General features: G+C 41.8%; 1 protein-coding gene across 1 annotated transcript; it reads left to right on the top strand.

Annotated features, from left to right (window-relative positions):
• The first annotated feature begins 41,061 nt into the window (after nt 1-41,061).
• DHX36 (DEAH-box helicase 36) lies at nt 41,062-137,142 on the top strand. Its single transcript, XM_089672636.1, has 25 exons — nt 41,062-41,374; nt 56,925-57,055; nt 58,100-58,286; nt 62,057-62,095; nt 64,586-64,756; nt 73,776-73,855; nt 77,242-77,316; nt 77,398-77,564; nt 79,634-79,715; nt 79,971-80,111; nt 80,558-80,660; nt 84,578-84,665; nt 87,633-87,688; nt 87,998-88,062; nt 91,396-91,539; nt 91,677-91,794; nt 91,880-91,978; nt 103,454-103,627; nt 109,768-109,854; nt 120,449-120,532; nt 120,635-120,734; nt 120,813-120,903; nt 130,255-130,375; nt 134,072-134,224; nt 136,369-137,142. Exons 1-25 carry the CDS (start codon nt 41,171-41,173, stop codon nt 136,591-136,593), a joined length of 2,985 nt encoding a protein of 994 aa, XP_089528762.1. The 5' UTR covers nt 41,062-41,170; the 3' UTR covers nt 136,594-137,142.
• Nucleotides 137,143-144,179: the final 7,037 nt, after the last annotated feature.

Below are 144,179 nucleotides of genomic sequence, written 5' to 3'. Positions count from 1 at the left end.
CACAAAGTTGCCTTCCTTATTGCCAATGATTCTGCACAGCGCGTTTTTCAGTTGGTGGCCAACTCTTCTAGAGAACCAATTTCTTGTTTTACACTGATCCGGCCACATACCAGCTGAGGCATCTTTGGTTATGTTTTGTTACACTAAGATCTTTGTGATTGCTCATTATTGCATATCTTATTTTAAGTCTCTCCAGAAAGCTAGCAGCATCTTTGAATGACCATCACCTATACAGTATACAGCCAGTTTTGTCTGTGGTTTTTAGTTTGAAATGTGGTTTCTTTTTATATAATAAAGCTGTATTACACTCTAATTTAGAGGAAATACTTCAATCTGCTGCTTTCCATATGCCTTTATTATCATTGTTTTATTTTCTTTTATATGTGTGTATTTTTAGTAGCAATTCTGCTTTAAAATGTTGGTTATTTTAAACTTTTCCTTCAGCAATGATGAAGGGTAATTGTGTGGCTCTTGAAACACGTTGGTGTCCCTTGACCCGTTGAACAATAAAGACTTTGAATTCTTAAGGATTTTTCATTTGGCTCTCTCTTTGACCTATTACACTTGATTTACATAGAGACAAGGGTGTCCTGAGGTCCCAGAGCTTCTATTTTACCTAAGGTGTTTTCTTCCTCTTACCCTAATAAATTGTACTTCCTTCCCTCTGTACTGCTCTTGTACTCTCCAAGGAGATTTCCGACCATTGTTTGTATATGGTATGAGCTATTTGAGTTTATGTCTTGGCTATAGCTTTTTTTCTGATTAACTGACTTTTTTTCATCAATCTTGACGGTAGAATGGACAAGTTCAAAAAATCTTGTCAACCATTGGCTGTGGTTTAAAACCTCTATAAAGTTTCTACTGCTGTCTGTTGCCTGTTCAGAACAGTATCCCCTCAGTTCTACTCTATATTGTGGGCATTTGACAAAATGGGAATTGAGGTGAACTCTCTATTGCACAGACAACCACAAAAACATTAGAAAAGCTCAGAACTTCTGCGGTTTTAAAGGTATTTTGAATATAAATTTGGGGGATTTTACTTTCTGTCCAAAGGATTTTTGTCATAGCAGTAAGTGAGAAATCTGTGGAATGGAACATAGCATTTAAAACCCAACAGATGTTGTGAGCCTTCCTCACTTTCTCCAAATCTGAACAAATGGGCTGAAGTTAAACTTTAACATAAACCTACCATTTAAAAAACGTAAAACACATTCCTCATTCCCAGAGCAATACTAATGCTGGCCATACAATAGTAGATTTTGGAACATTCCTACGAAAATTCTTTGTACAACTAATGATGGGACAAATGTTAGAAAATTTCCATTGCTTTTAACATTCTATTTTAGAATGAATGTAATTCCTATACGAAAATCACATACACTATACAAGAATTTGTTCAGTCAAGAGAAAATTTCCATCCCGCACCTTCCAATTTACTAGTCACTGTGGTCAAAAACAAATGTCGATTTGACTCCACTAACAATTAGAAAAATAAATGAATGTTCTTAAAACTAAAATATTTGAACAAAAATCTATATGTGCCTGGCAGGTTAGAATTAGCTAGTTCGGTGCTACCCAAGACTGGAGGGTAAGGGTTAATGCCTTTCCCGGTTCTTTAATTTTTGGTGGGATCTTTGAGTCCGACCACTGCTCTTGAGGATATATAAAGGGACAGTTTGTCGAGTCCAGAGACTCATCTTCCCCAGCAGGATTCTGAAAGCCTTGTGGCTGGCCATCAGCAATATTCTGTAAGGGATACAGCCATTTAGAAGCCCAAAGGATGTGAGAGCCATCCAACCTATGCTTTACCCAAAGATACCAGCTACCGGGGAATGCCACTAATGGACCTTTCAACACATGGACTCTACCTGTGCAGGTACACCAGGGAAGCGCGTAGATAAAAAGATATATGGAGGAGAGCCCCCATAGAAAAGAAGGTACTCTCATGGGACCCAGGTAGTTTTATCGATACAAAAAAATATTATTGATTCACATATAACACATATGCACAAGCAAGTACAAAAATTTAAAATAGTATCCACCCATCACCGTTAAAATATGACAACATTGTCACTTAAAGTTAGGAAAGCCCAGGTAAGATGTCAAATTTTAAGAGGTCAATCCCCAAATTGGTATATCACAAGGCTCACATTCACCACCACAAAGTCATTCCATATAACCTGGTTAAAGGAGATGTGTGGGGGTGGAGCACAGAAATAGCAAATAGGGGAATAACTAGTCCTAAAGAGATTAAATCATGCATATAAATCAAAGTTAGTGTCAATCGAGATTATGTAATTCTCAGCCATGTATATAATTGCAGAAATTCACCACTTCAATTAGGAACTCAAAAGTCCTATCACCTTCATAAAAGTTGTGCTATGAGTGATTTCAGAGGGGCAAGATCCTGACTTGGAATCAATAGACTAATAGATTTTCCAGGCAAACCAATCAGTAAGGAAAACGCCCTCTGGCTGATAGCTGTAGTCAGTCATGTAATTATTTTGCAGGAGGAGGTCTGTGTGAAAAACAGATTATCAAGTTGAACAGACTCAGCATGGATGTTCACTCAGATTGTAATTAACCAACTTGTCTCCAATTGAAACCATCAGTCCACCATATCAGTGGATAGTTAGGCTGTATAGTGGGAAAGCAATCCACAATCAATGGCTCATCCAGCAGAGACCATCAGAGGGCTGTCGCTCTCATAAAGATTGTGCTATAAGTAATTTCAGAGGGACAAAGTCCTGACTTGGAATCAATAAACTGATAAGTGTTCCAGACAACCCACTCAATAGGGAAAATGCCCTCTGGCGGATAATTGTAGTCATTCATTAATTATTTTACAGAAGGAAGTCTGTGTGAGGAACATGGATTGTAAAGTTGAACAGACCAGCATGGATGTTCATTCAGGTTGTGATTAAACAACTTGTCTCCTATTGAAACCATCAATCCATATCAGTGAATAGTTAGGCTGTATGGTGGGAGAGGAATCCACTCTCAGTGGCTCATCCAGCGGGGACCATTAGAGGGATCAGTTAAGTATAGTTCAAAATAAATCCCACTTACATTGCTGCTGTCACCATGGTCCTGGCATAGTGTGCACTAGGTCTCCACACTTAAGCCAGAGGACGATCAACACTTATCCCATATCAAGTGGCAGATATCCTCTGGAGACAGTCAATCCCACATGGACAATCCAGCACTCCAAGTGCAAGTGACCCCAGAGCACTCTTTCCGGGTCAAGGCAGTATCAGTCATCCATACAGACCTCCATGCATGCAGAATGACTGAATCCTGTAGAGGGTTGGCAGTCTATACTGGTGTAATTGGACATCAATACATAGGTCCCAGGGCATCCTAGGAATGAGCTACTGTCAACATGTTTCGCCCATTCAACTTGTACACAGGCTTTGTCAAGACCAGTTGGGGGCACCATACATCTTCAATTTATTTGCTCAGCCTCATAACGAGGCTACTTCAGCATTAGATGGTGCCCTTGAGAAGTTCAGCTGCTATCATTTACCCTGATTCAGGTTATACTTATTTAACTATTTAAAAACCACAAGTTTCAAGTCAATACATATTGGCCATTTTGGGAGGAGTTTCAACATGGTAAAACAGATTGGCAAACATCAAACACACAGGGATAGCCCACATCTCCATCCCGATGCAGAGAAGTCATCCCTGCAGGGGCAAACCATCAACCAAAGACAGTTAACTACCCTATATTTTAAATATTACTGAAAACATTTTCTAAATCAGAGCCTACCCAGGAAGAAACACACCTAAATTCATCTTGTTATTGAGGCCATTTGGGACCAAAGTTCCTAATCTATAGATCCAACGTTTTTCTTGCTGGAGGAGTACTTTAGCAAAATCGTGCCTTCTAGCAAATACTTTTAGGGCAAAGAACCCCTTAACTCTAAAGTCCTCAGTTGAGCCAGAATGATTTTTTTTTAAATGAAGTGCTAGGGGGTTCACTTCTTCTCCCTGTTTTGGATTACTTTTACTCCTAATGGCTGTAAGATGTTCACCAATCTGGATACGCAGAGATCTTTTTGTCATACCTGTATAAAATTTCCTGCACGGGCATTCAATCATATAGAGTACCCTCTTCATAGAGCAGTTGATAAAGCTCTTAATATCATATATTTTCGTATGATCCGTTCCAGTGAACATCCTAGTTTTCTCAACAAAGGGACATATGGAGTAATGTCCATAGGGGAACATTACAGAAATAGATGGTAACCAGCTGGACAAAGGACTTCTAACAAATTCTGAATGTACCGAAATATCTGTTAAATTACTTGCTCTTTTAGCTACCATGGAAGGTTTTGGGCCTACAATTTGGGCAATAACAGGATTAGAGATCCAGGCATGCCAGTGTTGGGAGAGTATAGATCTCACCTTCCCTCATTGGGAACCAAACCTCGTAATAAATCTCGTCGAACCCGGTTTTAAACTTTCACCCCTTCTGGTGGCTTTAGTGGACTGTTGGAGTAAGGCTCCCTGTTCCCTCCTTATGGCCCTTTTTTTGCTACTTTCAAAGTCCTATGTGAATATCCTCGTTCATGAAATCTTTGGTACATCTGATTGGATTCATGCCTAAATTCCTTGAATTGTGTACAGTTCCTCCTAATATGAAGGTACTGACCTACAGAAATTCCCCTTTTCAGAGGTTTCGGGTGATGACTACTGTATGGAGAAGGGTATTGGCTGCCGTTTCCTTCCTAAAGGTTCTAGTGTTTAAGGAACCCTCTGTAATGGAAATAAAAAGGTCCAGGAAAGGAATCGCCCTATGGTTAAAGTTATAGGTCAATCTGATATTACGATCATTCATATTCAATTCTGCAATGAATGTATGTAATAATTCAACAGGTCCTGTCTATACCATAAGGACATCATCAATGTACCTGAACCATGTCAATGGATGGGTCAGGTACAGATGAGAATGGTATACTACGTCAAGCTCCCATTTACCCAGATGCAAGCAGGCATAGGCTGGAGCCCACAGGGCACCCATTGAGGTGCCTCTAATCTGTTGGTAGTAGGTGCCCATAAATTGAAAAAAGTTGTTATGAAGTAGAAAATCAAGTAGTTCTAGAATGAACTAATTTTGGGCACCAAAATCGAAATAATGAGTATCAAGGAAGGAAACGACAGCCAATAGACCACATTGATGGGGTATAGACGTGTAAAGAGATTCTACATCAATCCCCACAAGAAAGGCCCCTGGGGGGGAACTCTAATTACTGTATCTTATAAAGGACATCTCTAGTATCCTGTACATAAGAGGGCAGCTGTGTTATTATGTCCTTGACAAGATTGTCCAGGTAATGTCCCACTTTTTCTAGTGGGCCATTTATTGCCGAAACAATTGGTCTCTCTGGTGGTTTAGTTGGATTTTTATGAATCTTAGGGATAACGTAAAACCTCAGTATGTTAAATGTTTCTACCCTAAGATAGTCGAAGAACTTCTTAGAGAGTAAACCCGCCTCCTTGTCTAGTTGTAATTTATAGTTAAGTTGGGAAACTAATTGTGGAAATGAATTCCGTGGTAATTTCAGATAGGTTGTATGGTCCCCCAGTTGTCTATGCACTTCTTCAACATAAGCAAGATAATTTAGTAGTACAGCATTACCACCCTTATCACTACTTTTTATCACAACATGATGTGCATTTTTTAGTTCATTAAGAGCTCTCCGTTCATCCTGCGAAAGATTGTTGTTCAAACTAGAGGACCAATCAACCATACCGAGATCTTTTTGCACCAAGTCCACATAGAGGCTTAGCCATTTGTTTTGCTGCAAAGAAGGCTTCTTATTGGACCTTATAGGTCAGGAATCCTTGTGGGGGGCCTAAATGGATCTTCAACCTCTTCCTCACTAACATCATTCTCATCTAATAAGCTAACCAAATCAATTTTTTTTTTAAATATATTCTTCAGATTTTTTTTACATAAAAAAGTAATTTAAACATATATTTTTACATATATTTGTAAATGCATTCCAAAAATGTAGGTTTGTATTTTTAAAGAGATATAGTATATTTGAAATGTATTTTTGTAAAATATTTTTCATATATTTTGTAATAAAAACTCAGTTCAAGATAGAAGATGAAGGTGAAGAGAGGGAGGAGCCTATTCATGGCGGTGAGGGAGACCGTGATGTCAGCACTCTCCGTAAGTCAGCCACCTGCCCTCAAAAGTGTCCTGTAAAGCCGTCAGGGATGCCTACAAAGCCTTACCAAAGCCTAAGAGAGGGGGGATCTCATTGGAGGAGTGAGAGAGTGAGGAGACGTGTTGATTGCAGAGGTTGCGGGACGGGTTGGTCGAAGAGGAGGACAGAGCGTCTGGGGTCCGCTGCAGTAGGACGGCTGAGGTTTCCGTCTGGAGCAGCAGGTTGCTTGGAGCCTGGAGGACGCGAAGCAGCCACATGACCTCCTGCAAGGGAGTACTGGGAGGAGGAGAAGCCGGCCAGCGTTCCCAGGCAGAGGGAGACGCCGGCTCTCCCACTGACTACATGGGGCTCATACCATCAGGAACGGGATCCAGCGGGGGAATCTCCCCCTAAGCAAAGTAAAAGCAGCAATACAAATGGAGGGGCTGGTGAAAATCACAGCCAACAGAAGGAAGAGCCTGAAGCCACCTCATACAAAAGAGACGACGGCAGGAGGGTGAGTGTGAGAGACGAGGTGTATTGTACTGCTTGCAATGGACTATACTTAAAGTGAATGTAAAAGGGGAGATCACCCAGGGGGATTAGAAGAAAGGAGGACAAAGTAACAAAGTACAGGTCCCCAGAAGATATAGAGTCTAGCAGAGGGGAATTTAAAGTGATACACGGGACTGTAAAATAATTAACCCCCCCAAAGCTTGGATAAGTGCTCCAAATCTTTGACGGCATGAAAAATAAAGTGGCCAAAGGAGGTGGGCCCAAGAGTTCCCAAACAGGTACGATTAAAAAATATATCCTATACTGCCTGCCTAAAGTACATAAGAATCCCACCAACCCACCAGGGAGACCAATAGTAAGCGGTATAGGTTCTCTTTGCTCGCGTATTGGTGAATATATCGATTATTACCTAAAACCGCTAGTTACTAAAACACCGGCCTTTCTCAAAGACACCAAACAAGTCTTAGTTGATATCAAACATATAGACATACATCAACCAACATACTTGGTCACAGCTGACGTGACAGCACTTTATAGTAACATTAGACATAGTGATGGTATGTATGCTGCAGAATTTTATCTTAATGCAACAGAGAATGTCCCTAAACCACAGAAAACATTTATTTTGGAACTACTTAACTTTGCCATGACCCACAACTACTTTTGGTTTGGTAGTAAATATTACCTACAAGCTATGGGCGTGGCTATGGGGGCAAAATTTTTTATCGTCACTACATCGACGATATTTTGTTACTGTGGAGTGGCGATGAATTTTCTCTACAAAATTTTTTTACAACACTAAATTTTAATGATTTCAATATCAAGTTAACTTTTCAATACGATTACAGTGAGATTAATTTTTTAGACCTGACCCTTTTTAACGATGGGCATAAGATTTTAACCAAGAGTTTTTTTAAGACCACAGACAGGAACAGCTTCATTCCAAAGGATAGCTGTCACCACCCTAGATGGTTGAACACCATTCCGAGGGGACAATTTCTACGTATCCGTAGAAATTGTGACAACATTGATGATTATAACACCCAATCTCAGATCCTGAAAATGAGGTTTGTAGAAAAAGGCTATGACACAATACACCTAGAGGAAGACATCAAAGAGGTGGGTAATTTGAATAGAGAGGATCTGCTTACAACTAAGGATAAAAATCTAACCAAGAAAGATGTTTTTTGTCCATTCATCACCAGTTTTTCGGTCCAATTTAAACAAGTAGCCAAAACTATCAGGAAAAATTGGTCGATCTTGAAGAATGATCCTATTTTGGGGAGAGCACTGCCGGATAATCCGGAAATTGTATATCGCAAAGCACTCCCGTTGAGAAACTTAATGGCCCCTAATGTGGTTGACCCCCCAAGAGAGTTATCATTTTTCTTCAACTGAAAAGGTTTTTACCCGTGTAACAGATGTATGATCTGCACTAACAACGGTATACATAAGAAACCTGTGACAACATTCCGGTCTAATCAGATGGGAAAATCTTATGATATACAGACAGTCATCACGTGCAATAGCACACACGTGGTGTACTTGCTGGAATGTTGGTGCGGAAAGCAATACATAGGAAGAACGACCAGGAGACTAAGGGACAGATTAAGAGAGCACCTGTCTAATATTAAGAAGGGGTTTAAGGAACACTCCTTGTCCTTACATTTTCGCAGAAAACATGGGAGAAATTCACATTGCCTGAAATTCATTGGCATAGATGTGATTAAAAACAACTGGAGAGGGATGTTCAAGAAACGAGAAGTATCCAAGCTGGAGACAAAATGGATTTTTTTGTTGAGAACATCCGACCCAGAAGGCCTCAATATAGACCTTGACGTCAACTGCTTTATCGACACAAGTTGATTGATCTTTTATACATATAATATGCACTGATCTTCCCCCTTATGACCTACAGGTATTGTTATACCGTTAGGGAAGGCAGATTCACTGTAATCATAAATAGTTGTTTGACTATTTGGATCTTTTAATTACCATTTGGGACTGAGCCATCTTTTCTAGCCTTTCTCCCATCTGACCCTATCCAGAGGACACTTAGAACCTGTCTCGAATTTTTTTGATTCGGACTTATATACTGATTTTAAATGGCTTGTAATTGTGATATTAAACCACACCGGGTTTTTATTATGATGGAATATATGTCTACTCAGTTTGAGGGTAGGGTCTTAATATACGTCATATTTATCTTAGTTCTTGTCTATGGTATTCCATTCCAATTACCGGGATGCTATAAGTTCACGCACCACCCTCATTACTGAATACATAGACACATACATCGCACTCGGTCAATAGAAGTCGGTGCGTTTTTTAATTGATTGTTTCTGTTTATTTTATCTTTCAATTCGATGTCTATAATATATATATTTTTTTAGTTTTGTGGACTGATCCTTTAGCAATATTTTAAGTACTATGTACCCCCTCACCAATTAAGATGTGAGGTTGCAATAGAATTTAGGCTGTATTAAGATTTTTGCGACAACCAATTTTTACTAGTACATGTAAGCTGTGTTTTTATTTTATTTTAATTTATCCTATTTTTAATAATTCAGTAATCCACCGGTGAAACTGAGTTTATGCAGCCTATACCCCCCCCCCTTTTTTGGGTGGATGAGACGGCTCCAGATCCCGGGCATGCAATGTATAAATTATCCCATTGCCACTGGCAAGCTGTATTAGGCTCCAGGTTAATGACCGGTATCGGCACTTACTGCGCATGAGCGAATTGCTCGTAATGAGCGTAATATCTTCCCCTTCCTTTATATTCCCTGGGGGAGGATATACTCATCGTGAGTCCTTTTAACCTAGTAAGGTTATCCTTTAAAGTATTATCACTTCATCCCCCAGGTGATTGATTCTGCCCAGTAGCCAGCTTACATGTCCTGATATTTTCCTGTCTACATACTGCTTGTTCTTCTATTATTTGCAATGTGCTCCAGTAAAATGGCCGCCGTCCGCACGCATCGTGCATGCGCGAATCGTCCGCGATGACGTGACACGGCGGGACTGCGCATGCGCGGCATACGCTATTTAAGGAAAGTTATTACAGGAGGCACACTCCCTTTGATAACGTGCCATCGCACGAAACGCGTTAGGGAGGTGCTGTATACCCTGTGACGCCACTCTGCATGGCCCCTGTGGACGGCCGGCGGCCATTTTGGAATTCCCTGCTACCAGCTGCTCACTACACATGTGAGTAAGATATTTCAGCTATTTGTTTACTGTTCTAATGTGGATAATAAAGTACTACACTATCAGAATCTTCTATTGTCTTGGCTCGTTACTTCCGAGCCCCCCCCCTTCTTCAAGGCTTATTGGGATGATCTGGTGGCCACATCAGGATTGTTTAGACTCCCCCCGGTGGTGAGACGACTACACGCCTTCTGATAACTGGTGTCCCTGAGGTTGTGATGTTTGCCCAGCTGATGCAGGCTAGATGACCACTCTGTGATCCAGTTCCAGTTTGCAGTAGCCGGATGACCAGGAGTTGGTTAACACTCAAATGCGCATTAAGATTGCGCTCTCTGGTTAGTGCAATCTACACTCATTTCTGCAGGAGGAATATGGTCACAGAAGTCACATATTGTGTCACCTTTTTGTCCTAAAAATGTTTATGTATTATGCACCGCAAGAACACTCTTGTTAAAAGATTTATATTCACCATCATTAGTATTTCTGGACTTTTGAGATAATTCTTAAGATCCTTTCTAATATTAAGTGGTGTTCACTTTATTACCTGCACCAAATGATTTTTTGCATGCATCATTGTACGTATTAGCGCTGCATGGTTGTTTGATATATAAAAAATATATACGTTCACTGACCCCAGAAACCCCAGAATCTGACCCCAGAAAGACAACAAGGATTAAGTGAAAGGAGTGTGCTGGAAATCAGTATGGAAGACAGTCCTAGACTATCCCTGGGAACGGCTCATAGTAGTCAACAAAGGAAAGAGAGTGGAGGTGGTAGAACAAGAAAAGGAACTACAAATGCCAAATAAAAAAGAAATAGCAGAAATTTTTAAAAGTCTTGAAAAATCAATAAAACAAGAGATGGCGATAATACAGAAAGATCTGGGGCAAATGATATCAAGAGGGATAGAAACAGAGGGAAAAGTGGCAGAACAGGCCCAAACTATTTTGAAAGTAGAAAAGCGCACAATAGAAATGAGAAAAGAACAAAGAAAGCTGCTATATAAGATAGAGGATCAAGAAAATAGGGATAGGAGATGTAATCGAAGGATAAGAGGAGTACCAGAGATTTCACACGGTGAAGACCTAATGGGCATAATATGTAAAATATTGAACACTATAACGGACAGATCGATATTAGAGACGCTTAAATTGGACAGTGTGTATAGAATAGGAAAGCTCCAAAAAGAAAGGGGTAAAGAAAAATCGAGAGATATAATTGTGCAATTCTATAAGTTTGGGGACAAAGAAGAGATATGGAAGAAGATAAAAGGAAGAACAGCTATTAAATATGGAAAAATAAATATTCTGAATTTTGCCGATTTAGCAGTGGAGACATTGACAAGAAAGAGATCTCTGAAACCATTATTAGAGCAGATGAAGAAGCAAAACGTGCAATACAGATGGGGCTTCCCGGCGTGTTTATTCAGATGGAAAAATGGACGTACAGCAATATCGAGATTTCCTGAAGATATGAGAGACTTTTGTGAGAGACTTGAATTACAGAAAATGGTGATACCTGGGTGGGAAGAAGAGGAAGGAGAGATAGGGGCTATTGAAAAAGAAGATTGACAGGTAGTTGGAAGGAGAAATGGAGAATAGAGAAGAGGAGGAGGGAGGGGAGGGGGGGTCCTTTTTTTTTTTTTGTGTTGTTCCCTTTTTCCCTTTTTCTTCAACCCTTCCACTAAGATGGGTCACTGAAGACTTATTAGATATAGAGAGCGGCAGGACACGGAGGAGGATAGGTGGCTGGTGAATCGTCCGTGGTCGGAGCACCACCTTAAACGCAAATCAAAAGTGGTATTGGGACCATGAATGATTTGTAGGCAAAAAAGTAGCCTAAGGGACAGGGAGGGTAATGGGAAGAGAGGGAAGGGGAAATCGAGGGGGGTGGGGGAGGGTAAAGGGATAAGGGTGACACTCAGCATAAAGAGAGGAGATAGAAGAAGTAGGGAGAATCCTAGGGAAAGAAAGAATAGAAAATATATATAGTAATGGAGGAGGTTAACTTTATGACTTATAATGTTAAAGGGTTAAATAGTTGGGAGAAAAGATTTAAGATACTTAGAGAAATACAAAAAAGATTTATTGAGGTAGTGTTTATACAGGAAACCCGTCTAATACAAGAAACAAATGTGAAATTATACTCTAAGCACTACCCATTATGGTATTATGCAGACTCCCCAATTAAACGTGTTAAAGGTGTGGCAATTGGGTTTGCAAAAAATATAAGGTTAAGTCTGGAAGATAAAATGGATGATCCGGAGGGGAGATTTTTATTTTTAAAGGGGAAATTGCAAGAGGTAGAATGTACATTGGCAAATATATATTGCCCCAATAAAAAAAACAGAGGTCTATCTAAAGAACATACTGAAGAAGCTTAGATTTTAAAAAAGGGAAACTAATTGTGGCAGGGGATTTTAATTGTTGCATGGAACCACAGATCAACACGACGTCTCACGTGCTGAGAGAGGGTAATAAACATTTGAAAGAATTAAAGAAAACAATACAATACTGTCAGTTGGTGGATAGTTGGAGAATCAAAAATCTGAGTGACAGAGACTATACATTCCTTTCTCATGCACATGAGACGTATTCAAGATTGGATTATATATTGCTAGACCATAGACTTATAGGCCCTGATTCACTACTGGGCGTGGGCGCATATTTATGGGCTTAAGCCCAATTTTCATGGGCGTCCGTCCATTTTTTACCCTGCAACCTAATTCACTATTGAGCAGAGCCCATAAGCAGACGCCCAATCTAATTCACAAAAAGACACACGCCCGGAATCAGACTCACAAAAGCAGACTTGCTAAGAAGCACGTCTAACACCATGAAAAATCACTGTAGAGACATGTTCACTTAGAAATTTGCTTTGCCAAATATCAGGACTTCACTTTAAACAATATCTGCTATTTCCAAAAAAATTAAGAATGTGTTAAAAATCGTTTTTTTCAAGGAAATCGACACAGTAAAAATCTAGATGCCCGTGCAGTGTCTTTGGCAGATAGAACTGAGCATGTGCAGAACACCTTTTAGTCCTCTGCCATGGGCGTTTGCTTTTTAGCCACTGACTAATAGTGAATCTGATTGTGGATTCCTCTGACAGCCGGCACTCGGTCGCGACTACTGTGTTTAATAAACAGCATTAAGTATATCTTCATGTAATCTAATTAGATTTCCTTCGTTTTAGTGATTATATTTTTGTTTCTTATCCTTTATAATTATTTCTGTTATGATTTTACTTATTTTGAAGGTCTAGATATTATTTTTTTTGAAAGCTGAATGTAAAAATAAAGGTCCGCAATAAAAAAAAAAAAAAAAAAACAGCGTGGGTCCCCCCTCTCATCCATACCAAGCCCTTCAGGTCTGGTATGGATATTAAGGGGGAACTCCATGCTGAAATTTAAAAAAAAAACCAGCGTGGGTCCCCCTCAATATCCATACCAGACCCTTATCCGAGCATGCAGCCCGGCAGGTCAGGAAAGGGGGGGGACGAGCGAGCACCCCCCCCTCCTGAACCATACCAGGCCACATGCCCTCAACATGGGGGGGGTGCTTTGGGGCAGGGGGGCTCCCCCCCCCCAAAGCACCTTGTCCCCATGTTGATGAGGACAAGGGCCTCTTCCCCACAACCCTGGCCGGTGGTTGTGGGGGTCTGCGGGCGGGGGGCTTATCAGAATCTGGAAGCCCCCTTTAACAAGGGGGCCCCCAGATCCCGGTCCCCCCCCCCCTACGTGAATGATTCCGCGGTACACGGTCCGCAGACTCATTCACAAAAAAACTAAGTGTGGTGTAAAAAAAACACAGTACAGGGTCTTTGACAAGTCCTTTATTAAAACAATGTCCCCCGAAGTAGATCCAACGTCAATCGCGGCGGCGGCGACCCGAAAAAAGGAAAAAAAAAAAAAAGGTTCCGCTCCCGTCCAAGGCTTCCAGCCTAGTGAAGAAAAGCCTAGCTGACAGTTCTTATATAGGTATGGGCGGGGCCAGCCGGGGACATCATCCCAGTGACCCGCCCCATGTCACATGCTTGCTGTTCCCGGCTGGCCCCGCCCCATACCTATATAAGAACTGTCAGCTAGGCTTTTCTTCACTAGGCTGGAAGCCTCGGACGGGAGCGGAACCTTTTTTTTTTTTTTCCTTTTTTCGGGTCGCCGCCGGCGCCGCGATTGACGTTGGATCTACTTCGGGGGACATTGTTTTAATAAAGGACTTGTCAAAGACCCTGTACTGTGTTTTTTTTACACCACACTTTTTTTTTTGTGAAGGAGTCTGCGGGAGCATCTACCGCAGACTCCTTCACGTGGGGGGGGGGCCGGGATCTGGGGGCCCCCTTGTTAAAGGGGGCTTCCAGATTCTGATAAGCCCCCCGCCCGCCGACCCCCACAACCACCGGCCAGGGTTGTGGGGAAGAGGCCCTTGTCCTCATCAACATGGGGACAAGGTGCTTTGGGGGGGGGGAGCCCCCCTGCCCCAAAGCACCCCCCCCATGTTGAGGGCATGTGGCCTGGTATGGTTCAGGAGGGGGGGGGCGCTCGCTCGTCCCCCCCCTTTCCTGACCTGCCGGGCTGCATGCTCGGATAAGGGTCTGGTATGGATATTGAGGGGGACCCACGCTGGTTTTTTTTTAAATTCCAGCGTGGAGTTCCCCCTTAATATCCATACCAGATCCGAAGGGCTTGGTACAGATGGGAGGGGGGACCCCACGCCAGTTATTTAAAAAACAATTTCTAATTCCCCGCAATACTTTGACATTCAACTGTCAGTGGGGAACTCCGCCGACAGCTGAAACATGAGCGCTGCATTGGTTTTCACTACTAAAACGCCGCATGAGTTGATAACATAACTCATGCGGGATTTTAGAAGCGACAGCCATGTGTTAATGTTTCAGCTGTCAGCGGGGTTCCCCACTGACAGCTGAATGTAAAATAATTCCCTTTATAGCATAAATAATAATAAAAAACAGCGTGGGGTCTTCCCTCCCATCTGTACCAAGCCCTTCGGATCTGGTATGGATATTAAGGGGGAACTCCACGTCGAAAATTAAAAAAAAAACAGTGTGGGTCCCCCTCAATATCCATACCAGACCCTTATCCGAGCATGCAGCCCGGCAGGTCAGGGAAGGGGGGGGACGAGCGAGCACCCCCCCCCTCCTGAACCATACCAGGCCACATGCCCTCAACATGGGGGGGTGCTTTGGGGCAGAGGGGCTCCCCCCCCCAAAGCACCTTGTCCCCATGTTGATGAGGACAAGGGCCTCTTCCCCACAACCCTGGCCGGTGGTTGTGGGGGTCTGCGGGCGGGGGGCTTATCAGAATCTGGAAGCCCCCTTTAACAAGGGGGCCCCCAGATCCCGGCCCCCCCCCCTACGTGAAGGAGTCTGCGGTAGATGCTCCCGCAGACTCCTTCACAAAAAAAAAAAGTGTGGTGTAAAAAAAACACAGTACAGGGTCTTTGACAAGTCCTTTATTAAAACAATGTCCCCCGAAGTAGATCCAACGTCAATCGCGGCGCCGGCGGCGACCCGAAAAAAGGAAAAAAAAAAAAGGTTCCGCTCCCGTCCGAGGCTTCCAGCCTAGTGAAGAAAAGCCTAGCTGACAGTTCTTATATAGGTATGGGGCGGGGCCAGCCGGGAACAGCAAGCATGTGACATGGGGCGGGTCACTGGGATGATGTCCCCGGCTGGCCCCGCCCATACCTATATAAGAACTGTCAGCTAGGCTTTTCTTCACTAGGCTGGAAGCCTTGGACGGGAGCGGAACCTTTTTTTTTTTTTTCCTTTTTTCGGGTCGCCGCCGCCGCGATTGACGTTGGATCTACTTCGGGGGACATTGTTTTAATAAAGGACTTGTCAAAGACCCTGTACTGTGTTTTTTTTACACCACACTTAGTTTTTTTGTGAATGAGTCTGCGGACCGTGTACCGCGGAATCATTCACGTAGGGGGGGGGGACCGGGATCTGGGGGCCCCCTTGTTAAAGGGGGCTTCCAGATTCTGATAAGCCCCCCGCCCGCAGACCCCCACAACCACCGGCCAGGGTTGTGGGGAAGAGGCCCTTGTCCTCATCAACATGGGGACAAGGTGCTTTGGGGGGGGGGGAGCCCCCCTGCCCCAAAGCACCCCCCCCATGTTGAGGGCATGTGGCCTGGTATGGTTCAGGAGGGGGGGGGCGCTCGCTCGCCCCCCCCCTTTCCTGACCTGCCGGGCTGCATGCTCGGATAAGGGTCTGGTATGGATATTGAGGGGGACCCACGCTGGTTTTTTTTTTTAATTCCAGCGTGGAGTTCCCCCTTAATATCCATACCAGATCCGAAGGGCTTGGTACAGATGGGAGGGGGGACCCCACGCTTTTTTTTTAATTATTTATGCAATAAAGGGAATTATTTTACATTCAGCTGTCAGTGGGGAACCCCGCTGACAGATGAAACATTAACTCATGGCTGTCGCTCCTACAATCCCGCATGAGTTATGTTATCAACTCATGCAGCATTTTAGTAATGAAAACCAATGCAGCGCTCATGTTTCAGCTGTCGGCGGATTTCCCCACTGACAGTTGAATGTCAAAGTATTGCAGTGATTTATAAACAGTTCTTTAAATAACTGGCGTGGGGTCCCCCCTCCCATCCATACTAAGCCCTTCGGGTCTCGTATGGATGTTAAGGGGTAACTCCACGCTGAAATTAAATAAAAAACAGCATGGGGTACCCCCCTAAATCCATAACACATACTTATCCGAGCATGCAGCCCGGCAGGTCAGGAAAGGGGGGGACGTCGACGAGCGAGTGCCTCCCCCCCTCCTGAACCATACCAGGCCACATGCCCATACCAAATTATTCAAACATTTGTAAACAGACCAATTAACTGAAATGGTTTGGCATTTGTACCCCAAATATGACGTTCCCTGAGGCGTTGGTAAACCGAGGTACGCCTGTATTAGTATTGCAATCCTTTGTATTGGGATACATAGAACCAACATACATCTGAATTGGCAACATAGCACAACATTTGTGTCACATTGGAGATATCTGGCTAGTTATACTGACCATGCCCAGGGACCTAGGATTGATTCACAGCACAGAAATACAGGCTGGGTTAGCAATGTAGCTCCGTGGATTAGTGGTTAGCACTACTGCCTCATAACTCTAGGGTTGTCGGTTTGAATCCCAACCCCGGCGAGGTAGTAGCATGATCTCCGTGTGTGGCTGTCTTCACATACATATTCTGGCAACATCTTTGCTTTCTGTCTAAATGATCCCTAAAATGTGAATTAGAATGAGGCCTTGTCTGTTGAAACACCTTCAAAGCTGCACCTTATGTGAATGTCATACAATGGGATAAGATAAGGGCCTGAATCACTAATAGATTTGATAATGATGGTTTACACTCCACCCACTTTTGTGAAGGATTTGGCAAGCAAAGAGCTGACAGAGAGAGAGAAGAGTGAGACGAAGAAGAGTGAGCGAGAGATACATATGAAGAGTGATAAAGAGAGACATTCAGAAGAGTGAGCGAGAGAGAAGAGCGAGCCAGTGAGACAAAGAAGAGTGAGCAAGAGATACATACTGAAGAGTGATAAAGAGAGACATTCAGAAGAGTGATAAAGAGAGAGAAAAGACTTGGTTGGTGAATCCACACATCAAACTTGTCACAAATCCTGGCGTGCATTTTTCCCCCAAATGCATAGCAGACCCTTATCCCAGCAGGCAGGTACCGCACGCCTTCAAAGATTTATTTCCTTTGTTGATTTTCCTGCTTCGCTCACACTATATGCAATTGAAAATTACTCTTTAAGTTGCCAATTTTAATGTGTTTTCTAGAGAATTACTAACTAGTTGTGTTTTCAATTGTGTGTAGCATTGCGATTTCTATTTGAGTCTAGATGTTAAATTGCTAATAAATGGCCACAATTCTCAAATACCTTTGAACTCTCGCTGCAACAAATGGTGTATGTTAATACACTCACATTCATTATATCCAATATCAGGTACGATGTCAATGCACAAATCGCACCTGAAAATGCACACCCTGGATGTGACTTGTCATGTGATTGGCATGGCCAGCAGCTTGCTCTTTGCATGGCAAATTGCACCCAATGTTACTGGGGGCCAACACCACTGTCACATCTAATCCGATGCGGCAATTGTCCAACTTACAGTGAAGTTGCACGAGTTCACAATCCAATTGGATGTGAACAGAGCCTACAGTGGCCAATAGGATGCGACTTGGTCTACGATTTGCAAGTCGCCTGTCATGCCAATTGCATGGCAATCGCAAACAATGTTACTGGGGGCTACCCGGTCACATTAAAGCAGATTTCTAAGTGGTGTTATTGACACCACAGTCACATCATGTGACTTGCATAGAAGTTGCATGATTTCAAAGTCGGGGTACATGGTGATTTCAAGTGCAATTTGCAAGACATTCGACATCGATCTCTCAGCAAATTGCATGAAAAGTAGTGTATTCATTACTCTATTATTACTTGCGGCTCCTACCAAGTTTGAACCACAACAATATGAACGCTCCAATAGCGTGCTCATTGAGTGGGACTTGGCATGTGATTTGCACAACATGCAAGCTGTAAATCGTCTGCAAAGTCGCACCCTATTGTCTGCTATTAGAGTGACCACATGGGTGCGTTTCAAACACTGATTTCTATAGTAGTACATGTACTACTTTAGTGGCAATTTGCATAGAGATCTGTGTCAGATGTCTTGAAAATTGCATTGAAATGGTCAACTTTACTGTAAGTTGCATGATTTGTAAATCAGCTTTGCCCAGAGTGTAATGTTTGGTGATGTTTGATTTCTGGAGTGTTTTACCAATTGATGGGAAATTCACCATACTAGTCAAATCGATTTGTCATTTTCAGTATTGCATACAAGATGTGGTCATGTGACTGTCTTAACTCATGCGAGAATCTGGAGGGAATTGTGACCATAGTAGCAATAAAGGTTCCAATTGGGGTTCCCTTTCACATCCCTGCTCAATGTTCTGTTGTATGCTGCACACGTACATTTCACTGTATATATCTTTCTGATTTGTGGGGCCTGTATACCAAGGGTTAATGCAGGTAGGAAGCGGATTCATCAGGTGAAAACACTTTCACTGACCAAACTAAGGTCAGTGGTGGGTGTGGCTTCATTGGGTGTGGGGCCTTGTTTGGCACGCTCCAAATACAACCTAGCTTATATAAAGATGTGCAGTAGGGAGTGATTTGGCCTGTTACTAGGCCGGGTGGTTTGGGGGAGGAAGAGATTTTGTGCTGAATTGCCCCAGACACCACTCAGGCTGTGTTTGGAAGTGGGCTGGAAATGTTTGCATATTTTTGGCCTTGTAAAGTGTGTTTGTGTGTTATTGCACAATGATTGTGTTTTTTCTCTTTGCATTGAAAGCCTCACACATGTCAATCGTTTTGTTTAAAATCTGCTCTTGTTTTAATTTTGCTTGCTTATTTAGACTCAAATGCATTTTTCTTACAAACCTGCTGACAAATGTATGTGTAGGGGGTTTGTAGAGGTGGGAGGGGTTTTTCACATATGTCTTGTTTTCTTTATATTTTGATCTGTAGACTTTTTTTGTGAATGGATCTTTATACTAAATGATTGTGTAAGTAAACCTTATGTGCACGAAAATGTTACTTGATTCATCTTCCCCTTTGTTTCCTGCTATAACCTGAGCACACACAGTTCATTAGAAGTATCTTTAGATTGTAAGCTCTTATGAGCAGGAGTGTTTTATTTTTGCCACATCAATCCTATTTTTGTGACTCACCAAGATATTGACTGTACCTACTTGTTCCTGCTGACCAAATAAATGAAGATATATTTGATCAATAAATGTTTCACCGATGTTTTTGTGTTTATTTTATGTTCAATATATGAACAACCTTAATAGTTACTTTGTATACTTATATAATCTGCTCAAATGTAGCTTGTAAGAGCGTGAATATGCAAGTGGGTGCAAACTGGCTTTTTCCAAACCAAACAAAAAAATAAAAAACCTGCTTGCACCACAATATTATGTACTAATGAATATGTCACATTCACTGTGCAGCCAGCTCCAGGTTTTCTACAATTTGATTTACAGTAATAAAATAGTCCCCACTGTATGTTGATTTTTGGCCTTTGGCAACAAAGATATATTAGCCAAGGTTTAAAAAGAAAAAAAAATCACTAAAACACACATTCGCGAAAGCTATCATAGCCGTGCATAGAAATGAGCGATCGTGCATAGATATGAGCGATCGTGCACAAATAAACGCCAAACAGGTGTCCCCCATGGCGCACGAGCAGCTATCCTCCTGGAAGTCCGTCATCACGTGCGTGCGCACCCGGAAGTGGTTGTGGGGAGTGTAAGTGGATGAGAAGTGGTTGGAGGTTTTGTGTTGGTTGAAAATTTTGATAACTTTATTGGCATTTGGACATGGCGAGAGCACAGTTCTCAACTGAGGAGATGATCCTTATATGTACAGTAACTGTGGCCATTGCAAATATGTTTATAACATGTGAGGGACAAGTAATTGTAATTTTGTGGGTGGGGCCTAGCAGAATCTCACTTGGTGCACATGCTACTTATCTGTACATTAGCTCCTGGGTATTGATGGGTCAATTATATTAACCACTTGCCTACTGGGTACTCCTACCCCCTTCCTGTTCTGGCCAATTTTCATCTTTCTGCACTGTTACCCTTTGAATGACAATTGTGCGGTCATGCCACATTGTACCCATCTTAAATTTGTATCAGTTTTTTCAGACAAATAGAGCTTTCTTTGGGTGGTATTGACTTGCTGCTGTGAGTTTTACTTTTTGCTCGATAAACCACAAAATAGCTCATAATGAATAAAAGGCTGTTTATATTATAACATTTGGTAAACTGGTAATTTAGCAACACTGATGTGCGTTGATGAGGCGGCACTGCTGGCCACAGGTGGGCGGAACTGTTGGGTGGCACTGGTGGGCACTGATCATCGGGGCCGACCCCTGCTTTGATAACTGCTGGTTCTCGGCAGTACTTTCCACACATTCTGACAGCGTGATGAAAGTGCAGCCAAGACCCGGCAAATGCATTTCCCGGTGATCAGCGTGTCATTGGACATGGCTGATCACATGGTAAAAAGCCGCTGTGATTGGTCTTTACCACATCACGTGATCAGCTGTGTCCTTAGGACACAGCAATCACGGAGAGCGCGTTCTGCCAGGATGTCATATGACACCCTCCCAGAGCTGCCTGGATGCAGTGTAGCGTTATTCGGCTATCTGCGGTCGCCAAATAGGTAACCAGCTAGGCCTTCATGGCTAATCTTTGAATATCTGGACATGTATACTGCGTATAATGCATTACATTCTACAATGTGTTGGTGTACATGGTATTACAGTGTGCAATGCGTTGCTGGATTCTGCATGACAGTGGACAGCGTATCACAGTGTGCAATGCGTAGCTCCAGCCTGCATGACAGTGTACAGTGCATTACAGTCTACAATGTGTGGGTGTACACGGTATCACAGTGTGCAATGCGTTGCTCCATCCTGCATGACAGAGTACAGTGCATTACAGTCTACAATGTGTGGGTGTACACGGTATCACAGTGTGCAATGCGTAGCTCCAGCCTGCATGACAGTGTACAGTGCATTACAGTCTACAATGTGTGGGTGTACACGGTATCACAGTGTGCAATGCGTTGCTCCATCCTGCATGACAGAGTACAGTGCATTACAGTCTACAATGTGTGGGTGTACACGGTATCACAGTGTGCAATGCGTAGCTCCAGCCTGCATGACAGTGTACAGTGCATTACAGTCTACAATGTGTGGGTGTACACGGTATCACAGTGTGCAATGCGTTGCTCCATCCTGCATGACAGAGTACAGTGCATTACAGTCTACAATGTGTGGGTGTACACGGTATTACTTTGTACAGAGTATTACAGTGTGCAATGCGTTGTACACTGCAGTGTGCACTAAAGCATTTTACACTCATGCACTGTACACACTAACGCATTTGACATTTCTAGTGTGCAATGCCTTGGACAGTACAATGCATTTGCAGTATTGGTGTATGTTTATTAAGCACAGATAATTCATCTGATTTTAGTTATCAAGGAGAAGTCTTCTCTGTCCCCCTGTTTATGAGGTGGAGGACAATTGTTTTCCGAAGAGGAGAGGAGACATTTTTTCAAGGAGATCTGTATAGATTTCCAGAGATATGTGTAGATGGTTGAGGGGCTGCATGTGATCTCCGGAGATAATTGTGATTAACGATCACCTGAGTTAAACCAGTGAATGAAAAGTGTAAAAAAACATGGATTGAAAATAATCTGCACTGACCACTGTGCTTTGTCAAGCCACATATTGGCACATTCTGGTGTCACACAGATGCGATGTGAAATTTGCAGTGTTTTCTGTGCAAGCGCTGCACCGCATCACAACCGCAACCCCTTCATGCCACCTGCTGCGGCTTTCTAGGTGAAGTTACCAACACACCAATATTGGTACACAAAGCGTATTGCGATTTGCCAAATTGAATGGCATGCCTATTCACACCCATGTGCATACCCTGAAAAAGGGTCCTGCACATTTTTGGCCCGGATGCGGTGCAATTTGAGGTGTGCAAAATGTTTGTCTCTAATTGCAACGCACACAAATTGCATGTGATTTGCCCAGGAGTGCGGTGTTAGACCACAATGCATGTATGTGAAGCCAGAATAAAAGGATGTGGATTTTGTCTATTTTTACTTGCGCATGTTAACATTATGTAAGTGCATTTTTCTTCTGTTTAACATGCTATAGAAATGCAACATGCATTTGGATGGAGTGTTTTTGTATGTACATTTTGGAAGTATTCTAAACACACATTGACCCTAGGGCCACACCATATCTTATGCAGGCCATAGATGGGTCGAAAATCGGCCGATTTTTCGGCCGAAAATAAAATCGGCCGATTTTCGGATCGTTAGTGGGCTATTTGTTCGGCCGTTTTTCGGTATTTTGGCAGATTTTTTTTTTCGGTAAAGTTGGAAAAAAACGGCCGAATTTGCCGATCGGCCGATTTTCGCGGCAATGATGGGCAAATCGGCCGATTTTTTTACTGATAAAAAATCTGCACATGAGCAGTGACCTGCAAGAGGAAGACAAAAAGAAGAAAAAGAAGAAGAGGATGATGATGATGAAGAAGAGGATGATGATGAAGAAGAAGAAGAAGATGATGAAGAGGAAGAAGAGGATGATGATGAAGAAGAAGAGGAAGAAGAAGAGGAAGAAGAAGGATGAAAAATGAGAGGAATTCCAGTATGGCAAAAAGTGTCCCTGCAGAGAGCTCCGCTATTTCTTTGACAGTTCCTTGACATTTACAGCGGTTGCAACATTGTATCTATTTGTTTCCGAATAAAAACATCTGTATCCGAAATGGATACAAATACATTGTTGCAACCGCTATAAATGTCAAAGAACTGTCAAAGAAATAGCGGAGCTCTCTGCAGGGACACTTTTTGCCGGCTGTAGACGGGATGAAAATCGGCCGATTTTTTTTTTACCATTGCTGGTAACGTCGGCCGCTTGAACAACCGATTTTTCATTTTTTAAAAGAAAAATCGGCTGTTTTTCTCCCCGTCTATGGCCTGCATAAGCATTAGTGTGCCTGGGGGAGGGGGGGACCTTTGGCCTTTCCAAACACAGTAGATGCTCCAAGAATGTTTCCTTAAACTCTTGAAATGGTTAAAAAGGAAAGACACTCTAGATAGCCTGCACTGAGAATTGACTGTCATGATGACGTGTCAATGATTATTTGCTCTCATTTTTCAGGAGTGGTACTGCTTGCGGTTGAAGCTGGTAGAAATCCACCTTCACGTCCTCCACTCACCTTCACTTGTGGCCAGTGGATATTTTGTGGCCGCAGGCAAGAACTGGCATCGAGGACCTGCATAATGACCCTGGCATGCCAGAGGTGGTTTGGAAGCAGCACAGCAATTTGACCATCCCTTTCCTCTATGTTGGTTTTAGGGTGCAGAATTGCTTCTCGTTCGTGAACGGACTGTCGCCGGATATCAGAGTCCCCATATTTTCAAGATATGTTTTAGCCATGTTGGCTTATTTTTATGTTATTTTCCAAGTGTGTCGCACCTAACCGCACAGTAGTGTGGTGCCATGCGTATTTGTGGCTGTGAATGGGGCTGTTTTTAATAGACGTGTGTAGGTGCAACAACGTTTTCATCATGGTACCTGCGCACATCTACATAGGGCATTGCATTTCTTTGCTGTGCTGGAAAATGTGTGTTCTTGCATGCGTTTCTGCACCACCAATGGTGTGAACAAGTCCTAAGGGCTGGTTCACACTATAGAAACAGTCTAGATGTGTTCCTGATGGGTTTTTTTCATGCCCTTTTGGCATGCATGTTTAGTGCGTTCCAGTACATTTTGGATGCGTTTTGGACATGTTTACATTGCATTTTTGTATCCCTTCCACTTATTTTTTTCTATTTTCTTTGTATTCAATGTAGTTAGGGACATGTGCGTTTTAGTACATTCAAGGACGTTTCAATGTGTTCCAGTACAGTTCTGTGCAGAAACAATGCAGCGTGGTCAACTTTGTTTACAGCACCTGCAATGCATTGAAAATGCAAGTGCTGATGTGAACTATGACATTGACAACCATATAACCTTCTTTCTGTGCGTTTGTGATGCTGAAAAAGCAACTGAAACACATGTAGTGTGAACTGGCCCTAAAGGTTATTAGAGGTCAGGGAACAGGACTGACCAGGAATTGTGAATTCAATCAGACTAGTGGTGAGATACAATCAGCAATTGTATAATAATGTGAGATCTGAACTGTAGCTGATAGAAAATGAGACACATTCACTTGATCAGTAAATAGATAGTTAAAGAGTGGGGCGGTGATCCATAGATTTGCATATGGGACAGGTGATGATGGGGTGGGGGAGGGGGTCAAGTTGTATAAGGAGACAGATTTAAAAGAGAAAAAAGTTGCAATGAAATATACACGGCATGAACCTTGCACATGACCTAATTGGCAGAAGAACAGTACGCAAGTAACATTCATCCACTTTCTAGTCACTAGGCAAAATCATAATTGATTGATCAATATTCCTGCCACAACCCAGAAAATTGATCTCCATTTTTTTGGGATGTTGCCAAGACTGGGATTAGAACCCATGACCCAAGTGCTGTAAGTTCTGAGCTCTAACCACTAAACCACTGTGGGAAACACAGTTTGAGCTATAATGTAGAATAGTTACATTGTTTAAAAATGATAAAGCGAGCGCTGGTCAAATGATATAGACTAGTAAAATGGTCTTACACAAGATAAATATAACCACGAACAGTAGTGCATGAACTCGTGAAAGGTCATCCACCCCTGTGACAGTGTACTACACTATTGAGCACCTTTCTGGCTCCTGTGGCTGAGCTAATTCCTCCCCAGGACCATTTGGGCACCCACCCTGATGGATGGATGGATGGAGCTGGATGACTAACCCATAGCTGCCAGCATACCGCTGCACCCCCAGATGTGCGATGTGTATAACCCATGCACATTAATACTTTTTTTCTGGTGAGTGTAGACCAGTCCCAAGGGTGGTTTACCTTTCACGAGTTCATGCACTACTGTCCGTCACGGAGAGACCACACGTGCCATTCATAGGCACTCTCTGAGTTGGTACTCTCACACGAAGGACATTCCATTATTCAGGAATGATTCTATGAACTTATTTTAGCACGATTTACCAGTTTACATCATTATTGCAATTCTTTGCACTTTTTGGTTTTTACATGCGTTCATTATTGATCACATGCATTTATAGCGCTGCACTTGTCTTTAACATAGAATAGTTATGTGATTAAAGAGAATGAAGATATATAACTATATTGGGAAATTAGAAGTATATAAATTATTTGAGATATAAGTGTGAAAAATTTGAAAATAAAATGTATGACATTCATTAGTAAATGCAATACTTTCCTGATCATTTTGGAGAAACAGCCAAAAAAAAATAGCAAAAGAGAATTTTCAGAATGTAATAATACAGCTGTATTAGAATTTTCTATCAGAAAGACGCCAATGTTAATAAAGCCCGCGCTTGTGCGCCATCTAGCGAATATATCCGGTATTGCACCTAAAAATGTGCCAGACAGGATACCTCATTCACTAATGGCAAAGTAGTCAGTAGACGCTCGTTAATGAGCTTGCTAGACGCTGGTCAGACCACTGATTGATTGACCGGAGTCTGCCTGAATGGTCAGTCTCTGCTATTACACTCACATCTTAGTGAATCAGGGCCATAGAGTCGTTGGTGAAAGCAAAGATAGAAGTTATAAGGTTATCGGATCATGCACCTGTCACAATGAGGTTAAAATGGGGAAGAGAACAAAAAAAGGTAAATACGTGGAGATTAAATGAGACACTTCTTCAGGATCAGGAGACAGAACAGACAATTAAAGGAGAAATATAACTATATTTGAAAGAAATGAGACTAAAGAGGTGTCGGTGGCGACTGTGTGGGAAGCCCACAAGGCCTATATTAGAGGAATCTTAATAGCGATTAGGGTGAAAAAGGAAAGGAAAGAGAGAATTAACACACTTCATAGAGAATTACTTGAATTAGAACAGGTACATAAAAAGAAAATACCAAAACAGATTAAGCAGAACGTACTGGAAAAACGAGAACTAAATAACTTAATGAAGGAAGAAAAAAGGAGAGTGTTTAATAAGATGATTAGTGAAAGATATCGGTGGGGAGATAGACCAGGAAAATTCCTTATGAGAGCCCAAAGAAAAAAGAAAGATAGGAACTATATAGAGAAAGTAAGAGATAATAAAGGAGAACTAAAATATTCTACCAAAAATATTGCAAAAGTGTTTAAAGATTATTACAGTAAATTCTACAATATCAATCCCCAACAGTCCATAAGAGAAGAGGAAGAAAGAAGTAAAAAAAGACAGATATACCTAAAAGAGGCGGGGTTACTGAAATTGAGAGAAGAGCAGTTAATATCCCTAGAGAGATCAATATCAGAAGAAGAAATTCACAGTGCATTAAAGAGTACTATGGCAGGGAAAAGTCCAGGACCGGATGGGTATACTGTGAGATACTATAAGAAATTTAACTAAATTAACTATATATATGAACGCATTGGGAGGGTAGATGGAAATGAGGGAGGAATCCCTCCAGGCACATATTTCAATAATAAAAAAGAAGGGAAAAATAGTACACAGTCTTCTAGTTATAGACCAATATCCCTACTAAATATAGACACTAAACTATACGCAAATGTTTTAGCAAATAGGTTACTGGAGTTAATGCCGGAGTGGATCCATATGGATCAAGTGGGATTTGTCCCTGGGAGAGAAGGTAGGGATAACTGATTAAGATCAATAATGCCCATACAAAAAAGTAAAAGAGAAAAATTCCCTGTATTGTTACTGTCGGTAGACGCTGAGAAAGCGTTTGACAGATTAGACTGGGGGTATATGTTGGATACACTGAAAGCTCTGGAGATGGGTCCTAGAATGAGAATATGGATAGGAAAATTGTACAGTCAACCATCAGCTGTAATAAAGGTTAACAGGGAAATATCAGAGAGCTTTAAGATGTATAATGGGACCTGTCAGGGATACCTTTGCGGTTTGTCCTGTCCTTAGAATCCCTCCTAGAGAAAATAAGGAAAAATATAGATATCAAGGGAATTAGGATAGGAGAGACAGAGCATAAAGTTGAGGCGTATGCCGATGACTTGCTGTTCTATGTAGGTAACCCAAGGATAACATTACCCAATTTAATGAAAACACTGAAGGAATATGGGGAGTTGTCTAACTTAAAAATTAACCCAACTAAAACAGAAATCTTGAATGTAAATCTTCCAAGAGGAGAGAAAAAGGCTTTGCAGTAGGGAATTTCCTTTCTGGTGGAAGGAAAAAGAACTAAAATATTTAGGAATAAATTTAGCTATCTCCCTAAAGAATCTATATAAAGTAAATTATATTCCATTATTAAATTAAATCAAAGATGAAATGAGAGAATTTGGGATAGGTGGTGTATCGTGGATAGGACAAATAAATCTAATTAAAATGGTAATTGTCCCAAAAATTTGATATAAATTCCAGATGATCCCAATAAATCTGCCAAAACAGTATTTTAGGATAATGAAAAAAATTATGTTAAAGTTGATATGGAGAAATAAAAAACCTAGAATATGTTATGAAGTTCTAAGTTAAGGAAGAAAGAACACTTGAAATTTTGCTTAGTACAAGGGGAGATGGGAAACATGGAACTTCGAAAATATATAAAATTCTTACTAAGATAACAACAAACACGGTACCTGCATATATGGAGAGATGGGAGAGAGAATTAGGAATAAGAATAGAAAAAACATTTATAACTTAACACACGGTAATTTGAGCATGAAAGATGTAGAGATGAACTATAAATGTTTGGCGAGGTGGTATATGACACCAAATATAGTACACAAACAAAACAGGGATAAATCACCTTTATGTTGGAGGGGTTGTGGGGAACAGGGCACAGTAGGTCACATTTGGTGGGAGTGTCACAAAATTCAAAAATATTGGGAAGAATTAATCCACTTGATACAAGAAATAACTGGGATAAAAATATTAAAGGAAACAGGGATATGTCTTTTTCATGGAACAGAGTTAACGAACGTTTGAAAGGTATAAAAAATCTGGGTTATTGCTCTATATTAAGCAAAAAAGTTTGATTACTAAATTCTGGATGGAACAGGAAGTACCAAAAATATCGGATTAAATTAGAAAGGTAGATCAGATATATAGAATGGAAGACCTATACCATATAGATGAGGATAAGATTGAGTGTTTTCGTGAGAAATGGAAAATGTGGGAGGAGTTTAAGAAGTTTAAACTAATTGAAAGTGTATAGGAAAGAAGAATGCATGAAAACCCTAGGATTCCAAAAGAGAGAGGAATGATGCTGAGAAGAGGGGAGGGGGCGGAGGGAAGGGAAGGAACTGATTGGGATAGGGTGGGGGGAAGGGAGAGTTTGTATTTTTTGTATGTTGGGTAAAAATAATTGAATAAGTTATATTGCAATTTTTTAATGGATGTAATAGATGAAATGTAAAACGTAATAAAATATTAATTAAAAAAATGCAGTTCAACATGTAGTGTGCATATATATATATATATATTTTTTTTTTTTTAAATTGAAATATACTGAATATGGCCAAAATTGTAGCATTTCAAATATATATCAATATATTTGTGAAGAATATTTTTAAAATATATTTCCAATATATTTTTCTTCCATGTGCGTAGGGAGGCAGAGTGGTGACCTCACAGGACTCTCCTCCCATCTCTACACTCCCCCCTGGCAAGCACACTAGCGTGGCTTAGCATCGTGCACGGACATTGAAGAGCAAGCACGGCAGTTCCCATTGTGCAGCATGTCACATGCAAAGGATGGATGACATCTGGATGACAGCAGGACAGCATGAACCTACAGTTGTGTTCAAAATAATAGCAGTGTGTTGAAAAAAGTGAATAAAGCTCAAAATCCTTCTAATAGCTTTTATTTCCATACACACAAATGCATTGGGAACACAACACATTCTATTCCAAATCAAAACATAAAGAAAAATATATCAAAATTGTGTTGTTCCTCTAAAAAAATTGAAGAAAAGTGAATATTAGACTGTTAAAAAAATAGCAGTGTTTGTATTCTTCTTTACAAACTCAAACATTCACTATATAAACTGAAAAATGTTTGAAGATTTTGCTTTCCTTTGAATCACTTAATTAATATTTAGTTGTATAAGCACTGTTTCTGAGAACTGCTGTACATCTGTGTTGCATGGAGTCAACCAACTTCTGGCACCTGTGAACAGGTATTCCAGCCCAGGATGATTGGACTACATTCCACAGTTCTTCTCTATTTCTTGGTTTTGCCTCAGAAACTGCATTTTTTATGTCACCCCACAAGTTTTCTATTGGATTAAGATCCGCAATTGGGCTGGCCATTCCATAACGTCAATCTTGTTGGTCTGGAACCAAGATGTTGCATGTTTAATGGTGTGTTTGGGGTCGTTGTCTTGTTGGAACACCCATTTCAAGGGCAATTCCTCTTCAGCATAAGGCAGCATGACCTCTTCAAGTATTCTGATGTATTCAAACTGATCCATGATCCCTGGTATGCGATAAATAGGCCCAACACCATAGTATGAGAAACATCCCCATATCATGATGCTTGCGCAACCATGCTTCACTGTCTTCACAGTGTACTGTGGCTAGAATTCAGTGTTTGAGGGTCGTCTGACAAACTGTCTCCGGCCACTAGACCCAAAAAGAACAATCTTACTTTCATCAGTCCACAAAATGTTGCGCCATTTCTCTTTAGACCAGTCAATGTGCTCTTTGGCAAATTGTAACCTCTTCAGCACATGTCTTTTTTTCAACAGTGGGACTTTGCGGGGGCTTCTTGCAGATAGCTTGGCTTCACATAGCCGTCTTCTGATTGTAACAGTACTCACAAGTAACTTTAGACCTTCTATGAGCTTCCTGGAGCTGATTGTTGGCTAAGTCCTTGCCATTTTGGCTATTCTTTTATCCATTCGAATGGTAGTTTTTCGCTTTCTTCCACGTCTTTCAGGTTTTGGTTGCCATTTTAAAGCATTTGCAATCATTTTAGCAGAGCAGCCTATCATTTCTGCAGTTCTTTATATGTTTTCCCCTCTCCAATCAACTTTTTAATCAAGGTACGCTGTTCTTCTGAACAATGTCTGGAACGACCCATTTTCCTCAGAATTTCAGAGAGAAATGCACTGTAACCAGCATGTACAACATTTGCTGCCTTCCTTCCTTAAATAAGGACAATAATTGCCACCTGTTTTTCAAAGAATGAATGACCTCACTAATAGAACTCCACATTGCTATTATTTTGAACATGCCCCTTTCAATTAGTGATTCAATTACACAGAATCAGCAGCATGCATGTCATGACTGTTGGGTCTGTTGACTTTCTATTACTCTACTACACCTGCTAGTAAATTATTTGCCATGTAGAAATATCATTTCTACCAAAAACAGTGATTGATCAGGTTAGTGATGTCTGACTGCTATTATTTTGAACACAACTGTACGTCGGCTTGGCATACCCCCTCATGAGTAGTGTCCAATTTGAAAATCAAGTAAGGCACCACTTGATTTCAGCATAGCCAATAATGTTGAGGTGCGGAGCAGCCAATTGAGGCTATAAGTTGTAGGGGGAGTGATATGTTGCTGAAATGCTGGACACGCTCCCCCTTCTCTAATGCCCTGCATGAGAGATATACGTAATATGTCAGAGCAGCGGGTTGTGGCGACATCAATTTTTGTCATGTGTCGGGTTTTAACACTGCTAGAAAGCAGAGAAGATTTCTCAATGATGGATTTACACTTTTTTGCAAGACTGAGCAAAGGTGACTTTACTGTACCAGGTTTAACTGCCTAATTATTATTTTTTATTTCAGGTTTACAACCACTTTAATACCCTTGCCTCATCAGGCTTGAACATCGACAATGATTAGAATTTTTAACTAATTTTTAGTTGGATTTATTTTACTTAGGCCCCCTTGTATTGATTAATAATTTTGTGCAGATGTTTTATATTTATTGCCCTCTAGGTGGCAGTTGTATAAGTATCCAGTATTTGGAGCTCATTATGTGGCTAGTGCTATGCACTTTGTATATGAGAGTGTGGGATATCTAGGGTGACTGCCGATATACTGATAGCCACTGGATGGCAATAGATATATTTGTTTTACTACATATATTTTAAAGTTTTTTAGTTTTGATAATAAAAGTATGTTTACCGATATGATTTCAATAATGTATGTGAAGCAATGGAGGAATCCAGTACTAGTTTGCCACGTCTTTATATCACCATTGATTTGATTGGGCATTATGCAAATTTAAGACATCCGCCTTCGGTGAATGGGTATAAAAAGATCTTCTAAGATGGCCGCGGCTAAGCTTCCTGATGGCACGATCCTGCGAAATGCATTGAGGCCCAGCCGTTTCGTGGAACACATGCCGACTCAGTCATAACAAGCGACGGTTCGCAGTATTTTATTTTAATGTCTGGTGAGTTTTTACTGTCACTGAACAAGGTGAACACATTTGCATTTTTGGATCACTTGATCTTCGTTTGGTGTGGATACAGTAGGTATCTTATGGAATTACTATATGGATGTTTCTTTTTTTATGGACACTTTCATATTTATTTTGACACTCTGTTAATGTTGATCAGTATGTATTATAATTACTCATGTGAGAAGTATTCACTGTAACAATTTATATAAGTGTTGACTTTTTCTTAGATTACTCTTGCACACTTGGTCTACAGTTTGGATCACTATCACGTGAGGTATGAAGATTTAACATATTAAGAGTCACCTTAATGCAAGTTATATATCTGGTTGCCATGAGCAACGAAGGTACAGTCAACAAGAAGTGCTAACAAATGGCAACCACTCCAACCTATAACTGGCCTTTGCAGCAAAGAGCACATGGAAGGGCGACACATGTCAAAAAACAACAAACAAAAATTCCCAGCTCACTTACCAGCCAGCCTGTAACAAACTGAATTACCCTGTCTAACAGTTCACGTTAAAACAAGGGATTTAGTTTGCACACATTTGAAAATATATGCGTAAGCTGCAGAGGCCACGTCATGACACCCCAGTGCACTGCAGTCCTAACTCTATCAATTTTGAGAGTCTCCAAAGTTAGAGCACATATATAATAATGGATAGATTGAGGGCAGGTATGCCTGAAGGGAGCCTATCCCTCCTAAAAAGTATAGGGACGCAATGGACACTCAGCAATAGCACAATGGCAATGAAGGTAGCCAGTGCGCCCCCTCACCAATTTACCAACAGTACACACAAATGGCAACCACCTCAACCTATAACTGGCCTTTGCATCAAGGAGCACACGGAAGTCATCAAGCAGCCTGTCATAATAGTGTACTTGTTATAGGTGGAATTGCCTCCTGCCACAAGGGAGATATAAAAATAACACCTCCTGCACTCTAGGACTCAAACCAGAGGTGGAGGAATTGAGGAACCTCAAAACAATTCCACCAGTGCATGGAAGGATGTGCAGCTCTACAACAAGGCTGGGGAAGCCCGACTGATACTGTGAAGTGAAGCAAAAAGAGCGCACCAACATTGCGCATTACCTCAGTAATTCAGTGATTTTGTTTAATAAAATATATATACTCACAAACAAGGATGTAAAACAAGCATTACAGATCCTCAAAGGAACTGGGGAGTATAGAGCCAATGTAAGTCATGTCACGAGAGTAGACTTTCAAAGTGAGGCTGACGCGTTTCAAAGGGAGATCCTTCTTCATCAGAGCTCAGGAAGATGTTGTCGGCACTCCCTATGCCGCATTACATCTCACATAGCAACCGGAACTGAACTGCACTGCAGTGGTCCCCATGCTGTACAGAGGTACTGGAGATTAAGAGTTAAAGTCAAGTGCACCTTGGAGCCTGCATTATGTGCATGGCGGGGTTCCATGCCTCTACTTTTTTATATGTTAAAAAAAATCTGAAGAATATATTTTAAAACAATATATTTTTAAAAATATATTTTATTAAATATATTCTTCAGATTTTTTTTAACATATAAAAAAGTAATTTTAACATATTTTTACATACATTTGTAAATGCATTCCAAAAATGTAGATTTGTATTTTTAAAGACATACAGTATATTTGAAATGTATTTTTAAAAATATTTTTCATATATTTTGTAATAAAAACGCATTTCAGCATGCATTGTGTATATATACTGTATATATATATATATATATATATATATATATATATATATATATATATATATATTGAACTATATTGCATATGGCCAAAATTGTAGCATTTCAAATATATGTCAATATATATGGGAAGAATATTTTTAAAATATATTTCAAATATGTTTTTCTTCCCTGTGGGATCCCATGTGTAGCAGAGAGACTCTTTCTCAGGTGCATAGCACAGCCTAGAAGAACCCACCCTGGGGTAAGTCTCATGTGACCTGGGATCGAAGCCCAATGAGGTAATTGGGAAACATGGAGAATATGACTACTACCCATCTGTCCCACCTTCACATGTATGGCCAACATTACTTTTTCTCTGCTCAATGCCTGCTACTATCCACTCAAAACCACCAGCAATTAAACTAGTATTGCTGACAATTGCACAATTTATGGTATGCCTCCCATGTCTATGTGACATAGCTGAGGCCTGATGATTAACTGCTCAGACTTGAAGTATTGCAATGTGGGAAAAAGGCAGATAGCATGTTACATGCTTCCGTATAGCTGGAGTTATAGGGACTTTAAAGACCAACAGTGGGGTTCTGTGCAGTAGGAGAGCAGCGGCAAGGGTAAATGCACTGGAGGGTGCCTAGCATGGGATGGGTGGGTTTTGGGATTTTATTAAAGTGACGGGTTTGCTTTGAGCAATCAACTCTTTATGAGCATTTAATGTTCCAAGCATTGTGCACAAAAGACTAACCCTGCACATACAAAATAATGTCAATCTGATATTCTCACTCTGTCCTGTCCTTTCTGTCAGATATATTTGAAATGATTCATTGAGATGAAAGGAAGCTGTGCAGGCAATTAAGAATTTGTATGTTGCAGTAACTACTTTTGTGACATATGTTCAATTGGATTTGCCTGTGGGGAAAACCTGAAAGCATTATTTATCATTATGTCTTCTTTAATTTGGATGACATACTCTTACAGAAATATACTGAATTCAGCCCAAGGAAAAATAAGCTGTTGGCAGTGCCCAATGAAAGAACCCAGCTGCTGAAGGTTCTGTGAAAATTATGTACATTTTGTTTGCCAAAAGGAAAGAAAGTAACAAGCATTGCACTTGTAACACATACAAGGCTTGCAGATAGAACAAGAAAACATCTACAACCTTTCTCTCCTTACTGGCTTAAAGTGTTACTAAACCCAGGACCTTGCATTCACAATATCTGGTCTTCCACAGTACACAGAACATGAAAATGCAATTAATTTAGTAAATATAAACTGATAAATACTTTTTCTCATCAGCAGTTAGAGCAGTCTTGTGACTTTCATCAGTGTTCAGCAGAGCACTGGCTAAAGCTTGCAGGAGGAGTTTTCAATCTCCCCTGACTGTCCTATGAGGCTGCATGACCCTTGAACCTATGTCTGGACAGTACTTATGGGCCCTGTGCTGATCACATGCACTCTCCCAAAAAAAAGAAAAACTCTCCAGCAATACACACCAAATAGAGCTTGTAGAGATTTGCCGCTGTCAGATTTTTTTTCACCATCTGTGTCCCATTGCAGAGATTTCTCTTCACTTCCTGTCCCAGAGTCAAACATAAAAAAAAGGGTCAGGGACTTCTTTTGCTGCATTTCTGTGGATAGGGCAGCCCATTGCCTACATACAGAAAGCAGATGCTCAGGTCTGAAGGGAGACGTAAGCAGCGTGACTCGCCACACAGCATGTCATCACAGTGTTTCACAGTGCACTGCAATGTATAATAGATCATTCCGTAGAGCTGTGGATCCTCTTCCATACAAAGCTGTGGAGATTATGTAGGTAAACAATGGAGTGGGGTGTCTTCGGATGATAAGGTGTGCCGTGGATGCTCCATGAATGTCCCATCATCCCAGGTGTACAGGGGGCCCCTTCCAGAGGACACCCCGGTGCCCCCTCTGTGACGATTGTGCGCAATAGAGACATGGACGCTGTATGTGACAGCCATCTTGTTAGGTCTCAGCCATGTTCTCTCCTGTCCTCCCTCCTCCCTTTTGAATGGAATGTATAGCTGTAAGTTGAACGGAAGTCAAAAGAACCTCGTATCCTAAATAAAACACAGCTAGATAAAGCTAAAGGGCTGCAAACCGCTAATTAGTCTGGTTCAAGTGGTCTTCTTTAAAAACCACTTTCCTCTGCTTGATCGTAAAACAATAACTCAGTCAATCATGACCTGTTAGGCCATTAGAGCTACAGCATGCCATAAAACGTGCATTCCACATAAGACATTTTTCATACAATTCATAAAGTTCATCGGGAACTGGGCACATTAATATTAGGTATATATTCGGATAGATCATTTTAATATGAGTCACACAAGACCTTATATCACTATATTAGTACCTACACGAGAGAAGAAGCAGTCACTTTCATCCTGGGTGACAAGGGTACGCTATGTTTGGTATCTTTAAGTTTGGAATATAATTCTGAATATTAATCTGCCAGTTGCTAGGATGCTACCTGTACCTATTGGAGGTTATTAACCGTAGTATGAAATTGTAAGGCGACTTGGTCATAACTTTGGTTACCGCCTAACACCGATCCCCAAACTGGATGATTGGTCATTTGTTCTCAGGAGACACCCCTTTGATATCATAGAAAAAGACTGACAGGCTGGAGAAAAGGCAGCTTTCGTTTAACATCAATCAGGAACCATCTAAGAGATTTGAGAGCCAAGGCAACCTTTTTTGTTCAGACAAATGGACTCTGCTCAAACCAAAGACATTGCAAGTATTCTGCCTTCTGAATTCCTTTCTTTTAATTCTCTGTTGTTTTATTGTTCTCTTTATATCTCTGTAACATCTTTTTTCTGTAAATATTTTTAATTGCACCATTTTAACCTTTTTAGTAATAAATCCTATTTTGCAAAATGTTGAAACTGTCTCTAAAGCTTTTAATGCAAACTAAAGAATCCCTGTCTTTTGAAGAGTGCTACTGTATGTAATAATCCTCTGAATATATCTGTCTGTGGTGACAGTGTTTATTACAGACGCTTATGCTAATATCATAGCGTTACTGCTAAGATTTGTGAGTTTCCGCCTTCTCTATAAAAAGGTGGTGGTGGCAGTGTGAAGAGTTAATTGCGTAATTAACCTGACCCAGTAACAATCGCTCTCAGGCTGCCGGTACATAGATTGTAGTCCCGCAAGCTAGAAAATCTTTGTGCAGGGCGCAGCTGAGAGAGGCATTGTTGCGCAAGTGACATTGTGGTGCGAGATCGGCTGGTCCTTCTGTCACGAGTTGGTGAGAAGGGGCGGGGGTCGGACGCCACATTCCGTCACACCCTCCATCCTCTCCTTCACCTTGCTCCTAGGCCTCTGTCTCTGGGCATACCAAAAGCTGATCTCTCGGCCTCACAAGTGGGGTGGTGGTCTCTCTGGCACCCCTGCTACATTGTCTAGATGGGCTGCCTTCATGGTAGGATGAGCAGCTCCGACCACGGCCACCTCTGCCCTGGCTCCATTCTTAGCATTATGGAAAAACGAAAAAGAATTCTCCTGCGCTCCAAGACTCAGACAGGTGGCACAAGATGGAACCAGGCCTGGGGAGAACGAACACCACTGCATAAAGGGCTGTGCAGCTCCAAACCAAGGCTGGGGAAGTCCAATCAGCACTGTAAAATGAAATAAAAAACAAGAAGCGCACCAGCCTTGCGCATTACCTCAGCGACCAAAATTTATTACTTGTAAAAAACATACTCACAAACAGCGAATAAAATCAGGCATGTAAGTCCTCTCAGGGACTTGAAGATAACATGAGTCCCATCAGGGGAATAGGTGTTCAGTACAGCTGACGCGTTTCGAAGGGAGTCCCTTCTTCCTCAGAGCTAAATTCTTAGCATTGTTTATAGCTCATGGCTGTTTAATAGCTGCTAGATCAACGTCTACTGGCAACACAGTGAAAGAGGCAGAAGATGATCTACTGCTGCTACCATAGACCACTTCTAGAGCAGGTGCAAGACTCAGAACTAATGTATAGAGAAAGCCGCTATTCAGTTTGGTAGGAACAGAGAAACGTGGAAGCCATTTTTTGGCACACCAGGCTCGTTAATTTTAACAGAAAAACAAACCCCCCTTCTACCACCCCCAGTGCCTCGCCGAGCTCCCCCATCCCGTTAGAGAACCCCAAACTGATGACAGCAATTCCACCGGCTCATACCTCCCAACTTTTTGAGATGGGAACAAGGGACACCTGTTAGCAAAGGTATGTAGGCATAGGACACACACCCTGCCATGCCCCCTTAAAGAGGATTATACAAAAAAATATTAGTTAAACCCACAAGTGCTTTTTTTTTAACACTACTATTCCTTTACACTGGCTTTTGAAAATTACAAATGCAACAATTTAAAAACTGGATGAAAGGTTTAGCACCATTAAAACCTTTTTGAAAGATAAATAGTGCATTTTATATACAACTATTTAGATCAGAACAAAATGAGAGACAAATGAAGAGTAAAAAGGGACAGTTGGGAGCTATGTTTCGAAATCAGGGACAATTGGGAGCTATGCCGGCTTACCATAGAGTTCATCAGGGACCAGAATGTCCCTGATGAGCTCTTTGGCAGCCTTTCTCAACCAGGGTGCCCAGGTGCATTGAGGTTTCTTCAGGGGTGTCTTGAGGTTTCTTCATGGGTTCCTTCTTCAGGGGTGCCTTGGCAAAATGGTTTCTGTCTTTTGTTTACCAGCTATTACTAGCTTGTACAAGCATCGGATCAGACCAGTCTGTTATCTAAAGGGCAGAAGAGACATCTGGGGGTTTATTTACTAAAGCTGGAGAGTCCAAAATCAGACTCCCTTCTGCATAGAAACCAATCAGCTTCTAACCTCAGCTTGTTCAGTGAAGCTTTGGCAATGAAACCTGGAAGCTGATTGGTTTCTATGCAGAAGAGAGTCTGATTTTGGACTCTCCAGCTTTAGTAAATAAACCCCCTGGGGTCTATTAGACCCCAGAAGTCTTAATAAAGAGGACCTGTCACTGCCTATTCTTATGACAATGGATATTAACATTCCTTATGATAGCAATAAAAGTGATTAATAAAAATGTAAAGGGACGGTGAAAATAAAAAATAATAATAATGTGGGTTTTTTAATGCGCACCCATCTGGCTGTGCTCGTGTACAAAGGCATGTATATGTAAGTTGCACACGCATATGTAATCAAGCAAGAAGATATACTGACAAGAAGAATCAATGAACTACCATGGCTCTGTGGAGTTCATTGAGAACTACAAGCTGGCAGCTGCTAAGGCTGTCGGGACTTGCAGTCTTTGTGAATGAGTGATGTGGCTGGGTGGCAGAAGATTCCCCACTAGTTGTCAAAGCGGGGATTGGGGGCTGGTCAGATCGTAACATGTTAAATGTTACACCCTGAATTAGGATGTAACATGTTAAGGTGAATTCATCCTTAAAAGAAAAGCGCTAGTGTGCATGGAGCCTACTAGTGGCTATGTTCCTTTAGTCCTCATGCACACTGGACGTTTTTACAGCTGCTCCTTTTGGCTTTTGACATTTTTTTCTACAGCTAGTAAACCCCCAGCATGTTATCCTATGTGTCAATGCACACACAGACTGACAGTTTTTTGGCAGGGGCGTTTTTTTGACTGGAAAAAACCCCCAGAACTAGTGGGTTTCCAGAGGAGTTTTTTAGCTCTAAAAACGCTCTAATGCTGAAAAACTCGGCAAAATGCAGTAAAACGCAGCAAACCAGCATTTTTGGACATTTTTTTGAGCAAAAAGGTTTTTTTTTTGGGGGGGGGTAAAAAAAACTTTAAAAAAGCAAACATGGGAAAACACGGAAAAATGCAGCAAAACGCACCTAAACTCTAATGCAAAACCATAAAAAAGTTGTAAAAGTTGTGTTTTTAATGTGCCTTTACACAGCTAACGTTACCAGCGTTATTAAAACGCCCAGCGTGCGTGGAGCCTAATGTTGTGCCTGTGTCGATCTATGATGATAGGTGGTGATAGTGTGAATGGTTGACTAGTGCTCCCTATCGCGTTCCAACTTCAATAAAACCCAACAAAGCGCGCTGTCACAGTTCACATTTGAGTTGGGTGAGACAGCCAGATTTGTATTTTTACATTAACTCTTTATTGGCCTACAATTATAGACAGAAACCACCACTGGGATTTTTGCAGCTGATCACAGAGAAGGTGCATTCACAAGTGTGAACGCACCCTTAGAAGTTTGCCTTCTGTATTGTATGTTAATGGAAGGAAACTCATCCTGTCCTGAGCCTAACTTTTGGGGCCGACTCACTCACTCTGAAACTGTTCGGAATACTTGAAGGTTTTCTGATGAATCCACGTGACCCGGTGGCGTACCGCGTAGGGAGGGGGGCTCTGATGTCATGATGCTTAAAGGAGTATTACACGGCGAGTATAGGCAGTATGGAGATCACACAGAGGATATCAAAACTTAACACAATGTGATTGTTAATGTTCTGAAATGTGAGTGCATTAATGTCTGAAGCATAAATAAATATTTTAAAGAAGATAAGGCACTATATTTGATTCTTTTGGTTGCATGTTACAATACATGGAGCAATAAGGAGGGGAGCTGTAGAAAGTGGAAAGACCCCCTGGAGGAGACAGGGAGAAATCCATCCATCGTAATCCAGCATTTCAATCAGTGGAAATAGCAGATTACTACACTCATCTATCCATCCATCCATCTGGGATAACGACACAGTCTGAAAAATACCCACTAGTCCATATATAGGACACAAGCTGGTTTGACCTCAACGGTTTGGTAAAAAAAATTAAGGTAAGTGCATAGAGGAGATGGAGCACTTTTTGCAATATTATCATGAAGTGGACTTCTGTTTATATTTTGATTATTATTCATTTTATTTGATTTTATTTAATTTGATCAGTTTAACAATTTTTGTAATCACAGAATTGTACACTGCACATTTTAAAGTTAATGGAAACTTTTCCTTATCACAATTTTTTAATTGGAATATCAATATATGATTGATATATTTGATCACATATAACTGGGATTATCAGTGGAGCGCGACACATTTTAATATAATTTTGATCTCTTTATTGGCCGCTTTATTTATCACTGTCGCTCTGGAGTCAGTGTGCGGCTCTGCACTGTACCAACCAATATCATGTCTATTTCCTTTCCCAACGACACTACTGAAACGTCACTGACCACGTGGAACACGTGACAAAAACACCTAGCATGGCTTCCTGTCTTTGTTTTATGGAGCCATGTTGTCAGGGTTTGTTCTCATATTGAAATGAATGTGCTTGGTCTACAACAAAATGGCTTCTACTTGTCTATGTTCCTACGAGACTGAATAGCGGTTTTCTTCATACGTCAGTTCCTAGTCTCGCGTTTGCTCTCGAGGTGGTCTATGGTAGCTGCAGCGGGTCATATTCTGCTTCTTTCAGTGTGCTGCCGGTAGACGTTGATCTGGCAGCTATTGAACGGCTATGAGCTACGATCAACGCCGAGAATTTGGCCGGGGAAGAGGTGGCCGTGGTCGGGGCGTCTCATCCCAACATGCAGGCAGCCCGTCTAGAGAATGTACCGGGGGTGCCAGAGAGAGACCACCACCCCACCTGAGAGGCCGGGAGATCGGCTTGTGGTATGCCCGGAGACAGGGGCCTAGGAGCAAGGAGAAGGAGAGGATGGAGGTAGGTAGGGGGTACCAGGGTGTCGTCTGGTAGGGACACCTGGGATGATGGGACATTCACGGAGCCTCCAGGGCCCACCTTATCTTCTGAAGACACCCCACCCCATTGTGTACCTACACGATCTCCACAGCTTTGTATGAAAGAGGATGCACAGCTCTACAGAATGATCTATTTTTACCATCTGTGTCCCCATGAGGAGATTTCCCTTTTCTTCCTGTCCCATAGCCACAACAGGAAGTGAGAGGAATTTCCTGATTATCACTACAGCTAGTGTCCCCATTGGAAGATTGCAACTATGTTCCTGTTTTGGTGACAACCAAAAATCTGTGATTGTTCTTTCACTTTTGGTCATAACCGTAAACAGGACCAATAGAGAGGGTGAATCTCCATAATGGGGGCACAGACAGCAATAAAAACCTGATCCCACTCCACTCTACCCTAAATTAACCATCTGACTTCTAAAAGGTTTTACCCCCTTCATGACTAGGGATTTTTGCTATTCCACTCTCTACCCTAACTGGCAATTACGTGGTCATGCGACACTGTATGCAAACTAAATTTGTATAATTTTATTCACACAAATAGAACTTTATAATGGTGGTATTTGATCATTTGTTTAAAAAAAAAAAGTCTTCTTTATTCATACATTTAGGCCATAATGTATTCTGCTACATCTCTTTGGTTAAAAAATAAAAGTCCCAAAGAGTATATTGGTTAGTCTGTAGGTAAGTTATAGAATCTACCACAGTATATACACTCACCGGCCACTTTATTAGGTACACCCGTTCAATTGCTTGGTAACACAAATTGCTAATCAGCCAATCACATGGCAGCAACTTAATGTACTTAGTCATGTAGATGTGGTGAAGACGACTTGCTGGAGTTCAAACTGAGCATCAGAATGGGGAAGAAGGGGAATTTAAGTGACTGAGCGTGACATGGTTGTTGATGTCAGATGGGCTGGTCTGAGTATTAAAAAAAACTGCTGATTTACTGGAATTTACATGCACAACCATTGACGATCACGGCGTCAGACCCCAGCCCTTCTCACCAAACTCGTGACCGAAGGACTATCCAATCTAAAACCGCGCTGTCACGTGCGTAACAATACCACGCCCAGCTGCACCCTGCACAATGATTTTCCAGCTAATGGACCACAATAGATGTTCCTGAAGCCTGGGAGCGATTGTTACTTTGTCAGGTTCATTATGCAATTAACCCTTCACACTGCCACCACCTCCTTTTTGTACAGAGAAAGAGGAAACTCAGCAATATTAGCAATAACACTATGATGTTTGAATAATCGTTTGTATACACAATGTCACCGCAGACAGATGTATACAGACGTTTAACACACAAACACACAGTAGTGCTCTTCAGAGACAGGGGTTCTTAGTTTGCATTTAAGAGCTTTAGAAACAGTTCAATACTTTTAGATAATAGGATTTATTACTAAAAAGGTCAAAAGGGTGCAATAACAATATTTACAGAAAAAGATATAGCCAATATATATATATATATATATATATATATATATATATATATATATATCCCTCACCGTTTATATCATGATCAATAACTTACCCTCGGTGCATGTAGCTGCCTAGCCACTAGTAGATTAATATGCAGAATGATCTGCTGAATGTCTACATGTTAAATATGACATACCTGCGTGGGACGGTTAAGGAAATATAATTTACTGCTCTCCTGTAGATTTCAGCTAGGGGGTGTAATATATCAGACGACTTGTATTAAAGTGACCGCTCTGAATATATGCCTGGTCTCCTTGTAAGTCTTTCATATTCCAAGATATGAAATCATAGGGGAAAGTGGATTTTGAATGTGATGTCTGTTTTACGGCTTATCTGGAATGTCTTTGAAGCTCAGTGAAGGACTTGGTTTATGGCTTTACGATCCTTTTCCAAGCAAGAGCCTCGCGGACATACGGGGCCAGGCTAATTGGGGTTTATAACCATGAAGCCCTCCCACTGTGTTTGCTGCCTGTGATCTCTGCATCATACAGACCACATTCCTGAGGGAGGGGGGAAATTGGAGGGACGCTGATTTGGGAGTAGAAATGATACAAGATGGAAGATCCTTTGCAAGATGTATGACCGCATCTATCTCTGTATGCTCACTTGCTACAACCATCTCTAGGGTTTACAGAGAATGGTCCGAAAAAGAGAAAATATCCAGTGAGTGGAAGTAGTGTGGATGAAAATGCCTTGTTGATGTCAGAGGAGGATGGGCAGACTGGTTTGAGATGATAGAAAGGCGACAGTAACTCAACCACACTGGGTGCCACTCCTGTCAGCTAAGAACAGGAAACGGAGGTTACAAATCACACAGGCTCACCAAAATTGGACAGTAGAAGACTGGGAAAAGGCTGCCTGGTTGATGAGTCTTCATTTCAGCTGCAACATTTAGTTGGTAGGGCCAGAAATTGATATAAACAACATGAAAGGGGACATAGCTTGGTGTTCCATGTGAGCGGTAGTGTTCCTGTGCAGCTCTGCCAGAATCCTGATAGTTTTCTTGAAAGGAGCCCTTCCCACTCACTGTACCTAACGAGGACACGGATGATCTTGTTAACATCTACATCATGTCACCACCACGACGACTTCGGAGTGCAGCAGCCATGACAAAACGAAAGGAGGAGGGAGTCACCACAGCGCAGCCTTCTCAACATAGCGGGAATGCACTTCCTCAACAGCCCTCTGAAGACCGTTAGAAAGGCGTAGCAGCTACACTGGGCATATTCCCCCACACAGCCAGCAGATCTCCGCCACCTATCCAGCAGGATGAAGTAAGGAAACCAGCCGCTGCAGGGGTTTCTCTACCAGCTAAGAGCCAGATGGCCTCGGTATTGCCCTCTCCTGCTCCTGAAACTGTGAGTACAAGTCATTCCTCACTCTCTAATGCCAGCCAGGCAGACAACTCAGATTTTCCAGAGCCCTCTGTCAAGAAAATATTAGCTGCAGTGCATACATATGGCACTTCCCTAACCCAGCTCATGGTGGAATTTAAGAGTATGAAAGAAGATATCCTGTTTATCTGCCATGACATGCAGAAAATCAGAGAATGGGCCACCACTCTGGAGGGTAGTGTAATCACCATTGAGGATGATTTTCCTCCCCTCCAACAAGATGTTCGCTCTAAAACTATCAAGACCTCAGAGCACTGAGCCAGAATTGAAGACAAGGAGAATTGTCTCCGTTTGGTTGGCTTACCGGAAAAAGATGGAGGGTAAGAATCCTGTAGAATTTGAGAATTGGATCCTAACTACTTTCGGTAAAGATGATCTTACTCCTTTCTTTTCTGTGGAAAGAGCCCATAGGGTGCTATCTCGTCCTCCACCACCAGGGGGGGCAGAAAGACCCTTCTTGCTGAAACTCCTACACTATAAGGACAGAGACATTATCCTTAGACTTGCCTGGCAACAATTGAACATGGAAATCCATGGTGGGAAAATATCTATCTTCTGTGCTGAAATTCAGCATAAGAGAGCTAGATTTGCGAATGTTAAGATGCCTGCGATCAATCCAGGTGTCTTATTCCATGCTTTATCCCACCAAGCTACAAGTGGTGGCCCATGGATCCATACAATTTTTGACTCGCCAAATGCTTCGGCTAATTGGCTAGACCCCAATGAACTGCTCTACACCAATCTTCTGCTTGATCAGGATGCTGACCGGAGGTCTCCCTGTGCTCTTTACAACGTCTCCTGAGTTATGAAGGTGAAGTCGAGGGCAATGAGATCTTCTCGCACATGCAGGAACTGACACACATGGTCACAACATTCTGACAGTTGGCTTTAGCCCTTTTGCTTTCCCTTCAAGTAACCCTGCTGGGCATATTTCAGTTTATTTTGGTTTGGCCCTTTGTTTTAATGGGCCTTAGTTCTGTTTTTTTTTTTTTCTTTTTCCACTTGCTGTATTGTCTTTGTGATTGGTCAGTGTCACCTCCCTCCCATTGTTTTATCAGGAGGATTACAAGTCATTTCGGGGGGGGGGGGGGTTCTCATCGGAGAGGATTTGTATGCAATGTTTGCCTGCATATTCTTGATATGGAACACCAGATTCTACCCACTATCACTTCTGATTGCTCTTACACTCTTTCAGTATGCAATGAGTAAACAAAAGGATGCTATCCTCTTCTGGAATGTTCGAGGATTGTATGATCCAAAAAAGAGGACTTGTGAGTTTTACATTCATCTGTCATCACTCTCCCTCAATTAATTGTATGTCTTCAAGAGACTCATCTGACGGTAGATACTCTCCATTATCTGCGTAGATCCAAGTTTCCTGTCCAGCTCCACGCTACAAACTCTCAGTAATCTAGGGGTGTGAGCATAATGGTGGCTGGGGTGGTGCCTTTTACGGTTCTCTCCTCACAAATTGATTCACTGGGTCGTTGTATTTTTTTGCATTGTAACTGGAATTCTCAGATGTGTGTTCTTGCTAATATTTATAGAAACACAGGGAGGAAAGTGAGCGCTAAATGGCTAGCTGCTGTAACACCAAAAAGGTACCAAAAAACCTGTGCAGTGTTAAAATATGAATATCAAACTTCAAATAAAATGCAAATAAATAAGAAAAGGGCCAATGCAATAATGAATAATAAACGTATCACAGTGTGCAAAAAGTGGTCTTCTAATCATAATATGTCCATAAAGTGACAGTGATGACACTATATACTGTCACTATAAAGTGACCACTGGTGCTGAATAAAGTGCCAATAGTGATAAACGTCCAAAAGAAAGTGATAAATGGAAGATCCAATTATGATCTCAGAAGATGGTGATCAATATTATATATCCAACGATATGGTGATGTGCCAAGTAATGGAAGAATTGCGCACTCACCAGATGCACAATTAAATCACGCATTTAGAGATAAATACTCTTCAGGCCTAAAATAATTTTTTAAACTTGTGCAAAAACGGCTCTGGCAGTAAAAGGGATAAAGGACCCTTTCCTGAGGAGCAGATGCTCATTACACTGCAAGGTCTCTCACCTCCCTGTTATTCCCCGGGTGCGGTGCTGTAGGGAGGCAGGGAGGGGGGGAACTGGGGCTTTCCCTCACATCTGATGTGAAGGGTACTACGATTGTACATTTTTACAAGTGTATATATATATATATATATATATATTGGTGCCCTGTCTGCTGAGCGATGATGATTCAGTATTTATCAGATTCCTGCAGGTATAGATGGAGACTCAGCTCTCATTGAGGTTGTGTTTGATACTCGTGAGGTAGAGAACCGATGTGTGTTGTGGCTTGTTTATCTTTTACAGTATGACTGATTTTTTTTTTAATTTGTGGCCCCCCCCCTCACATATAATTGGGGTTGGAGGTTGTTGTGTTGGCAGTGGGGCAGGCGGATTAGTATAAGGTTTGTGTTTTTGTTTTGTTTTTTATGTTTGTTTGTTTTTCCTGTTTTTGTTCATGTATTGTATTGAAAAGGCCATCCTGCTTGACAAAGCTGCACAAGTGTTGATCAATGTAAACATTCTTTTGCTTTTCTTTTGTTCTTGTAGGGTTCTCTTACACTTTTTTTTTGTTAGATGCAAAGAAAAAATTTAAAATATGTATGGAAACTTTGTTTTTATTAAAAGATTAGATGATTAAAAAAAACAAAAAAAACACGAAAGCATGGATCCATTCTGCCTTGTATCAACGGTTCAGGCTGCTGTTGGTGGTGTAATGGTGTCTGGGATATTTTCTTAACACACTTTGGGCCCCTTAGTACCAATTGAGCATCATTAAACACCATGGCCTACCTGAGTATTGTTGCTGACCATGTCCATCTCTTTGACTACAGTGTACCAATCTTCTGATGGCTACTTCCAGCAGGATAATGCACCATGTCACAAAGCTCAAATCATTTCAAACTGGTTTCTTGAACATGACAGTGAGTTCACTGTAATGGTCTCCACAGTCACCAGATCTCAATCCAATAGAGCACCTTTGGGATGTGGTGGAATGGGAGATTCCCACACCTTGTTTTTGGAAATATTCTGTCATTGGATAGGCTAATCACATGGTACACACCATGAAAGGAGTGCTTAAAGGATAAGTTCACATTTTTAGACAAAAATAATAAATGCACATTTATTTTTGCAGGTAAAAAAATTCACATTTATTATTTTTGTCTACAGGAACCTGGAAAGCATTGCATCAGTGATCAGTAGATCACCATGATGCCGTTATGCCATCATGTAGATCATCATGATGACGCTGATGCCATGCAGGTCTCCTGCAGACCTGTCAAAATATCTGGTTGCCATAGAGGATGTATGAGTAAGCAGATATGCTGACAGGAAGCTTCAATTAACTGCCATGGCTCTCCACAGTGGTGGTGCTACAGGACCTTCAAAAATGCGTTGGGTAGTCCGGAAGTAAGGTGAGCAATTTACGTGTAGTTTATGCTATTTGAAAGCCCAAAGGTGCACCTTGAATTTTGGGCCCCTCTACGTATTTAGGCTGTAAAAATAATGCTGTGTGTGAGAATTACAACTTTGTGAAAAAAAAAAATCAATTTAATTTCTTTGTATTCCAAATAGTTGTGACAAAAATTCCAACGTCAAAAAACTTGCCATGCCTCTTAATAAATTTGGGGAGTATTTATACTGTCCTGGCATTTTAGGCCCTCATGAGGTTATCGGTAGGTCAGGATTAATCAATTTTCAAATATATACCATAGTTTATAGACTATTTAACTTTCACACAGACTAAATAACATACAGTGATTTGGGTTATTTTTACCAAAGAAATGTAGCGAAATACATATTGACCTAAATTTTATGAAGAAATATATTTTATTGTTTTGTAAAATGTTAGAACAGAAACTTAACAAAAATGTATTTTGTTTTTTTTAATTAAAAAAAAAATAATAAAGCCAGTGGTGATTAACCAGTTGCCATCTGCCCTATAGCAGATTTAATGCTACAGGGCAGGCTCCCAGAGCAAAATCACGTATATAAACATGTTGACAGGCAGGGGGCACATGAGCGCGCACCCGCTGGCCTGGCAGTGCTATGATTTGGGTACAACACCAATCACCAGATACAGGATAGTGATATTTAGCCTGGACCTGCTGATCGGTTGTACCGGTTTAGAGCTCATCCTGTGCCTTTGTTTACAGAACACAGGCACAGGAAATGATGCAAACTTCCTTCTCTGGGGCACATTCCGTTTCAGAGAGCAAAGAAAACAGATCCAAGTGCATGTAAGCTCAACTCTGACAAAGCAAAAGCACAGCTAGGTCACATTTAACCGCCTGATCGCAACCCCCCACCCCAGTTAACCTTTCCGCTGCTCTGTCACCGTGTCATTAATACAATGTACAGGTTTTTTCTTTGTTTACTGACCATTTTATTCGTGTCACAGGTGGCTTCAGATAGTATTAGCATCAGGTTGTCCGCCACTACTACATTATCATCATTTAACACTTTGATTGCTAGGAATACACTCACATACATATTATAAACTTCCATTGCTAGTATAGTGTCTGAATGAATCAACATCTTGATCAGAACTATACCAGTGTTCACAATAATAGTGTCCATAAAAACGCAGCGTTAGCTGGTTCAGCCCCTACACCTGCCAGCACCTGCGTTTAGCTCCTCTAACCACATCCCCCAACAAGTACAGTGTCAGTAGATCACTGTCACTTGATATATTACACATAAAACTGCAGCATTAATCAGGCCTGATTTGTGCAAGCACTTGCAGGTAATTGTTTTTTTTTTTTTTTTCGTAGCAGTTCAAGAAGTCCCTGTCAGCCAGGTGCTCTTTTTCCAGTTAGTCACACTAGGTACCTATAAATTTTAGTGGCCAAAATGTACTCTAGTGAAGACCCACAGGATTTGGAGTATGTCAGATGAGAGCGAAGGGGAAGCCTCACTGACAGAATCTGCCTCAGAATGCAAACCTGTAGAGCGCAGCGGCACCCTGACAGCTCACACAATGGAGTAGAGGTCCCTGCTAAGGACCCCATGCCCAGGTTGCTGAGGTGTTAGAAGTGCATGATGATTCTCATATGCAGCAGAGCTGTACTACCTTTTGGTAAACTAGTGAGCACCAGCTGCCTAGTACATCCTGGTCTTTTACATACCAGCACTGCAGTATCACTTGGTGACATGGAGAGTCCCATAAGTGCAGTACAAGTTGGTGCGGTGGCTATCACAAGTAGTGTCCTGCAGCCACCAAGATTCAAACACCCGTAGAGCACATAGTGTCCTTACAGATGTGCTTGCAAATCTTGATTAGCAGCGCACAAATTCTGCAGCATCTGTACTCCCCCCCCCCCCCCCCCCCCCCCCCCCACTGCCAAACCCAGAATTCAGGTGGAAACAGCAAATGTAACTACTCTCCTTGTTTTCTTTTTTGTTTTTAAGCTGTTTTTCACAGATGATCTGTATGGATTGATTTGTCAACCAAAGCAAATTTTACACATAGAAATTTATCGACGCCACCTCAAATTCAAACCGTGTCAGACAATTTGCATGGAAACCGCCTATGGTTTCCAAATGTTTGGGATCTAGTCCTCAACATGGGCATTACTAAAAAGAATGAGTCACGTTCATATTGGTCCAGAGACCCGATTCATTATATGCCTGTGTTCTCTGCTGCCATGGCCATGAGAATATAATGCGATTTGTGCATTTCAACGACAATACTCCAGGTTACCCTGAATATGGTAGGCTCCAAAAAATTCAGCCCCTCAGTGCCAATCACATATATGTGGATTGGATGCTGTTTGAATCGCATCCAATCCGCATGACATGACATGAAATAACATTGCTTCTTATGGTGCCTGTTCACATATGTTCGGTACACTGGCGGTGCGGATTCAATGCAGTTTGAAAAATAATCGTGTAATTTCGGAGCAGTGCCTTCAAGTTCAGGTTCGGATTACAGGCTATTGACTTCTATTGGAACTGTTTCTAAACCGCACATGGGTGAACAGGATAAAAGCAGAACTGATCCTGTCCTGAACCTGATGTAAACCTGACATGATCCGCTGAACAACTACTGTGTCAGCTGTGAAACCTGAGTTTCAGTCCACACCGCACATGTGTGAATCAGCTCTCATAAATCACTTTAACCAGAAATTTGCAGATGTATATACGCCCCAGCAAAACATATGCATTGATGAGTCCCTCATTAATTTTTCTGGCCACCTTGCATTCAAACCATTTTTCCCCAGCAAGCGTGCCCAGGGATGTGCAATTCCTATTGCCCGACGCCCAGAACATGTAGTGCCAGGCAGGTAGTGTTTTTTTTTTTTTTTTGTCTTTAGCCCTGCTGCGGGCAAGCAGCAGGGCTTACCTGACAGGTGGAAGCATTCGGCCGGCAGCGCTGCCGCTCGATTGCTTCCACACAGCCCACAGTGGCAGCCTCTCTTCCCCCCCCCCCGCCTGCTATATATCCCGGGCTCCACTTCCCCACCTGCGGGCTCAATGTGTGCTGGCGGGATGCGGTATAGGGGAGGGAGGAGAGCGGAAACAAAAACTTTAATAGAGAAATACCAAATGAACACTTACATCACATCAGTTGAAATCGGGCCTCAAACACATGATGAAGTCACGGGACAGTGACGTAACGCGTGGGTCTGTTAGCGGAGCATGGTGATGGTCGAAGTATAAACCCATATCAATGATTTTAACTGATGTACCGTATTTCGCGCTCCATAAGACACACCTGACCATGAGATGCACCTAGGTTTTAGAGGTGAAAAACAAGAAAAAAAATATTCTGAACCAATGAACTGCAGACACAGTACAGGAGATGACCAGAGACTGCGGACACAGTTCATGGGATGACCAGAGACTGCGGACACAGTACATGGGATGACCAGAGACTGCGGACACAGTACATGGGATGACCAGAGACTGCGGACACAGTACATGGGATGACCAGAGACTGCGGACACAGTACAGGGGATGACCAGAGACTGCGGACACAGTACAGGGGATGACCAGAGACTGCGGACACAGTACATGGGATGACCAGAGACTGCGGACACAGTACATGGGATGACCAGAGACTGCGGACACAGTACATGGGATGACCAGAGACTGCGGACACAGTACATGGGATGACCAGAGACTGCGGACACAGTACAGGGGATGACCAGAGACTGCGGACACAGTACAGGGGATGACCAGAGACTGCGGACACAGTACAGGGGATGACCAGAGACTGCGGACACAGTACAGGGGATGACCAGAGACTGCGGACACAGTACAGGGGATGACCAGAGACTGCGGACACAGTACAGGGGATGACCAGAGACTGCGGACACAGTACAGGGGATGACCAGAGACTGCGGACACAGTACAGGGGATGACCAGAGACTGCGGACACAGTACAGGGGATGACCAGAGACTGCGGACACAGTACAGGGGATGACCAGAGACTGCGGACACAGTACAGGGGATGACCAGAGACTGCGGACACAGTACAGGGGATGACCAGGGACTGCGGACACAGTACAGGGAAAATGCCAGGGACTGCAGACATACTACAGATGACCAGAGACTGCGGACCTTTGGGGAGGGAGGGGGAACGGGTACCTGAAGTTGTCCTTTCTTTAGTGTGGGCATGCTGGCTTCTTCATGCGCTGGCTTCTGTGACAGCCGGGTGCCCACTGCGCATGCGTGAGAAGCGCTGTGCTTTGTGAATTGCCCGGCGTCTTCTGGGACCTGTCGTGTCCCAGAAGTCGCCGGACCGTTCACAAAGTGCAGCGCTTCTCGCGCATGTGCTGTGGGCACCCGGCTGTCACAGAAGCCGGCTCGGGAAGACTGTACAGCGCTGGACAGAGGAACAGGTAAGGTCCTGCAGGAGAGAAGAGCTGAGCGGCCGGCCCTGTATTCTGACATGGCGGCGGTGGAAATACCGGACCGGCCGCTCCATATTCGTTCCATAAGATGCACTGACATTTTCCCCCCTTTTTTGGGGTGAAAAAAGTGCGTCTTATGGAGCTAAAAATACGGTAAGTGTTCATTTGGCATTTCTCCATTAAAGTTTTTGCTTTAAAATTACTACACTATGGGAGTGCTCTTTTTCCTCTGGGGTGCGTCTGAGCTGGCTGATGTTCCTTTGAAAAGGATTACCAGTTTCAACACTACTGAAATCATGGTTATACAGTGAGGAAGGCCATATTCCTGAGATCGGTGTGATTCTATCATCTTGGATATCTATTAAGGGCCCTGTGAGTGTGAGGCCTGAAAGCTGTGTGGCCCCTTGGGGTCTTGGCGTGGAGGTGAGGAGGCATCTTAGCCGGTGATGGATTTATCATTCATTTCACCCAGTTGCTTTGTTTGTTTGGAGTTGGCGGTCTATTTACATAGACTTTATGCCGATTTGATGATTACTTATGTTTATTTTGATGGTCACTCATTTGTTATATGTCACGTTGCTTTAATTATTTTTTGTGCTTATTGATGCACGTTTATTTCCACTGTGCGTTTTTTACTGGCATCAATCCTGATTATAAGGTGCATTTTTAGTTTCATGCACCTTGTATGATTAGTTTTGCACATATATTTCTTTGATTTTTGATTGTCACAGTTTTCTTTGCATGTGCCCTTTTATTTAGGACGTGTTAGTCCTATTATGTTGAATACATCATTTATGTTCACTTGTTGATTATTGTGCACATTGTTTATCATCACAATCCATATTGCACTTAGTTTGGTCTGGTTTCAGGCCTTTACATTTTTATGTATTTATGATGCTTTTATAGTTTCATGCACCTTGTATGATTAGTTTTGCACATATTTTTTGCCATTTGATTTTGGCACAGTTTTCTTTGAACAGTGTTTTTTGTGCACTGTTATTTAGGATGTGTTATTCCTATTATGTTGAATACATTATTTATGTTCACTAGGTAACTATAGCTTGAATATGTTTTGGTGAATACCTAGCAAAAAAAGTAAAATTGTGCCTGTGTCCAAATATATAATGTGCACACACTGCCTTGAAAAAGTATTCATACCAAAAATGTAAGTGTAATTTATTGGGATTTGATGTGATAGACCAACATAAAGTGGCACATAATTGTGAAGTGGAAGGAAAATAAATGTTTTTCAAAATGTTTTACAAATAAATATGTGAAAAGTGTGGCGTGCATTTGTGTTCAGCCCCCCTTAGTCAATACTTTGTAGAACCACCTTTCGCTGCAATTACAGTCTTTTTGGGGTATGTCTTTGCATATCTAGATAGTGAAATTTTTGCCCATTCTTTGCAAAATAGGTCAAGCTCTGTCTGATTGGATGGAGAGCGTCTGTGAACAGAAATTTTCAAGTCTTGCCACAGATTCTCAATGGGATTTAGGTCTGGACTTTGACTGGGCCATTCTAACACATGAAGATACTTTGATCTAAACCAGTGTTTCTCAACCTTTTTCCAGTCGGGGCGCCCTTTTAGAGTATTTTCAGTCAGGAGGCACCCCTGTCCAAGGCTTGGTTCACGTTACTGTGTGTCGTGGAACGCACGCAAAATTGCGTTCATTCCTGACACGCATACAAATGCTCTGCTCTTTAGGGGTACCCCATTCATTGGCAAATGCGGGGTGTTTTTGGTGTGGTGCAATTTTAAAACTTAGGTCGGGGACATTGAAATGAATCGGCTGCCCTACACACATATGTGAACCAAGGGCCTGTTCACCTGTGAGGTTGGAGGGCGGTAAAACCACTCAATTGAGCTGCTTTTACCACCCCCAACTGCTCCCCCTTTCGCTGCAGAAACAGCAGCTGGGGGTATACACATGCTGTTGCCTCAGCTGGAAGTATACCTCCAGGTGAATGGAGTTGAACTGCGACCACCCTGCAACTGTGTGTGCATAGCACAACAGTTGTGGTGTGATGATTGATGCTGGGGTTAAACTAGCAGCAGTCCTTGCTATTAAAGAAGCAGTTCTGATCAGAAAGGAATAGGGGGGTTGAGATTAAAAGTAAAATACATATATACACACACCTATAAAAACACAGACACATGTACACACACAGACACACATACATGTACACACACAGGCGCATGTATACAGCATTATGAAAAGTTACAGTACCTTAGCTTCTATCACACAGCTGGGTACTGCACTCTAGGGGGAAGCAAAGCACACACAAGACACTCCCCTTCCTTTTGCTTTCACTTTGCTCAGCGGTCTGACGGCTCCCATTGTTGGCGTACAGTGCGACTAGGGATCGGGAGCTCGGGCTTAAGTGACAGCCATTCTCCCCACGGCACCCCTGAAGACCTCTGGCGGCACCCCTGGTTGAGAGACGCTGATCTAAACCATTCCATTGTAGCTCTGGCTGTATGTTTAGGGTTGTTGTCCTGCTGGAAGGTAAACCTCCGACCCAATCTCAAGTCTTTTGCAGACTCGAACAGGTTTTCTTCTAAGATTGCCCTGTATTTGGCTCCATCCATCTTCCCATCAACTCTGCCCAGCTTCCCTGTCCCTGCTGAAGAAAAGCATCCCCACCACATGATGCTCCCACCACTGTGTTTCACAGTGGGGATGGTGTGTTCAGGGTGATGTGCAGTGTTCGTTTTCCACCACAAGTAGCATTTTTTGCTTTTAAGCCAAAAAATAAAATTTTGGTCTCATGACCAGAGCATCTTCTTCCACATGTTTGCTGTGTCCCTCACGTGGCTTCTCGCAAACTGCAAACGGGACTTCTTATGGCTTTCTTTAAACAATGTCTTTCTTCTTGCCACTCTTCCATAAAGGCCAGATTTGTGGCATGCACGACTAATAGTTGTCCTGTGGACAGATTCACCCACCTGAGCTGTGGATCTCTGCAGCTCCTCCAGAGTTACCATGGGCCTTTTGGCTGCTTCTCTGATTAATGCTCTCCTTGCCTGGCCTGTCAGTTTAGGTGGACGGCCATGTCTTGGTAGGTTTGCAGTTGTGCCATACTCTTTCCATTTTTGGATGATGGATTGAACAGTGCTCCGTGAGTTGTTCAGTGTTTGGGATATTTTTTTATACCCTTACCCTGCTTTAAACCTCTCCACAACTTTATCCCTGACCTGTCTGGTGTGTTCTTGGCCGCCTTCATAATGCTGTTTGTTCACTAATGTTCTCTAATAAACGTCTGAGGGCTTCACAGAACAGCTGTATTTATAAGATTAAATTACACACAGGTGGATTATTTGCTAATTAGGTGACTTCTGAAGGCAATTGGTTCCACTAGATTTTAGTTAGGGGTATCGGAGTAAAAGGGGCTGAATACAAATGCACGCCACACTTTTCAGATATTTATTTGTAAAAAATTTTGAAAACCATTTATTATGTTCCTTCCACCTCACAAATACGTGCCACTTTGTGTTGGTCTATCACATAAAATCCCAATAATATAAATGTATGTTTTTGTTTGTAACATGACAAAATGTGGAAAATTTCAAGGGGTATGAAATCTTTTTCAAGGCACTGTATGTATGGTAAAAGATATTCCCTTGTGTTCAGAAATTAATATCTATCTTGTCAATAGGTTCCATTCAGAATGCTTTACATAAGCTACAGTATTTACTGCTGGGTGACAACCCAAAATTTGCTGATAGCAAACAGTATAAATAGAGCGGGGTGACTCTTCCTAATGGGGGCACAAACTGCTAAAGGAAGTTTCCCTTCGCTTCCTGTCCCAGATATACAACAGGAATTTAGAGAAAATCTCCCGAAGTGGGGGAGATTGTACTCCCTAACACTATAAATTATAGTTTTTTCTTTTTTGATCGATCTTTCCCAATAGGGAAAATCATGCAATAGTCAACTCCATTGATCAGTAAGTCACACATGGGAAGGTGGATTTCAATGACTAAAAAATATGATCATAAGTCACGATCGCACGTTATTGTTGGCATCTGTTTTTATCATGCAACCTCCTAAACTAGTTGATTGAAATATACGGTTGTATGCATGACAAATCATCTCAGTGCTGCTGTTTGATTAAAAAATGATTATAAATTTTCTGTGTTTGTTTGATTTGGATCTAAATGAAGTCTAAATCAATCAAAGGGAGCTAATGGCTAATTACAAAATATTAAGTGCAGTTCCACCCTCCCTAAACTCAATTCACTTGAGCTTTTTCTGGTGTGTTTAGTGAGGGTAATGCTGCACAGCATATTTTGTTATTGGTACACACTGAGGTGGAGGGTTATCACTTCCAAATGCTAGCTTGTTCACTGATGTGATTGTGATAATTGCACAGATATTTGTTATTTTAACTTATGGCTAATTGATTGAATCAGAAATCAATCTCATTTTAATGGAATTGCACATTGTACAGATAATAATAGTAAAGTGCATTTATGGCCACCATGAGGGCAGTTCCCACTATGGCATTGCAGTAATATGCTTAAGCGCACTGCACCGCACATGAATAGTTCTGCCACTATGAAAAAATGCATTGAATACTAAAATGACCCGTCCATGGTTTATTTTATAACTATACCTCACGATGGCTCACTTGCAGTTCTTATCATTTATTAACTTTTGTTTAGGCTTCATTATAACATAATGTAAAATTTGTTTATAGAGAGCTGTTGTGCGCATGGATGAATCCAGAGAACTACAGATCACGCGGCTTCTAAGTACTGTGCATGCGCAAAATATTGACGTGAAGCCAACTTTCTCCGATGACTCCTGGTGGGCCACTGAAAATGAAAGGTAAGCTTTATTAGAGATGTGCCACAATGTTAATAGCTGTGTACTTGGAATCCATTATTTTTTTTTGTAGGTATGTTCTAAAAGAGTTTGATGTTATCCCAGAAGGCTGTAGGGGAGCTGAGGCAATGTCAAGGAAGCGGAAAGGATACCACAATAACAAGGTCCTCGTGCCGCCCCCCCCCCCAAAAAAAAAAAAAATGCTGTTTTTTTTTTTTTTTCTTACAGGCTGAAGAGAGGAAGATTATATGTGTAACTTATTTTTCAGCTGATGGCCTACTTTAGGCCCAATTGAAACTGGTCACCCTTAATGTGAACTTAATCTACAAATGTAACAGTAGTACTGTAGTACAGGCACCTTGTGCTTCCAGATTCCTGTGTTTAAATTAATCCCACTTGTTCACTTTGCAAGTTTGTTGTAAAAAAGTTTTTATCGTGTAAAGGTTTGTGTATGCCTTTAGTCAAAAAGTGCAGAAATCCAAACATTACTTTTAAAGTGGTTGTAAACCTCAAATATGAACAAAGCATATCCCTCTATAGTGTGTACTTGTCTCAATCCAGAGCACTAAGTGTCATTTCTGTCTGCTGACTCATTCTTCTGCTGACTGCATGAGTCACTTCTGATGAGATTTTCCTGACACCAAGAGAGAAAATGTGATGGTAGGGCACAGTGTGTGACTGACAGCCTCAGCTTTGTTCCTGTGTGCTGTGTGAAGGGGGGTGTATCTCTTCTCTCCAATCAGCTCTCCTCACTGTTGTAACTCCAGCTTTCCACCCCCTGCTTTTCAGAGCTGAGAGATCCTGTGTAAATTCTGCACTTTGGATGTAGGGTAGACTTCTATAGATAAACAGGTACAACTTATGTAGGAGGATTTGTTTCATCTCTGTGCAATCACCCGAGGCAATTCACTTTACTGGGTATATGTAAGGGCTTCCAACCACTTTATTTGGACATTTTTAAAATCCTAATTTTACAGGAGACCTGAGTGTCTTGCTGATTACATTGTTTTGTATGGCTCCATCTATATATATATTTTTTTTTTTCAGAAACAGTACTCCATCTCAACTTAGAGAGACTAAATTTGCAGAAAAAGATGCCTGGGATGATGACGATGACTCTGACTCTGAAACTGCGTGTGTTAGTGAGTGCTATAAGGGAAATACAGGCTTGGACCAACAACTTAAAGAAGAGCTGCAGAGGAAAAAAACTGATCTTACATACCGTGAAATGCAGGTGCTTAACTTTAAAAGATTGTTTATACCTTTATAAAATATCTTCATTATATAAAAGATCATCTATCATTCAACAGTGCACATGGAGTTGCATATTTGTATGTAATCTAGATATTTGACATTACAAAGAGATGAAGTGTATAATTTTTATCATGGGTCTATTTTAAATGATAGACACAGAATATCAACCAAAAATCCAGAAAATTTTTTTTTTGAGTTGCAGTTCAGTGAGTAAAATAGGTATTTGATCCCATACCAACCAACAATAATTCTGGTTCCTAAAGCCTGGCTATGTGCTCATGTGGTACACAGATTAGTTCTGTCTGTTTTAAGAAGGTGCTCCTAATGACAATTTCTTACCCTTACATGTATAAAAGACACCTGTCCACAGAATCTTGAGCAGCACCATGGGCAAGACCAAAGAGCTGTCAAAGCACGTCGAGGACAAGATTGTAGACCTGCACAAGGCTGGAATGGAGTATAAGACCACCAGCAAGAAGCTTGGTGAGAAGGAGACAACTGTTGGAGCTATTATTCACAAATTGAAGAAATACAAAATAACCATCAATTGCCCTCGGTCTGGAGCTCCATGCAAGATTTTGCCTCATGGGGTAAGGATGATCATGAGAAAAGTGAGGGATCACCCCAGAACTATACGGGAGGAGCTTGCGAATGACCTCAAAGGCAGTTGGAACCACAGTCACCAAACAAACCATTGGTAACACTATACGCCGCCATGGATTGAAATCCTGCAGTGCCTGCAAGGTCCCCCTCCTCAAAAAGGCACATGTATAGCGCCATCTGAAGTTTGCTAATGAACATCTAAATGATTCAGAGAAGGATTGGGAGAAAGTGCTGTGGTCAGATGAGACCAAAATTGAGCTCTTTGGCATTAACTCAACTTGCCATGTTTGGAGGAAGAAAAATGCTGACTATGACCCTAAGAACGCCATCCCTACAGTCAAGCACAGAGGTGGAAAAATTATGCTTTGGAACCGTTTCTCTGCTAAAGGTACAGGCCGACGTTGCTGCATTGAGGGGCCAATGGACGGGGCCATGTATTGTAAAATCTTGGATGAGAACCTGCTTCCTCAGCCAGAACACTGAAGATGGGTCATAGATGGGTCTTCCAGCATGACAATGACCAAAACCATACTGCCAAGGCAACAAAGCCGTGGCTCAAGAAGAAGCACATTAAGGTCATGGAGTGACCTAGCCAGTGTCCAGACCTTAATCCTTTAGAAAATGTATGGAGGGAGTTGAAACTTCGGGTTGCCAAGCGGCAAGTCAAGAAACCTTAAGGATTTAGAGAAGATCTGTAAAGAAGTGTGGACCAAAATCCCCCCCGCTATATGTGCCAACCCTGTAACCAACTACAAGAAACGTTTTACCTCTGTGCTTGCCAACCTCAAGGGTTTTGCTTGGTGGTAAAATACTTATTTTACTCACTAAACTGCAACTCATTTTATAACGTGTACCATGTGGTTTTTTTTTCTGGATTTTTAGTTGATATTCTGTGTCTATCATTTAAAAAACACCTATGATAAAAAATTATAGATCCTTCATTTCTTTGTAAGTGGGTAAAATTACAAAATCTGCAAGGGATCAAATAATTATTCTGTATAATCTAATACCCTGTAATTTCTACAATGTTTTTTTTTTTCCCGGAACCCTCGAAACTTGCCGCATTTTGCTTTGCAGAAATCCACTTCCTGTCTGAACAGTGGCACAGTTGTCCACCCCCTCATGTGCCTTGTTGATTGCGAGGTTTACGTAATGGGTGGCATGGCTGAACCATATCAAGTCAGAGAAGCCTAAATTTGCTAGTAGAAAATTTGGTGTGTGAAAGAGTATTGATTATGGATGCAGACAGCTGTAGGTAGACACTACAAGGTCTAGCCGATGAATTTAAGTACACTTAAAATGTAGACCTTTCAAATACATTTAATAATTTGCTGGGTGGTTGTTGTGCACAAATGCCTCATATAGAAAATGTGTAAGTGTATTTACCTTTTTCTTCTTTAACCCCCCTGGCGGTATTCCTGAGTGTAGCTCGGGGTTAACTTTCGGTACCAGAAGCAGTAACCCCGACCTACACTTGGGAATACACTGCAGAGTTGCTCTGGGATACCTCCAGCACTTACCTTGTCCTGCGCTCCCGCGATGTCCCCTCTGCAGCATCCCTGGCCATGTCCTACAGCCGATGGCAGCATCCGTCTTCCGTTCCCTGTGAGTGTCGGGACGTACGGGGGATGGAACAGGCGGGAAATTAAAAAAAAAAATAAATAAAAATTTGACATTCACTTGATACACTAAAATCTGCTAGTATTACATTACTGTATCAAAGCATTTCACATACATTTTGTCCCTAGTGCTTTGTCCAGTGCCCTGCCTGCATTTTTACTGTTCTTTCTGCCTGGAAACTGAGAAATGTCCATGGCATCCAAAAAGCGTCCCTTTAGGTCAAAAGTGGTTTTAGACCAGCTAGAGAACCGCGATAGTAAATTAGAACCACTTGCAGAATTGAGTGATAATGATTCGTGGGGAAATTCGTCATCAGACACTGAAAACGATTTTGCGACTTTGCTCAGTGATGTGTAAACTTGGAGCTCTATTTCAAATTTCAGTGTTTTTGGTTTGATTATATTATTGAATTAAATGTATTATATTATTATTTTTATGATTATTTATTATATTATAATTTGTGATTTCGTGTTTCAAAATTTATCATACCTGGGATGTTTACTAGACTCTTGTTTGGACAGATTTCAGTGAGTTATTCCTAAGAATTATAGGCCTACAATAAAAAAACCCAACATATTTCCATTGAAAACAATGTACCACTTTGAGCACAGAAATACTGACATAATCAGACCGCTAGGGAGGTTAATGGTGCTACCACCTCAGCTAGCCATTGCCGAAGCAAAGTTCATATTACAAAAGCTCCAATGCATTGGCCGGGCACAAGTGAGAAGGAAACTTTCATTTCTGCTGGAAGTGGTTCATTCTTGTGCATGGAATCCAGTGTAATATATCTTGCTCTTTTGCCTGTCTCCGCATCATCCAAGAAGTGAGACTGAGGCCAGCTAGAGCATGGACTCTTTTATGTTGTTTCAGTGGCTTTGAAACTTTGAGTAACTGACCTGAAACAAGTGTGCACATTAGGAGGTCTAATGCCACCCTAACTTACCTTGATGGTAGACCTTCTATAAGAAAGCCAGGGTGTAAGGAGGGTTATCTGCACACTTATGTGTAATGACATTTAAATCCAGGAATCCTTATTTTTGTGTGGAAAGACCAGTATTGTGATCACTGTAAAAAGACGAAACCGTAAAAAGACGAAACTGGAAAAAAAAAGCCTCTAGGTCAGTCTACTCCTAATACATTATCTGTTACTGACCAGTAAATAATCTTCATCTGGTGGTAATAGCAACTTTTCATATTCTTCGATTTAATATCCTAATTTGTTATGTTAGAATAAAAAAAAGTAATACATGTTGGAAATGTTTACATACCATGTTCTATGTTATGTATTATCTATTAAATAAATTGTAATGCAGATATTCAAGGATGACAATATTGTGCAAATTTGCAATTTGGCACAAAATCTTTGTCTATGCAGTTGTTAAAGTGGGCCTGGCTTTAAAAGGCGAGATTCATTTACTATGCCCCCCCCCCCCCATCCAAAAAAAAAATCTCATTGCTGCAGTAAACTTATATACTCATACCTTGTACCATGTTTGTGATTTTGTTTTTGCTTTGTATTTCTAGCGGTTCCGTGAAAAGTTACCTTCGTACACTATGAAAGAGGTGAGCAAATATGACTAAATACATTTTTTTTTTCTCTATTGCTGCCAATGGAAGTATTAATCATTATGATGTGTTTTATAATAATACCATACAGAGACTGGGATGCTGTTAATACAGCAGTGTTCAGTGCAATGTGTGGGCCACAGGAGAGTCAAGTTGCTGTTTGTGTAAAAGAGCCATGGTTCGATTGGGCAATTTAAAGCTGAACTCTTAAAAACAAGATACTATCTTGAAAAAGTATCAGCGACTCCATCGCTGTGCTGTACAAAGAGCAGAGCTGTGGGAGCGCTAACTTGAAGTTACCAACTCTGGAGCGGTCTTCTAATGTCACTGGATTTATGTCCATCTAAACATCCCAAATCATTTCCATGGCAAAGTTGTTTGCTGATTTAAGCTCACCTGAAGGAGATGTTTTCCCCACCAAAGCAATTTGCTCAGCAGTACGCTATGGAGGAGGAATTCGACTATAAATGGGGTTCTTTGGATGTTGAGCCAGCCATTTCCCACTTGAATAAGATCCTGAAAATCCTAGTAGATGAGGCCTCGGTCTGTAAGGGTGCCACAGATAAGGGGTTAGAGGTACTTTTTTAAAGTGGCCTCTTCTCTGGTAGAAAAGGTTTTTTAGCCAGGTTAATCCTTCCATCCAGTAAAGTGGAAGATCTTAACAACAGACACCAACCTGTCAGTCTAAGGAAGTATTCTGGAGAACTTCTCAGCTCAGGGAATGTGAGGAGCAGCAATTGACTATCAACATCCTGGAACTTTGGACAGTTTGGCTGACTCTCCTACACCAGTCTGTCTACCTTTAGGTCCTTCCCGTTAGGGAACAGTCAGACAATAGCACGGCTCTGGCATGCATAAACCATCAAGGAAGGACAATAAGTTGTGCTGCTCAGCAAACAGTGGACCTTGTCTTGGGCAGTACTTCGTTCTGTCCTCTCTGCTGTGCGCATTCCTGGTGTGGAAAATTGGCAGCTGAATCTGGGAAAATGGGCACTTTTGCCAAGAGGTGTTTGAAGAGATTTGTTTGCAGTGGGGGATGTTGCATGTGGATCTTTTGATGTCCTGATTCAACAAGTTATTCAGGTTTACATCCCAGTCCATGGATACTCATGCATTTACAATGATTTTCTAGTGACTCCTTAGGATCAGTTTTTCCTGATCTATACATTCCCCCCAATGCAGCTTCTTCCTTGTCTGTCTCACAATAAAGGTGGAGGACATTGTAGTGTTTCTATTCCCACCTGCTTGCATGGCATCTTGGCAGACAAACTGCGTGTTTTCCAGAACAGGCAGATTTTTTTCTTCCTTCCTGCTTTAATGGTTGCTAGTTGTGACAGCATGATTGAGGCCCAGGTCCTTAGGGATTCTGACTCTGTAACCACTAACCTCCTTTTGAGGTCATTATACATGGAAGACTTATTTCGCCTGGTGTGAGGCTCATACATTTCATCCCCGACAGTATGTTGTGGAGTGCATTTAGACTTTTCTCCAGTCTGATGTGGACATGTCTCTTGCTTGAAATAACATAAAGGGACAGATTTTGACCTAGACTGTTCTGTTTCAAAGACCTACCGTGTCTCATTCCTTGGTAAAAGCCTGTCTAAAGAGTGTTGCACAGATCTGCCTGTGCAGCCTCTTATGTCTCCGGGTGCCCTTATTTGGTCTTGTCTGTTTTGAACCTCTCCAAGATTCTCTTGCTGCTCCTTATGTGCAAGGTTGTCTTTTTGGTTACCATTACCTCGGCTTGCAGGGTATCTGAGTTAGCTGCAAGAAATGTTTCCTGGTTCTTGACCAGGATAAGGTAGTGTTGAGGCCTTGTTTTTTTTTTTTTTGCCTAAGATGGTTTCTTCATTCCATCTGAATTAAGACATGGTGCTGCCATGTTTGTCCTAATCCTAACCCTAAGAAGAAGCTGCTTCACTCTTTGGATGCAGTTTGAGTTGTTCAAATTTATCTGAAGTCTACAGTTTTCTGGTCCGTGCAAGGGTCAGGCTCCTTGTTCCATTTTTTTTTCTAGGTGCACACATCAGCTTATCTCACAGGCCTGTAGTATTAAGGGCAAATGTTCCTCCTCTATCAGGCAAAGCTCATTTTAATTGGAGTGTCAGTGCTTCCTGGGCAATTTAGCCTTATGTTTCTGTTCACGTTTGTAAGGCTGCTACCTGGTGTTTTCTTTAAATGGGTACTTATTCAGAAGTTCAAGCAGGCAGAGGTTCATGCCACTGCAGACTCCTTCCCACAGGCAGCTTTTTAATGGGGGTTTCCCTCTGTTTGTTTTGGGTGTGTTGGCCTTATTGCTGTGTTTCACACCCCTCATCTTCAGTGGTTTGGGATATCCCAAGGAGTCATGAATATGAAGTACCTTGTGACGTACGCCATGAAATGATTTTACAGGTAAACCAACAAACCTAATGTGTTACTAGTTAAGTTGATGTTCTTTAAATGTACTGCATGACAATGTTTGTTTAAGCAGTTTTCTTTTTTTAGGAGATAGTCAAAATAATAAACAGCAATCAAGTGACAGTCATTAGCGGTGAGACTGGTTGTGGAAAAACTACCCAAGTGACGCAGTTTATTCTGGATGACCTCATCATGAGAGGCTATGGGTCTACATGCCATGTCATCTGTACGCAACCAAGGAGAATAAGTGCCATTTCGGTGAGAAACTCAAAGTACCTACTCAACAAAAGGCTTTTTATTTTGATGGGCCACATTACTTTGAACAAAATAGGGCTTCATAATGGTCATGTTGTTTTCAAGTTTTAGCCAACATTATTGTAATACTAAGATATATGTATTGGCCTTCATTATTTTACAGGACCAATAAATCTAAAGCATATGTTGACTTTATGTTCAGAGCTGCATGTACTTTTGCACACGTACCAAATGGGAACTTGATGTATTTGGCTATAACTTTATTTGGACTATCATCTACATTTAGTGTGACATTAAAGGTATCTACAAGCCTGAGAGGGTGCCCACTCAATGTAGCCTTAAAACTAGAGGATCACTGTTCTAGTTCCATAAGATATGTTGCTACTTAACATTGTTAATTTCATCATTAATTCAATTCACCACTTTGTCAAACTGGTACACCAGTGTCTGAAGTCAACTGAAGTCTATCAGTTGCTGGCCCCTGGCCTTTTGTCTCTTTATTGATGAGAATGCTTAATGATGTAAAATACATAATCCAAAGCTACCAAGATTCTATTGACTCTGATACATATCCAGAACTAAGTAGACAGTGGGGTTGATTTACTAAAACTGGAGGTGTGCAAATTCTGGTGCAGCTGTGTATAGAAACCAATCATCTTCTAGGTTTTGATGTTAAAGCTTAAATTCTGGAGCCATAAGCTGATTTGTCTGTGTGCTCACCTGTACCAGATTTTGCAGTCTCCAGTTTTAGTAAATCAACCCCAGTATGTGGTCATGCAGTTGACAAGGTAGGTTTCAGGTGACCCCTCTTCAAAGCTGGTTTAAAGGCGCTTTGCAAATGAGTATTTTTATTGTTGGATGATGTTATACCTGCTTTTTGCATATGATAGAGGTAGTGATGGCCCATAGTTGGTTTTTTTGCAGGGGTCACCTTAAAGCCCCATTTAAAGTATGGTAGGATCATCCGTTTTGTTGCAGTTAATTTTTGGCTGGGTGACATTCCGCCCATTTGTTAGTTGAGGAGGAGGGACACTCCAGTTATGTGAAAATATAAGTTGGGTCAGTGCATGGGGTTGGATTAGCTCTGAGGAAGGGGGCTTGTACCCCAAAAAACATTAGCCTTCCAAGCGTTTAGCATATGATTACATGACATCACCTATGGCTGAAGCATTTGTTGTTTGATGTGCACACTATTATTTATGTTTGTGAGTATACAACTGTTATTATTTTGAGTACATTTGTGGGGGTTTTAGGAGTTTGCATCCTCCTGTGTTTTTTGTGTATAGTAATGGCTTTTCTCATGTCCTTAACCCTTTCACGCCTAAGTGTAAAACAAATTTTAAAGTCTTAAAATTTTGCAACTTTGACATGTGTTAGTAAAACTGTACATATCATCACAACTAATTTGTGCATCCAGGTGGATTATACCTTGTTTTTTTCAGGACAAATTGGGCTTTCATTTGGTGGTAAATGGTAATGGATATCTCCTGATTTTTTTTTTTTTTTTATTGTCAAAGGAACTGGCCCAAAATAGTAAGAAAAATATTTTTTTTAAATTTAGCTGTGTGTTTCTTACTACCATAACCTACACCAAAGAACAACCCAAAATAAATATTTCAGCTCTTGATGATTGCAGCGATACCATGTATGTATTTGTTGTTTGTACCTGTACTACAGCCCAGAAACAAAAGTGCACATTTTGTGTTTTGGTTTTCTTCCTTTTCTTTTTTTTTTTTTTTAACCTAAAACACACGGACACTGATACCAATTTAAAGAAGAAAAAAAAAATCCTGACCTTGACCCAAACACTAACCCTGGCACTGAACTGGATCAAACATTGATCTAGGTATTTTTTCTTTATTTTAATTTTTAATATTCATTTTTTTTTTTTTACAAACCGTTTTTTTTTCTCTCTGCAAGAAGAGAGAGATACAATGTATCTGTATCTCTCTTCTCCATTCAGAGAGGGAAAAAAAACAAGTGGGGGGCGGGCTTCACAGTGACTGATCACTGTGATAGCCAATCAGAGGCTATCACAGAGATCATGTGACCTGGAATTCGGTAACGATCAGGACCCGGGGCTCTCAGTGACACCCCGGTCTTTGCGTTGGGAGTGCGCTGTGTGGCGTATGTAACTTTTATTTGTAACTGAATTCAGGAGGACGCAAATGCCTACTACATTGCCGAAGGTTTTTTGTATAAAAGACATACAGCCAAATACTCACAAAGATGAAATATGTATAGGCATTTGTATAACACCATATCGTAATCCAGTGCAGGAATAGTGTGGCCAAACACACTGATGTTGCTCTGCCATATAGAGGTCCACGTCGTACCTCATGGATGGTGGCTGTCCCCAGTTTCTTAATCTTGTATGTCTCCTATGGGTAACATCTTGGCATGTCCATAGGTGTAAAGTGTTGTGAACTGCATGACATATATAAAAATGGCCACAATAAGCCACAGCAAATGGCTGCTGGAACGCAAGCCAATTGCTGCCTGAATCCACGCCGGACCAGATGTGCGTCGTAATGTCATTACTTGTTGCAGGAACAGGAAGTGACGCACTGGAAATATGTTGCCGCTCACAATGGGCATAACCTACTGAGCAGTACAAACTGCAAAATAATGAAAATTACCCAGTGGATCAATTGTGAATGCAGCCGTCATGTTGGAGGGGGAGGAAGAACAATGTAAACAGTTGAACCCAGCAATAACGATTATACCGGTGTGCCACTTAACCATGATGCACCGTTATATAGATAAAGATATAATCGTGCATATGCGCAAAAAATGCTTTTTGTATTAAAAAAAGAATATATTAATAATATAAAGGGGGGACTGACCCGGTCTGTTGCTGGGAATACAGTACACCAAAGCATTAAAGCAATAGACATCTAATGTAAGTAAAGTAAATGTTCGCTCTGTCACAGGTAGCCATCGCTATATAGCTAAAACACATATTTACTTAACTTGTATACAATAAAATCAAAAACAAATAGAATGAAAAGATTAGGATGACATCGTGTTGTGCCACACAATGATTAGACACATGAAAAGTTATTACTGTCTCCCCCACCACGCTGAATTAGTGCAGTGCCCCACACACTAGATACAGAAAATTAAATGTATTATGCCTGTTGCTACCACCAACCTGAATAGAGGATCCCTCCAAAGATGACTCTCCAAGACTATTCCAGACCATAGAAGGATGTATATTACTACCTCCTTTACCACCAACCTGAATAGTGGTCCCCCCAAATGTGACTTACTAGGACCATTAAATTGCAGCCTGGATGTCTATGCCCTCATTCAGGCCTTTTGGAGAAAGAATACCCAAGCGATGAATCCAAAATGTCTCTCTCACAAAGCTTGTGGTGCCTCTCCCCATAACTTCTGTATGTCCCCAGTAATGGTTTCCAACCCAAATACCTTTAACCCCATCGGATTTTTGTTGTGTTTTTCTTGGAACTTACATGGAACAGAATGCTTGTCGAACCCACAAATGATGTTAGTCTTATGTTTGCACACGTAATGCACACGTAATGTCCATGAGGTCCAGCTGACACAGAGGAGGCCACATAGACAAATGAGTCAATAGATCACATATTGGGTTCCGCAGTTAATAAACTACTTGATGTAATGAATTTTGCCATCACCGCCCAAGACTTCCTTTTTTCTATGCCACATGTAATGGCAGGCCCCACAGTTGGGGACACCGCACCTGTAACTGCCCTTCTGATCAAATAGACAGCTCCATCCAAGATTGGCACTGCTCTTCAGTTCAGACCCTATTAAGAGCTATATAGCTTAGGTTTCCAAAAGATCACATTTGGATGCTCCGGAATAGTGCTCAATAGAAAAGAGTCTTGATGGAGAATACCCAATACTTGTCTGTAATATGCTTGATGTAACAAAATTTGCAATTACCTTGAGTACAAAAGATGATGCTCTTCTGCTGGCAATAAGGTTTTGGATTTGCTATTATCATGTGCCTCCTTGCTATTTGAGTTAACATGCTTCTCTCTGTACTTGTAGCATGCCTTCTCAACGAGGGATCATACCCCTTTTCCAATATATTTTTCCTTAACATGGCACTCTGCTCATCATGATCTTGTATACTAGTGAAGGTCCTTTTTGACTTGCAGAATTGCCCAAAAGGCACATTCCTGATCCACTTTAGGGGGTGGTGGCTGTGTTGCATTCAAGTATGAATTTCCTGCTAATGGCTTAAAATGCTTTTTTTGAAACAATGTTAAATTCAGCATCCATCATCAATTCCAGATCCAAGAACACTAACCTTTTGGCTAGCTACCACATGGGTAAATTCAATACCATAAGGTTTATTCTGACAATGTTGTATAATGGATTCCCGCTGGCAGTCTGCACCATCCCAAACTATTGGAATGTCTGAATTCTGAGAACTCTGTGCTAAGGTTTTTGCTAGGGTCAGTGTTGCACATGCACACTTCATGTTCCTTCTGCCTTTCTAGCCTCTAGGAAATCTCCTCTTACTGCCTGGCTGGTACAGATTTGCTGACCTTGCATTCTTCAGTCTTTCTATTCTGTCTTTGGTTTGACCACTTTCATCACCTGACACCTAATGTATAGGTTGTGTGAGTATGCCTTGCCTCTTCCTGTCTAGTTACCTTTATTAGTCGAGCAGGTCTTTTCCTAGACATCCTGAGTACAGTCCCGTAGCTACAAGTGACCTCACTTTTCGCTCCCCTACTATGTCAGATAGTGATTATTTTCCAGTACATTCACAGAAAACTAATTCTGGTAATTTGGATGCTGGGACCATTATTGCTATAGATTAGTTCTTGTCCCCAGCTTTTACAACTTGGCTACCTGAGCCTGATACCTTTTGCTGTTTTTTCTAGGCCTCATTTCTACTTCTAAATTTTTTTGTCTCTTTGGGAACATTTCATGGTATACAGACATACGGTGAACCACCTGATGTTAAGGAAAAATGGTCCTTTGGGGCTTTTTCAGATGCTGAGACATTTCCTGTACCTTTTTTATCCAGGGAACTTCTTAAGCTGGGTTCACATGGTCCAAGTAACAGCCAGTTTAGCAGCAGCCAGCCAACACCTGGACCCGTGTGTACAGCTGTCCTTTTGACAGAAGCCAGTCTAAGGACTGACTTTTGTCAGAGGGAAATGCTGGAAAACCAACATCCGATCAGCGCCCACAGACAATTTTCTTCTAGTACAGGTTGTGTTCTGGGGGGGGGGGGGTGCTCTGTTAGAACACAAAGGCACAGCGGGAGAGAGAGCTGTACTAACATCACTTTGAACTTTTTATTTTTTTATGTGTGTACCAAGATTAGGGGAAGTTTGGAAACTTTCTTTTCATTTCTGGCTTTTTTCTGTTCATGTGAAAGTTTTTTCCTTTTGGATACGGGTTTTTTGATTGCATGGTCCCTAACCTGTGTGGACCTTCCAAGCCTTGAATTGAATACTGCTATTAGATCATCAGAATTTCTCCTTACATCCCAGTTTGAGCTAAGTGGTATCACTTTCCATCTTCTTTTGCTGGTATCCCTAATTTGTGAAACCATGTCTGACTGGATAGCAACTTTTACCAGTGACTCTTCCTATTCTGATTAGTACTGCAGAGTTTTACAGCTTTTAACCTCTTTAGCAGTAATCCCAAGTGTAGCGCGGGGTAAAATTTCTATACCAAGAGCGGTAACCCCGAGCTACACTCGGGCTTACCATGCGGTGCTGCTCTGGGGGTCCCTGCAGCACTTACCTTGTCCTTCGCTCCCGCAATGTGTCCCCTGCAGCAACCCCGGCCATCTCCTCTGGCTGATGCCGGCATCCAGCTTCTGTGTTCTGGTCCCTGTGACGTCGGGACGTACGGGCGCCGGAACCGGCGGGAAATTTGAAATTTTTTCAAAATGTAATTTTTGCTGTCATTGCTGTTTCAATGCATTTCACATATATTTTGTCCCTACTGCTTTGTCCTGTGCCCTGCCTGCATTTTGAAGGTTCTTTCTGCCTGGAAACTTAGAAAAGTCCATGGCGACCAAAAAGCGCCCCTTTACGTCAAAAGCGGTTTTAGAGCAGCGAAAGTAAATCAGAACCACTTGCAGAATTGAGTGATAATGATTCGTGGGGAAATTCGTCATCAGACACTGAAAACGATTTTGCGACTTTGCTCAGCGATGTGCGAATTTGCCTCTGTATTTCAAATTTCAGTGTTTTTGGTTTGATTATATTATTGAATTAAATGTATTATTATTATATTATTATTTTTTATGATTATTTATTAAATTATAATTTATGATTTTGTGTTTCAAATTTTATCATACCCGGGATGTTTAATAGTTTCTTGTTCGTACAGATTTCAGTGAGTTATTCCTAAAAATTCCAGCCTACAATAAAAACTACATTTTTCCATGCAAAAAAATGGTACCGCTTTCAGCACAAAAAATCGGAAAGAATCATACCGCCAAGGAGGTTAAAACAATTGCATCATGCCCTGCACTTCTGCTCTATGAGTGCTTTAGATCCAGCTCCCCATTGCTCATGGGACACTTTGCTACCATTTCTATTTTGAAATGCTGCATTAAAGGCTTAGTTCACCTTTAAGAAATAAATGCATATTTTTTTGTTGTAAAAAAAATTGTGCATTTATTACTTTTTTTATTTTTCACAGGCGCCTGCAGAGCATAGCACCCACTATCAGTGGTTCACAGGTGCAGTGTCAAGGCTCCTGTAGACTCTTCCTCTAGCTCTCCGCTTGTACCTCTGTAGGCACCTCTGGAGGAAGTGTCAATGGACCATGAGTACGCTGATTACTGCACTCATGTTTGAGAACCACAAGTCTGTCTGCCACAGTATAAAAAAGTATATATGCTTCCCCCAAGTGATGTTTTGTTTGTTATAATATTCGATGGATGGCTTTTGGGACCATACCCTTATGAATGGTTTTTTTTTTTTTTTTTTTTTCCTGGTCTGTAGATCTTTTTTCCACTTGTTCATAGCAGTTCTTTTGGATGCACCAGTTGTATATGATTTTCTGCTGCTCCTTGCCATTCAATCTACAATAAAGAAAATCAAATCTTCGTGCTTGCTGAAAAATATTTTTCTTGGAGGGCATTGTGGGACACAGGTCCTGCCCCATTATTTTTGGATGTAAATTTTGCTGTATTAAAAAGCTGAAACCTAATGGTTGAATGCGTTTTTATACAGTGAGCTGGCCTATCCTTTTGTTTTAGCAGTTTCCAGACCTCCTGGAGGCAGCAGTATAACCCATTTGTATATTTTCTACTGTTCCTTTCATCCCTAAATGGATTACAAAAATATTTTTTTTCTTTTACGGTACAAAAATCTTATGTTTTGTCACAGCTTGGACAGAATTTGGATTGGAAAACTATATTGCATTGAAAGGGTAAGAGGAGACAGGTGATTATTATCCATTTTTAATTGTGTGGATACTGTTGTAAAAACCTTACCTGACAGTTACCTGGTGAAGAGCTATCTAATTAAGAAGAGTGGATAAAAGGAGAGACAAATGCCCTAGGTGCTTTTGTTAAAACGGATTGTAAAAAGTATAGCTTTATAGAAGTGTTATATGAGTAGCAATAACTAAAAAGAAAAAAAAGAAAGGGCTGTACAGTTCAACTATACATCATTATTTTTATATACTGTACAAAGATAGACTGTTTGATGAAGAGGATAACCATTCGCCTAATTAGGCTAGAAAAAAAATCTATTGTCCTTTTCAGGTTTCATTGTATCAGCATAAATACAGAGATAAAAACTGTTTAGCAGAGACAACAGTTCAATTGAAATGTACATACAGATGAAGGCTTTTATTTCTGGAGACCTCTTTATAGCATGGTCTCTGTGCATGTTGATACACCACAGTTTGTATATTTATACAGCATAGTGGTCTTGCACATGCATTGCCAACAACTACAGGTGTTCATATAATAAAATCATCATTCACATATCTTATATAATGTCTTTGTGGTGTGTATTCATTGTTTATAGCAAAGTTCCTGAACCAGGATTCCATGGAATCCTGATGTTCCTCCAGAGGTTGCTAGGGGTTCCTTGAGCAATGAAGAGTTTCTAACACCCAGTAACTACCGATATCAATTGATTGTTTAGCTGTGTATAGGTAGGGAAGTTTTCTCACTGGTCAATAATGTAATAGTGTCTTCCTTTACTGACCTTTAATATAAAGGCTCATTCTCCCAGTGGCCACCAGCGTATGGGACCACTACACTGACTACCAATAGAAGAAGGAATTTTTCCACTGACCACCATTGTAAAGTGGACTACAATTTCAACAGCTAGGGTTTCTTTTTATTCCATTTTATAATTGTTACTGAATTGTTTAAAAGGAGTGTTTAAAAATAACAAAAACAAAAAAAACTATCTGCTCTGGGTGTCAAATAATATGCTAGATAGACTACATTTGTTTATTCTTTTATTATATTTTCAACTTGCTTACCACAATGTGCTGTGAGCTAGAGATGTAGTAATTTAGCATGGGTTCCCTGAGACATGAAAATAATTTCATAGGTTCCTATGTATTAAAAAGGTTGAAAGATGCTTAGCAAACTGTTGGCGCTATATAAATCCTGTATAATAATAATAATAATAAAGATGCTGATTTATGGCTTTAAATATAGGTAGTATTTGTATATATTTAATGCCGCATCAGTTATATAAATATACCCTCTAGTAGACTTTGTGGATAATGATTACCAAATAGCAATAATTTCTTTAGTCTTCATGCAAATCCATTGCTAACAGTAACCATCTCTTAATCAATTTTTTAATATTTATTATAGGGTATTGTGGTTTGCTCAGTGTAGAGAAATACACATTTTTCTTTTGTATATTATGATTGCGTAGTAGTTTTTTTTTTTTTTCTCTTGTGATGTTCCGATTTTATTTTTTTACCTTATTTTCTAGTGACTGTGCTCCTAGAATGCTCTGTTAATTTTATAATTTTGATTAGTAGATAACTTACAATTTATACCAATATTTATTTTTAGGTAGCAGAACGTGTTGCTGCAGAACGAGCTGAACCATGTGGGAGGGGGAATAGCACTGGCTACCAAATTCGTCTTGAAAGGTACGCCATAGCAATTTCAGAATTTATTAATACAGCAAGTGTCCCTTTTGTCACTGCTGTCAAGATGGTTCATATTTTCCAACATTTGGTGTATTTATCAATGAAGGGTTCCAGACACGTGGTCTTTGGCTGCAGCTACTACATACAGAATAAACAGATCATTTATAACTTATATGCTTAAGCTTGACTATTGTGTTTTTTGCTTGAAGATAAACCTTTGATGATGGGGAACCTGATATATTTATTTTTATTACAGGTATTTATATAGCACTGCCAATTTATGCAATGCTTTATGTACTATCCATTTGCACCAGTTGCTGCTCTCAACTAAGCATACAATCAAAGGTCTCTATCTGACATGAACACACATACTAGGGCAAATGTAGACAGGGGCCAAATAACCTGGAAGCATGGCTTTCTAAGTGTGGAAGGAAACCAAAGAACCCAGAAGAAAACCTATGCATGCACAAGGAGAACATGCAGATTGTGTCCTGTTCTGGATTCGAACAGAGTACTGCAAAGCAAATATGTTCACTACTGAGCCACGTGGATTATAGAAAAATCTGAATTCTCAGTTTTACCTTGGGCAGTCGTTTAGCAGTCTTCTTTGCAGATTCAGAAGTGGCCACAAAAGCATGTTTCTTTTGAAGTGCAGGTTAAACATAGAATGGTGTTCCTGTCTGTGATATCAAAATGCATCTTTTCTTTAGACCTTCATTTTCACATGAATGTAATTCATACAGTAGGATGAAGAACGATGGCTGTGGATCGCCAGGGGGACATACCCATTGACAATCAGTGTTCCATGGACCATTGTTTGGGTTATGCTGCTTTAAAAAGAAAAAAAAAATACTGTATGGAAAAAAATCGATAATACCATGTATGCTACAGCCCCATAATTTTCTGAATTGATTGGACATAACTGAAAAATCTCCCTGGCAAATGGCAAAACGTAAACCCAGCCTCTCCTACTCCCAGCCTGCCTTTTTAGTGTTTTGCTAGTGTCCATAGGTGATGGCTGTATTCTCTCTGCTCTGGAAGTTACATGGCCTCGCTGAAAAAAGACAAAAGTCCATCCAGTTAAACCAAAAAAAAAAAAGTTATAATCCTATACCAGGGGTAGGCAACCTGTGGCTCTCTAGCTGTTGTGGAACTACATTTCTCATGAGGCATTGCAAAGATTACAAAACTGACACAGCTATGACTTGCAAAGGCATGATGGAACTTGTAGTCCTGCGGCTCTCAGGTTGCCTACCCCTGTCCTATACCCAGAATTGATCCAGAGGAAGGCAAACAAAACCCAGCAAAGCATGATCAAATTTGCTCCTGCAGAAGAAAAAATTCCTTCCTGATCCCCCGAGAGGCAATCGGATATTCCCTGGATCAAATTTACCTATAAATGTTAGTATCCAGTCATATTATGTGTATCTAGGAAAGAATCCAGGCCCTTTTTAAAGCAATCCACTGTGTTTCCTTTCTGAAATTGATCTTCTAACAAGTCATTCTAGTGTTTTGCTGCTTGCTCTGAAGGCTCCTTCACAGTTATTTGGATTGGGTACCTCTCGATCTTGCAGTGCTTTGAGGGACTGTATCTGGACACCACAGAATAGCAGGGAAGGCCTGTAATGTTAATTGTCACTGTACCCAGCAAGAAAGTCTCCTTGGCACACCACTGCACCAGTATGAAAGTGCTTGTGGGGAGATATACAGGTTCAGGACTGTGGTCCACTGAAGTGAAGCCAAGATCCTGATGAATGAAAGTTGAGCTGGGTCCCTAGGACCCACAGTTCAGCATATGAAGACAGCATCGGTAAGTCCCCCTGATTAGTATCCCAGTGTGCTATGCTCCCACCCTTGGGTAGTAGGGAGCAGCAGCTGTAGTAAAGAGTTAGCTGGCCATGGGTTTCCTTATTCAAGAGGCAAATGGATGGGATTTCAAATTTGGTACCATTTTACATTACACTTCATGGGTGGTCCCTTTCCTCTGTACATGTGTAGGTTCACCTTCAGGCCATTTTGTGCACGCTGTTATACCAGGGGATAGTTATTTCGTCCTAGACACCATCCATGCAGGACACCACTGGAGACAATCCCTCCATTTACTGGCTGTACAGATGTCTTCTACTGGGCCCTAAGGTCTCCAGGTGATGGGACACAAAGAGGCCTAGGGCACCTTCTCTGCTCTATTATTCCTAAGGAGGAATTCTCATCTGTCAGTTCACCATACTTTAGCAATAGGTGGACGATAGATATGAGGTACTAGGGAAATGCTCCCAGTCACCTTCAGCATAGGCTTTTTATTGTGACTTTCCTCTGCTGACTTTTCATTGTTCAGAGGAGGAGTCGGGAAAGGCAACGTCTTTCTCACCATATGAATTCTCACAGGAGATGGAACAGGTTTGTGGCATCTCTCTGGCACCAAAATCTACTCTGGAGTGTCCTCACGGACTTGGTGCACAAAAAAAAAAAATTCTTTAACCATGAGCCTCTAGAACTAAAGGAGATTTAGCGTCTTGGAAGGCTCCAACTTCCTTCTACATCCTCATGTTCAGATGGTCCTGTGTAAAGAACTGGGCACACAATGAAAATGTCTTTGTTCCCCATAAGAGATTTGTGCAGCACTACTCAATGGAAGAAGAAAAGAGTGGACACTGCTTTTTCATATGTGCAGAAGAACCTCATTGTTCTGATGGATGTAGTTTCCAATTTTTTGGACCCTGTGAGTGAGATTTTTGTAAACCCCTTTTGAAAGCATCCATTTCCAGGATCTGCTGCCATGATGTCCTCAATTGCTCTGATGGGAGTGTGCCAGGCATTCTTGATCTGGGCCCAAGTGCATGACTAATGACTGGATTAGAAAAAAAACTTTTTTAACCCGTGTGCAAGAGGCCTACTCGCCTGTGCTCAACATTACTCAGGTCTTTACAATTTTTTTACTCAGGTACTTCTGTCAACAAGTTCCTGAGTAAATATCAGTAGATTATGATGCCCATGTGCAAGGGACCTAGGTCAAAAGTCTTGCTTTTTCTTGCACTTCTCTGCTGCCCCATTAGTCGGCTGGAGACCAATGAGATGATTGGTACTTATGGGTATTGGGGAACATGTGATGCTCTCTCCCCCCCTGTCTGCCCTCATCAGGAAGAATCACCCTCCTCATTTGCCCTTGTACCCATTAAAAATGATATAGATATGATAATGAGACATAACATAAATTGCAGTACCATATACAATGCTGGTCGGTTAGTTTCTTATTAAAGTCCTTTTGTTTAGGATATTACATCTTGTTTACTAAATTGGTGATTAGTGGAACTGATGGGGGAATATTTTTGCAATGCTTTCGCTTATAACATGTCACAATTCTGGTAATTTTTCTTCTTTTGTTTTAGCCAGTTGCCTCGGAAGCAGGGCTCAATCTTGTACTGCACAACTGGCATAGTTCTGCAGTGGCTTCAGTCTGACCAGTAAGTACACATGTATGTGCATAAATATACAGTACTTTTAATATTAGAGATGATTTTCTAGCCAGTTTTGTTTCGCTCCAGATGCTTGGGCAATGTCAGTCACATTGTCTTAGATGAAATTCATGAGAGAAACCTGCAGTCTGATGTCCTCATGGCAATAGTGAAAGATCTTCTGAACTGCCGCCCAGATTTGAAGGTGATACTGATGAGTGCCACTCTGAATGCAGAGAAGTTTTCTCAATACTATGGTGAGTTGCTTTTCTTGTAAAGTTATCTAGTGCAACTGTGCTTTTGAATGGAAATATTTTGCTCAGTGCCATTTTCTAACCTATCAGTTGCTGTAAATTTTTACTGTGTACTATGCATAGAAATGTTTTGTTTAATGTTGGATTGGTGTAGATTTGATAGATATTTTTAGGAGCGTATCACTTTTTTCATGGTACAAATGTTTTGGTGCCAATTTTCTGGTTAAAATTTTTGGTATCACATTTAATGCTAGGATTTTTAATGGTGATGCATTATTGCATATATATGTTTTGGCACAAAAAAAAGCTCACTGTGAAAGTAATGCTATCATGAAGATTGAAACTATAAATTATCTGTTACGTGATGCTTTAAAGGAGAGGTAGGGCCACAGCTAATTTGCCCCTACTTCTGTAGGCCAAAGGAGTGCAATCAGTTCATCACACCTGTGACCCGTATTCAGCCGACCTGCGGGCTAAAGACATCATTCTGCCTGTCCAGTCTCTGGAGGCATCCCTACTTTGTCTGGATCCACCCAGATGCCTGAGCCAGCTGCCCTTGCTCCCTCCACAGCCCAGCGTTCAATGAGCACTGGAGGGGCAAACCAAAGCTTTTTTTCTGAAAACCAGTTGCTTTTGGATCGAATGCCTTTCTATCTCTGACAACCTGAGAGCGAATGTGTACTCGTGCTTTCCCTAAAAACAAAAACCACAAGATACCTGCTATTATCTGTGTAGGCAGGAAGCCTTCTTCCATATTTATGTTCATGGTGATACTGGGATCTACACTATTTTGCTAAAAGTATTTGGACACCTCTACAAATTATTGTATTTAGGTGTTCCAAACACCTCCATGGTCACAGTTGTATAAAATCAAGCACCTAGGCATGTAGATTGCTTCTATAGTAATTTTGTAAAAGAATGGGTTGCTCTCAGGAGCTCAGTAAATTCAAGTGTGGTACCGTGATAGGTTGCCACCTGTGCAATAAGTCCATCCGTGAAATTTCCTTGCTACTAAATATTCGACGGTCAACAGTTAGTGGATTTATAACAAAATGGAAGCAGCTGGGAACCACAGCAACTCAGCCACGGAGTTGTAGACCACGTTAAATGACAGAGTGGGGTCAGTGCATGCTAAAGCGCACAGTGCGCGGAAGTCGCCAACTGTCTATAGAGTCAATAGCTGAAGACCTCCAAACTTCGTGTGACCTTCAGATTAGCACAACAGTGTTTAGAGAGCTTCATGGAACCATGGCCGAGCAGCTGCATCCAAGCCTTACATCACCATGTGTCATGCAAAGCATCAGATGCAGTGGTGTAAAGCACGCCACCACTAGACTCAGAGCAGTGGAGACGTGTTCTCTGGAGTGACGAGTCTGGAAGAACGGTACTTATCTGACTGCATTGTGCCAAGTGGAAACAGTTTGGGGATGGCCCCTTCCTTTTCCAACATGACTGCACACCAGTGCACAAAACAAGGTCCATAAAGACATGGATGATTGGGTTTGGGGTGGAGGAACTTGACTGGCCTGCTCAGAGTCCTGACCTCGACCTGATAGAACACATTTGGGATGAATAAGAGGGGAGACTGTGAGCCAGGCCTTTTCGTCCAACATCAGTGCCTGACCTCACAAATGCGCTTCTAGAAGAATGGTCAGACATTCCCATAGACAGACTCCTAAACCTTGTGGACAGCTTTCCCAGAAGTGTTGAAGCTGTTATAGCTGCAAAGGGTGGACCAACTCAGTATTGAACCTTAACAACTAAGACTGGGATGCCATTAAAGTTCATGTGCGTGTAAAGGCAGGCGACCCAATACTTTTGGCAATATAATGTATTTTCATGTCTAAGTGTGCTAACTACTTTTCTATTATCTAGGAATACAATCCAATTAACAGTAGTGCTAGTGAGGCTCAATATGACACAAACTTTACTTTTTCTGTAATTACAGTGTAAATATACCATGCTGTGTGTCTGCTTTGATCCAATAGACATAGTCTTAAACACCATTGAATATGTATAAAACAGCTTATTTTTGTGTGGATGAAATGTTAACCATGATTATCCTTGCACAGGTAACTGTCCAATGCTGCATATTCCTGGATTCACTTTCCCAGTCAAAGAGTATCTCTTGGAGGATGTAATTGAAATGCTAAGGTATGTTTCATTTGTATTTTTTTGCCCTTCGCTATAGTTTATTTTTGTAGATGCTTTTCAAGAAAAGGTAAATATTTCAGTGTTTTGTATTCTTTATCCCAGACTCGTAACTTACCATTCTAATTTAACAATTGAGCATTGGAAGCTGCACTGCTAAGTAGCTAGATTCAAGTAGGCAATCATGCGTGTGTGTAGCCTGAGACAATGTGACATTTGCAGCTCTAGACTGTATTTTCTAATATTTCATATATTTAGGTACTCCCCTAAAGAAAAAGACTGTAGGCCTCAGATGAAGTGGAAGTTTATGCAAGGACGCACGGTTCGACCAGAGAAAGCAGACAAGGAGAAGCTGTATCAGGAGCGCTGGCCAGGATATGTGAGGGATCTTCAAGTAAAGTATGTTACTGAAGTTACCACAGACTCTTCTGTAGACTGTTGCCTTTGTACTAGCAGTGTATACTATGTACACTAAGTGAAAATACTAAGTGAAAAAAAAACCAGCTACATCTGTAAAAGAAATGAGTATTTTCACTGCCAAGTTTTTTTCTTAACAATCCATTTTCTACTTTCTTAATTACCACATGGACTAAGCTGGATTTACTGATTTACATCAAGCACATTATTTTATTGATGTTTGAGGTATTTTGAACGTAAAAGTCAATTCACAATGATTATTGCTGAACATTTCATGGAGAAAATTGCTATAAAAGAGCCCATCTGTCTTCATGAATAGAGCCTCAGTATGGGGCCACTTTTCCTCCTCTGATCTGCCTCAATTCAGTTTCTTGACTAATTCCACACCATTTGGTGTAACTAACCTATTCTCTTGTAATTTGCTATAGCTACTCTGAAAGTACTATCCATGCATTGGAATGTGTGGATGATGAGAAGGTTGACCTTGATATGATTGCTGAGCTTATCAGGCACATAGTCCTGAGAGAGGAGGTAAAGTCAAACATGATTATTTCAATACCTATATTTTGTTGTGTAATTTTGAAGAAACATGTTTTCTTTAGCCTTTCTGTATATTAATTTTTGCAGTTGCTAAATGTACTTCTAATTGAGCTATGTTTAATAAAAGGCAGAAGTTATTGTGGGACCCTATAAATACTGAAATTATATACTCATTAAAAGGGTGCCATAAATGTTTAAAATAAAGAAATCGCACAAATATTAGGTCTTTGGTGCACATTGGTTGTTGTGGGTTAAGCAAAATGTGAGTCACTATAAAGCTGAATCCTAAGAACAAAACCCAAGATCCTTTTTTCAACTTAGTTCCACTTGGTGATCCTGCAATATTGCAATTCCTATGCTAGGTTGTACTGTACAGAGAAGCAGTGTTGTCACCTACAGGACACCTCCCACGCTCTTCTCCATGACAAAATGGGAGGTGCTCTATAGTCCACAAAGAGGACTTGGAACCATACTAAAAAAAAAAAAATACTGCAGAGAGCACAAGAATTTCTGTTTAAAAATTTTTGTCAGGATGAATATATTTTTTTTGCACTTTATAAAACACTTTCAATGGCATATTGATATATTACATAATATATTCTATGCCAAGAATGCAACAGCCCACTTAGCAATATAACACCTCCCATAATTAACAGTATAACAGATATGTCATTCTAATAGAATACTGTATTGGTTGAAAAGGAAGAAGGGTGAATTACATAACAGTGGGAATGAGCAATCCGCATACAATATATCCCCTGTATTTAGAAGCATAACACCTTCTTACTAAGAAAATTACTTGCTTTAGCATGTTGTTCTTTAGGTCTTTTGTGGAGTAGGGCAGCGCTTGATAAGCGGAGTAAGAGCTACACCATATATCTCACATTGCACCCCAGTACAGTCAACACTCTCTACCATGTACACCAAATAAAGTTGCCACTACATTCAGTCCGTCCACTGTTCTGCATTATTCATCATCATGTAGTAAAGCTGAAGACTGAGGGGGAGATTTACTAAAACTGTGCATAGCATCTGGTGCAGTTGTGCATAATAACCAATCAGATTCTAACTTCAGCTTGCTCAGTTAACGGCTTCCCGCCCTGCCTATAGTCAAGATGGCCAGGCACGACGTCTCTAGTTCTGGATGGATGTCATATGACATTCTCCCCAGAATGCACCTCTCTCACAGGCCACACTGCAGCATGATCTGTCACCCGCTGTGTCCAACAAAAAAAAAATCCTGATCACCTCCCCAGAGTAGTGCAGTGTTACTATGGTAACCATATGAAAAAAATGTTAATTAAAAAAAAAAGTAATAAAGAAAAAAAGATTTTTTAAAATTGGGGGGAAAACATTATTAAGAATTGTTCTTGTGGGGGTTTTTTTTTTTTTTTTTTTTCATCTGGTCACCAGTTGGTGTCCCTGATCACTGATACACCAGTTATATGATGACACACTACTGCACTGGTGACAGTATGTAAATAAAAAAAATTGTGATAAAACTTTTTTTAAATTCTTAATTTTTCTAAAAATTTTAACAAAAAATTACAACTTCAAAATACTCCTTATGCCTTTTACTAAATACAGACTAAATCAGGGGTGGGCAAACTTTTTGACTTGAGGGCCGCAATGGGTTCATATATTGGACCCGGGGGCCGGACCAAGAGTAGATGAATGATGTGTATGTGTCATCCATAGTAAGTATAGTAATATTCCCCCATAGTAAGCATAGTAATTAATCCCCCATATAGTAATTCATCCCCCATAGTAATTCATCCTCCATAGTAATTCATCCCCCATATAGTAATTCATCCCCCATATAGTAATTCATCCCCCATATAGTAATTCATCCCCCATAGTAATTCATCCCCCATAGTAATTCATCCCCCATATAGTAATTCATCCCCCATATAGTAATTCATCCCCCATAGTAATTCATCCCCCATATAGTAATTCATCCCCCATATAGTAATTCATCCCCCATAGTAATTCATCCCCCATATTAAGTCCCCAAGTCCCCCCTGTGTCAATTCACTTACCTTTGCTCCGCGCGTTCCTCTCGCCGTGTTCCCGCGCAGTTCCGGTGTAGCATGAAAATCTGTCTCCTATGAGGATCTGTCCCCCTCGACGTATCTGCGCATGTGCCAGTTTCAGGCATTAGCAGCCAATGGACGATCTCCGGCACATGCGCAGATACGTCGAGGGGGGACAGATCCTCATAGGAGACAGATTTTCATGCTACACCGGTCTTCAGGGCGGACTGTGAGAGGAGCCTAGCGGGAGCCTAGCTCCGCGGGCCGGATTAAAAGGTCCGCCGGGCCGTAGTTTGCCCATTGCTGGACTAAATCATATACACTGATTTGAGTTGTCTTCACCAAAGAAATGTAGCAGAATACATTTTGCTTACATTTATGAAGAATGATTATTTGCATAATTTTATAACCAAAATGAAGAAAACGCGTTTTTCAGTCTTTTTTTGTTTTGTTTTTGTTTTTTTACCAAATAACAAATTTAGCAGTGATTAAATGCCACAAAAAGAAAGCTCTATTTGTGTGGAAAAAAAATTATAATTTCTTTTGGGTATAGTGTTTCATAAGCATGCAATTGTCATTCGAAGTGTGACAGCACTGAAAGCGGAAAATTTGGCCTGGGCAGGGAGTGGGTGAAAGTGCTCGGTATTGAAGTGGTTAAACTTTGACAAATCCTAGAAGCTGATTGGCTACTATGCAAAGCTGCGCCACATTCTGCGTGTGCCAGTTTTAGTAGATCTCCCTCTGAGCCTCCTCAGTGCAGGAGTTCTTCCAGGGCTGCAAAATACAAAGTACAAAGACCTGAACTATATCCATTTTTTTAATGTCTTCGATAGATTTAGGACCCCTGTCAGGTTTTTATTACAGCATCTTAATTAAGTAGATTCACACTCATGTCCAGGTGACCATTGTCAGTAAGTGACTCCAGAACAAAAAATTCCAAGAGGGGGAATCTTCCTGTGTGGACACTTGTGCCAGTAACGGCTGTCTAAGAGGCAATTCCTCTCACCTCATCTCACAGACGTTTGTGCACACTTTCTGTAGGAGAGGAGGTGAAAGGAAATCCCACCAATGGGGAACATATGCTAACAAACATGAAAATCCAGCTTTAGATGTACGTAAAGGCCAAACTCCAGGTTAGTTTGAAATATCACTTTGCAGTGGGGTCCCTGTACTGCAAGGGATCAACTGTTGCAGGAAAATTGTTTGACATAAAGAAATTGGTGCTACAAACTTTTTGTTCTCCAGGGTTTCTGATATCATAAAATATAGAATGGTTGGGAGTTTTATGTAAACTTTGGGCCTAAAATTACTTTTAATTGTGTGCACAAAAGTGCAAAAATAGCTCTGGCATCAAAAGGGTTCATTTCATACATGTGTGTGTTAGTTACCTTTTTTGTATTTAGCATAAATCTTTTCATTTCCTTTTCCATTGTCCTAGACCAAGGGTTTCCAAGCTTTCGAAACAAAGGGCGAGTTTACTGCCCTTTAAACTATAGGGGGCTGGACTATGGCCAGTGGGAGTTGAAAATGCCTTGGCATCAGTTGTAGTAAACAATGGCATAGGTTTGGTGGTCAGTGGGAGTAAAAAAATTACATCATTGGTGTCAGTGGGAGGAGTAGTGCCCCATAATTGGTGTCAGTGGGAGAGTTGGTACCCCATCTCTAGTGTCAGTAAGAGTTATAGTACCCTATTGGTGTCAGTGGGAGGAATAGTGCCTCATATCAGTGAATGGAATAGTGCCCTAAGGGCCAGATAACAGCAAGCAGGTAGTAGATATTCTGGTATTAGTATTTTTTTTCCTTTCTTAGAAAGGAAAAAAATACTCTCACTCTTTTTAGTTTGACATTTCCCACCTTTCTTTCCTCTTATTTTAGGATGGTGCAATATTAGTGTTCCTTCCAGGCTGGGACAATATCAGCACACTTCATGATTTGCTGATGTCACAACAAATGTTTAAATCAGGTAAGCTTTTTAAAGCAACCCAGTACTAAGGATGTAGCCTGCTATTGCTGACCATTCCTTCTGAAAATGTTAATAGCTTGGTGGTGGTGTTCATCAGTAGTTTCAGCATTTTCGGAGAGAATGACCGAGAACAAGTCCGAGAATCAGGAGTTCTGACTTCACTGGACACATATTTGTTCCAGTTTAGCAACTCATAGTATTGATGCCAGGGAAGGCCGGACAACTAACATTTTCTGAAGGTCAGCAATAAAACTCATTAAAGGTTTCCTCTAGTTGCAATTTTTTTATATTAACCTAGCATGACTAATGTATTCTAAGGTGTGTAATGTTAAAATGTGTGGTTTGTACTGGAGAGCGAAATCTGGGGCAGACAGTGATATGCAGGTTTGTGCAGATAGCCTATACATTTTTTTTCACAATAATAGCAGTCAGACATCATTAACCTGATCAATCACTGTTTTTGGTAGAAATTATATTTCTACATGGCAAATAATTTACTAGCAGGTGTAGTAGAGTAATAGAAATCCAACAGACCCAACAGTCATGACATGCATGCTGCTGATTCTGTGTAATTGAATCACTAATTGAAAGGGGCATGTTCAAAATAATAGCAGTGTGGAGTTCTATTAGTGAGGTCATTCATTCTTTGAAAAACAGGTGGCAATTATTGCCCTTATTTAAGGAAGGGAGGCAGCAAATGTTGTACATGCTGGTTACAGTGCATTTCTCTCTGGAATTCTGAGGAAAATGGGTCATTCCAGACATTGTTCAGAAGAACAGCGTACCTTGATTAAAAAGTGGATTGGAGAGGGGAAAACATATAAAGAAGTGCAGAAAATGATAGGCTGCTCAGCTAAAATGATCGCAAATGCTTTCAAATGGCAACCAAAACCTGAAAGACGTGGAAGAAAGTGAAAAACTACCATTCGAATGGATAGAAGAATAGCCAAAATGGCAAGGACTCAGCCAACAATCAGCTCCAGGAAGATCAAAGAAGGTCTAAAGTTACCTGTGAGTACTGTTACAATTAGATGACGCCTATGTGAAGCCAAGCTATCTGCAAGAAGCCCCCGCAAAGTCCCACTGTTGAACAAAAAGACGTGCTGAAGAGGTTACTAATTTGCCAAAGAGCACATTGACTGGTCTAAAGAGAAATGGCGCAACATTTTGTGGACTGATGAAAGTAAGATTGTTCTTTTTGGGTCTAGTGGCCGGAGACAGTTTGTCAGACGACCCCCAAACACTGAATTCAAGCCACAGTACACTGTGAAGACAGTGAAGCATGGTTGCGCAAGCATCATGATATGGGGATGTTTCTCATACTACGGTGTGGGGCCTATTTATCGCATACCAGGGATCATGGATCAGTTTGAATACATCAGAATACTTGAAGAGGTCATGCTGCCTTATGCTGAAGAGGAAATGCCCTTGAATTGGGTGTTCCAACAAGACAACGACCCCAAACACACCAGTAAACGTGCAACATCTTGGTTCCAGACCAACAAGATTGACGTTATGGAGTGGCCAGCCCAATCCCCGGATCTTAATCCAATAGAAAACTTATGGGGTGACATCAAAAATGCAGTTTCTGAGGCAAAACCAAGAAATAGAGAAGAACTGTGGAATGTAGTCCAATCATCCTGGGCTGGAATACCTGTTCACAGGTGCCAGAAGTTGGTTGACTCCATGCAACACAGATGTACAGCAGTTCTCAGAAACAGTGGTAATACAACTAAATATTAATTAAGTGATTCAAATGAAAGCAAAATCTTCAAACATTTTTCAGTTTATATAGTGAATGTTTGAGTTTTGTAATGAAGAATACAAACACTGCTATTTTTTTGAACAGTCTAATATTCACTTTTCTTCAATTTTTTTAGAGGAACAACACAAATTTGATATATTTTTCTTCATGTTTTGATTTGCAATAGAATGTGTTGTGTTCCTAATGCATTTGTGTGTATGGAAATAAAAGCTATTAGAAGGATTTTGAGCTTTATTCACTTTTTTCAACACACTGCTATTATTTTCAACACAACTGTACATGCGCTGCTCAAAAACATTAAAGGAACACTTTTAAATCATAGTATAGCATCAAGTCAATTAAACTCCTGGGATATTTATCTAGTCAGTTAAGTAGCAGAGGGGGTTGTTAATCAGTTTCAGCTGCTTTGGTGTAAATGAAATTAACAACTGCACTGGATGGGCAACAATGAGACGACCCCCAAAACAGGAATGAATTTACAGGTGGAGGCCACTGACATTTTTTCCCTACTCATCTTTTCTGCCTGTTTTTCACTAGTTTTTCATTTGGCTAGGGTCTGTGTCACTACTGATGAGGCATGAGGCGATACCTGGACCGTACAGAGTTTGCACAGGCAGTCCAACTCCTCCAGGAGGATGAAGGAATTGATACCATTGAATGGCCCAGTTGCTCGCCTGACCAAATCCAATAGATCACCTCTGGGATATCATGTTTTGGTCCATCAGACGCCACCAGGTTGCACCTCAGACTGTCCAGGAGCTCGATGATGCCCTGGTCCAGCTCTGGGAGGTTACCCCAGGACACCATCCATCATCTCTTTAGGACCATGCTCTGAGGTTGTCAAGTATGCATACAAGCACATGGAGGGCATACAAACTACTGAGTACCATTTTGAGTTACTGCAATAAAATTCCAGCAAAATGGACTAGCCTGCTGCATCACTTTTTCACTTTGCTTTTCGCTGTGTTTTTGAATTCAGTCCTCTGTAGAGTGATAATTTTCATTTCCATCAAACAATGGGGCATCCTTACATTCCTAACACATTACCCAGTCCATATCAGTATAGATATCCAGTAGGAGATTTTTCCCCATTGAGATCTGATGTATTTTCAAAGTGTTCCTTTCATTTTTTGTGAGCAGTGTATATAGATGTCTTCCAAGATCTCTAATTCTGATATCTAAATTACCTTCTTTATTTGCAGACAGGTTTATTATTATCCCTCTGCATTCATTGATGCCAACTGTGAACCAAACGCAGGTATGTTTCTTCTGTTACTTACTTTTGTTCTTGTTGATGGCCCAGGTCCGTCACATCTTCCGTTCGATCTCCCCTTTTTCCCAGAACATCAGAATTCAACTGTAGTTCTGAGTTTTAACATTTGTAATCCAAATAATGTATTTTTTATTTTCAAATGCAATGAATTTGATTAATTAAAAAGAGCTGAGCTATTTTTCAAGTGTGAATTTATTCTTTGGCAGTTTATGTATCAGATAACAACATTTAAAGTATTGTGCAAAACTGAACTTTGTAGAATAAAGCATTATTTGAGCTTTTTGTATCCTTCAGGTTTTCAAAACACCGCCTCCTGGGGTACGAAAGATTGTTATTGCCACCAACATTGCAGAGACAAGGTAAGCTTTTGTGTACAGGAAATAGGCAGGGGATCATTACAGAATCAGAATGTGCTGTAGCAAATTATAGTTTACACAATATATTCTGTATATTGTTTTACTAAAGCTGGAGAGTGCAAAATCAGGCTCACTTCTGCATAGAAACCAATCAGCTTCCAGATGAGAACAAAGGATGTCTGATCGGCTGCACTCCAAACAATCCACTTTATTGAACCAAGCTAAACCCAATACAGACAGTGGAAATACAGTGGGGGACTGGCAGGTAAACGCGTTTCACGCTGAAGACAGCGCTTATTCATTACCATTACCTGCCAGTCCCCCACTCTATTTCCACTGTCTGTATTGGTTTTATCTAGTTCAATTAAAGTGGATTGTTTGGAATGCAGCCGATCGGATGTCCTTTGTTTTCATCTATGCATCACACAAGCTGGACTAGCACCTACATGAGGAGTTGTGCTTGGATATTGGGAGTCTCCACCTTGAGCAGTGGTAATACAATCAACTTCCAGGTTTTATTGCCAAAGCTTAATTGGACAAGCTGAGGTTATAAACTGATTGGTTTCTATGCAGAAGTGAGCCTGATTTTGTACTCTTCAGCTTTAGTTAATAAACCCCTATGAGTCAGTGTATGTAAACCCTCTCCTAGTAAAACAATCCATTCAGTTTAAAATAGAAATTAAAGTCAAAACATTTGTTTGTGTGTGTGTGTACAGTGCATTCATAAAGTATTCAGACCCCCTTCACTTTTTTCAATGTTATGTTGCAGCTTGATACTACAGTTGTTTAATTTTTTTTTTTTTTATTAATCTAACTCCGTGTCCCATAATGCCAAAGGGAAAACATAATTTTTGAAATGTCTGTGAATTTATTAAAACGAAAACACTGAAATAGAAAATGTACTTAAGTACTTAGACCCTTTATTCAGTACTTTGTTGTAGCATCTTTGGCAGCAATTATAGCCTTGAGTATTTTTAGGTATAACGCGACAAGCTTTGCACATCTGGAATTGGGGATTTTCTGCCATTCTTTGCAAATCCTCTCAGGTTCAATCAGGTTGGATGGGGACCATCGGTGGACAGCCATTTTCAGGTTTCTCCAGAGATGTTCAATAGGGTTCAAGTCAGGGCGCTGCCTGGACTACTCTAGAATATTCAGAGTTGTCCCTAATCCTTGCCTGTGTTTTCTTGGCTGTAAATAGTAAATTGTAAATCTTATACATTTAGTATATAGGACATTCTTCTGCCACAGTTCGGCACTGGTGCGCTAAATCTTGTGTGTGTATATATACAGTTAGGTCTATATATATATTGACACAGGCACAATTTTATTTTCTTTCAGGTATCTATCAAACCATATTCAAGCTATAGTCATATAATGGATATGGGCTGAAAGTGCTCACTCTCAGGTTTCATTTGAGGGTATGTACATCCAAATTGGAGGATGGGTTTAGGAATTACAGCTCTTAAGAGTAGCCACCCCCCCCCTTTTTCAAGGGACCAAAAGTAATTGAACAATTGAATCAAAAGCTGTTTCATGCCCAAGTGTGGGCTACTGCTTCATTATTTCTTCATCAATTAAACAGGCAAAAGGTCTGGAGTTGATTCTAAGTGTGGTATTTGCATTTGTAATCTATTGCTGTAAACCTACATCATGCTTTCAAAGGAGCTGTCCATACAAGTGAAATTGTAAGGCTTCAAAAACAAAACAAATCCATCAGAGAGCAGCAACATTAGGAGTGGCCTTATTAATAGTTTGATACATTCTGAGGAATGAAGAACACACTGGTGAGCTCAGCAACAAAAAGGCATGGACGTACATGGAAGACAACAGTGGTGCATGATTGCAGGATCCTCTCTATGGTAAAGAAAAACCCATTCACAACATCCAGACAAGTGAAGAACACTCTCCAGGAGGTGGGCGTATCATTGTCAAAGTCTACAATCAAGAGAAGACTTCACAAGTGCAAATACAGAGGGTTCACCACAAGGTGCAAACCATTTATAAGCCTGAAGAATAGCAAAGCCAGATTAGACTTTGCCAAAAAAACATCTAAAAAAAAGCCAGACCAGTTCTGGAGAAGCATTCATTGGACGAATGAATTTAAGATTAATCTGTACCAGAATGACGGGAAGAAAATGAGAAGGCTTGGAACAGCTCATGATCCAAAGCACACAACATCATCTGTAAAACATGGTGGAGGCAGTGCGATGGCATGGACATGCATCGCTTCCAGTGGCACTGGGTCATTGGTTTTTTTTGATGATGTGACAGAAGCAGCCAGATGAATTCTGCAGCGTTTACAGATATACTGTCAGCCCAGATTCAGCCAAATCCAGCAAAGTTGATTGGACTGTGCTTCACAGTACAGATGGACAATGATATAAAACACACTGCAAAAGCAACCCAGGAGCTTTTGAAGGAAAAGTGGAATATTCTGCAATGGCCGAGTCAATCACCTGATCTCAACCCAACTGAGCATGCATTTCACTTGCTGAAGGCAAAACTAAAGGCAGAAAGACCCACAAACCAAGAGCAACTGAAGACAGCTGCAGTTAGAACCTGGAAAACAATGGAATGGAGGAAATCCAGTCTTTGGTAATGTCCATGGGTTCCAGACTTCAGGCAGTCATTGTCAGTAAAGGACTCTCAACAAAATATTAAAAAAGAACATTATATTTATGATTATATTCAATTGTCCAATTACTTTTGGTCCCTTGAAAAAGGGGGGATAGCTTCTCTCAAGAACTATAATTACTAAACCCTTCCTCCAATTTGGATGTACATACCCTCAAATTAAACCTGAGAGTGTGCACTTTCAGCACATATCCATTATATAACTGTTGCTTGAATATGTTTTGGTAAATACCTGAAAAAAACAAAAATTGTGCCTGTGTCCAAATATACATAGAACTCCGCATGTTCTTCTCCAGTAATCAGACTTGTCCCGACAAACCCCCCCCCCCCCCCCAATCCTGCACAGCCATTCAATGGAAAGACCAGTGTGCAGCTGTTTCTCCCTCCCCCAGATCTCTATGCAGCTAAGAACAGAGGTTTGTTTTGTTTTTTTTTTTATATATCAATACACAAATGTTATCAATACACAAATGTTTTGGCTTTCATTTCTATTTTAAACTGAATGCGTTATTTTGCAATGTACAAGTTCACGTATACTTTAATTCTAGTTTGCAATGTTTTGGTCTATGATTGAAACACCCCTATACAACACAAAAATAAGGCAAGTAAAACTCTGATAATTTCAGTGAACGTTTTTCCTTCATTGTTATTAGCTGTGATGCAGATAAAAGTCATAATCCCTCTTTGTTCCTTTTATAGTATTACAATAGATGATGTCGTTCATGTGATAGATTGTGGCAAAATAAAAGAAACAAATTTCGACACTCAGAATAACATCAGCACTTTGACAGCAGAATGGGTTAGCCATGCTAATGCAAAGCAAAGAAAAGGACGTGCTGGCAGGTAAGCAAACGTGGGATGGTGGTGTGAAAGTGATACAGTTGACAATATAGAAATATTATACAGTGCTTAAATGTGACTTGCATAAAACACTAACAAAATACATATACTTTAATAAAATTTATTTAATTATTTGACAGAGTAAAGCCAGGTTTTTGCTATCATCTATACAACAGACTGAGGGATAGTTTGCTTGATGATTACCAGCTGCCAGAAATTGCCAGAACACCTCTAGAGGAACTTTGCCTCCAGATAAAGGTGTGCACATGTTCTACATTTTCCTTTGTCACCAGTTGTGTTAAAGTTGTTTGCCACTGATTGGCCTGTATTGTTTTCTTTTCAGATTTTAAAGCTTGGAGGAATTGGCTTCTTTCTTGGAAAATTGATGGATCCACCATTACAGCAGGCAGTGTGCCTGGCTATAAACCATCTTATGGAACTTGTAAGTGCAACATATGGATGAAAATGCACAGGGGTTCCACAGTCTGTTGTTAAAATCATACATGTTTATTTATATCCATTCTCCAGGATTGTTTTGGGAATTACACTTTCTTAATTGTACTTCACAGCACACAGAGGACCTAAATATTTATAACTACTTAGGTTATGCTGCCACCTCCGCATAAATGGACACTGACCAAAAAAGGCAGGAAACCCCATCCAGGCACATAACCTCTCCCCTCTCAAATAAGCCTCACTTTTTAACTAATGTCCTTGGGTGATGGATGTGTGTCTCTGTTGGGTTTTGTTCCAATAAATCCTGGCTTGTTCCTTACACCCCTGGTGGAGTAGAGGTTGGCACGCTATCTGAAGTTGCCAGTACGGTCAGCAGGCCATGTGGGGCCACACACTGAATCCTACGGACAGCAATCTACTGGGCTTTGTATACTGGGGTAACTTGCTGGCAGGGTTCTGTACAAGTCCAAGGCAGTGATACCCCTGGAGGGAAGTTGAGTCCCTGAAAGCCCTGCGGGGTACGCTCACTGTGATGAGTGAAGACTGAGCCTGGTGGCCTTGCTACTAGACTGATGAGTGCTTCCAGACTTTGTGAAACCTGTGCAAGGGGAGGGACAATGATGTGGACTCCCGGATCCTTCTATCAAATAGGGAGGACTCCTGGCATAGCTTACCCTGTGATTGTTCCCAGAAATTATTAGCTCTGAATACATACATAGCGAGATAGATAGATATATAGATAGATAGATATATATATATATATTATACACACACACACACACACACAAATACAGTGAGGAACAGAAGTATTTGAACACCCTGCGATTCTGCAAGTTCTCCCACTTAGAAATCTTGGAGGGGTCTGAAATTCACATTGTAGGTGCATTCCCACTCTGAGAGACAGCATTAACAAAAAATTCAGGAAATCACATTGTATGATTTGTAAAGAATTTATTTGTCTTGCACTGCTGAACATAAGTATTTGAACACCTAAGAAAATCAGTGTTTATATTTGGTACAGAAGCCTTTGTTTGCAATTACAGAGGTCAAACGTTTCCGGTAGTTCTTGACTAGGTTTGCACTGCAACAGGTATTTTGGCCCACTCCTCCACACCGATCTCCTCTAGATCTGTCAGGTTTCAGGGCTGTCGCTGAGCAACACAGAGTTTCAGCTCCCTCCAAAGATGTTCTATTGGATTTAGGTCTGGAGACTGGCTAGGCCACTCCAGAACCTTGATATGCTTCTTACGGAGCCACTCCTTGGGTATCCTGGCTGTGTGCTTCGGGTCGTTGTCATGTTGGAAGACCTAGCCACGACCCATCTTCAATGCTCTGACTGAGGGAAGGAGGTTGTTGCTCAAAATCTCACAATAAATGGCCTTATTCATCCTTTCCTTAATACAGTGCAGTCGTCCTGTCCCCTTTGCAGAAAAGCACCCCCAAAGCATGATGCTACCACCCCCATGCTTCACAGTAGGGATGGTGTTCTTGGGATGCAACTCATCCTTCTTTTTCCTCCAAACACGACGAGTGAAGTTTAGACCAAAAAGTTCTACTTTGGTCTCATCTGACCACATGACTTTCTCCCATGCCTCCTCTGGATCATCCAGATGGTCATTGGCAAACTTCAGAAGGGCCTGGACATGTGATGACTTGAGCAGGGGAGCCTTCCGTGCAATGCATGATTTGAAACCATGACGGCGTAGTGTTCTACTGACCGTGATCTTTGAAACTGTGGTCCCAGCTCTCTTCATGTCATTGACCAGCTCCTCCCTTGTAGTTCTGGGCTGATTCCTCACATTTCTTATCAGTGATACCCCACAAGGTGAGATCTTGCATGGAGCCCCAGTCCCAGGGAGACTGACAGTCGTCTTTAGCCTCTTCCATTTTATAACAATTGCTCCAACAGTTGATCTATTTTCACCAAGCTGCTTGGCAATTGCCCCGTAGCCCTTTCCAGCCTTGTGGAGGTCCACAATTTTGTCTCTGGTGTCTTTTGACAGCTCTGTGGTCTTGCCCATGGTAGTAGTTGGCATCTGACTGACTGTAGGGTAGACAGGTGTCTTTAAAGAGCTCAGACAGGTGCTACTAAGTAAGATTAATGAGTGGAGTAGAGGTGGACTTTTTAAAGGCACAGTAACAGGTCTTTGAGAGCCAGAATTCTTGCTGTTTCTTAGGTGTTCAAATACTTATGTTCTGCAGTGCAAGACAAATAAATTCTTTAAAAATCATGCAATGTGATTTCCTGAATTTTTTGTTTAAATTCTGTCTCTCAGAGTGGGAATGCACCTACGATGTGAATTTCAGACCCCTTCGTGATTTCTAAGTGGGAGAACTTGCAAAATCGCAGGGTGTTCAAATACTTCTGTTCCTCAGTGTGTGTGTGTGTGTGTATGTGTGTGCGTATATATGTGTGTGTGTGTGTATATATACACACACACACACACCGCTGCATAAACTGGCGGCACTGTACCTGTAATAGTAATAATAAAAGATGATGTTACACCGAGTAAATAGATACCTAACATGTCACGCTTTAAAATTGTGTACGCCCGTGGAAATGGCGCCAAACTACGGTACTTAGAATTCTCCATAGGTGACTTTTTAATAAAAAGTCTTTACAGGTAGTCATTTTAGAGTTACACAGGAGGCCTGGAGCTAAAATTATTGCTCTTGCTCTGATGTTTGCAACGATGCCTCACAATTGTAGTGCAATAATCACATACAGTTGCAAGAAAAAGTATGTGAACCCCTTTTGCATGAATTGGGCATAAAATGTGCTCTGAACGTTATCTAAGTCACAACAATAGAAGAACACAGTCTGCTGAACATAATACTACACAAACGGATGTTGCCATGGTTTAATTGCACATAACATGTAAACATTCACAGTGCAGGGAGGAAAAAGTATGTGAACCTTTGGACTTAATAACTGGTTGACCCTCCTTTAGCAGCAATAACCTCAACCAAACGTTTCCTGTAGTTGCAGATCAGACCTGCACAACGATCTGGAGTAATTTTGGACCACTCCTCTTCACAAAACTGTTTCAGTGTAGCAATATTCTTGGGATGTCTGGTGTGAATCGCTCTCTTAAGGTCATGCCACAGCATTTCAATCGGGTTGAGGTCAGGACTCTGACTGGGCCGCTCCAGAAGGCGTATTCTGTGCTGTTGCAGCCATTGTTTTGTTGAATTACTTGTATGCTTTGGGTCATTGTCCTGTTGCATCACCCATCCTCTGCGGAGCTTCAGTTGGCGGACAGATGGTCGTACGTTTTCCTGCAAAATGTCTTGATAAACTCTGGAATTCATTTTCCCATCAATGAAAACAATCTGTCCAGGCCCTGAGGCAGCAAAGCCGCCCCAAACCATGATGCTCCCTCCGCCATGTTTTACAGTGGGGATGAGGTTTTGATGTTGGTGTGCTGTGCCTTTTTTTCTCCACACATAGTGTTGTGTGTTCTTCCCAAACAACTCAATCTTGGTTTCATCTGTCCACAGTATATTTTGCCAGTAGTGCTGTGGAACATCCAGGTCCTCTTTTGCAAACTTCAAATGTGCTGCAATATTCTTTTTGGACAGCAACGGCTTCCTCCGTGGTGTCCTCCCATGTACTCCATTCTTGTTTAATGTTTTCCTTATTGTAGATGTGTCAACAAAAATGTTAGCATGTGCCAGAGATTTCTGTAGGTCTTTAGCTGACACTCTGGGATTCTTCTTTACCTCATGCAGCATTCTGCGCTGTGCTCTTGCAGTCATTTTTACAGGACAACCACACCTAGGGAGAGTAGCAACAGTGCTAAACTTTCTCCATTTGTAGACAGTCTGTCTTACCGTGGACACATGAACATCAAGGCTTTTGGAGATACTTTTGTAACCCTTTCCAGCTTCATGCAAGTCAACAATTCTTGATCGTAGGTCTTCTGAGAGCTCTTTTCTGCGAGGCATGGTTCACATCAGACAGTGCTTCTTGAAACCAGTAAACCCAAAACAGGTGTGTGTTTTTTAAGGGCATGACAGCTGTCAGCAACACATCCAATATCACACTGATTGGAGTCAAGGTTGGCTCACTCCTGGCTTCAATTAGCTCTGGTAGAAGTCATTAAGCTAGGGCCTCACATACTTTTTCCTCCCTGCACTGTAAATGTTTACATGTTATGTGCAATTAAACCATGGCAACATCTAATGTTTGTGTAGTATTATGTTCAGCAGACTGTGTTCTTCTATTGTTGTGACTTAGATGACGTTCAGAGCACATTTTATGCCCAATTCATGCAAAACTCCATGTAATCCCAAGGGGTTCACATACTTTTGCTTGCAACTGTATGCTTGCAGCACGGAGAGGGGGGGGGGGTGCTTACATTTTATTTTATTAGTACCCCAAATCGTTTCCCTGGCCTCCAGTGCAGCTGACCAGACACAGATCAGTCTGAACAGCTGCTTTCCTCTCCGCCCAGGTAAACATAGAGCTGAAATCGGACATGATGAAATCCTCTTCATTTCTGGGGTCACAGAGGGAGGAATGCAGCTCTGTGTTGTCCCGCTTGTCGCGGTGGTCTCGGGCTCCGCGATCGGACGGGAAAGCCTGTGAAAGGTGGAAGTGAGGGGACCCCATCCACTGCCCCAAGAAGTGATCTAATGGCTGTTAACTACTTCAACCGAAGGACGTCCTAGGTTGTCTAATGGGCAGAAATTGGTTAAAGACGCCATATGAAAAAAAAAATCAGTTTAAAACAAGTGAATATGATATTTTCTTATCTTTTTACTAATGCTAGCAGCATAAGGATTAAAATAATCAAACTTGATTCAGAGCGTTTAGTTCTGCTTTATGATCTGGGCGTAGAAGATATTCTATTCTATAGAATCAGATCCAGTGGATGAGGTCCAGGGCTTTAGATGTCATAGATTAGAAGTTAGCACCCTTTTTAAGGTGTTGTCCTCTCAGGTAGGAGTGACTTTGCAGCCTTCGATGGCTGCAATGGGAGTTTTCTTGGCCCTCAAGGTTTGGGCAAATTGTATGCTCTGTTCCAGATAATCAGTCACTGAGTTTCTTAGTAGATGTCTTAGAAAACTCCATAATGCAACTTTCTTGAGTGGACACAATGTCTCCGCACATGAGAGAGATCCTATGGCTCAAGTATTCCTTGGCGAAACTTCTCTGCAAGAAGCAAATCGCAACACTGCTCTTTTGGAGGGTGAACACTTGTTTGGGTGATCCTTGGATGCCATCATCCAGGAGATGACTGTACATAAAAGCATGCTCATGCCTATAAAGAAGAAGGTGACAGGTCAGAAATCGGTAATGCCTTTTGGAATTCAGGAAGAGTTCCTTTTGTTGAGGAATTTTCACTGCTTTCCCCTCCACACTTCATACACTCAAGGGTATCATCAGGTCACCAACAAAGAGTGTTTTTTCGCTAGCCTCGAAAGACTGCTGTCCCAAAGGGTCACCACACATGTGCCAGCAGCAAAGAGGTCTCAAGGCTTCTATTTCCAACCTGTTCACAGTTTCTAAGCCAAACGGAGATGTACAGCCTATTTTAAATGTCAGGTGTCTCAACAATTATGTCAGCTAGCTTTGCAGGCTGTAATACATCCACAGAGTGTTGTTTATCGTGATTGATGATGGATCTACAGTACATCACTGGATGACAGAATAACGTATTTACATTGTGGAGCAATTTGCACAGCCATCCCGAGCAGTGTGCCTGAGCTGACAGGGAGTAAGACTGTTTGTAAACAAAACAGTCTTCCTCCCTGATGGTGATTGTCGGTAATCACCGGGCGCGACCTGGTGATTGACATCCGTGGCCGCGAATGGTGGCAAAGGTAGGGGCGCGCACCTCCTACCCGGAAATGCAAAATGTCTATATATAAGTGAATTTGCACATCCGTGCAACCCTGTAGCAGTATTTCTGCTATAGGGCGATCGGGAAGGGGATAGATAATTACTATAAAAACCCACAAACATATATATTTTTAGCAGACTCCCCAGAGAATAAAATGGTGGACATTGCTTATTTTTATGTTACACAATATTTGTGCAGTGATTTATCAAGTGCAAATTTTTGGGGAAAAATATATTTTTAAAAGTGTTACTAAACCCACAACCGTAAAATCAGTCTGTAGATGCAGTAAAGCATGCTTGTTATATTCACTGTGGAACCTAAGGGGTTAATCCTTTGCATTGTGTAAAAATGCTGTTTTTATCCTGACTTCTCTGATCCCCCTCTTCTTCCAGTGCCCCCCTCCTATGTCCTGATAAGATGTGTGGAGACACTGCACATGCTCAGTTTGGTGTGTATTGCTAGAGAGGTTTTTTTTTTTCCTTCGGGAGAGTGCATGTGATCAGTACAGGGCCAATCGGCACTGTCCAGACAGAGGTCAGGGGTTCTTCATCCTCCTAGAGCAGGAAGAAAACTCCTCCTACAAGCTTTAACCAGTGCTCGGCTGGGCACTGATAGAAGTCAAAAGACTGGTCTAACTACTGATGAGAAAAGGTATTTAGCAGTTTATATTTACTAAAATAAATACATTTCCATGTTCTGTGGACGACCAGATAGTGAATGCAGGGTCCTGGATTTAGTAACACTTTAATGGATTTTAATGCACAAAAACACAATGTAATACCTATTTGTTTGGTAGAATATAAAATCCGATGTTACACCAGGTAAATAGATACCAACCATGTCATGCTTTAAAATTGCGTCCGCCCGTGGAACAGCGCCCAATTACAGTACCTGAAAATCGCTATAGGCAATTGTTTAACGTCCTCAATACAGGGCACTTTTACCCCCTTCCTCTGCAGACCAGCTTTCAGCGCTCGCACTTTTTGATAGATAATTACTCATACAACACTGTACCCAAATTCATTTTTTGTCCTTTTATTTTTAACATACAAATAGAACTTTCTTTTGGTGGTATTTAATTAGCACTGCGTTTTTGTTTGTTTTTGCACTATAAATTAAAGACTGAAAAGTTTGAAAAAAACACATTTTTGTTCGTTTCTGTTATAAAGTGTTTTTTTTTTTTTTTTTTTTTTTTTTGAACCTGTAATTTTTTTTCCCACAATTCCTTGGAAAATGAAGAAAGTAAATATTTTTTTTTGTCCGTTTATAAGATATTTCTAACACAGCATGTACATACCAAAAATTACACCCCAAAATACATTCTGCTCCTATCTTCTGGGAGTGCTGCGCTGCTTTCACTCGCCACTGCGCTACTGGTGGATGCCTGCCCCTCCTCCGATCTCCTGAACCTCTGCTGACCCACTGCTTTCAACTGGCTCATACTCAGAATCTAAGTTTGACAGAGAGCGTTCCCCGCTACTCTCATCCATCATACTCCGTATCTGGAAAGCCTCCTCGCTGGTGTATAATTTTTACACATGTTTATGCGGCACTGCTTATATTGCTTTTGATGTTCACTGGTACAGTTGTGGATTTGAGACTAGTACTCTGTGACAGATATTGATCACTGCTACAGGTGTGGATTTTACTCTGGTACACTGTGACAGATGTTATTCACTGGTACTAATGTGGATTTTACACTACTACTGTGTGATAGATATTGAGCACTGGTAAACTGTCAGATGTGGATTTGACACTGGTAGGCCGTGACAGATGTGGATCACTGATACAGAAGTGGATGACCACTGGTTCACTGTGACAAATGTGGATCACTGGTATAGATGTAAATTTTACACTGGTGCACCGCGACAGATGTAGATCACTGGTACAGATATGGAATTTACGCTGATATGCAGTGACAGATGTGGATCTCTGGTACAGATATGGAGTTTACGGTGGTGCGCCATGACAGATCTGGATAACCACTGGTACGCCGTGACATATGTGGATAACCACTGATACTCCTTGACAGATGTCAACCATTGGTACAGATGTGAATTTTACACAGGTACACCATGACAGATGTGGATCACTGGTGCATTGACAGTTGTGTGGGGTACACTATGGGGTGATGTGTGTGTGTGTGTGTGTGTGTGTGTGTGTGACTCAGTTTTACACAGATCAGCTCTGCTTCTCCTCACTAGCGGGCTCTGTGTGAGGAGAGGCAGAGCCAATCAACAGACTGGTGGCTTTGCTGACATCACATGTTGGCTGTCATTGGACACCACCATCATGTGATCAGAAGGGCCAATCTAAGGGCCCTTCTGCCATCCGGCGTTGCACTGTGTCCAGGGGACAGAGGCAGACCGAGAGCACAGCTGCGCGGCCACGTTCTGAGGGACATTCAGGAACGTTCACTCAGAGGCTGTTTATTTGCAGTGGGAAGAAATTAAAAGCTTTCACAAGTTACCAGTTTAGAGTTAAACAGGTCTGTCACTAAAATTATTCCTCTCGCTCTGTCGTTCGCAGCATGTGCGGTGCAATCGCAGTTTACATATGTGTGCGGGACCTACATGTGCATTTGCATGGAGGAACGGGGGCGATTTTTTTTTTTTTTTTTTTATTATTTTAATTATATTTATTTAAAAGCATTTTTTATACTGTAACATTAACTTTTTTTTTTTTTCATCAACTTCATTGCTATTATATGGGATAAACAACATCCCTTGTAATAGCATGGGCCGTGACAGGTCCTCCTTTATGGAGAGATTTGGGGTCTATTGCATCCGATCATACACAGATTGGTTTGGTCAGCTGCTTCTCTAACCAGTAACGGCCGGTAAACAAAGTACCAAAACAGGAAGTGATGAAATCCTTGTCGATTCCTGTTTCTGGCGTTACACAGTGGGAGGAACGACATCCATTCCACTCCCTGTGTGCTTAGAGCTGGATGCTGACAGTCGCATACTTGCCAGGCTCTCCTATAGCGTGGGCAAGCCCTGTAAAGGCGGTGTCGAGAGGGGGGTGGGAGCTCCTTTCGCCACCTGCAAAAGCAATCCAGCAACATGTTAGCTGCTTGGATTACTTTTACTTTATGCAGAATCGCTGGCCCAACAAAATGATGCCTTGATCATTGCTACGGCAATGACTGAGATATCACCCTTCCTGTGCGAGGACATTTTAAACATACTGGAGGAGTGGTTAAACGCAGCCAAACGTTTAATCTCCAGATATGGAAGCAGGTACAAGTACCCACCCGCGAGGTGTGACTCAAGAAGGTAAATGAGATCATGGAGGCAGAGAACTGGATAGCGACTTGCAGGAGTAAACACACACACTTCCGTACTACTTGGGAAGCACCAAGTAGATAGATACCAAACATGTCATGTGTTAAAATTGCCATCCGCCTGTGGAACAGCGCCAAATTATGGTAAACACCTAGCACCCAATGAGCTTGGCTTACCTATCTACTGTAATCTTGGCTCATAAGAAGCAGGCTACCTCTTTGATAGGTCTAGGCCAGCCGTATAAAATAAGCTCTTGTCTACCTTTCGTTGTTCATGACATATTGGATCCTTTATGCAGGGCTTAAAATTTCAAGTCCTGAGCTACTAGCAAGGCCTTAGAGTTACTCGCCACCAACAAACACAAACCGAGACACCTGTACACACACACACAGACATGTACATACACACACGTACAGAGACACATGTACACACACACAGGCACGTACAGACACGCATACACACAGATACATGTACATACACAGAAATACACTTCTTCCCCCCCTCTCTCTCCTTCTCTCTCTCCCCCCCTCTCTCTCTCTCTCTCTCTCTCTCTCCTTCTCCCCCCCTCTCTCTCTCCTTCTCCCCCCCTCTCTCTCTCCTCCCCCCTCTCTCTCTCCTCCCCCCCTCTCTCTCTCCTCCCCCCCTCTCTCTCTCCTCCCCCCCTCTCTCTCTCCTTCCCCCCCCTCTCTCTCCTCCCCCCCCTCTCTCTCCCCCCCCTCTCTCTCCCCCCCCCCCTCTCTCTCCTCCCCCCCCTCTCTCTCCTCCCCCCCCTCTCTCTCCTCCCCCCCCTCTCTCTCTCTCCTTCCCCCTCTCTCTCTCTCCTTCTCCCCCCGCTCTCCTTCTCCCCCCGCTCTCTCTCCTCCCCTCTATCTCTCTCCCCCCTCTCTCTCTCCTCTCTCTCTCTCCTCTCTTCCCTCACCCCCCTCTCCCTTTCTCTCTCCCTTTCTCTCTCCCTTTTCTCTCTCCCTCTCCTCTCCCTCCCCCCCTCTTCTCTCCCTCCCCCCCTCTCCTCTCCCTCCCCCCCCTCTCCTCTCCCTCCCCCCCCTCCTCTCCCCCTCTCCTCTCCCCTCCCCCTCTCCTCTCCCCCTCTCCTCTCCCCTCCCCCTCTCCTCTCCCCTCCCCCTCTCCTCTCCCTCTCCCTCTCCTCTCCCCCTCTCCCCCCTCTCTCTCCCTATTCTCTTCTCTCTCTCTTCCCCATGCCCCCCTCTCCCTCCCTCTCTCTCTCATTCTCTCTCTCCTATTCTCTTCTCTCTCTCTCTCCCCCCCCCCCCCTCTCTCTCTCCCTCTCTCTCTCATCGTATGGGGCTGCACACAAGCACCTTCTCCAAGGGCTGCTGATCTCCGGGCAGCAGGAAGGGGGGGGGGGGGTTGCAGCCCCATACGATCCGTCAGTGTAGGGAGGGAGGCAGGGAGATCCCACAGAACACAACACAGCTCACCTGCTCCGGGCTTATTCCTCTCCAACATTTCTCCTCTCCCCTCTCCACGCTGTCCCCTGGTACTGGCTCGTCAGCTGCTGGAGGGAGAGATACAACAGCATCGCTCTGCCACTGCCCTCCCCTGCACCGATTTTCCTGCTGTCCGGGCCACTGCAAGGGTACCTGTGCGACCCCTCTGCTGGCAGCCCTGCATGGCTCTGTCCACTGCTGGCCAAAAGGTCCCTTCTTCTGGGGAGCGGTGCCTGGAGGTAGATACGCCCCTGCCCTGGGGGACACACTCACCCCCACCATAATTTCCACTCGCCATTGGCGAGCAGGCGAGTGGAAATTTCAAGCCATGCCTTATGAACAATTGCACTAATTTTGAAGGTTATCTATTTGTTTTTCTTTTGTACAATCTAGTGGTGATCTGCATTGCCTATTTCACTTATTTATTGCACTGTGAATTCTCCACTACATACAGTCACCTCATGTATGTATGCAACTTACGTGTTTAAATAAAGATTATATTAAAGTGTAATAAGGTGGTGGGCAGGAAGCTGTCATTAAGTGGTGGTAGTGATATTGCCACTAAATGACTTTGGTTGCAGCAGCCAGAGGTTTTGGTGGGCTGGCAAACTGGCCAAATCTGACCACTTATTTTGTCCAGTCGGCAAACCTCAGACAGCTCTAGTTCGGGTCGAATATGTCATTGAACACGAAGCTCATTCCCATTTATGACCATGAGAGAGTATAGACATGAAATGATTTTGGTAAGAAATTTAGTAAAACACATTTTTAACAATCATGCTACCAATGTATGTTGAAATAACACATATAATGTATGTGCCATTCACAAGTCTGACAATTGTGTTTAAAAATTCCAATCTGTTCCATTCTTTTCCAGAATGCTCTCGATAAACGTGAGGAACTGACACCACTGGGATTTCACTTGGCACGGTTACCAGTTGAACCACACATTGGAAAGATGATTCTCTTTGGGGCATTGTTTGGATGTTTGGATCCTGTCTTAACAATTGCAGCAAGCCTCAGCTTTAAAGACCCATTTGTTATTCCATTGGTAAGTTGTTGAGATATATAGAAAAAATACATTCTGACATTAGTAAAGGTTGCCAGCTATTTTCATATGTTTTTATAGCTTTTATAATATAGCTTCTGATTTTTTTTTTTTATTTTAAATATTTCATTAACAAGGGCATCCATTGGGAACTAGAAGGTATATTTCTGGAACTTTACACGGAAGGTTTGCATGCCAGGGGTGTCAAACTCCATTTCGTTGCAGGCTGCATCAGTATTATGATTACCCTCAAATTTGTATCTGTAAGACTAGCTGTGCAGAGCATCACAACCTCCCTTACATCAAATGTCAAGAGCCCCCCCACAATCAGAAGTCAAGAGTCTTCTACCCCCTTACATCACAGTGTACTCCCCTTACCTTCTCCTGCTGCTGGGAAAAAAACTGGAGGCAGAAAGTGGAGGAGGACCAGAAGAAAGCCGGAGTCAGCTGTTGGAGTCTGCTGAATGCTGAGACAAGGGACGGCAGAAGCAAAGGGGTGCTGCGGCTGCACAGAGGCACAGGATCTCTAGAAGGAGCTCTGTCATTTTTGCTGCTGACTGCTTTTTCAATGCAGCTTCTTTTATATCACTACTAGAGCTTGTCTCTTTGATTTCTGGCATGGCTGACTTCAGTTTGGGCTTTGGTGTGCCACATCTGGACCCCTTTGGACTGGATGTTGCAAGGATAGCCTGCAACTGACCTTCTGGTAGCAGGTTCTGTATAGAACACTTTTCACTCTGTGGCCAACCTGTTACCAGAACAATTTCTATGTCCAGAGATGCAGACTTTGCCTCAATGTTGCTCTGTCATAAGATTCAGTCCATAATAGGTGGGCCCTCATTTTCTTCTATTAGTCAAACCCAAGTGTTAACTTGCCTTAGCGCCACGAGGTCTCAGCATGTCTGTGCAAAAGTGGGCTATCCTCACTCCATCAGTGTCCCGCCTTAACACAGCACTCCCAGTCAGTAGAGGATGCACCCAAGTTTAAGGTCTCAACCGATGAGCGCTTGAAAGCCATTTCTAGAATGCTTGCTGGTGGGTTCTGCTGTTCACCCCATCTTGTCTGCGACTTTACTGTGTTAGACTGTGGCTGACTGGTTAAAATCCCTAAAAGAGATCTTATCGCTGCTGCATGTGGAGCAATAGGCCTTAAACATCTCTTCAAGTCTATTCCTGATGCCCCCCATCCCCCTTCATAGTGCAAATCTTCCTCCATCCTTGTTTGTCCCTTTAGTTTCCAGGAGTCATTGGACTCTTCACTTTTTTGCATGAGAGTCTTGGGCATGATGGCAGCCTTTTTAGAGGCTGTCCCATTTGCCCAGTTTCCTTCCAGACCCCTACAACGCAACATCTTGATGTCGGTTAAGTCAATCAGGTCCCTGGACAAACTAATTTTTTTTGGCAACAAATACCAGGATGTCCCTGACTTGGTGGCCGAGAAATTCAGCTCTAGAATCGGATCAAAAGTCTTTTGTTCCTATGTTTTGTATTTCATAGTTTTTATTTTATAAACCATTTAAGACAGGAGCAACAAAACGTGCCCACGCAGTGGCTATCAATTGCACATAAATTACAAAAACATTAGGATAACACCGCCAGTAACTCAAACTAAAGGCAGCTATCCACTGCCACATCAAAAACAAACAGAAAAAGAAAGAGGAGTACAAAAGGAAAAAGATAAGACCAAGAGCAGGGGTCCGAGAGCACCAATACCGAGCAACATCACAACCCCAGACTAGCCGGGGGGAGCGTGGGAAAGGCATATTGCAACCATGGCTCCCATATTTTCAAGAATCTCCATTTGGAGTCATTACAGATACTCGATATCTATTCATTGAGCATCATTGTGGTCATACGGTCCCAGACCCCCTGAAGAGGGACAAACTGGCTCTTCCAGGCCTGAGCAATTGTTCTAGTGGCTGACAAAAACAAATAGAAGGCCAACTTCTGCTAGTTAGCCAAGAGGCCAATGAAGCAAAGCATACCGAGCATCCCAGCGTATGGAGAGAAGGAACAAGGTGAAAAGGAGGCCAAACACACGAGACCAAAAATGAAACAGTCTTGGGCATGGCCACCAGATATGCAATACATCACCACGATGGCCACAACTCTGAAAGCATCGATCACTGCAGGCAGGGTTCGCCTGGGCCAAACGAGCCAGAACTCAATATCAACAAAATAATACCTTGTATGCCGCCTCCAGCGTGGTCGTATTAAATAAACATTTAGCTATTGCTACTGCCCCTAGGTCGCACTGCCACTGAGCGAAATTTGAGAGAAGTATACGTCGAGCGTCTGTTCAAAGCTGCATAAAGAAGGGATATAAGGCCTGAGGCGCCCGGGCGCTGTTGGCAAAGCAGTTCAAAGGCAGATTTCTGGTACGAGAAAGCGGAAGTGCCCCGCAGTGAGGTCAGCCAATTCCGCAATCGAAGGTAACGAAAAAATTCAGCCAGAGGGACATCTGTGACTCCCGAAGAGAATTCCAAGTGGGGAAGGACCCAGAAGTCAAAAAGTGTCGCACCTGCGAAAAACCATTGGCTACCCACCAAGAAAATGCCCTTGGTTGATCTAAACCCGGTGGGAAGAGAGTGTTGTTAATAATTGGGAGCAAAGGTAGGAAAGGTGACATCAGGCCACTGGAGTAACGTTCCGAGTCCCACACTTGTAAGCCATGGAGCAAAATTGGACTCTGTTCCATAGGGCAGGGGGAAGCCATAGAAGCGTCGATGTTGCAATAGGGGCACAATTAGATAGTTCCAGCAGGACCCAGAGAGGAACATCTGAAGAAGTGTGCAACATAGACAGCGGGGCAATCTGGCTCGCCCGATAATACTTACTTAGGCACCTCAAGACCACCCTGGAGTCTATGAACAAAAAGCGTATTTCTGGAGACTTTGGAGCGGTTATCGGCCCAGATAAAATGCATAATCTTCACCTGAATCAACCAAAGGAAATGAGGAGGAATTCACACTGGGAGGGTGCGAAACTAGTATAACAATTTCGGCAAGATGGCTTTTTTCTCTGAATTAACTCGTTCAATCCAATTCGTGCGAAAATTGCCAAGGGTGCATAAGAGAGGACACAGAGCGATTATAATTTGCAGCAAACGAGCCATAGGTAGGGGTCAAGTGAACGCCTAGGTATTCAAGAGAAGAGGAAGCCCATTTGTAAGGGAAGTGGGACTGTAGGCGCAAAACCAAATCTGAGGCCAAAGTAATTTTGAGAGCGACAGTCTTATCCAAATTAAGAGACCCGAAATCAAGGAGAAGCGCACAAGAACTTGTTGCAAATTTGGAAGCATCGTCGGGATTAGTGAGAGTCAAGAGGGCATTGTCCACAAAAAGGTCAACTTGAACTCGAACAAGGGGGTGCCTGCAAGAGAGGTGCAAGGGCCACATGAAATATCCTGGAGGGCCGGATTTCGCCTGCGAGCCTTGTTTGACACCTGTGTGCTAGAGGGTCATCCAATCCAGATCATCAGACAATGCTTTAGAGGTGCTATACGTCAACTATGGGTTAGGGACCAGAATTCTTGCTCAGAAAGAGGTAGATGCATCCTGCTCTGGGCAGAATTTAATTTTCCAGCCTTGTCTGCTGTGTACGTTGCAGGCACGGACCATTGGCAGGCAGACTTCCTCAGCCATCAGTGTCTGGACCCAGGGGATTGGTCCTTACACCTAGAGGTGTTCTGGGATGTTCTGTAGCTCTAGGATGCCTGTAGTAGGCCTTCAGGTTCAACAGGAAATTGGAAAGGCTGCTTTCTGGGTATAGGCATCCTCTAGCAAAAGCTGTAGGTGTTCTTCTGACTCTGTGGGATCAGTACACATCTTTGCTTTTCCTGTCTTCCTCGTCTGCTTCACAGGATCGGGATTGGGGGCATTCTGGTGATCCTCATTTTTTCAATCTGGGCTAGGCAGATAATGTACACCAACCTGTTAAGACTGCTGGTGCATGTTCCGTGGGTTCTACCAGATTGTTCGGAAATTCTATGTCCAGGACTGATTTACTCTCCTGCTCCACTGGTGCTAACTTTAACAGTTGAAGCCCAGCTTCAGAGAGAGGCCTTTGAATCTGTGAATCCTTCAATGTTAAAAGCTCGGAAGTCTACTTGACGCAAGGTCCATCATTGAATGTAGACGGCGTGCTTCAACCTTGTGAAGGCATACTTCAAATTGTGTTTTTTGTGAATAAAAGCTCTTTTCTCCAGCTGCAGTCATTCACAACACAAGCCAACCGTTTACATTTTTATTCCAGTGAATAGCAGACTGCAGGTCCAGTGTAAACTGGAGGAGGGAGGAGGAGATGGTGCTGCACGGCAGAACAATGTTCTGTCTGACAGCTTAGAAGGAGAGGGTGGCATGGGCTATTTGTGCACTGTCTACCATGTCCCATCTTCTCCTGGGCTGTCATTCCAAGACCTGTCTACATTGCTCAGTGTTGTAGGATAGCTAGGCAAGCGGGGCTAGCAATCTGACAACACAGACACAGCACAAATTAAAATAAGGATAAGTGCTACGTGTACACGATACCCTGGGGGAATAACAAACTTTGTTTTGTTCTGGTGTTAATTTTTTAAGAACAAGTTGCTGAGGCATTTTCCCATCACATGACATTCTTCAGTCCCTGAGTTATGAGTACATACCAACATGCATCCCCAACCTCTATCATTGTGTCCTGTACAAAAATATGCACGTCTCCTACAAGCTGCTATAAAGTATATGTGAACCTTCACCTTGTAAAACAACTCATTCAGTTTAACATAGAAATGTTTACACAAATGTTTTGCCTTTCATATTAAAAAACAAAATAAAAATGACATTATAAATACTTTTTTTTTTTTTTTATAAATATAGTGATCACATACCCTCTGTTCTCAGCTGCATGAGAGCTGAGTGAGTGGAAACAGTAGTACACTGAACGTCCAAGTGAATAGCTGTGCTGGGGTAGGGGGAAAGTGTGTATGCATAAGTCTGATCATTGGAGGAGAGCAGGCTGAGTTCCCAGCACAGCTATAAAACTGACAATACTGTGCACTCATACCTAGTGTAGTCAGTTTTTAATAGGAAAGTAGTGACTGGCAGAAACACCAGGTGTTCCACACAAAGGAAGCAATACAAAGAGAACAGGATACTTTTTCATAGAAGTACATGGTACAACAGACACATATCAGGAATATGAAATGTTGGGTTAACATATTCTTTAATCTTATGGTTCCGACCAATTAAAAGCGCATATTGCACCTCTTAGATTATAAACTCCAAGGAGCAGGGCCCTCCTTTCCCTCTTGTATTGAACTGTATTGTTGCTGTATTGTCTCCCGTTATATTGTAAAGCGCTGATCAAACTGTTGGCGCTATATAAATCCTGTATAATAATAATATTTGTTAAGGTGATACAGCTGTCAGCAAAATTTTTATAGTTGACAAGCTTCCCATTGTGTACAGTATTGAGGTAGGAGCAGGTGGAAGGAACCACAATGTTAAGTGGCGAGGACAGGCATTCCACAATTCCCTATTTGTCCCACTTAAACACAGCAGAGTTCAGATGTGCCAGCCACCAGACTGGTACAGACTTTTATAGCAACAGTCTCTTTATTCATGCAATTATTAAACTTTTGGTATTTGGTAAAGCTGATCTGTACCCATCTGTATGTGGCTACTGTATCCCGAAGCCCCTGTGAGTTAGAACAATGCAACAACCTGTACATCTCATCTCTCATACACAATAACCATTACATTTAAAACATTTACAGCTTGGCATGAGCCCATTCTTCAACAGAAATTCAAGATAGTAAATGGATGACATTTAAAAAAAAAAATGCTAATCCAGATGCATTATTTACCAATTTCTAGATTCAAGTTTTGCCAATTTTAGTTAGATTGCCAATTTCAGTTACAGTTCACCTTTTAGATGTCATCTGACCTTGCTGTCGGTATGTCTTTTTTTGGTCTCAATAAAATCTTTATGGTTTCTTTGAAGTTACTTCTTTATGGGTTAGAGCAGCCTCTCAGAGTTGTTGTTTCCTGAAGTGTTACTGCATGCTCTACCAGAGTAGTATTTCGTTCCCAAGTGACCATCATAGGACTTTAGATAAACTGAGTTCTGAGAGGTTATTTTCATTATCTTTTTATCTTTCCTTTAAGGGCAAGGAAAAATTAGCAGATGCAAGAAGGAAGGAATTGTCCAAAAATACAAAGAGTGACCACTTGACTGTTTTGAATGCTATGTTGGTGAGCAGTGATGCACTTTTTTTTTTTGCCTGGTAATGTTATATTTCTTAATTGCACAGTACAGTACAAAGGCTTCCATTAATCTTGACCATGGGTTATATGGTACCACCTTCAGGTAAGGAGACTTGCAAACTACGTTATTAGGACAGTCCCACTCCTAGCAATCCTCAGTTTGTTTTTTTTTTTTTTTTTTTTTCATCATAGGTCTCATGTCTTGGAACTGTTGGCCTTTATTTTGTAAAGACCCTCTCTTGTTCATATGGACAAGGTGGTTTTGAGGTTTCAGGCCTTTCTTCCCATGATAGTTTCACTCTTCCATCTTAATGAGGACATTGTCCTGCCTTTTCTTTGGCCACTACATCTATCTGAAACTTTGATTTTCTTTCTGACATTAATGCAAGCTAGTTATTTTTCTCTATCGTTCATTGAAGGACACAGCTTAATTTTTCATAGATGGATTTGATGCTGCCACTTTCAGGGGCAGGATGCTAGTGCAACTTAAACGAACAGTACACCTAAGGGGATGTCCACTGGCAGTGGCCAAACCCCCCATCTTCCACCCAGGATTCAGTTTTTGCCTGGCGTCTTAGGAGTTAAGACGTGGAGCTTGTAGCTCCCTTATTTTAAGAATGTTTTTGACTTTTTTGTTTTTGTTTCCATCAACAAAGATTATTTTTCCTTCAGTCATCTGTGATGCTGGGCGACAGGCCACGTATCTTATATCATGGTAGTCTCCCCAGCATCACTTACAAGCATGTTCCTGCCCCAGCAATGGGGGCTCGGCTGCAATGACTTTGCTCTGCAGAGCTGAGGCTTGTCCTCTTCGGCAGATGCATATGATGGTTGGCTCGGTTTCTTCCATCACGACTCCACATCATCTGATGACACCCAGATCGCATAGGATCAGATGTATTTCATCCTCTGCATGGAGATTCCTGTATGGATAACTACAAGTCCCAGGTTGACCCTGCAGTACATGAGTATGTCTCCTGGGTAGGGTTAAAATGGCAGGGGTGTGGAAATAAAAAAAAAAAACTTGTCTAACGAACTAAATCGGAGTCCCAATCTATTTGTCCCTCATGACAATCTATTTTCTCCTGATAAATAAAAAAAAAAAAAATTTCCCCAAAATTTAAAATATGAAGGGTTCATGTTTCGTATTAGGCAGAGGTGCTTGTAGGAATAACTGGGGCTTTTGAAAATGAAAAGGGGCATTATGGTGACTTTAAACTTTTAATCTTTTTTTAGTTTTTGCTGAAAATTTCCTAGAACCTTCAAACGTTTATATATATATTTTTTTAAACATCCCTTGTGACAGCAATAGGCAGTAACAGGTACTCCTTATGCAGAGATCTGGGGTCAGTAAGACCCCAGATCCTTCCTCTGTCCCTAAAAGCATTTGATCACACCAAAATCAGGTGGTCAAATGCTTTCCATTTTTAAAAATGGTGCCGAGGAAACCGGTGGTGATGTATGCTCATTGCTTCCTGTTTCCTATATCATAGCGGTGGACAGAATTTGGTTCTGAGCCAGCTGGTTGATTGTACAGTAGAGCCCACCAGGGCTTTTTTTTCCTCAGAGAATAGGTGCAGGAACTCAGCCACGCTTTCACCACACCACTAACTAATAGTGGGAGGGTCCTAATGGAGCATTGTTAAATAGCAGTAGTGCATACTGCACAGGGCAGAGTTCAGCAGTGCGCTGTGTACAAGGTGCAAGGTTCAGGAGTGCACGGCATACAGAGTGAAGAGTTCAGGAGAGTACTGTGTGCAGAATGCAGGGTTCAGGAGTGCGCTATGCAGAGTGCCCAGAGTTCAGGAGTGCAGGGCTCAGAAATGCATATCTCACAGGCCAGTTTGCAACCCCCCTTCTAGTACAGAGCCCTCCTCCCACCCCCAAATCCTCTGTCCCCACCTACAGAGTATGAGAGAGAGGGGCTGCTGCAGAAGAGCAGCTACAACAGTAGAAGTGCAATGTTAAGTGTGGAGAGGGGCATTAGTGCTAAGGGGTGATGGGGGATGTAATTGGTGCCAAGGTAATGAGGCATTGGTGCTAAATGGGGGGAGGGGGCAATGTGCTAATTTCTAATGCGGGAGAGAGGGGTGACTTTGAGGATTAGTGGAGGGAGAGGAGGAACATTGGGCATAAGTGGGGGAAGAAGGGGGGCATTAAGGGTAAGTGGGGGAAGAAGGGGAGGCATTGGGAATTAGTTGAGGGAGAGGAGGAACATTGGGGATTAATGGAGGAACATTGGGGATTAGTGGAGGGAGAGGAGGAACATTGGAGATTAGTGGAGGGAGAGGAGGAACATTGGAGATTAGTGGAGGGAGAGGAGGAACATTGGAGATTAGTGGAGGGAGAGGAGGAACATTGGAGATTAGTGGAGGGAGAGGAGGAACATTGGAGATTAGTGGAGGGAGAGGAGGAACAGTGGGGATTAGTGGAGGGAGAGGAGGAACAGTGGAGATTAGTGGAGGGAGAGGAGGAACAGTGGGGATTAGTAGAGGGAGAGGAGGAACAGTGGGGATTAGTAGAGGGAGAGGAGGAACAGTGGGGATTAGTAGAGGGAGAGGAGGAACAGTGGGGATTAGTGGAGGGAGAGGAGGAACAGTGGGGATTAGTGGAGGGAGAGGAGGAACAGTGGGGATTAGTGGAGGGAGAGGAGGAACAGTGGGGATTAGTGGAGGGAGAGGAGGAACAGTGGGGATTAGTGGAGGGAGAGGAGGAACAGTGGGGATTAGTGGAGGGAGAGGAGGAACAGTGGGGATTAGTGGAGGGAGAGGAGGAACAGTGGGGATTAGTGGAGGGAGAGGAGGAACAGTGGAGATTAGTGGAGGGAAAGGAGGAACATTGGGGATAAGTGCAGGAAGGGGGGGGGGGCATTAAGGGTAAGTGGGGGAAGAAGGGGAGGCATTGGGAATTAGTTGAGGGAGAGGAGGAACATTGGTTATAAGTGGAGGGAGAGGGGGAACATTGGTTATAAGTGGAGGGAGAGGGGGAACATTGGTTATAAGTGGAGGGAGAGGAGGAACATTGGGGATAAGTGGAGGGAGAGGAGGAACATTGGGGACCCCACCCCCTCGGTCTCCGCCCGAATCACACACCTACTGAGCGACATATCAGACTGGATGTCGCTCCACTTCCTTAAACTGAACCTCTCCAAAACCGAGTTTCTTGTCTTCCCCCCAGCCCGGACATCACCCCCCATTGACTTCTCCGTCACATCCAACAACGCCACCATCAAACCCGCCCCGCAGGCCAGAGTACTTGGTGTCATTCTGGACTCCAACCTATCCTTCCAGCCCCAAGTCCAATCTTTAACAAACTCGTGCAGACTCCACCTCTGCAACATCGCCAAAATCTGCACGTACCTAACCCCAGAAACCACTAAACAGCTCATCCACTCCCTCATCATATCACGACTCGACTACTGCAACTCCCTCCTCAGTGGCCTGCCTCGCCGCTTGCTATCCCCGCTTCAGTCGATCCTGAATACGGCTGCCAGACTCATTCACCTTTCCAACCGCTCCATCTCCGCCACCCACCTCTGCCAATCCCTCCACTGGCTTTCGATTGCGCAACGGATCAAATTTAAAATCCTAACACTGAGCTGTCCACCATACTGCCCCGTACTACATCACTGACCTAATATCCAAGTACCGCCCAGCACGCACACTCCGCTCCTCACAAGACCTCCTTCTCTCTAGTTCCCTGGTCTCCTCCTCCCATGCCTGCCTCCAGGACTTCTCCAGGGTGTCACCCATCCTCTGGAACTCCCTGCCCCAACCCAGCAGATTATCACCTACTCTCCTCTCCTTTAGGCGCACCCTGAAAACCCATCTCTTCAGGGAAGCCTACACCACCCCCTCCTAACCTGCCGACCTCCTCCACTCTTCCTACCACTCCATCCCCCACAGCTATCTCCTCCTGTACCACTATCCCCTCCCTCCTAGATTGTAAGCTCGAAAGAGCAGGGCCCTCGATCCCCTCATGTTTTGCATTGTATTGGTATTGTTCTGTCACATGTTCTGTCCCCCTTTGTAATGTACAGCGCTGAGCGAACCATTGGCACTTTATAAATACTGTATAATAATGATAATAATTGGGGATTAGTGGAGGGAGAGGGGGAACATTGGAGATAAGTGGAGGGAGAGGAGGAACATTGGGGATTAGTGGAGGGAGAGGAGGAACATTGGGGATTAGTGGAGGGAGAGGAGGAACATTGGGGATAAGTGGAGGGAGAGGGGAAACGTTGGGGATAAGTGGAGGGAGAGGGGGAACATTGGGGAGAGGGGGAACATGGGGATAAGTGGAGGGAGAGGGGGAACATGGGGATAAGTGGAGGGAGAGGGGGAACATGGGGATAAGTGGAGGGAGAGGGGGAACATGGGGATAAGTGGAGGGAGAGGGGGAACATGGGGATAAGTGGAGGGAGAGGGGGAACATGGGGATACGTGGAGGGAGAGTGGGAACATGGGGATAAGTGGAGGGAGAGGGGGAACATTGGGGATACGTGGGGGGAGGGGGGCTTTGGGGTTTAGTGGTGTTAGAGTAGGAAAATTGGAAAGAAGTGGGGGAGAAGGGGACATTTGGGTTGAGTAGTGGGGAGAGAGGGGGCATTGGGGATAAATGGAGCAGAGGGGGACATTGGGGATAAGTGGTGTGGGGGGGGTGTAGTGTGCCCTATGTGACTGTACTGCACATGCCATGTCACATACCACAGTGCACTTGGTCAGGAAGATTCCAGGAGATGTCCATTACAGGTGGGTACAGCAGAAGAGCAGATCTCTGAGCAGTATGCTGCAGGGACTGGAGGCGGCTCAGTGTCCTGGGACTGACCGCCAATAGGAAGAAGTCAAGAAAGTATGTATGCACTTCTTGTGGAAAGAGAAGCAAAACTCGCCCTTCTGGCTTTTCATTGCAAAGGATTATTAGTGCGGGGTGAGGACAGGCTGTAATGCGATACGTTAGGAGATAAAAAGGGATGTTTGATAGGAGTCCGTGTACTGTGTACTCGCTCAGAACGGCAACCGTACTGAAGAAAAACACCACTTCCCTGCCCTCTCCTCATGTGCAGAGCAGTGTGGGATTTGTGCACCCTGACTAGAAGCCAGGCTTCTCTCTTCAGCTTCTGCCAGTGCCGGAGTAGCCCGCAGCATGTCAAAATGTAGAACAAAACTTCTTGCCCGGCGCCCGGTACTGCATGTCCCTTGTGTTGGGCGATAGGAATTAAAGATCCCTGAATGGGTTTACACTGTAGATATTTCCTTGCCCCTGGGTACTTTCTCCTTTTCCCCTGTTTTCCTGTGTAGAGAGCCCTCAAGGCTATGGAAGGCTTTGTGTCGTGCATAGAGAGGACCTTTTTGCGTAAGGCCGCTACGCAGCTCCCCCTTCCTCTTGCATCAGCATCTGATGAGTCAGGCGCGGAACCTCCTCCTCCGTCTCCCGTAGTGGATCTCTCTTCTTTAGACAACGAAGAGGACTTGCCGGCGGCCACGTTGGCGTAAGAAGGAGTTGGTCTCTCACCTCATTTCAGCAGTCAGGGAAACCCTGAGAATGTAGAATTTCCACCTCTCGACTTCAGATCATCCAAGGTTTTCCCATACGATACCTTTTTTCTAAATTTTTTTTTTCTAATTTACAAATCATGGTTACATCCAGCCAAGCTGTTTTCCCTTGTGGTTTGCTATTCCTTTGTGGAATTTTGTCAAGATTGGGCTATCCCACCTGCGGTGGGATAAGGCTGCAATTACTCCTTTGGAGGAGGCCCTCTATTTTCACGACCCCTTGGACAAGAATCTGCAGAGTACTGCGCACTTGCTTTTCATGGCCTCTGGTGCCTTGATTCATTCAGGCCTGGTTTTGGCCTTGGTTTCCCAGACCCTGACTGAGTAGGCCAAGCTCTGTCGCCAGAGGTTGGCTGCAGAACAGTTGTGCAACAAAGCCGTGGACTTCGTTCAAGTGATCTCTCGAATGACCACCTCTGCAGTGGTGTTGCACTTCCTTTGGCTTTAGTGCTGCTCGGCTGACCAGACTTCTAAGAAGGTGCCCAACATCTCACAAGACTTCTGCAGTGAGAGATCCTGACTAAGTGGAACAGAGCTCCTGGGCCAATGAGTCATTGACTTTTTCTATCTGGGAAGTCCTTTCTTCCCCTAATTTGGTGAATTGTCACCACAAACACCAGCCTCTTTGGGTGTGGGGTGGTGTCAGAGCATTCTTCTGTCCAGCGCCACTGGGCTCTGGAGGAGTCCAGCCTTACCTTCAATATCTTGGCACTTTGAGCAGTCCATCCCTCTTCCCCCCTCTCTCATCATTGGATTTCATCCTTTCCTGGGCAGAACTCTATTTTGCCACACTGTCTGCCATCCACATTCCAGTCATTGAAAATTGTCAGGTGGATTTTCTCAGCTGTCCACAATGGTCTGTAGAGGAGTTTGCCCTTCACCCAGAGGTGTTCAATGATCTCTGATGATGGTGGGGCACTCCGGATGTGGATCTTCTGGTGCACAGATTCTTTGTGAAGTTGGACAGGTATGTATCCAGGACCAGGGATCCACAAGTGTTTGTGGTAGGTGCTCTGGTGACATTGTGGGACCAGTTCTCCCTAATTTATGCCTTCCCACCATTACAGCTTCAACTTCGTAGTAGGATTCAAATAGAAGGAATTGCAGTGATTCTGATCACAGCGGCCTGGCCTGGAAGTACCCTGACACTGAACATGTCAGCGGCCTATTCTTGGGTTCTTCCAGATCCATTCCAGCCTTCTGTTGCAAGTCTTCCATCATTCTTTACAGTTACTGCCTTTAATGGAATTGCTGTTAAAGCCAGGTCTTGAGAGACATGGGAGTCTTCAATTCAGACATTACTATCCTGCTGAAGGCTTGTAAAAAAACTTCAATGAAGATATACCACACAACCTGGAAATCTTATTTTGCTTGGTGTGAAGCTAGGGGATTTCATCCTCGCAAGTATTTCATGGGTCGCATCCTGGCTTTTCACCAGTTTAGAATTGATCCCAGACTGGTCTTGAGTATGTTCAAGGGTCAGATTTCAGCCTTACCAGTATTTTCACGGACTAATTGCTTCAGATTCCTTGATGCGTGCCTTTGTACATGGTATCTCCACGTACTGCATTGGACCTCAGCTTGGTCCTTTCTGTATTGCAAATATCTCTGTTTGAACCTATCTGGGATATTCCTTTTCGTCCTTCTGACTCAGGTTTTCTTTCTGGTTGCCATAACTTCGGCTTTAAGAATTTTAGATTTAGCAGTTTTTTCCCTGAAGCAACTGTTCCTGCTCCACTGTAACATGGTAGTTTCTCCTTTCCATATCAGCTAGGACATTGTGTTACTATCTTTCTGTCCTAAACCACAGATGCCGGGGGACAAGAATCTTCACACTTTGGATCTGGTTCGTACTATCAGGTGCTACCTGACATAAACTGCAGTTCATCTCTTGGATTCCCACTTAGTGCTTCCCAAAGACCCAAGGTAGGGTCGCGCAGCTTCCATATCTGCCATTTTTTGCTGGATTCCATCTGCATACTTCTCAGGCTTTTAGTCTTAAAAACAAAGTTCCACTGTTATTTGGTGTTGGCTCATTCTACCAAAATTGTGGGTGCTTTCTGAGCTATTGTACATCATTCTTTGTCGGCTTAAGTTTGTAAAGCTGCTACCTAGTCTTTGGTTCATACTTGTACGTAGTTTTAACAACTGTGTTTTGCAGGCTGAGGTTTTAACTTGTTCTGGTTTAGTTGTTTGGTGCCAGTTGGCTTGTTGCCCTCCCCTCAGTGCTTTGAGACATCCCTGTCATCATGAATACTAAGATGCTATGCGTCCTGTGATGCACAACAAAGAAAATAAGAATTTTGGTTTACCTGTAAAATCCTTTTCTAGGCATATATCACAGGCCTCAGAAGTTGTATGACTGACAAGGAAGTCCTCCTATGTTCTTTTGAAATGTGCTGCTTAAAATCTCAATTGCAAGTAAACTGTCCAATTTTGTGTAGTGTGTGAGTTACAAATGTAAAGTGACACATGCAGATCACTTGCAAAGTGCACAGGTATTCCTTCATTAATTTTATCTTTAGGATTGGAGATCGTGCTGGACTGACTCAATCAGTCGTTGGTCAAAGGATAGGTGATAATGGGGATGGCTTGGAAGAATTCCCTTCAAACGATTTCAGACAACTTAAAAGAAGGTGGCGGTGAGCCCTTTTTTGAGGGCTTGGGCTGCTAACTCTGGTTACGGCCTTGAGGTTGTTTCCGCATGTACTTGTAAAGGTAGGTAGAAAGGAGCTTCCGACATCCATATACAGTTGTGTTCAAAATAATAGCAGTCAGACATCACTAACTTGATCAATCACTGTTTTTGGTAGAAATTATATTTCTACATGGCAAATAATTTACTAGCAGGTGTAGTAGAGTAATAGAAACCTAACAGACCCAACAGTCATGACATGCATGCTGCTGATTCTGTGTAATTGTATCACTAATTGAAAGGGGCATGTTTAAAATAATAGCAGTGTGGAGTTCTATTAGTGAGGTCATTCATTCTTTGAAAAACAGGTGGCAATTATTGCCCTTATTTAAGGAAGGAAGGCAGCAAATGTTGTACATGCTGGTTACAGTGCATTTCTCTCTGAAATTCTGAGGAAAATGGGTCGTTCAAGACATTGTTCAGAAGAACAGCGTACCTTGATTAAAACGTTGATTGGAGAGGGGAAAACATATAAAGAAGTGCAGAAAATGATAGGCTGCTCAGCTAAAATGATTGCAAATGCTTTAAAATGGCAACCAAAACCTGAAAGACGTGGAAGAAAGAGAAAAACTACCATTTGAATGGATAGAAGAATAGCCAAAATGGCAAGGACTCAGCCAACAATCAGCTCCAGGAAGATCAAAGAAGGTCTAAAGTTACCTGTGAGTACTGTTACAATTAGAAGACGCCTATGTGAAGCCAATCTATCTGCAAGAAGCCCCCGCAAAGTCCCACTGTTGAAAAAAAGACGTGCTGAAGAGCTTACAATTTGCCAAAGAGCACATTGACTGGTCTAAAGAGAAATGGCGCAACATTTTGTGGACTGATGAAAGTAAGATTGTTCTTTTTGGGTCTAGTGGCCGGAGACAGTTTGTCAGACGACCCCCAAACACTGAATTCAAGCCACAGTACACTGTGAAGACAGTGAAGCATGGTTGCGCAAGTATCATGATATGGGGATGTTTCTCATACTACGGTGTTGGGCCTATTTATCACATACCAGGGATCATGGATCAGTTTGAATACATCAGAATACTTGAAGAGGTCATGCTGCCTTATGCTGAAGAGGAAATGCCCTTGAAATGGATGTTCCAACAAGACAACGACCCCAAACACACCAGTAAACGTGCAACATCTTGGTTCCAGACCAACAAGATTGACGTTATGGAGTGGCCAGCCTAATCCCCGGATCTTAATCCAATAGAAAACTTGTGGGGTGACATCAAAAATGCAGTTTCTGAGGCAAAACCAAGAAATAGAGAAGAACTGTGGAATGTAGTCCAATCATCCTGGGCTGGAATACCTGTTCACAGGTGCCAGAAGTTGGTTGACTCCATGCAACACAGATGTACAGCAGTTCTCAGAAACAGTGCTTATACAACTAAATATTAATTAAGTGATTCAAAGGAAAGCAAAATCTTCAAACATTTTTCAGTTTATATAGTGAATGTTTGAGTTTGTAAAGAAAAATACAAACACTGCTATTTTTTTGAACAGTCTAATATTCACTTTTCTTCAATTTTTTTAGAGGAACAACACAAATTTGATATATTTTTCTTCATGTTTTGATTTGGAATAGAATTTGTAGTGTTCCCAATGCATTTGTGTGTATGGAAATAAAAGCTATTAGAAGGATTTTGAGCTTTATTCACTTTTTTCAACACACTGCTATTATTTTGAACAAATGTATATAGAAAAATGGGAATAAGTATAAATGGAAAAATGACAGTAACTGATACATTTTCAGCTGTCCTTTTACTACTTCTACATATTCATATTTTTCTATATTTGTTACACTCCTGCTACACTCGTTTGTCTAATAGCCCTGAGGAAGGGGGAGTCTTTATTCCCCTGAAATGCTTTGGATTGATTACTTGTTGCTACTTTCAATAATGGTTACTAACTCACCTTCTAACTTGCATTCACTGGGTATCGGGCGCTCCTTTCTACCTACCTTCATAAATTTGATGTTTTGCTAAAACTAATTAAGATGATTAAATTCTATGAACACCCCTGTTCCAGTTGAAGTTAGATCCCTGTGAGTGTCTCCTTAACTTGCATTACAATAATGATACTACACAGGAAACCGGTGCAAAGAAGTGACCGTATAAAAAAAATACTAAACAAATGTGTATTCTGACCGTTTGTGTGTTTTGTTTTTTTTTTCGTGTGATGATCCTTTATTATCCCATAGTGTTCTAAAATGAATGCAGCACCTTTTGTGTCATGATTTTATGTTCACATTATTGTTTGTTTATTTTTCTGTAATTAAATAATAATGTAGTATCGAGCATTCATTTTACAAAAATAATATTTCTGCTTACCATCTTAGGGCTGGGAGGAATCAAAGCATTATGGCCCAAAAGCAGAGAGAGACTACTGCTGGGATAACTTCCTGTCTTCTAATACACTCAAGGTACTATCCTTTTTCTCTTTATGTGAAAACATTTTTTGTCAGTGATTCAAACGCACATATCAGTAGTACACCCCTACAAGGTAAAGCAATTTTTCCTTTTAGATGCTAAATAACATGAAAGGACAGTTTGCTGAACACCTGCTTGGCGCAGGCTTTGTCATCAGCAAGAATCCAAAGCATTCTAAAGCTAATATCAATTCAGGTGAGTGGCAATCTTAGATATTTGGTTTTCTGTACTTTTACTTTTTAATAGTGTTCAATAAGGTGTTCTGTTTTCTAGATAATGAAAAGCTCATCAAGGCAGTTATCTGTGCTGGATTGTATCCAAAAGTGGCTAAGATTCGCCCCAACTTCAGTAAAAAGAGAAAAATGTAAGTGATAGAATATATCAGTGTTTGGCATTTTTAGAAAGACCAGTGAAAAGGTTCAAGACTTATTAACAGTAGGCCATGAAGAGATACTATCAGTTTGCTGTTGTAAGGACTGTGTTTTGTAGCTTGCTAGCCTCATCCCAGTTAAAATCGCCTTACCAACACTTCTTTGGCCATATAACTGTTGTGGTCCTAAAGGTTGACTACTAGACCCCAGCACTGTCACATATGGAGGTCACATGCTCCTCCATAAGAATGAGAGAGAAGCAACACTCGCATCAGGGTTTCAGTGATATCAAATCAAGAGTCTGCAGTGTCGGTGCTCAGGCTCCAAGTGTCGTCTTACAACAAATCAAAACGAATATAGCCATGATTAAGGCTACACGCCGAAACATGTATGCTGTTTTTACACGTTTGTTGCTCTGTAGCAAATAAAGACGTCCATGGATGCTTTGAGTTACTGGCTCCCTCTATTCGTTTGCACATGCTCCTTCATACCTGTAAGCACTAGTGTTATGTAGGCTGGAGCAGCAAAGGAGCACTGGCATAAGGCGTATTTCTGATATGGGGGGCTGCTATTCACAAACACGATGTCACCTTGCACTGAATACTGAAGTGTTTTTTTAAGAACAGTGCTAATAGTGGTGTTGTGAGTAGTTTTTTTTAATATGCAGCATTGGCTTTTTAAATATAAAAATCCAACCAGACCAATATGGTTACATAGGTAACTCGTGTGGAAAAAAACATCAATCAGGTTCAACCTATTACAAACTTAGCAAGTTTGGTTCAGAGAAAAAAATTATGTGAAAAATATTGAGTAACAAATTAAAAATGTTTTCTATCATTGCTGCCATTACAAACTCTGGTAGTTTTGTTCCAGAAGGCAAGCAAAATTCAGCTGTGGCAAAATGTCTTTTCTGGGATAAAAAAATGCAATTTGGTGTTAGAAAAACATCTTGTTCATTTTAACCACCTCCCATCCGCTATATAGTAAAATGACGGGCGCAAGGTGGTTCTCTCGTTCTGGGAGGACGTCATATGACGTCCTGCCATTCTCACCGCGCATGCGCGGCAATCGGCGGTGCGCTGTGTCCCTCGGACACAGCGGATCACCGATCCATGGAAAGAGCCGAAGATGTCGGCTCGGTCATGTGATTCAGCTGTGTCCAATCACAGCTGATCACATGTAAACAGGGTAATGCCGGTTATCGGCATTTCTCTCCACTCAAGCTGTCACGCTGACAGCTCGAGAGGAGAGCCGGTAATCAGCATTCCGTGGAGGGGACATGTACACTGATCATCAGAGCACTGATGATCAGTGTAGCCCCAGCAGTGCCACCTGTCAGTGTCCGTCAGTGCCACATATCAGTGCCCATCTGAGCTGCCTTTCAGCCATCAGTGCCAGTCAGTGCCACCTATCAGTGCCCATCACTGCAGCCTCATTAGTGCACATCAGTGAAGGAGAAAAATCACTTATTTACAAAATTTTATAACAAAAACTAAGAAAAAATGTTGTTTTTTCAAAATTTTCTGTGGTTTTTGGTTTGTTTAAGAATAAAAAACCCAGAGGTGATTATATACCACCAAAATAAAGCTCTATCTGTCACAAAAAAAGACAACAATTTCATATGGGTACAGTGTTGCATGACCGCGCAATTGTCATTCAAAGTGCAACAGCGCTGGAAATTGGCCTGGGCAGGAAGATGGTATAAGTGCCCTGTAGGCTTGTGGTTAATCTGGTTAATGATTTTGCTATTGTTACCCTTGTTCCACAGGTTATCAATTCTTACCATAAAGAATCTCTCCCTCAATATTCCTCTGTGCTGATAACTGATGTCACCTAGTCCTCATTAAATATCTGCATGATGTTTGTCTTTGTTTATCGTACTTTACAGGCACAGCCTGTCAAACATGACAGATGGGATATATGTTGCACCCTCAGGTGATTGACACTGGCAAAGTCACTGCCTCATATAGCCCATCTCAATGCCCCAGGTGATTGCTGCAGAGGTGTCAGTTTTTCAGATCAGTGCCCCCTGGCTTTTTGCTATGGAGACTGTACCTGGACTCCACATGAAGTCAGGAGTGGGGCTGGCCTGTTATGTTGAGACTACTCTAAACCCGGTCTAAAAGGCGACACACCTGGGTACTTGGTACAGCTTGTGTCACTGCTGTGTGCTCTACAGGTCCCAAGGCTGAGGTCCACTTGTGGTGGAACTCAATTCTTGAGGATTTCCAGAGCAGGAGGATAGGCCTGACCAAAGTGGGTTAAGCCAGAGTGTTGTGATACAGTAGTGACTTGTACCTGGAATTGCGTCCAAGGTAGCGCAGTCACTGGTGTCGGATCATTAACATCAGCCAGAACAGCTGGGGAGGAATGTTTTCCAAGATTGACTGTGCGCCTAAGTATTTGTAGGCATGGAGCAGCAGGCCCTTTTAAAAAGGCTTTGCCTCACTCCTATGGTGAACCAGCTGGACTCCCCCATGCTTTGGTCACGCTGCATAAACACCATTTTAGAGGCTTGGGCGCATATGCAGTGACTATCTTGCTACTCCCGAATGATGCAGGTGCCATCTTAGTACTCCTGCCCCTTCTTGGCGTATATGGGGGTTTCATTTTGTCCTATACAGCGCAGGCATGGAGGTCATAGACTGCAGATGTGGGCACCATTCCCCCAAGGATGGCGGACAGACATTCGCAGAGAGGACACAAGGCAGATGACTCCAGATCAGGTCCCCTCTGCCCCTCAAGGCCATATAGAGCAGGAGCGGTTCAGTTCCACCTGAAATCACATTGTACCTTCAGGGGACAGGGCACTGTGCTAATCTCTTTCCTGCTAACCATGAGTGCCCCACAGGGGATTAAGCAACATGGATGACATCGAAAAGAGGTGAAGAACCGATTTGGCCGAGATAGTCACTCTCTACTGTCCCAGGCATTATGCTTTTTCATGCAGGGGGCCAGGCTTCTCGGATTTCTACCTCGATCAGACCATCTGGGCTCCTTCTGTCCTCAGAGGCAGAGTAGACTGAGCAAAGAAGAATTTTCCACCAATATAGTCTTTGGAAAAATGTCACCATTTCCTTTCTAAAGCCATAAGTCAAGGGATCACAGCCCCTCTGTGTCCTCTCTACCTTCTGAACCAGGGGTTTCTGACTGCTCAGATGTAGAGGAGGTTGATGTTACTAGGGGAAATCCTTCTGATTCAAATAATTCATATGTGAAAGAAGGCTTTTTTGCCACGGTGTAGCTAGAATGAAAATATATTTAATTCAGTGCTTATAGAGGAGGTGCGCAAATGTCAGGTTAGACTCTAAGGTGCCTGAGGACCCAAAAGTGCCAGTATAGGTTCTTTGATAATAGAAAAACAAGTATCCTAATGTGTTTCCTGTTCATGTGTTAGTCAGGGATGTTTTGTATGAAGATTGGATACATCCGGAAGAGTTTTATGCTCTTGGAGCAACCATACCCAATAGACGAGAAATTCTCAAAATAATTTTTTGCCCAAGGTAAATCCAGCTATCTCTTGCTTTGTTGCTTTGTCAAGATTCTCATATTTCCTAGCCTGGAACTCTAGTAGTACTAGATATAGCCCCTCTTTTCAACATCATTTCGACCAGTTTCTGGCAGCCTTAGTCTATTGTGTGGACAGAATGACAAATGCATTGTCAGCTATCTCATATTGTATTTCTGTCTGTATAGATGCAAAGAATTCTCTGTTGGCAATGTTGGTCCACTGAACAAACCTGTAAGAAAAGATTAGAAAGGATGCCATTTAAAGGCGATTGCCTCTATCGGGGATTCCTTGGATTCTTATAGCAAGAAGATAATAGTTGGGAAAAATACTCCTATTTTTTTTGCCCAGAGAGACAACAGTGAGGGTCTCTACCGGTGAGCCGGACCCTGTAGCGCAGTATAAATCATCCTTTTGTTACCCCCAGGAATCTGCATCCATGGCTAAACCTGGTTTCGACACAAGTCATGGTCTTCCAAATTCACCAAACCCGGTCTCAAGTCCTCTTAACAACAAAGGGGCATTCCCACATTTTTTTTGCAGGGGGGAGGGGTTTACTTGCCATTGCACACATTTGTTGCAAGAAGATAAGATCTCTGACTTCTGGGTCCTCTGATTACAAACTGGAATCTGAGTCATCCGTCACCCTGTTTTTGGCCATCAAATGTGCTTTCATCTCCACAGCACAGAGCAGTTTTGCTAAATGCTGTATCCCAACTTCAGGCTTATGGAGCTGTAATACAGGTCCCTGAGGAAGTGAGGTTTTGAGGGTTCTACTTGAACTTGTTTATTGTACCCAAACCAAACAGGAAGGTCTGACTTTTTATGGACCTCAAATCATTAAACCAGCCTCAACATTTTTATCCCTATGAAATCTCGAGGGAACCCTTGATAAAAGAAGTTCATTGGGGGTCAGTGGAGGCAAGCACTGTCAAACAGGAGGTAAATCATCCATAGCAACATCTGGAGGAAGCCTGGTTGGGAATGATTGTGATATGACTTTTTCTGAAAGTCATGAAGTTTCAGATGGAATCGGTGCGATCAGTGATAGTGGCCCTTTGACAAAGGGAAGTATTGGCAATGATTGATATCAGGAATGCATTTGACAGTCTGGATCCCATACTGTATGATAAAGAAAAATAGACTTTTTTACATACGTGTAACAAATCCTTTTCTGGAGTATAGTACAGGACACAAGACCCACCCCTCTGTGTATTTTGGTTCTTCATTGCATGTTACAAAATGGAGAATCACATGGTGAGAGAGGTTATATGAGGGAGTGTTAAAGCTTTGAGTGGAGGTTTTGTCAGTGTCCAATCACCTTGAGGTGCAGCATATAATCCATCTGTTATGATTGACAGCATGTGTTCTGTACTGTACGACCAAAAAAGAGGATTCTACAGGTATGTGAAAAAATTTCATTTTTCTCTCCATATTGTAACTCGTATCCTCCTGAAAATTAGAGTTGTGATATCAAGATCATTTGGTTTCTATATAAACCAAAATTGTGGTTGTGTGACTAAAGGCAAATTAGGTAGAAACTTCTCTAGGAATATGGACAGGTGGGAATCTCCAGTATGCAAAGCACAGTGTAATATATTATTGCTATATAAATGTAAACACTTGGAAAACAGAGAATCTATATCTGATTGGCAAACGCTCCTATGATCACCATGTGTGTGTGGTGACTGAACATTTTCTATTGTCCACGGACATTTTCAGATCAAGCTGAATCTTATTCTGGTTATAAACACATGGGTCTGTTTGTTAAAAAAAAAAAAAAAAAATGTTGCTTGAATGTCAAGTATTGATTCAGGCTGCACAAATGTATTTTCTCTTATACTATGTCTTCCTGTGATTGTCTGAAATACCTTAATCAGGATATATACTGCATTTTGGACACTAGATGGAGCAGTAAGTGATATAATCTGTTATTAATATACAGGATTTATATAGCACTTTATGAACATTATTTCTGTAAAATAATTGCATGTTGCCAAAGCTGATTATACCAGATAGGCAATTTGATCAATTGTTTTTTTTTTTTCTTGCAGAAAATGCAGTAAAATTTGACCACATCTGCCTTTTTGGTTTATTGTATTGAACAATCCTTTTGAGAAACAGATGGTTTTGTAAGATCAGATCTGACAGACTGATCTTTTTTTAACGTAGGAACATCATAATTGTTTACACAAGTGTTCGTTTTTTCATGGACATAAAGCACTGTGCTTGAGAGCTTATTTCAAAGATATGAGACATAATAAACATAGCAACTTATAAGACATCAAGTGCATAATTTAAAAGAAAAAAACGTATTATTGAAATTGTTTATTTTGTAACATGGTTAAACCGCTTACCCGCCGCCGTATCGCAGATATACTGCTACACAGTGGCACGGGTGTTCAAAATCACGTATATATACACGTGATTTTGCATTTCTGGGTAGTGGCACATGCCCAACCCGCGCTGCTGTTCACAGCCGCAGATGGCAATCACGAGGAGGAAGACTGTTTTGTTCTCCTCCCTGTCAGCTCAGACACACTGATCGGGATGACTGTGCACAGCACAGCTATCCCGATCAGTGTGCTTACAGTGAAGCACGCCCCCCCCCCCCCCCCCCTAGTAAAACACTCCCTACACACAGTTAACCCTTTATTGCCTCACACATTAACCCCTTCCTGCTCAGTGTTATTAGTACAGTGCCAGTGCTGTTTTTTTTAGCACTGATCACTGTATTGGTGTCACTGGGGATGTCAGGGACACCAAGTTAGTCCCCAAGTCCCCCCCACCCCCCCGTCAGCCCGCCGCAGTCCTGCTAAAAGTCGCTGATCGTCGCCATTACTAGTAGGGAAAAAAAAAATCCCAGTATCTTTGCTGCCATTTGTAAATGCTGTAACTTTCACGTAAACCAATTAATTTACACGTATTGGGATTTTTTTTTTTAGGAAAGAGATGTAGCAGAATACATTTTGGCCTGACTTTATGGTGAAATTTGTTTTTTTTTTTAATTTTTGTACTGGACATGTTTAATAGCAAATAGTTCAACATAATGTTTTTTTTCTCAAAATTGTCAGTCTTTTTTTGCTTATAGCGCAAAAAATAAAAAACGCACAGAGAATCAAATACCACCGAAAGAAAGCTCAATTCATAGAAAAAAAAAGGCGTAAATTTTATCTGGATGAAGTGTTGCATGACCACGCAATTGTCAGTTAAAGTAACGCAGTGCCGTAACGCAAAAAATGGCCTGCTCAGGAAGGGGGGTAAATCCTCTGGAGGGCAAGTGGTTAATAGGTTAAAACCATCAAAAATGTAATTGTAATTCCCAGTTTTTGAAACTGGGTTTTTCCAGCCTTTGTAGTTTGCAATGAATTTTATTCATACATCTAAAAAAAAATGCATTTCTTTACACATTTACAATTACAAGGAATGGTTTAAAGATATTTTTTGTGATAATAATGCGTTCCAGTCTGAGAACAGTCTGTAATTCTCCATATTGACACATAGTCAATTTCAAACTTTTATTCTCACAAGTGTCAGTTCTGGTTGATGTAAGGCAGTACAGAGTGTCTTTATGGAATACGTTTTTGATATATTGTGGTTCATTGATGCCAAAAATCTGTAATTTCATCCCTCCCTCAGACAAGGTTGTCAGAATTTCACGTTGAATTTTCTTAAAGTGTACCTTACTTAAATAAGGGCCATTCTAACCATATATTCTGTATTGCTCATTTAACTCTGTACAGTGCAATGGAGTGTATGGAAACATTACCTCAGCTATGTTATATTATGGAGAACCTGGTGTTGTCCACTGTATATTTGTGAGTGATGCTTGGTATGTCTCAATGCTGTAACTAATGTAGTTTTTTTTTTTTTTTTTACAGCATCATGCAATTTGCTGTTTTTTTAACTCTCCTTTTGAGTATGTTAGTTTCCTGGCTTTTTCCTGATACTTTTGGTTCAGTGTTTAGTCATTGACTAAAGCAGGTTATAATGAATGAGATGATATTTTACTGGAACATATTTACAGCATGCTTGTTCCAGGTGTGTAACTGGAAATCATTGCAGCCAAACACTTCCAGGCAACTTGATTTTTTTTTTGTAGGCCAGAAATGGCAGTACCTAATACATTTCTCATGACAGGCGTACAATAAAAAGTCCACACTTCGGACTGCTAATCATGTGATGTTCAGCATCTCCTCCCCACCTTTAGCTGCACATTAATGTGCAAAGTCTCACAGGGTTTAAAGTCATTTAACCACTTCCCGACCGGCAATTCTATATAAACGGCCGGACGGTGGCAGTGCAGGGTCAGGTGGCCGTTTATAAACGGCCTCCCCGCACCCTGCTTGTGCGTGCTCCCTGGGAGCACGCAGCACCGCGACCCGGTGCCCGCTGTGTCCTCCGGACACAGTGAAACACCGATCGTCGGCCGGGACCTCTGTACGAGGTCCCGATCATGTGATCACTGATTGGCCAATCAGTGATCACATGCAAAGTAGTAAGCAGGATGTCACTTGTGACATCATTGCTTACTACACGTGAAATCTGTGAATGATCACAGAGGTCACATGGTACAAGGCTATTCACAACAGCCTTGTACCATGTGACAAGCTGTGACCAATCACAGCTCACTCAATACTTCTCAATGACTGCAAGAATGCAGACAGAGAGAAAGAGAAATGATTGCTTTTACATCCTATATGGGTGTAAAAGCAATCGGTGTAAAAAAAACTTCATCACCCCCCACAAGTAGTACAGTGTCACCATGGTGACACTGTACTGCTAGGGTGACCGTATGTAAAAAAAATATATATATATAAAAAAATAAAATAAAAATGTAAAAAAAAAGTTTAAAAATTATAATTTTTGGTTATAAACTAATTTGGATTTATTTTTGTTTTTACTAAAAAGATAACGGAATAAATTTTGGCCAAGATTTATGACGAAATATTATTTATTTGCAAAATTTTATTAAAACACTTTTTTAAAAAAAATTTGGACTTTTTCATTTACATAGCAAAAAAAATAAAAATCCCAGCGGTGAATAAATACCACCAAAATAAAGCTTTATCTGTCTCAAAAAAAGGTAAAAAATAATTTGGGTACAGTGTTGCATGACCGCGCAATTGTCATTCAAAGTGTGATAGCGCTAAAAGCTGAAAATTGCCCTGGTCAGGAAGGGGGTAAAAGTGTCCGGTCTGGAAGTGGTTAAACAAAAAGATTTATACTTTCTTGCTCTTTTCAATAGAATTGCACAGTCCCCAAAATCTCCATTTCTTGAGTGCCCCGCTGACACTCCTGACTCCTCTGTGTGTCATCATAGGAAGTAGTATCCTATAGTGGCACACCTGCATGCTTGATCTGGAGCTGCACTGCTTGCATCCATAAACACAGAATGCATGGTTCGGCCCTGCCCCCTACTCACTCATCCCTCCTCACTGAATTTGACTGACAGCAATACGAGCCAGTGGCTTACGCTGCTGCCTGTTCGGTTCCTGTGTGAGAAGACTCCAGCTGGGCACAGCACTGGATCAAGTGAGGTAAGTATAAGGGAGGCAAAGTGGGCAATTGTGCTACCTAAATATTTTTTACCTTCATGGAGGGAATGCGTTAAGCTAAAAAATGTTTAGGCTTTAGAACCACTTTAAGAGGCCGCAAGGGAAAGAGAAAATCAGGAAGTACTTCAGTCTGAGGCTTCTCACAGTTTACCCCTCAAAAATACAGTTTACAATGTGTGGATCACAGTGGCACTAGCACGATGGTTTGACAATTTATTGTAATTTTGGGTTTATCATAAGGTTGTATTTAAAATATTAACATAATATATTTTCATTAGGGTCAAAGTTTACACAAAACCAGATGGTAAGGTCTGCATTCATCCCAAATCAGTCAATGTGGAAGAGACAGAGTTTCACTACTCCTGGCTGGTCTACCACCTGAAGATGAAAACCAGTAGTGCAAGTATCTCCTCTTAATTTATTCAGCCTGTGTTTTACAACTTGTTAGAGCACAAAAATATTTTAGAGTGTAAACAAATATACTTCAGGAATTGGGAGCCTAAAGGTGATTTCATGGAGTCAGGGTTTATGGCCTTCTATAGCACAATGCAATGAATGAATTCCAAACATTAGGAGGGAACACCTATACAAAAATGAGCTGGCTTTTGGGTTGTGTCCAGTTCTAATGTATTATTTTACCAGTTAAGGACCTAGACCAGGGATGGGCAAACTTTTTGACTTGAGGGCCGCAATGGGTTCATATATTGGACCCGGGGGCCGGACCAAGAGTAGATGAATGATGTGTATGTGTCATCCATAGTAAGTATAGTAATATTCCCCCATAGTAAGCATAGTAATTAATCCCCCATATAGTAATTCATCCCCCATAGTAATTCATCCCCCATATAGTAATTCATCCCCCATATAGTAATTCATCCCCCATAGTAAATAATCCCCCATATAGTAATTCATCCCCCCTATAGTAATTCATCCCCCATATAGTAATTCACCCCCCCATATAGTAATTCATCCCCCATAGTAATTAATCCCCCATATAGTAATTCATCCCCCATAGTAATTCATTCACTTACCTTTGCTCCGCGCGTTCCTCTCGCCGTGTTCCCGCGCCGTTCCGGTCTTCAGGGCGGACTGTGAGAGTAGCCTAGCTCCCCTCACGTTCGTCACGCTGCCCCGCCTACACACATCCTGACAGCCATCCTGATAGTACCACGCTCCACGGGCCGGATTAAAAGGTCCGCCGGGCCGTATACGGCCCGCGGGCCGTAGTTTGCCCATTGCTGACCTAGAGTGTGCCACATAGCTGCTGGAGTGGCAGGTGTTTGCCCACAAGTGTGGCTGCTGGGATCTGAAGTCAGCTTTGCAAGCTAGGTTCCTATCTATGTAGCAGAGCTGCTGTTAAGTGTAACAGTGATAATTAAACTGTAAACAGAAATTGATACATTTTAATTTTTTTTCACTGCTTGATTTATCTAATTAGTCCTGTTTAACTACTTGCTGTCCATTGTACATATGTGAATGTCCTGGACAGCAAGTGGTTATACCACGATCATGGCTGCAGCTGTGGCCATTATCCTGGTATAATTTTTTTTTTTTTAGAGACGGTGATCAGCCTTCACCTCTGTGCTTGGAACCGCTGTAAACCGTCGGGTTTGCTGCCCATAGAAGAGATAAAGGAATCTGTTCCCCTATCTCCCCTATGATGAACAAAGCCAGAAGTGACAAGGATTTCGTCACTTCCAGCTTCAGAGCTGTCTTTCTCTGACGTTTACAACCAGGAAAGTATCTGTTGAAACATGATCTGTGTTTGCTGAGATGCTTTGAAGGGCAAGGGAAATATCCAGGGTCTAGTAGACCACTGATTTCTCCATAAGGAATAATTCACTGCCCAAAGCTATCACAAAGGGCCTTGTTCACCCCTTGTAATAGCAATAAAGTTAACTGAAAAAAAAGTTTAAAAAAATGTTTTCCCCCATGTTCATATGCAAATGTTCATGTACGTCCATCATGCATATACAGTTAGGTCCATATATATTTGGACACATGCACAGTTTTAGTTTTCTCCAGGTATTTACCAAAACATATTCAAGCTATAGTTATATAATGGATATGGGCTGAAAGTGCACACTCTCAGGTTTAATTTGAGGGTATGAACATCCAAACTGGAGGAAGGGTTTAGGAATTACAGCTCTTAAGAGTAGCCATCCCCCTTTTTCAAGGGACCAAAAGTAATTGGACAATTGAATCAAAAGCTGTTTCATGGCCAGGTGTGGGCTACTCTTTTGTTATTTCTTCATCAATTAAGCAGGTAAAAGGTCTGGAGTTGATTCTAAGTGTGGTATTTGCATTTGGAATGTATTACTGTGAACCTACATTATGCGTTCAAAGAGCTGTCCATGCAAGTGAAACAAGCCATTTGTAAGGCTTCAAAAACTAAACAAACCCATCAGAGAGATAGCAGCAACATTAGGAGTAGCCAAACAGTTTGGTACATTCGGAAGAAAGAAGAATGCACCGGTGAGCTCATAAACATAAAAAGGCATGGATGTCCACAGACGACAACAGTGCTGGATGATCGCAGGATCCTCTCTATGGTAAAGAAAAACCCATTCACAACATCCAGACAAGTGAAGGACACTCTCCAGGAGGTGGGCGTATGATTGTCAAAGTCTACAAACAAGAGAAGACTTCATGAGAGCAAATCGGATGGTTCACCACAAGGTGCAAACCATTCATAAGCCTGAAGAATAGAAAAGCCGGCTTAGACTTTGCCAAAAAAACATCTAAAACAGCCAGACCAGTTCTGGAAAAGTATTCTTTGGATGGATGAAACTAAGCTTAATCTGTACAGAATGACGGGAAGGAAAAAGTGTGGAGAAAGCTTGGAACAGCTCATGATCCAAAGCATACAACGTCATCTGTAAAACATGGTAGAGGCAGTGTGATGGCATGGGCATGCATGGCTTCCAGTGACACTTGGTCATTGGTGTTTATTGATGATGTGACAGAAGACAGAAGCAGCCGGATGAATTCTGCAGTGTTTGAAGATGTACTGTCAGCCCAGATTCAGCCAAATGCAGCACAGTTGGACGGCACTTCATAGTACAGTAGGACAATGATCCAAAACACACTGAAAAAGCAATCCAGGAGCTTTTGAAGGGAAAGAAGTGGAATATTCTGCAATGGCCAAGTCAATCACCTGATCTAAACCCAACTGAGCATGCATTTCACTTGCTGAAGGCAAACCTAAAGACAGACAACAAAGGACAACTGAAGACAGCTGCAGTAAGAGCCTGGCAAAGCATCAGAAAGGAGGAAACCCAGTCTTTGGTAATGTCAATGGGTTCCAGACTTCAGGGAGTCATTGTCGGTAAACGATTATCAACAAAATATTAAAAATGAACATTTTATTTATGATTATATTCATTTGTCCAATTATATTTGAGCCCTTGAAGATGGAGGGACTGTGTATAAAAATGGTTTCAGTTCCTAAAATTTGTGCTTGATATTCAACCCCTTGAATTAAAGCTGAAAGTCTGCACTTCAGATTCATTTGGATTGTTTTGCTTTAATTTATTCTGGTGGCATACAGAGCAAAAGTATGAAAATTGTGTCTGTGTTCAGATATATATCGACATAACTGCATAAACAGAACAGTGATTGCACAACGCATGTGAGGTATCCATGCAGATATCAGACTGAGTGCAATAATTCTAGCATCATAGCTCACGTTTAACGCTAAATTGCTAACCTGTAAAGGCTTTTAAAGTGTTGACTATGGGTAATCTTAGGCACCATAGTGTGTTCCCATTTCACAGACGTGCACAATGTTTTACATTTTGGCATGTTTGGTTTCTGTTTGCTCAACACAAAATCACCTTTTATATTTTACCAAAAAATGTGATATTATATTGTTTGTGTGCATTAAAATTCATTTAAGTGTACTTTTCCTGAAAGTTTGTGTTCGATAAATGGCTGAATAAATATTGTGTATCATGAAATGTGATGGTGTCTCTGGAGCTTTACTGGTTAAACAATTAGATTCATAGATTGTCTTTAAACATTCACAAAGATCTCTGTTGATGAAAGTCACGTTGTTGTTTACAACTACTTATTGTGATGTTTCAATCACTACAGATTTACCTATATGACTGCACAGAGGTCACTCCATATTCACTACTTTTCTTTGGAGGAGATATTTCCATCCAGAAGGACCAAGGACAGGACACTATTGCTGTGGATGAATGGATTGTTTTTCAATCACCTGCTCGGATTGCACACCTTGTCAAGGTAATGCTACTGCTATAACCCCTCGACAATACAGACCCTCAAACTTTACTACATACTTCCCATAGTCCTGATGTAGTAGAAAGTCTGCAACCATCTTTCATATTCCTTTTTCTGTTAATATCAAGCCACCATCCATTACCCCATCAGAATTTTTCTAAGTTCCATTTCTTTTATGAGCACTTAAACTAGACCTAAATCCATTCACTAGAAAATTATACAAGACTTAAAATGTTGATGTAAATCCAAAATGTGTTTTTTAAAGTTTGATATATAACTTTCTTTGAAATATTACACAGTGACCCTGCTATAGGGGTCCTTCTGTTATACAGTCTCAATTATGCTCCTGTGTTGTTGCCTTGAAGCATTGTTGTGGAGACTACAAGCGGCTATATCGAAGCACATTGCACAGGGACATAGCAGTTGGTCCGCTAACAGTGGAACAATTATTTATAGACAGGACGTGGCGATATTAGCATTACTTTCCTTAGTAATCTTTCATAGGAAGAGCAAAGACCACCCTGCTTTCTTTTGTAAAATATTATGATTCACTGAGAATTCTCGACCCACTACATGCACAAGGACATAGTAGCCCTAGTGCATTTATAAGAGGGGTGAGAAAACCCCCTGGTCATGGGCCTTACTGTGCATTTATACCTAGTGGGAATACCCTCAAGTAAACAGACTAGATCCAAAGATCTATCAATTTAATATTTTAGCTGCTGGTTCCACACTGTCCTTACTTTACTCATTGCTGGTTTTTGTTTTTTTGTAAAATAGAAACCAAGTTCTTTCTTGGCATTTCACATGTACATCACAAATAAGTAATTTCTTTTCTTGTTCCTTAGCCTTTTTCGTTGTCAGAGCCGTTTTTACGTTTTTTGGCCTGAAGATTGTATGAACCTCAAAGCACTATATATTTTCTGAAAGCAGACACCTTAGAGATCAAAATAATGGTAGTTGCAATTTTTTATGTCACACAATATTCTCGCAAAGGTCTAGGAAATCAAAATTTCAGTAAAAAATTCACTAAAGCTAATTTTCGAGCATAAACACGAAATAAATTACCCATTTTTTGGAAAACATAAAAGATGAGGTTGTACCGAGTAAATGGATATCAACCATGTCAAGCCTTAAATTTGTGTGCACCTGTGAAATGGCGACAAATTTCAGTATGCCATATTTTCCATAGGCAATGCTTTAAAAGCCCCCTATAGGTCATCTGTTTGGTGTTACAGAGGAGGTCTGGTGCCAGTAATATTGCTCTCACTCTGACATGTGTGGCGATATGTAACATGTATCGCAATCAAAGTTTTCATGCATAGGAGCCCCCGGTGTGGGACACAATCCCTATGTTGACCAATTTGACGAATACTTGTGTTCAGTCATAAAAATACAAGGCTTCCTGTGAATGGCTGAGCAGCAGTCGATTTTGTTCCAGGAATGGGCCAGGAAGTCGCTGTACTGCTGCCAGAATCATTCTAGTTAATGCAGAAAGTTTTCCACAGTGTTGTGGTATATGACTTTTTTTATATCCTGTACTCCCAATGGATGTGATGATGGAATTTAGCTGAAACAGTTGTGTGTGTGCCCTATTTCTGCTGTTGTAGAATCAGTAGTCTACAATCTGTAAGACCAGCAGTAAAGTGGTTGTAAACCCTTACGTATACCCAGTGAAGTGACTGGCCTCAGATGATGCACAGAGATGTAACAAATCCTCCTATATAAGCTGTATCTGTGTATCTACAGTTGTTTTCCCTAACATCCATTCAAAGTGCAGAATTTACACAGGATCTCTCAGCTCTGAAAAGCAGGGGTCAGGCAGCTGAGGTTTACATCAGCGCTGATTGGAGGAAAGAGACAGAGCACACAGGAACAGAGCTGAGTCTGTCAATCAAAGGTCCCTCCTGTCACCATTTTTCTCTTGGTGTCAGGAAAACTTGAGTGACTCATTCTGAGTTTTACAACCACTTTAACTATCCTTTGTGTATCATTCCCCATAAGGAGCTCTGCAAAATCCAATATATATGTGGAGTCAAAGGCTGGAGGGTGCCAGAGACCCCAAAAAATGCTTGCAGAGGGTAGGATACATCCTTCAAGAAATGTATTGTGATTGTGTTTTATGTACTATGTCTTTTGTATTGTAGGATTTGAAGACAGAGCTTGATTCCCTTTTGCAAGATAAAATTGAAAGTCCTCAGCCTGTAGATTGGAGTGAAAAAGAGTCAAGAGACTGTGCTGTTCTCTCAGCTATTATTGATCTAATAACTACCCAAGAGAACGGAGAGGCCAAGAATTTTGCCCCTCGAATTCAGCAGAAGAAAACTTGGTCTTGTGCTGCTAATTTTCAGATGTATTCAACAAGCAGCTGATTTTATTGATGTTGAACAGCAATTACTTTGTCCACCACTAGAGGGACCTTCACGCTATGTCACTGATGCAGAAGAACTGTGAGAAATGTAATTTGTACATTGGGGTGCTGGTCCATTCATGGTCTGTAAATGGCTTTCCATGGTTTTGTACATGGTTCTGAAATGGCATTACTGTGCTCAACAGTATATGTGACTGTAATTTAGGCACCTGCAAGAATATATTCAGATGTTGAATAAAAGTAGGTTGATAAATTCCTTTCATCCCAAAAGTGAATGTTTTATGTTTAATGTCTGTACTATAGCTGTAAGCCTTGTTAAAGAACTGTTGTGAGGTTCTTGCTTTCTCACATTTGTTCAGTATGTTCAAAATACAGTCAGCTTATTATTTATGTTCATATCAAATGTATTGCCTCATATGCTATGCTCTGAGGGTGCACATGAAGGACAGGGGGAGACATGTCACAAAGGAGAAACCTTTTTTCCATAAATTCCAAGCTTGCCCTGCTAATGCATTGTTTTCTCTACTAATAAAAAAATCTGTTTTTCTAATCTTCTTTGATTACTTGCTTATTTGCCTTTGTCTTTCCAAGAATGTGTGTTACACAGGCCCACCACCTAGGGTTAAAACTTCAACTTGGAAGTTGTGGTTTGGGAAAAACTCAACTTCCAAAAAAAACTTTTTCAAATTGTAAACAGTGCAATAGCTAGTTTGTCATTCTCAACACAGTGAAGGCAGTACATTGCCTGAGATGGGCTTAACTTGCTACAGGCCCAAAGCATTTTACAGCATTATTTTTCCCGAAACAGTTTCTTGTTTGTGATGACCATTCCTGTATGATGAGGTAAGGAGTGCCTGCCTAGATTCCAGCCCTGGAGAGAGTAGGATCAGAGTGATGGCTGCTGCTAGACCGTGGAATAATGTCAATCTTCCTGGTGGATCATCCCCTTGACAAAACAATCATGAAATCCTTTATCTGGAGAGGATACAATTTTTATGATTTGTAAACTGCCCCGAGTTCTATGTGAAGAAAAACCTATCCAAAGTCATAAACCCATGCTTGCTGAAACCGACCCAGGAATACTTAAGCCCTTCATGCCAACCGTACGCAAATATGCAGCCCCACTTGACTGGGCTTTTTTCCGTGGGGCCACTAATATGGGTACTTGTCTTTGTGCCGGGAGGGCACCGCACCGCGTGCTCCCAGCACAGAGATGGGTCTCATTGAAAACCCCGAGTCCTGTTCTAGAAATCAGGACTCGGATCTCCCGATTCCAGGTCACCTGATTGCTGTGATAGCCTCTGATTGGCTATCACAGTGATCGGTCACTCTGAAGCCCCCCCTCTGTGTTTTCTCTGAATGGAAGGAAGAGATACATTGTATCTGTCTCTGTCCTCCAGAGAGAAAAAAAAAAGTGTGTGTATAAATATAATTTAAAAAAAAAAGGTTTGATCTAGTTCAGTGCCAGGGTTAGTATCTGGCTTAAGGTCAGGGTCAGTATTTTTTTTGGGGGGTCGGATTTTTTTTTTTTCTTTTAATTTTTAAATTTGTGTCAGTGGCAGGATAAAAAGAAAGCAAAATGCACACTATGGTTTCTGGACTGTACTACGGGTACAAATAACATACACATATCTGGTATTGCTGCGATCATCAGGAGCAGGAGAAATTATTTGGGGTTGTTCTTTGGTGGTAGGTTATGGTAGTAGCAAGAAATATACAGCTAAATTAAAAAAAAAAAAAAAAAAAAAAAGTTAGTATTTTGGGCCAAGTTTCCTTTGATAACAAAAAATCAGGAGATATCCATTACCATTTACCACCAATTGAAAGCCAAATTTGTCCTGAAAAAACAAGGTATAATCCATCTGGATGCACAATGTAGTTGCGGTGATATGTACGGTTTTGCTAACACATGTCAAAGTTGCACAATGTGCTTGGACGTTAAGGTTAGTTTTACCCTCGGGCACGAAGGGGTTAAAAGATAAATTCCCCATTTGAAAAAAATAAATAAATGCACACGTTTTTGCAGGTAAAAAAATGTGCAAGTATTTATTTTTTTTCTAAGGAGCCTGCAGAGCATTGCACCCACTATCAGATGCTTGGAGCGTGTTAGTCTACATATGTCATACCCATATGTAATGGGTAACATTCTCCAAAAGGTGAACTTGGCCTTTAAATAAGTCAAATGTGATGGTGGCATTAGTTTTCTTTACTTAAGCTTTTTTTAATTTATTTTCACCTGGTGATCCAGCCAGCAACATGCTGCTTCTCTTTTGGGTGTCCCTAGTCTGAAAGGAGGAGCAATGGAGACACCTTTAGACAGCAGCATTGTCAGCCTTGGGGAAAAGGTAGTATTAGATGAAGTTTCAGAATTAGATGGGCTTGACTAACATATTAAAGTTGAACTCCAGCAAACGCTTTTTAAGCAGTTACAGCAACATTTTTTACTTTTGCTGGTTCACTTTTCCTGGACATCTTGGTCTATTAAAGGAATTTGAAAAAAAGAGAAATTTTGACTTGCCTATAAATGCCATATCTCAGGGAACAGGACAGTAAAGGAGTTCAGTAAAGATTTTCTGGGGAGTGAAAATTATTTCAAGAGTGACCCAGTCATCAGACTGCACACTGTTCATGAACAGGGTATGTTTTTTAACAGGGTCTTGTTGGTCTCTTTGTACCCAAAGGGGGAAGGTGAAATGGAGGAAAGTCAGCTTGCAGAATGCCAAGCATTTTGTGGACAGAGGTACAAGCTCTTCAATGTCTGCAAGCATATTGTATGGGCTCAAATAGCACCACAAAGGTATTGGTTTTGGGTATCGGGAGCATTTGCACGAGTACTTGCAACCCTAGTTTTCTCATACTTTCTTTTTCTTTGTAATCTCACGTTTGGTGCGTGTGTGTGTATATAATATACTGTATATAACCAAAAGTATTGGGATGCCTGCCTTTACATGCACATGAACTTAAATGGCATCCCAATCTTAGTCCGTAGGGTTCAATATTGAGTTGGCCCACCATTTGCAGCTATAACAGCTTAAACTCTCCTGGAAAAGCCGTCCACAAGGTTTAGGAGTGCGCCTATGGGAATGTTTGGCCATTCTTCCAGAAGCGCATTTGTGAGGTCAGGCACTGATGTTGTACGAGACTGCTCCTAATTCATCCCAAGGTGTTCTATTGGGTTGAGGTCAGGCCAGTCAAGTTCCTCCAACCCAAACTTGCTCATCCATGTCTTTATAGACCTTGCTTTGTGTACTGGTGCGCAGTCATGTTGGATCAGGAAGGGGCCATCCCCAAACTGTTCCCACATATTTGGGAGCATGAAATTGTCCAAAATGTCTTGGTATGCTGACACCTTAAGAGTTCCCTTCCATGGAACTAAGTGGCCAAGCACAACCCCTGAAAAACAATCCCACACCATAACCCCCCCTCCACCAAACTTTACACTTGGCACAATGCAGCCAGGCAAGTACTGTTCTCCTGGCAACCACCAAACCCAGACACATGCAATGGATTGCCAGGCAGATTAGTGTGATTTGTCACTCCAGAGAACACATCTCCACTGCTCTAGAGTCAAGTGGTGGCATGCTTTACACCACTGCATCTAACGCTTTGCATTGCACTTGGTGATGTAAGGCTTGGATGCAGATGCTCAGCCATGGAAGCCCATTCCATGAAGCTCTCTACGCACTGTTGTGGTAAACTGAAGGCCACATGAAGTTTGGAGGTCGTTAGCTATTGACTCTGCAGACAGTTGTCGACTTCTGCGCACTGTGTGCTTCATGCTCTGTTATTTTACGTGGCCTACCACTTCGTGGATGACTTGCTGTTGTTCCCAGTTGCTTCCACTTTGTTATATAATACCACTAACCATTGACTGTGGAATATTTAGTATCAAGGAAATGTCACAGATGGACTTATTGCACAGGTGGCAATCTATCACGGTTCCACACTTGAGTTCACTGAGCTGCTGAGAGCGACCCATTCTTTCACAAATGTTTGTAGAAACCGTCTGCATGCCTAGGTGCTTGATTTTATACACCTGTGGCCATGGAGGTGATTGGAACACCTGAATCCAATGATTTGGAGGGGGTGTCCCAATACTTTTGGCAATATAGTGTATTTAGTTTACAGGTATACGTGATACCACCACCTCAGGAGACCTTCCTAAATGCCCAGAATGCACTGAAAAACAGTAAAAAATTAACTATTTCTGACATGTTGATAGAAATTGAGAGAGCAGAAGCAGAGAGAGCAGTATATGTTGAGATTACCTGTGTTTTCTGATTGTATTCACTATGGATCCCATCATGGGTATAATGCAGCACGTTCTACCATTTCTTCCTTCATGCGAAACCTGGAACTGACTGCGCTGGTGTACTGGGTCCATTTAAGTACCTGGACAATGCTTTGCATGCATTTCTGATGACGAAAAAAGGCTCTGGACAGCATCTGAACATGGAACAATTAAAACGCAAACGCTCATAAATGTGGTTAACCGCGTTTACAAGCATTTGACGTTTAAACGTCGGTAAAATATACTCCTGAATGCAAGTTTGGTGTGTTCAAAAAAACTACTGTAAACTCAGCTGCCTGTAAACGACTATATGTACATGGACACATAGGAAAACATTAGGGAAAGTTCAGGGGCTGCTGAAAGAAATGCATAAAAGCTCCTGAACGTCAGTTTATCAGCTGCAGTCTACATGAGCCCTGTGGAGGCTTCCGGCTTATGGCTTGTCAGGGTAACCTTAAAACAATTATACTCTTCTAAATCTGTCGTGTGCCATCTCGGCTCCTCTCCCTGAAGAAGTCATGTGAGTATATGACACAGCGTGTCCGAACGGAAGCCTGGTGAAGTCATTTCCGATCCAGAGCTGATACAGCCATATTCGTGTATCCTGCTGCTAAGTCTATGACTCTCGTTTTTATTGTAAGTGCAATTTTATGATTTCTATTTACATTTAATAAATATACTGCACTATGGGAAGCTTTTGTTCTGTTTGAGTGAACAGGAAGCAGTTTGATGAGCTGTAAATGATCCAGACATTGGCTACAGGAAAAGCAACTGTAACGCATATGGTGTGAACTGGCCCTCAATCTGCTTCCTTGCTGTTCTTTTTCTTCACAGCTCATCTCTGCAACCCTTCCTGCCCTTTGACTTGTGTGGCACCGGCGTCATGTGTTTCTATGACACCGGCAACCTGCCTCGTCATTCCCGACGCTAATGTCATGGGTTTCCATGATAGCGGCAGCCGGTGCAGGAATGACTTTGAGTGCATGCCTCAGTAGAAAACTGGAATGGTGCATGTGACATGCGTCGCCATGACACTTTTGGCTACTGCACCAATATCTCTAGGCAACAGCTTTTAGCTTCTGTCAGGGACATACTATTGTGTTCAAAATAATAGCAGTGTGTTGAAAAAAGTGAATAAAGCTCAAAATCCTTCTAATAGCTTTTATTTCCATACACACAAATGCATTGGGAACACTACACATTCTATTCCAAATCAAAACATGAAGAAAAATAGATCAAATTTATGTTGTTCCTCTAAAAAAGTTGAAGAAAAGTGAATATTAGACTGTTCAAAAAAATAGCAGTGTTTGTATTCTTCTTTACAAACTCAAACATTCACTATATAAACTGAAAAATGTTTGAAGATTTTGCTTTCCTTTGAATCACTTAATTAATATTTAGTTGTATAAGCACTGTTTCTGAGAACTGCTGTACATCTGTGTTGCATGGAGTCAGCCAACTTCTGGCACCTGTGAACAGGTATTCCAGCCCAGGATGATTGGACTACATTCCACAGTTCTTCTCTATTTCTTGGTTTTGCCTCAGAAACTGCATTTTTGATGTCACCCCACAAGTTTTCTATTGGATTAAGATCCGGGGATTGGGCTGGCCACTCCATAACGTCAATCTTGTTGGTCTGGAACCAAGATGTTGCACATTTACTGGTGTGTTTGGGGTTGTTGTCTTGTTGGAAAACCCATTTTAAGGGCATTTCCACTTCAGCATAAGGCAGCATGACCTCTTCAAGTATTCTGATGTATTCAAACTGATCCATGATCCCTGGTATGCGATAAATAGGCCGAACACCATAGTATGAGAAACATCCCCGTATCATGATGCTTGCGCAACCATGCTTCACTGTCTTCACAGTGTACTGTGGCTTGAATTCAGTGTTTGGGGGTCGTCTGACAAACTGTCTCCGGCCACTAGACCCAAAAAGAACAATCTTACTTTCATCAGTCCACAAAATGTTGCACCATTTCTCTTTAGGCCAGTCAATGTGCTCTTTGGCAAATTGTAACCTCTTCAGCACATGTCTTTTTTTCAACAGTGGGACTTTGCGGGGGCTTCTTGCAGATAGCTTGGCTTCACATAGGCGTCTTCTAATTGTAACAGTACTCACAGGTAACTTTAGACCTTCTTTGATCTTCCTGGAGCTGATTGTTGGCGGAGTCCTTGCCATTTTGGCTATTCTTCTATCCATTCGAATGGTAGTTTTTCACTTTCTTCCACGTCTTTCAGGTTTTGGTTGCCATTTTAAAGCATTTGCGATCATTTTAGCTGAGCAGCCTATCATTTTCTGCACTTCTTTATATGTTTTCCCCTCTCCAATCAACTTTTTAATCAAGGTACGCTGTTCTTCTGAACAATGTCTTGAACGACCCATTTTCCTCAGAATTGCAGAGAGAAATACACTGTAACCAGCATGTACAACATTTGCTGCCTTCCTTCCTTAAATAAGGGCAATAATTGCCACCTGTTTTTCAAAGAATGAATGACCTCACTAACAGAACTCCACACTGCTATTATTTTGAACATGCCCCTTTCAATTAGTGATTCAATTACACAGAATCAGCAGCATGCATGTCATGACTGTTGGGTCTGTTGGATTTCTATTACTCTACCTGCTAGTAAATTATTTGCCATGTAGAAATATACTTTCTACCAAAAACCGTGATTGATCAGGTTAGTGATGTCTGACTGCTATTATTTTGAACACAACTGTATGTGCTGCTGGTTGCTGTTTCCAGAATCCAGCGATGCTTTCAGCTGACATTTTATTACAATTCGGGGTTAGCTCTGATGCACATGTGACCAAAATGTTTATATCCCCAAGAATGCAGTTTATGCACATCTGATTATTGTTTTATGGTTTGTTTTCGCAGTTTATAATGTTTGTTTACATTGATTTGAATGCATTTTGGAGGGAACATGACATCATGGGGTGGGGCCAGGCTCATTTTACTTCATTGGTGGATGGTTTTCTTAACCCCTTGGTGCCAGCGCCTCCCGGCCCTTTAAGGGTTCCAGAAGCCAGGAGGCGGTGTGGGGTTTTGGGGTCATGTGATCGCTGTGATTCGCTGTCACGGTTGTCACATAATTGGGAAAGGTCACGATCGAAAGAGGAAATCGGGACCTTTCCATGAGTACAGAACGTATGTGCTGGGCACGCGTTCTCAGCACATATTTTTCTGTTTTTTAATAGAACGCAAATGTGCGGCCACTCGGCGTCTAGGCCCAGTTGCCGGTAGGCCGCACATTTGCATTTGGCCAGCACCTAGAGGTTAAATAGTTTT

The sequence above is a fragment of the Staurois parvus genome, unplaced genomic scaffold, assembly GCF_062004578.1.
Source record: "Staurois parvus isolate SC_StPar_1 unplaced genomic scaffold, SC_StPar_1.0 ptg000131l, whole genome shotgun sequence".
NCBI lineage: Eukaryota > Metazoa > Chordata > Amphibia > Anura > Ranidae > Staurois > Staurois parvus.
Note: the sequence above shows the minus strand (reverse complement) of the source record. Positions and strands in the feature narration are given on the sequence as shown.

What these genes read in the sequence shown, in the direction of transcription:
- DHX36 (XM_089672636.1), top strand. Translation starts at nt 41,171, where the DNA reads ATGAGCTACGATCAACGCCGAGAATTTGGCCGGGGAAGAGGTGGCCGT. An exon ending in GTGAGGGATCTTCAAGTAAA is followed by an intron (nt 80,112 to 80,557) that starts GTATGTTACTGA and finishes AATTTGCTATAG; the next exon opens with CTACTCTGAAAGTACTATCC. An exon ending in CAACTGTGAACCAAACGCAG is followed by an intron (nt 87,689 to 87,997) that starts GTATGTTTCTTC and finishes TGTATCCTTCAG; the next exon opens with GTTTTCAAAACACCGCCTCC.